The 144179-nt window shown below is 43.4% G+C and overlaps 2 protein-coding genes across 3 annotated transcripts; both read left to right on the forward strand.

The window, feature by feature from the left end:
• The first annotated feature begins 5999 nt into the window (after positions 1-5999).
• Positions 6000-93058, forward strand: RGTA1 (RAB geranylgeranyl transferase alpha subunit 1). 2 transcript variants are annotated; one of them, XM_086518938.1, is made up of 8 exons: positions 6000-6235; positions 6795-6954; positions 45955-46115; positions 46187-46291; positions 46378-47148; positions 47230-47401; positions 88534-88711; positions 92471-93058. In XM_086518938.1, the coding sequence occupies exons 1-8, from the start codon at positions 6114-6116 to the stop codon at positions 92854-92856; spliced, it is 2055 nt and encodes a 684-aa protein (XP_086375064.1). In that variant the 5' UTR covers positions 6000-6113; the 3' UTR covers positions 92857-93058. The 2 variants fall into 2 exon arrangements, with proteins under 2 accessions (XP_086375064.1, XP_086375066.1); XM_086518940.1 differs by lacking the exon at positions 6000-6235 and having other exon boundaries at positions 6817-6954; positions 45950-46115.
• Positions 93059-109428: 16370 nt separating this feature from the next.
• Positions 109429-109725, forward strand: LOC147465231 (uncharacterized). The gene has a single exon (XM_086511385.1). It carries the CDS (start codon positions 109429-109431, stop codon positions 109723-109725), a length of 297 nt encoding a protein of 98 aa, XP_086367511.1.
• Positions 109726-144179: the final 34454 nt, after the last annotated feature.

Genomic DNA, 144179 nt, shown 5'->3' on the forward strand with positions numbered 1-144179 from the left:
GATGAGCTTATATTCTTCTTCATGCAGGACATCATGGCTACTTGGCATGAAGAACTCCTGTGGCTAGGGTACTCTAATCGATTGCCTATTGTAGCCTCCTTCATACAAGGCCTACTACTTTGCATAAGGGATCCCCACTTCAACAAAACCATCATTGAACATGATTTGGCATGTGTCAATGCTGAGGCTAGGGTTTGACACTCTACTCTTAGCCATCCTGGTTATCCCAGCATGGTTGTGTATCTATGCCGTGACCCGAGAAAACCCATCACTAACCAGTGAGAAAGTTAGAGAAATCATCACCATCATCCCTAATATTCTCATTGAAGACTCTCGAGAAAACAAAGAATGGTGGGAGAATTCTCCTTCCATCATGAGGAGATTTATGGAGATGCATGGCAAGAAACTCCAAAATGACCCCCTAACCAAGCAGAGGAAGAAAAGTATGTTGTAAAGGGCCCTATGTTTTCATTTTCCGCACCTTCAACCTCATACCTGAAGACTCAAGGATGATGAGTAAGAAGCTGTCAAGGAGGAATTTTCAATTGTTGGAGCTCTCCTAGAGAAGGTCTCTAAACCTATGGAAGTTTACATTGACCCTTTCATCCTGCACCGACGGTTGGAGCCTATGCTACAAGACACCCATCAAAAAGTCTAAGGATTTGGGAATTATGCCCTACTAGCTCCCATTAATGAGAAATTTCTTCTCACCTTGCTAAATGACAAGGACAGGGAAGCATCAAGAATTGATCTACAACACATTTTGCTAACAAAAACCTCCAATATTATTGAAGCCTATGGCATTGGTGGCTACCCATTTACTATGGCACATTTTGAGACACAGAGACGCTCTATCAACTTGGGCAGTGTCCTTGGGGTAAAAGGAGTCATCGAGACCTTAGCTACACTACACAGCTATGGAATATTCATAGACCCTTTATCAAATGTGGTTGTGAGTTCAGTGGCGAAGGGAACACTGTCGTGTAGAATCAGAGCTAGATTCTCTAGTGGGTAAAACACCTTTTTAAAGAATGAATCCAGTTCATTGGTTTGAACATCCAAGGGTAATTGCTAGAATAGGGCAGCTTGCTTGAGGAAGATTTTTAGCCTCTCTCGATACATAAGTGAATGAGGAGTGCTTTGATGGCCTCTTGACCTTCAATTGTGACCCACTTCAAAATCTTGAGGGTGATTTTCTTTAATGAGTTAGTTGGAAAAAGGAGGTAACTTTACACATCATTAGCCATAAAGCATAGTCAAACCAAATACGTTGCCATGGCATGGATAAAGAGCACGGGTAGACTAGGACTAGGGTCGAGGGAAACACAAGAAAATTCAAAAACCATAGTATTTGACTCAGTCGCCTACTCCACCAGCGTGGAACCCGATTTTATCTCCTTCTGAGTCATCGGCTAGTCACTCAACCATCAACTGGTCTACTAGCCAAGCTGCAAGGCATCCACCCTTGCCTTCAGTCAAAACCCTACACCCCTATCTAGTACACGCTCTGCAATTACACATGGTTGTACCCCTAGTGCTAAAATCTGTTGTATTTTTGAATGATTGAAGGTCACTATCAAGGATGAAGTTGTTCGAAGACTACTCTCCCAAACTCAACCTAGAAACCACATTATCTTTCACTTAACCTATTGAAATGCTTTCATGGATTTAAGGTCTGTTCAATATTTTTTTGGGATATTTTTGTATGGACTCAACATCACAACTAATGAAATATGGGATGATATATGTTTTGCATGGTCTTTTCTTGACCCCATCAAGCTTATGGTATGCAATGTTAAGGATGTGTTTACTCGCCTTATGGTACCTCTATGTCATTGTACTAAGACAATGCCTGGTTATCACCAAGACTTAAAACACGTGTTGTTTTTTGATCTCATGCTTCTTGAATAATCTCTTAAGAAACACACTCATGAAAGGACTAAATCACATCCCCACTCAACCCTTATGTAGACATATTTCCACCAATGAACTATGGCTTTCTCTTTTGAAAATCATAAGAAAGGGCATTGTGATCCTACCTTCCCACTTACATGAGGATTACATTAAAAGTCTTTTTTGGAAGTACTGTGAAATTTCGCTCCCAACAAAAATGTCCTTTAAATGATAACCCCATTGGATCCCTACATTGATAGTTTAAAGAGAAAGTTATTTATTACTTGCTTAGACAAAGCAGCTAACAACCCCGCATTCACCTTTATAATACAAGAAGCCCGGAAGAGATTGGAAGGTAATGATTTCCTACCTAGTAACAATTCCCCCTCCGCCACTCTATAGGAAATTCAGTATTTCTTGGGTAAATTTCAAGCCCAAAAACCATCTCCCCCTCCCATATCTCATGGCTACATACAAAGTTGATAAGAAAGCCATCAAATGGATCACTTGTGGGTCTAATTGCTACTTTATCGAAGCTTCACTACGTTTAGCTTGCATACATTAAATTTATATTTCATGCTTAAAGCATTGATCTCACCTACTAAATTACCCCCTCTGTGGGGGTTGAGGAGGAAGAGAGGGGGTAATCAGGGTGCCTACAAGTCTGCACAATGCAAGGGGAAGATGGGAGCCTATATAGGGTACACTTCAAAAATAAAATGTCCTTACGTCAATGTGAGGGCCTTGCACCCTTTCTTGCATCCCTCTGCCCTCCTCCTTTGCACCTGCTACATGAGCTCATGTGTCTACCTAAACGACGTCTCTATTTGTGCTTGAAGGAGTTGCATGCAACAAACATAAGTTGCCCCAGAACTTTGTGAGCCCTACGCTATGGCTGCTATTGCATGCATACAATGATGAGGTCTCGGCCTCTTCCATTTGATTTGTAGCTATAGGAGATAACGATGAAAGAAACGTATGTAGTAGCTGGCTAGTGTGTTGCTGCACCATCTCCTTGAAATTGAGCTTGTTGATAGACAACTCTTTGATGGGTGTTTTTGGCTTCAGCTTTAGTCATATATTTATTAATCGCGACATTGCGAGTTGTATTGCAGCTCGCTAGCTTCCCACTTTTGGGTCCTGCACACCCCAAAGCACGACCAAGGACGACACAACCCGAATGCAACAATCTTTTTGTGAATTTTCTCACCCATGAAAACATCTTGCATAAGGCCACAATATTCTCTTAAGATCTAGCAGAGAGAGAGAGAGAGAGAGAGAGAGAGAGAGAGAGAGAGAGAGAGAGAGAGAGAGAGAGAGAGGAGTAATAGTCAGCTCTCTACTTCTAGCACTACAACTCTTCTTCTGTTTTTGGCACATCATACGATCGACTTCCATAATTTCAAAATTTCCCCAATCATGTTCATCAAATGAACGATGTTACTTTTGATACACAGTCAGTAAGTGAATGATGTTTCTTTTTATTAGGATTGTGGAGATCTACTTGAGTGTCTTGGGAATGAGTATCCTCTATCTTTTTCAACCAATGATTTTTTTAATTTATTTTTTTTGAAACATAACCTCTTATTTTTCATAGCAAAAAGTGAAGGCATCACTAAGGGCAGGTTCATAGTGGGCAGCGACATGCTTTCCTTACGCGTTGGCAGCCAGTAAAACACACACACGTCAACATGTATGTTTACAATGTGCGGCAACAACGAGCTGCACCAAGTGCCAGTGCATGGAAGAAAATGCATGTGTTCCCCGCTCCCCCCCTCCCCCTAGCAATACCACTTCCGCCCTTTACGTAACCAAATAGCCTCATGAGTTGGCAATTCACCCTTCCATTTTTAGCCTCCCAACCTTCATGCTTAACGTTAAACACCCTTCCCCCCCCCCCCGCTTCTGATATAAATAATGTCACCCTTTTGTGAGCTTGTCAACATCAAAACAAAAAGGGAGATTATGCTCCTTTCTAATTCATAGCAAGTACATTGGCCACCTTGGGAGGAGGAGGAAGAGTTGGTTATGCCATTTTTCCCCTTGTCTTTGGCATACCCAAAGGGCTAAGGCCATAGTGACGTGTTCCCTTTTTCCTAATGAAAAATGAGAGGAGGTTTTAAAAAATATACATTTTTTTGATTGGTTGGTTGTCAGACACTCATTATGAAGATTTATAAAGATTGAGCTTTGCAGACACTCATTAAAAGACGACAGGTCTCTAAAAATTTTGATTGGTTCCAGGTGATAGTGGGCACTTATGATAAGGCAAGGGTGTAACAAGCAAGGAAGTAAGGATGTAAGTGCAATCTGCAATCGCATTTTCAAGAAATAATATTTTGGGCCTACATCCCAAGAGGAAGGAGGAATAATTGACGACCGTCCAATCATTGCGGGGCTCTCCACGAGTCGAGACTACACAAGGAGACCATGCTCCAAAGTCCGCAGGCCAAAGGCTGGCTCAACTCAGAATTGGCTTAGTGGGGCGGCTTTTGCTCCAGCTCCTTCTTGCGGCATGTCTCCCATGCCCTCAACCTGCTTGATCACGCACTCCCTCTTTGCCATTGAATCCTACCTTGCCCCTCAGCCTCCATGAAGCTCTTGCTCTTCATTGCTAATCTCTCGACTTCTAAATGAGCTCCTGCTCTCCCTTCTCATTCATGATCTCTCTCCCCTTCATCATCCATTGCCTTGACGCTCCTTTGTACATAGTGGGATGGCCCCCGTGGTTGTGCAAGGGCTAGAGCAACACCCATCTTCCATTATATGGGATGCATGTTGGGGTGCCACATCCTCCTCCTCTGTTTTCATTAACATTCTCCAGTATTCAGCACACCAGTTGCTACCTGCACTCAAGTCGTTGGGCAATGCAATGAGATGTACCTCCGACAGACGATAAGCAATACGATGTAACAAGTTAGGAAAACCATAGTTTTTTAAGTGGAGCATCAATTGAGGGGAGATAGGAATCTATATCAACATCTATGTGTGCACCCCCTAGAGAGAGAGTGAGTGAGAGAGAGATGCAATTGGGATGCTCGGTAAGAGGAGCTTGCTGTAGCATCATTCTAATCCACATATAATACTCCAACTGCTTATTGCATCACTATTTGCTCTACCAAATGCCCCTGCTCAGGCCGATAGTAAGCAGCAATGGTAGCTTCAACATCCAGTTGCTCTGAGATGATCAAGGAGCCATGCCATCTGTGATGTGGAGCATTCGAGTACAATTGTCTCTTGCATGCTATATCAATGCTAATAGCCAACAGCCATGCCGTCTATGATGGTGAGCCGCCAAGTACAACTATCTCTTGTATGCAAAGAAGAGAGAGAGAGAGAGAGAGAGAGAGAGAGAGAGAGAGAGAGAGAGAGAGAGAGAGAGAGAGAGAGAGAGAGAGAGAGAGAGAGAGAGAGAGAGAGAGAGAGAGAGAGAGAGAGAGAGAATCTGCATGCGCTTCATCTTAGCTATGGCTGTCCATAATAATTGGTGTTGGCCGTAGTTGGTGGCGGGTTGGTGACAGGTGTTGGCCTTGCAGAGCAAGGTGAAACTGCAAAGTAGGATGTGGGCAAGCTCAGAGATGGAGTCCTCATCAAAAGCCAAGTGCAAATTAATATAGCATAGTGTGTGTGTGTGGAGAGAGAGAGAGAGAGAGAGGGGGGGGGGGGGGGGGGGAGAAAGGGGGACACACGAGGTAGAGTCTCGGGCTACTGGCGACCTACGGATAAGAAAGAAAGAGAGCAAGGGATCACTCGATCTCGGCCAACGTTTTTGCACTGGCAACAATGGTGTCGAGCTGGGCTGGTGCATGGCTCAAGGACAAAGGGGAGGCTAGAGTAAACACCAAGTATTCAAGGCACTGTAGGGCAAGCACACTAATCCCCACCCATGCAAAGTTTTATGGGCATCACAGTCCGTCTCGACGGTCTAAGGCGGCACAATCGGCAACTTTTGGCGATTGGCCCCTTGACGAGCCCAAAGCCAAAAACTTGACAATGTGCCACCGTGAGACTGACGAGACGGCATGGCCATGAAAATTTGCAGGGCAATTTTCCACTTAGAAAAGCAACTTTTGGAGTGTTTCTTTCGCCTCCTCAATGTGAACCCAGCCTCCTTGGCAGTAACACATATTCCTCCCTCCTGTGTATTCTACATTGTTGAGTAAACTAGACGGTTCTCTCTCTCTCCGTCTCTCTCAGCTGGTCTAGAGTTGGAGAAGAGGATGCACGGCAGACCGAGGACGATCCAAGCTCCCGATCCGGCTCGGCAGAGACATGAGGAGGCCAAGACCGCGAACTTCCAGGCCCTGTTAGAGCAGGTTTTGCACAACCATCGTGATCGCAAGTAAGAATCATCTCTCTCTCTCTCTCTCTCTCTCTCTCTCTCACACACACACACACACACACACACACAACTGTGTGTGTGTGTGTGTGAGAGAGAGAGAGAGAGAGAGAGAGAGAGAGAGAGAGAGAGAACCTATACATAGAGGGGCTGTTCCATGCACAACATGGCAATGGAAAGCGGTGATGTCTATATTTGTTAGAAATATATATATATATATATATATATATATATATATATATATATATATATATATATAGAGAGAGAGAGAGAGAGAGAGAGAGAGAGAGAGAGAGAGAGAGAGAGAGAGAGGAGAGAGAGAGAGAGAGAGAGAGAGAGAGAGAGAGAACCTATACATAGAGGGGCTGTTCCATGCACAACATGGCAATGGAAAGCGGTGATGTCTATATTTGTTAGAATATACTTTTGTGAGATGAACCCAATTTTCTTTTGTAAGTGCTGGATACTTAAATTTGGACGGATGGAGCATGAAAGAATTTGTTGTGCATGTTATACAAATCAGTGTCATGGCAAGCTTCTAATGGCATTTTTTTTGTTTCAGTTTTTCCAAGGAGGCCCTTTTACAGAATGCAAAATTGCTAGAAGCTAACCCTGAAGTGTATACAGCTTGGAACTACCGCAAACTGGCAGTTACTCATCTCCTTGATTCTTTGCAGGATGAAGCTGCTAGAAAATCTGTCCTTGACAATGAACTCCTTGTGGTAATTGCCATTACTCTCCATGCATCGTGTGAGAACTTCAATTGTCTGGGTGTATATGTCTTGCTCACAGTTTTGGAGCTCCCCAGGTTTTTCAATTTAGCCCTTGGGGCTCAGTTGTATCAGATTTCACAAAGCGTATGAGCTTGCTCATGTATTGTGGCTTTGTACTCGCCCTTTTACTAAGAGGTATAGCTACAATGGGGTTTCGATACATAAAGTGGACAGTAGCTAATCTAAATAGGGGGTGTTTTCACTCCTTGGGGAGTGGGGTGTGGAACTTTGCAATGATTGCTTTGTCTCCTATGTAGATTGCCCACTAGCCATTCTTCCTTGCTTCTTCACTTTAGCCAATTTTGTTGGCCTATTCTCCAGTTGCAGTGGTGTCAACTCATCTCCTATCCATATCTTTGTTCCCTTGAGTGCTTCATTACTCCTACTTTGTCCAATTTATCCATGCATATGACCTTTGCCTATGTACCTTTCACTATTGTGAAGTAGGGGTCTTTTAGGTCCACAAACGGAACTACCTTACTGAGTCGTTCGTTGAAGACATCTGTCCAAGATGTAGTTGTCCTTTTATTTCCCTTTCAATGTCTTCCTTGTGCCAGCCTAGGGGAAGCCCGCCAATCCTTACTTCGTTCTTGATACTCTCCACTCTTTCCTTCTCTTTATCCACTGAAATGACTTCATTCACAAAATGCTACGAGGTAGATGAGCTTACCTATAACACTCGGTCATTCAATGCTTGTTGTAGAGTCTTTGTTATGGGGTCTTCTTTGACAATCTACTGCTCGGTTGATGGTTTCTACCTGTGGTTGCAATTCTTGAACTGACTTGTCTTTTTTGATCATCTTTTGCTTCATGGCGGCCATCTCCGCTTGAAGTTTCTTCATCTCTTGAAGCACGTAAGAGGAGGTTGGTAAATAGGAAGGGGGACCAGTGGAGTATGGGAGGATGTAATGGTCCGCCTCCTCTCCATGGTGCTGCTAGGAAGAGAGAGAGGATGTTGCAATAGCCACTGATCCCAAGGCTGCCCTAAGTAGGGTTTACAAAATGGAAAGTGTGTGATGGTGCCCCTGCCTCAATGAGTTGTTCCTCTGCTAAAGCTGCCCCTTTCCTATCCCTTGCTTGACAACTTGTGTAAGGTTAAGACTCCCTTGGACTTATGAGATTGATGGGTGTTGCTCCTGAAATTAGTATCAAACGTAGTAATTAGCGCGTGTAACAGGTGAAGAAGCTTATGATGATGACCTTTGTGTGTGTGTGTGTGTGTGTGTGAGAGAGAGAGAGAGAGAGAGAGAGAGAGAGAGAGAGAGAGAGAGAGAGAGAGAGAGAGAGAGAGAGAGAGAGAGAGAGAGAGAGAGAGAGAGAGAGAGAGAGAGAGAGAGATTTTGTCACAAACCCTTCATCCTGCCTCTTATCATCTATGACCATCATTGCATTGAGTTGCCGTTGACTCCTGATTCTCGTCATATGCATCCGTGACATGCGCAGGTGATTGCTGACTGCTGACTGGTGCCGAAGTGGCTGATTTTTAGCCAGTAGGATTGCGACTTGTGGTGTCCCATACCACCAATCCTACACCAATGCTGGTAGAACTTCCAAGGGTCTAGAGTCCAAGTGTGGTGATCATACAAGATGCCTCATAAACGAGACCCGACTCCTATTTATAGGACTCACTTGAGTAGTGGCCATGTTCACGTTGGTAGAACTTCCAAGGGTCTAGAGTCCAAGTGTGGTGATCATACAAGATGCCTCACAAACGAGACCCGACTCCTATTTCACTTGAGTAGTGGCCACGTTCACGCTTGGCCAGACAACTCAGACGCATATCCAATTCTTTGGGACGTAACACCCCAATGATCAGGGTTAGAAAGTGCTGATGGTGGTGGTATTGGAGACCTATGACCTTACCTTGATGGTGAATGATGAAATTGATTGGCCAAAGGCTTCTTTGGACCTACTCTCTTTTCTAAGGATTTGGAGTAGCTTGAAAATAACAATGCTCACGGATTGGTTGAATGCCAGGATTTGGTCTTATATCTTCCTCAGTTGTACTTGGTAGCAGTGTCACTAAGAGTTTCGGAAATGATAGGTATAAAATGGGTTTCATAAGGTTCGATAAAATTTTTAAAATGAAAGAAACAGATTTTGTACACTAGTTATGCAAAATATATAAATTTGTACAACTAATTTTATAGCACTTGTAGCTTGAAATACCAAAGTATGATTGAATTTAAAAAAAGGACGCATAGTGAGTCATGGGGTCATACCGTGCCATTAGTCATGTGGTTATACTGTGTCATTAGCTATGTGATTGGGTGCGGTGTGCTGGAGCTATAGCCTAAACAAAAAGCCCTTAAAAGAAGGCCTAAAAAAATGTTAAAAAGAAACCTTCATAAAAATGACTTCAAACAAATTTGAAAAAAAAATATTTCCCAAGTAGGGAACATTTTGAATTGTATCAAATGTTTGATACCCGGATGAAATGAGTTTCGAACAAGGCTGCATTCGAAACGCGTATTTACTAGTTTGTCTATATTGTATGATAAATACTGTACGGGTATTCAGTACTTTACGTAGTGGTTGTCATTTATACACACAAATACACATGCATGCATGCATGCGTGTATGCATGCATGTATCTAGAGTTGTGTACATATGACGTATACATGCATGTTCGTATGTGTTTATAGTATATACATGCATGTATACATGCATTTACATGTATGCAAGTATGCATAAGTAGAGATGTATGTCTAGCTGTATTTAGTACCTAATGAATTTTTTGTATTGGTAGTGATTACCCTTACTACAAAACGTTTTTTAACGTTTACTTATTGTACCTATCCACCTTGGTTTTGAAGCTACATTGCTTGGCAGACACTCGACATATTTTTAGTATGGTCAATGATCAAAAGATTTTGTACCATTTGGATAAAGTCTATAATAGGATGACGCTTATGAAGAGAACGTTCATACCTACCTTCAGGTTAGCAACATTTGGGAATTGTTTTCCAAGCGACAAAAATTAGCTCCTTGTTGAATAAAAAAAAAGAGAGCATCTCTGTGTTGTGGCTCTCGCGAAGATGTGTTGATGTCTCTAAGAAATATTTTATTTATACGATGCATTGGTAAGGTTAATACAAACAAGTCCTAGGGACAATTTGACATTTGGACAATGAGAAGCTAGTGTCTCTGCTGAATAAGATTAGGAGTGAAGCTTGAAACTTCTTCTAAGGATTCATTATTTAAAGGCTGTGAGCCTTGGATTTTGAGTTAAAACAACAAGCTCTATTTTTGTTGTCTTGATACAAAAAGAGAGTAATTGAAAGAGCAAGTTTTTAAAAACTGTACGAAATGATAGAACCTAGAAAATTATCAAAAGAAAGAGAACTCAAATTTTTTTCAAGGCTTTACATCAATTTCCATAAATAGAGTTTTTTTGATAAATACTTGGGGTGAAGTTTCTCTCCTCTACAGTAAAGTTTCAACTTGTAGTCTTGCTATGCTTTGTTTTTTGCCAGCTTTGTTTGCTATTCTCGCCTCTCCCTTGCTTTCAACGATCTTTGCTTGCTGTTTTTGTCTCTTCCCTTGCTATTTTCCAACCTCATGTGCTTTGAGAGGTTTCTTTGTTTTCGGCCTTACTTTAACTAGCGCTCTTTGTTCAAAGGTTTCTTGTAGTTTCAATCTAGGGGAGAGAGTGTAACCGGCCTGTTCAATCCAAAAAGGGCGGTAGACTTTACTTTAAACCTTGATTTAGCTTTCACCCATTATTAGTCGTCTATTTTACCTGTACTTTCAAGACACAACAAAGGGGAGAGGGATACAGGCTGCTAGATTGCACCTGTATGAGTAGACAGACACCAGATTGGCCCCTAACTTAGGCGCCCCTTTCGGTATTTCTTTATTGTTCAAAAGAGGGAATAAACGCTGTGGTTCCTACAAGCTGCCCCGCACAAACTCGGCTGAATTTCCACTGTTCCAGCCCGATTTCGGCAGCATAACTGTACTAGAACCCTTCACGGTCAGTATTCCCACGCATTGACTGACTTTCCCGACGCATACGGGCACTTTGCAAAACCTGGCGAGAATCTGCAGCACGCTGAATTCTCTGTTTTCAGCCTTGAAAATGCGCCAGATCGCCTGTACAGCGGTCCCCTTGCGTCCCCGAACCTCCTGGGGGTATTAGGGTCCGTTTAGGGCCAAAACCCTAAACCTGCAAAAATACACAGCAGGCTGTAATTCACTGTTTCGGGCTCCGTTCCGCGTGCCGGTCGCATCCCTAGCAAGTCCTCGAGCTCCCGCACCTGTAGGGCTACTTGCCCTTTGAATCGGACGAGATTTCTGGCGTGAAACCTCTCCGAATTCACCTGTACCTGCGGGGGGATTAGCCGCTAGCTAATCCAGTACCTGTGCAAGAGGCTCTTGCCTCGGCAATCGCGCATGAACCCACACAACTGTACATTGGTCAAATGAAAAGCCCACTAGAGGGGCATAACATACTGCCAAAGGGGAGAGAGAGGGCAGTGCGTAGCGTGCAGGGCATCACTCCTGGCACCGCACTGTGCATAAGAGGGAAAGCAAGCACTCCATAGCTCTTAACCTGTGACAAAATCTGAAAATGAGGCTCTCTCCTCTTCAAATTCAGCGCCACTTCTTGTTGCATAAGGCAAGTGCACCAGAAGGTGCCACTTGGCACTTTTACAAGCATTTTCCCGTTTCGGGGTTGCCGCCTAAAAATATCCCAACCGGTTGCCCAGTTGACTTCACGGCAGAGTAAGAAAATGTTCCCTTTGTCATTCCGGAGGTAATGACGCCAACACATTTTCAGGTCCCAAAATAGCAGTTCCCTAAATTTTAGGAGATGCTGCCATTGTATCTTTCTAGGTCATCCGACCCTCTTTGTACACTGCGGCCACATCCAAAACTGAAATGTAGCCTCTGTAGCAAAGGATTCCACTTTGGCTAGTCAATGACCCCACTTGGCTAACCATAGTCCTTGTCCAACCTTAGTGCTCTCTTGCCCTCAGGCCTGGACTCCCTCTGGACAGTTCCACACTAGCTATGCAATGCAGGGCAGTTAGATTTCCCGAGGGGTGTTTCCAAAAAGTGAAAGTAAATAGATAATAAGAAAGAAATCAACAAAAAGGATAGATAGTAGTCACACGCTGGTGACAGAGAGCCTTTGGAACGAGAGCGTTGGTACAAAGCAAGAAACGAGGAGAGAGGAACCCTCTTGGAAAATGGGTCCAGTCAAAAGCAAGGATGAAGGCAAGAATAGGGGGCATAGGTTATTGCAAAAAACAAGGCAAATGGAAGATTAGCTAGTTGAGATGGCAAAATTCACAGAGCGAGGCTAGGTAGTGACGATCAATGATCGTTAGTAAAGCTAATCTATTTTTTGACATGGATCATTAAGATTTTGAAGTGCAAGATTTTTTAGAGTGAGTGTGGCGAGATCATGGGCCAAAATTAAAGGAGGAATCTTAGTAGAACAATTTTGTTTTGAATTGTCTTTAAGTTCTCTTTTATCATTTTCAAGTTTAAGATTTGTTTTTTGGGTGTTTAATGGCTGAAGATGTTATAAAAGTATCTTGCTAGTTCGTGGTGTGTCACAGGCACACTTGCTCTGTGGACATGCTAGCCCTGCTGCTAGAGCCAAAGGTAGCCTAGAGGATTTTGTGCTGGCACCACTACGAACCTATTTGCAAGGTCGTGTATATCAAGACGTGTCCATTTGATTAGGTTATTGTCATTTCATACCCCTCTTTGTTTAAATGATCGAACAGGTGTTGACGGGTGGTATCATGTGAGGGTGGGCATTGTCAATGTGAGCATGTAACCTCGTCATGTCTCAAGTTTTGTGACGATCTTATAGCCATTAGGGAGATGTACTATATGCGTGGCCAATAAGTGTCTCGATGCTCAAGGATCATGTAGATGAGTCACAATGGAGAGCCGACACTATGGCTAGGAGAGGAAAGTATGCGGGTCTAGAATATGCAAGTGAAGCAAGTTCAGAGGTGAGCAAAAGCTGAACACTCTAGTAGTGTGTGGTACTCAGACTCTTAAACTTGCAATGAACGTAATGTGCATAGCGATGGACTCTTCTTCATTGCTCCATCGCATCGCAGAGAGTGGCAACTAAGCTGAATGGCTGCAATAGTGCGCATTGCTGGCAAGGGGATAGGCTCAAGCATATAAGGGTAAGTATGGTTTCCTCTTTCAGTGAAGAAGATGTTTTTGTAGTTGGGGGCAATACGGGTGGTGTGATGTATGAAGCGTGCACGATCCACTGGATTCCTCTCAAGTCGTAATACATGGGTGTTGTAGAAAAGCTTCATTCACTTGGCAGTCTGATGTAGCAAGTGTAATGCATCTTATCTCCCAAACTACTTTAGCTCTTGCATCCATCTTGTGCTCAAAATATTGCTTTTATGTGTCTTTTGAAATTTTTTGCTTGCTTCCCATGCAATGGTAGTAAGGTTTTAATATTGGTTTCAATCATTGGTGATTAACTCCCGGGAGGAGTACTGAAAAAAATTGATGTTTGAGAATGCTTGCACATACTCATGGTCCTGACCCTTGTGGTTAGTTGCGGGGGGAGTATTGAATGTTTGAACAGTGCTGCTTTTACTCATGGCCCGATGGTTATTTACGGGGGGAGTATTCAGAAGTCTGAGTAGTGGTTACTCTCAGCATCTCCAATCGACGCAGGCTGCGGTCTGGGGGGCGTTTGGTTGTGGCCCGGACCTTTTTAGGTTATTTGCGGGAGGAGTGATGAGAGAGTCGTTGATCAATTCATGGGCTTGACGTTGCGCGGGGAGGGGGGGGGGGTGTTCATCGGCGGCTATATGTTTCTATGTCTTGTAACATGCATATGTAAGCATTTGTGTTGCATTGTGATGTACCAACCACTGAATATTCCTAATTGGGTGAGATTGCGTGCGTATATAATTATTAGTGCATCAAGACACTCGTACAGATCAGTGCGGTCTGGTTGTGATGGCTAATTTTGCTACGTCGGAACATCAGGAGCGCCAATCTGCAATGAGTATATACTCCTTATTGGATGAGATTTTCTGGGAAGTCAATGACCTAGGATATGAAGAGCTTTGATTTGTCCCTCCAATTGTCCCGCGGAATGAGATATGCTGTAATCGACAACGACTACTTTCTTTCAAGAAGGGGGGATGTCACAAACTACTGACGTGTCCAGCCACTGCAGAACGGAGCCAGCCTGCAGATCCCGGTCGAGGGGCCTAAACCCTACAAGCAATAGAAGAATCATTCTCTTGCACACTCCCGCTTAGAGGTACAAAAAATGGAGTACTGGCGTTGTACTGAGTTCAAGCAGTATAAAGAAATACCGAAAGGGGCGCTAAGGTTTGGGGCTAATGCTCTCTCTCGGTGGAACTTTGCCACTCCTCGTCTCGTGTGTTGTGCATCTCTGTAAGGTGCAGCGGAATGAATGAAGTATTTTCTCAAGATTAGTGATCTTTATCGCTCAAGGTTCCTTTTAGTTCTTAGGGAAGGAGAGAGCCTTCCGTCTATGGAGAGTGCTATGATCACGAACAAAGTGAGTGGATATTGTCCGTGCAAGTGAATGAGACTGAGAGAAGGAGAGAGAAGAGATATGACACCCGAGAGGTTGTAAAACCCTCCTCCGAAGGCCCCACTCTCGTCGGCGATAGTGGTCTACTTGATTGCACAAAGGTGTACAATGCGAATGCAATGGGACTGATGCCGATGGCGACGACGGTGATGACGACGGCGACTTAGGCTGAAATCTGTTATCTTCTATTGGCTGAATTTCGTGGTCTTCTTGGTGGCTGAAAATGACTGTTTCTTGCTGGTTTCATGGCTGAAAATGACTGGTTTATTCGAGGGTCATGTTGAGGGTAAAAACGCTGATGTTGCTGACTGGAAATGCTGGATCTGCAAGATAGGGCAGCGTTTTTAATGGGCTGCAAACCTGCTGCAAAAATGCCAACTTAGGTTGTGTTTTCAGGGCTGAAGTGTAGATGAAAAACGCTGGCTTCTGTTGCTCACTGGCGATCCAAAAACGCAAGGGAATTGGGCTGCCGGAAGGGGAGAAAACGTCAGAAACAGAGGCTTTATGGCGATGGGTTCTGGAGATGGAAAACGCCAAGGGATGGGAGAGGATGGCAATGGTCTAATGCTGAGGGGGGGTATTGCTGAGAAGTTGCCTGTTGAGCGGGAAGCTCCTGCTGCCTCTTCTGCCAGAAAGTGCTAACTTGGGTTTGCATATACATTAACTTAGCAAAATTGCCCTACCTACTTTTGTTGGAAAGTCACTTCAAGATATTAAGTGAAAATAACCAAAAATAGGAAAATAGGCTAAATTCATTGGAAAATTCCCCTAACTTATGCTAATGGATTCTGATGGGAATTCCGATGATCATGTTGTGTGCAACCGGAGGATATGCATCTATGCTAAGTGATTGGGCATGCACGGTCTACGAATAGACTCACAAAAGTGCCAGATCGTTGCTCATCTAAACTGACTTGACTGACAGGAACCCTGTTATGGTGTAGCTTGTCCACGGACACATAGGGTTGGGATGTGTCACGTGACATCCCCTCCTTTTCAAAGTGAGGTACTGGTACCAAACTGTATGGCGTTGAGGGAGATCGCCAACAGCATCCGGAATCCTGGAAGGGACTCTTTGCCGGCCCACTTTGATGCATGGGTCGTGCGGTACTTGAACTTCATAAAGGTTTGCAATGCTTGCTTCTTTGGGCCGCGCGGAAAGCGACACAATCTTTTGAATCTCCTTTGTTGCTTCAACTTCATCTAGAGTCCTGCTTCTTCCGTCTTCAAGAATCTCCATGGCGGAAAATTCCTGAAACCATCTCCAACACAAAACCATGAACATACCCATTCCATGTAAAGTGAAGGAAAAAAATCTTGTCTTCGCTAAAGACCGTGTATGCAATGTAGATGAACATAGAGACGGAGTGACAACCCGTTCATCAAACACCTGCAAACAATGCGCTCGAATCTTGTCTGTTTGATCGAAATCAATCAACTGTGGCAAATCCCAATGGAAATGCCCATGTTTGGTGCTCATACCATCATGTGCTCTTTCGGAAACTGTGTCATGCCAAGGAAGAGACATGGAATGCGACTTCCTTACAAACTTTTAAGCTTTTCACGAAAAATCCGCACACATTCGTGCTCATCCATGAGATAAACGTGCTCAACATACAATATGTCATGCCTAGGAAAAGGGATCACATAAGGATGTTGACTAAAATACAGGAAACCTTCACAAATGAAACACTCGAACAATGCGTGCGTATCAATCATGCGAACACATAATACTTCTTGTGATGGTTCTTTGGACCAAGGCTCTGGACCAAGGCTCTGGACCAAGGCTCGAGAGCCAAGATCGATCCTTCGTGATTGATCAAATCTGCAACGAGGTTAGCTTCGCTAGAAAAAGCATCCACTAACACATCATCCTTGTGAACAATCACATCATCTTCATGCAATTCATCATGCTTGTCTTTTTCATCCAAATCATCATGCAAATCATTATCATTCAAATCATCATGCTTCTCATAATCATGCAAGTCCTGTGTGTCATGCTGTGGAGAAAAAGAGACTAAGAGAGTCTCCTTATCTCGAATCCTTTCAACCTTGTCCTGCATATTAGCAATGAGAGATGGAGAAGGAGAAGAATCCACTCCATGAAAGACAGTAGGAGAATCACTGTCGGCATTGAGAGTTATAGTGTTAGCCGAAAAATTTATGAAAGCATTAGTTTCACGAAACCACTTAATTCCTAAAATCATATCACATCCTGAGAGAGGAGAAACAACAAATCTTCTAGTGAAGGCGGTCTGTTGAATTGCAAACAACACATCAAGGCATTCCTCTGTGATGAGAGCGTCCATACCAGGATGGCAGGACGAAAGCTAGACACCTCGATAGGAGACACCTCGATAGGAGATCTCGGACTAACTTTGAGGCAGGCTCTCTCAACAAGAGAGGAACTGATCACATCATGCATCATGCGGGGGGATTAGCCGCTAGCTAATCCACTACCTGTGCAAGAGGCTCTTGCCTCGGCAATCGCGCATGAACCCACACAACTGTACATTGGTCAAATGAAGAGCCCACTAGAGGGGCATAACATACTACCAAAGGGGAGAGAGAGGGCAGTGCGTAGCGTGCAGGGCATCACTCCTGGCACCGCACTGTACATAGGAGGGAAAGCAAGCACTCCATAGCTCTTAACCTGTGACAGGAAACTTGAAAATGAGCTCACAGCTGAAAATCACGTTTTTGCCTTCTCTATAAGTAGTAAACTGGCCTCAGAGTGCCAAGTGTCACTCATTTGTGCATTTTCCCGCTTTAGACCCTCGGGTCTAAAAATATCTCACCTGCAGCCTCTGTTGACTTGGCCGCAGAGTAATAAAATGATCCCCATGTCAAACTGCACGTAATGACGCGAAGACATTTTCAGGTCCCAAAATAGCAGTTCCCTAAATTTTAGGAGATGCTGCCATTGTATCTTTCTAGGTCATCTGACCCTCTTTGTACACTGCAGCCACACCCATAACTGAAATGTAGCCTCTGTAGCAAAGGATTCCACTTTGGCTAGTCAATGACCCCAGTTTGGCTAACCATAGTCCTTGTCCAACCTTAGTGCTCTCTTGCCCTCAGGCCTGGACTCCCTCTGGACAGTTCCACACTAGCTATGCAATGCAAGGCAGTTAGATTTCCCGAGGGGTGTTTCCAAAAAGTGAAAGTAAATAGATAATAAGAAAGAAATCAACAAAAAGGATAGATAGTAGTCACACGCTGGTGACATCAATACCTCTGGGCACGGAAGTATGCCGGGCTGTTTCGTCTCGAATTGAACTGTGTTTTAAAGTTGTGAATTATTTTCAGTGTGTCTCTCTCTCTCTCTCTCTCTCTCTCTCTCTCTCTCTCTCTCGTGTCACGACAAATTCTAGACTTGGGGTGCCCAAGTTTGTTACAGTGGTATTAGAGCATCTGGCGTGTGCTTTTCTCAAAGCATTTATTAGCCACTCCCACCCTTACTTCATCGCGCAATGGGCGTGCTCCCGTCTTCATCGCTCTGTCTTACAGTGCATAAAGTCATAAAGAATCCTAGATTACATATGGATTCCGAAAAGAATCAGACGACTCTATCTGCCATCTCCGAAGCGAGAGGTGGTACGAAAAATTCAAGTGGATTAGTAGGGAACGAGTACGGGCCACCTCGGCCTTCACAGTATGAACTCATGGAGATGCAACGTCAACAAGAAGTTGACGAGTACGCAAAGTAGATGCTTTGGTTTGCCAAGGATCCACAGTATGCCAAATTTTAGACCCGGCACCCGATGGATGAAGTGCATACTCTTTGGCAACAAGCCATTGAGTCGCCAATAAAACCGGCAATCAAGAAACATCTTGTCCCACGGATGTTTACTAAAGGTGAACTCGAGGACATTATTGAACAGCGAGTCAACCAACTATTTGGGTCAAAAGAGAAGCAATTGGAGAAACTTAGCAAGGGAGCTGACTTCCCTGGTTACTTGGGCCGAAAATCCTCTTCTGAGAAAGCAAGAAAACAGAAGAAGCGCGAACGTCGACAGCAGGTTGATGAGTGCACGAAGCAGATGATTAAATTTGCGAGGGACCCTCAGTTTGAAATTTTTTGTCTCAGCAATCCATCGCAGAAGTGCACACTTGGTGGCAGAACGCCACAAAACCACCAATCAAACCGACAATCAAGAACCTCCTTCTCCGAGGATGTTTACAGAACAAGAACTACAGGAGGTGGTTCAGACTCAGATCAGTCACCTTTTGGACGCGAACAATCAATCCAAAATGAAAGTGAAAGTGCAAGAAGGGCTTTTAGCTCTACTGACAGTTCTTCTAGCTCTTCTGATTGGAGCGAGGGGGACTGTAACAAACTTGGACACTCCAAGTCAAGAATCAATCACGACAGCACCAAATAACCACTTCAAAACAGTTCACAGTTCACAGTTCACAAGAGATTTGCATTGGCTGGGCAGACTTCCGTGCCTAGAGATATTGGCCCCAAAGATTGGCGCCCCTTTCGATATTTCTTTATGTATTAATCAGTTCAAAGTACAAGAGTGGTTCGGGTCTCACTCTCAGACTGTGCGTCCAGATGCTCTACAGAGTGGAAGCCCTAACCACTTGTTTAATTTACACGGGATGCCAAAAGCAGAGCCCCAAAAGCTTCAAATCAAAAGCAAAATTTCTCTCTCACAAGCTCTCCTGAGCTTTAGTAAAAATAAAGCAATGAGTTCTCTCTCTATCTCTCCTTGCAAATTGCGTAGAGAAAAGCAATCTGCTGCAAAAGCATCTCTGGAAAGCTGCTGCAATTCACGGGACTGTCGTACGGTGCCACGTCAGCATGTTTGTGCATTTTTCGAGATTCAGCCCCTGTTGCCTTTTAGGGTTAGGGTTTCCAAAATTAGGGTTTTCAGCAACAGTTAGGGTTTCAGTTTCTGGGCAGCCACGCCATCACTTTGTGACATACCGCCCTCTTGAAAGCATTGTAATCGCCCTCGATTACGCTTGCAAAACAAACATAGGCCATAATCCGTCTTAGCAGACATTGACTGTTAGTACCTACGTACTAGGAACACACATCTAGCACATGTACCAATCAACAGTCACATCACATGAGATCACATGACATTCAACATTCATTCGGGTCTTAGACCATGATTTATCGGCAATGTAGCTAGCAATCGCATCTAGATCCAATCGGGACCTCATCGATGTCCGATTGACTAACCCCTATTGCAACCATGTCTATTCGAGATCAATCAGACCAAAATGCTGCAGTCATTTGGTCTATCAGTTCTTGCACTTAAAAGAAGTCAAGAACAAATCAGTATCATAATTAGGAATTCCATTTCATAAAGTCATACAGCAGAATACTGTCAGTGAAACCGGCCTGTTCAATCCAAAAAGGGCGGTAGACTTTACTTTAAACCTTGATTTAGCTTTCACCCATTATTAGTCGTCTATTGTATCTGTACTTTCAAGACACAACAAAGGGGAGAGGGATACAGGCTGCTAGATTGCACCTGTATGAGTAGACGGACACCAGATTGGCCCCTAACTTAGGCGCCCCTTTCGGTATTTCTTTATTGTTCAAAAGAGGGAATAAACGCTGTGGTTCCCTACAAGCTGCCCCGCACAAACTCGGCTGAATTTCCATTGTTCCAGCCCGATTTTGGCAGCATAACTGTACTCGAACCCTTCACAGTCAGTATTCCCACGCATTGGCCGACTTTCCCGACGCATACGGGCACTTTGCAAAACCTGGCGAGAATCTGCAGCACGCTGAATTCTCTGTTTTCAGCCCTGAAAATGCGCCAGATCACCTGTACAGCGGTCCCCTTGCGTCCCCGAACCTCTTGGGGGTATTAGGGTCCGTTTAGGGCCAAAACCCTAAACCTGCAAAAATACACAGCAGGCTGTAATTCACTGTTTCGGGCTCCGTTTCGCGTGCCGGTCGCATCCGTAGCAAGTCCTCGAGCTCCCGCACCTGTAGGGCTACTTGCCCTTTGAATCGGACGAGATTTCTGGCGTGAAACCTCTCCGAATTCACCTGTACCTGCGGGGGGATTAGCCGCTAGCTAATCCAGTACCTGTGCAAGAGGCTCTTGCCTCGGCAATCGCGCATGAACCCACACAACTGTACATTGGTCAAATGAAGAGCCCACTAGAGGGGCATAACATACTGCCAAAGGGGAGAGAGAGGGTAGTGCGTAGCGTGCAGGGCATCACTCCTGGCACCGCATTGTACATAGGAGGGAAAGCAAGCACTCCATAGCTCTTAACCTGTGACAAATTCTGAAAATCAGCCTCCTCTCTCATTTTAGGCGCCCCCTCTCTGGCCAGGAGTAGTAGAATGCTCACAGAGTGCCACATGGCACACTTTCCGACTTTGGGCATTCCGGCTAAAAATATCTCAATTGGTGCGTCAGTTGACTTTGCAGCAGAGCAAGAAAATGTTCCCTTTGTCATTCCGGAGGTAATGACGCCAACACATTTTCAGGTCCCAAAATAGCAGTTCCCTAAATTTTAGGGGATGCTGCCATTGTATCTCTCTAGGTCATCCGACCCTCTTTGTACACTGTGGCCACATCCAGAACTGAAATGTAGCCTCTGTAGCAAAGGATTCCACTTTGGCTAGTCAATGACCCCACTTGGCTAACCATAGTCCTTGTCCAACCTTAGTGCTCTCTTGTCCTCAGGCCTGGACTCCCTCTGGACAGTTCCACACTAGCTATGCAATGCAGGGCAGTTAGATTTCCCAAGGGGTGTTTCCAAAAAGTGAAAGTAAATAGATAATAAGAAAGAAATCAACAAAAAGGATAGATAGTAGTCACACGCTGGTGACATACCCCCCTCTTGAAATCTCAAACGTCCTCGTTTGCATCTATGTCGTACATGCTCACTGTCAACACTGATGTATTCAACACCTGTCGACACATATACGACACATACATGCTCATTGTCAACCCTGGTGTATTCAACACCTCGTCGACTCATGTATTGCCTGCGTGTGAACCCTGTCCCAATGACATAGTGGTAGTTGCGCACTCTGCCATTGCTTTGAGTCACTAACTTTCCAATGACAAAATGGTAGCTGCACATTTTGCCACTGTCTTATAGTACACGTTGGATCCTATAACACTTTCGAGCATACCCAAACCGACAGTTTAAGAATGCAGTTACACATGTACTCTTCAATAGAAGCAACTACTGTATCCTTGACAAACTGACAAGAAATACTCACTTCTATAGCACTAACCAAACTTTTGGACATTCCATAAGAGCAATTGCCAAACTGACAATCTGTACAGCTCTAACATTCATGTAACAGGTATTTCATTTGAGCTCACTTTAAATACCATGTACGTCATTTGTTTCAGAAGCCATTGTAACACTGACAATCCATGTAGCTTTGAAACTCAAGGGGTCAAGGTAGGTTGCAAATCGAAGGCTTCAAGGTAAAGTGATAACACAGTTGGTGACTCTGCAAGTTCACCTTCTTCCATCCACTTAGCATCCATTGGTGGATAGTTTCTGAACTTTACCAAGTAACGCCTAGCAACCTTGCCTTTCACTTTCCTTTCTTTGTGTGCCAAAATCTGTTCAGGGACCAAGATCTCGTCAAGTTCCTCGACTTCCGGCTGATCTTCAGCTGGCATATCTTCTGGCACATCACCCACATAGGGTCTGAGAAGACTCACATGAAACGCATTGTGAATCTTCCAACTGTCAGGCAATTTCAGCCTATATGCAACATCACTGATTATGTCGCATACTTGAAAAGGCCCATAGTAACGCATGCTGAGCTTTGGAAACAGTCTTTCCTTGCCCTTCATCTTCTTTAACCTTGCCTTTTCAAAGCGTAAAAGCACCCAATCACCAAGTGAATATACCACTTCACGACGGTGACGATCAGCTGCTTTCTTTTACTTTGCCTGAGTCTTTTCTAAGGCCACTTTGACCTTCTTGTACATTTCATCCATGTCCTGAACATACTTATCTGCTTCAAATATCTTGTCCTTTGTATGCAGTATGGGAGGAACTTTTTTGCCACCTTCAACTATCTCAAAAGGTGCCTTGCCAGTTGATGAATGCACTGTATTATTGTATGCATACTCCACCAATGGCAAATACTGCTCCCACTTTCCTTTATGCTCTGACACATAGCACTTCAGCAGATCTAGGACAGTAGAATTTGCCTCTTCTGACTGCCCATCTGTTTGAGGATGAAATGACGAAGAGAATTTGAGCGTGGTGCCCATATTCTCAAACAAGTCTCTCCAGAACAAACTTGTCATGCGTGGATCACGGTCGCTAACAATCGACTGTGGCATGCCATGATACTTGAAAATATTGCTCATAAACAAGCGTGCCATCTGATCTGGCTTTATCTTCTTCCTGACAGGAATAAAATGAGCCTGTTTGCTGAATCTGCAAATAATGGTCCAAATACCATCGTTTCCTGTCTGCGTTCTCGGAAGATCAAAGATAAAATCCATAGCAATACTTTCCCATGGTTTATCTGGAATAGGTAGTGGTTGCAATAACCCTAGTGCCTTTTGCCTGTCAAACTTGACCTTTTGGCATATTAAGCATTCTCGCACAAAGGCATCCACATCCCTTCTCAATGTAGGCCAATAGAAGAATGTCTCAACCGCTTTAACTGTAGCATCATACCACGATGCCCTGCATACGGTGGGACATGACTCTCTTCCATGACTTTGCCTCGCAATAGCTTTGTGACACACAATCTGCCATGCATCATCATGAACCCATCTTTGAGAAGATAGTGTTCATGACGTTGTCCATCCATTAGTTGCTCGAAGACCCTTGCAAAATCTTCATCATTTGCATACTGTTCTCTCATATCATCAAGTTCATGATGATAAGGAATCGACACAGCTGAAATTTGTGGCTTCCTTGACAAGGCATCAGCCACAACGTTCTTCTTGCCTTCTACATGCACAATCTGAAAATGAAACATGGACAAAATATTTGCCCATCGCATATGCTTCTCAGATAACTTTGTCTGTGTCAAGAAGTATCGCAAGGTCTGATGATCCGTTTGGACAACGAAATCTGCACCTAGCAGGTAGTGTTTCCAACTTAAGAGCGCATGAATCACAGCCAGTAACTCTTTCTCATAGACCTGCATGGTCATCTCTGGCCCTTGCAAAATTCTGCTCTCATAGGCTACTACCCTGCCATCTTGCATTAGCACTGCACCAATGCTACTACCGCAGGCATCACACTGGACCACAAATGACTTCCTAAGATCTGGCAACACAATGACTGGATCTGAAGTCATCTTTTCCTTTAAGAGATTAAAAGCTGAAATCTCTTTTTGTGTCCATCTAAAGGTGACTGCCTTCTTTTGAAGAGCATGTAAAGGTGAAGCAATCTCAGCGAAATTTCGGATAAACCTTCTGTAATAGGAGCATAGTCCCAAAAAGCTTCGGACATCATGCACCGTCTTCAAATTTGGCCATGACTTGATCGCTTCAACTTTTGCAGGATCCATTCTGACACCATGCTTTGAGACAATGTGTCCCAGAAAGTGAATCTCTTCCAGAAAAAACTCACTTTTCTTTGCATTGATGAGCAACCTATGACTGCGTAGCTCTTTGAACACAATGGCCAAGTGATGCCTATGCTCCTCTTCATTCTTTGAGTAGACTATCATGTCATCAAAGAATGTACCAACAAACTGCTGGTGTGGACGGAAAATTCTGTCCATCATCCTATTGAACGTAGCAGGAGCATTTGTGAGACCAAAGGGCATCACTAAAAATTCGTAAAGGCCAAACGTCGTTCTAAAAGCAGTCTTGTGCACATCCTCTGATCTAATGCGGATTTGATGGTACCCACTCTTTAGATCTATCTTGCTAAACATAGCTGCTCCTTCTAATTTGTCCATAATATCATCAATTCTAGGTATAGGGAACCTATTCTTGATGGTATTCTTGTTCAGTGCACGGTAGTCGATGCACATACGCCATGAGCCATCCTTTTTTTGCACCAACAACACTGGAGAACAGAATGGAGATGAACTGGGCTGAATCAGCCCCTTTTCTAACAACTCCTGTACTTGGCCCATTATCTCTTTCTGCTGAGCCGCACTAACCCTGTACGGAGGCTTATTTGGTGGGCTACTGCCTGGCACCAAATCTATCGCATGGTCCTCGGGTCTCTCTGGTGGTAATTGAGACGGTAATGAATCGGAAAAGCAGTCACTATACTGTTGTAAAAACATTGACCTTTCTTTATCTAGCATAGATAAATTTGATTCATCACAATCTGACACTTCACGTGCAAAAACCAAGTACGCAGAAAGATGCTTTTTCATTACAGAAGTAATAGCAGAAGCTGATACAGTAGGAATAGACTCTCCTTTAAGCTTTACATCCAGAATATGAGTCTTTCCCCTGCTCTGTACAATGATCTTTTTGTTGTAGGCATCCATGATTCCCTGTACACGAAACAACCAAGGAATACCTAACAACACATCACATCCGTCCAGTGGCATGATGTAAAATTCTTCAGCATCTACATAGGACTGGATATGTAGACGCAACTTTCCAATGATGGGCGTCACAGCCTCTGTATGGCCAGGGCATGCCAAACCTGCCTCTGCTGTATACCCCATCTCTTCAGGTCTGATTCCCAACTTTGAAGCCAATTCTGGGGAAATAAAGTTGGCTTTGGCACCTGGATCAAAGAAGATAAGCACTGTTTGATCCCTGACCTTTCCCCATGCTCTGCAAAGCTCACTTGCATCTGAATTTGGCTTGTCGCCCACCATATCTGGCACTAGACCAGCCATGGGCTTCTTTCCTTTCCTGTCTTCCTTGTCATCAGAATCAGCTGGCCTTTTCTTTGTAGGACAGTTGTAAGCAATGTGGCCAGGCTGCTCACATATAAAGCATTTGTTCTCTGTCCTCAGGACCTTCTTTTGCTCTTCTGACTTGCGAGGAAAACGTCTTTTCCATTTCTTTGCTGGTCCTTTTTCTGATTCAACCGTAGCTTTGTCTTTCCCTGCGTTGGCTGACTCCTGAGTCCCTTTAGGAGCCTCATTGGGAACGTGCTTCTTGGCTGAATTTTTCTTGCATGATCCTGCCTTGACGCCAGTGTTAAATTCACAATCTTCTCCCTTGAGCAAACCATTGCCAGTGTTTGCTACCTCGATGAGCTGCGTCAAAGTAGTGACTTTTGTCTTCGTGCAGTACTTTCTCAATCATTTAGGTAGGCCACAACAGTATTTTTCAATTTGTTCTGTCAATGGCACAAACCTATAGGAAGTTACTGGAAGTGGAGCTTTCCAAAACTTCCGATTGTAATCATCTAGATTTCTGCAAGTGGCAGCATTAAGCTGGTGCCATTCTGTCATGACATCTGCTTCAAAGTCATCAGATAACCATGCTGCTGCAAAAATCTGCTTGAAGTAAATCCATGTGGACGGAGCTTGCCCTTGAAGCAATAAAGTTGTCCACCATTGTCCCGCATTCCCTGTCAAGAAAGTGGCTGCCTTGCGGACCTTTGAAGCCTCTGTAAAGTTTCCCCTTGCATAGGCCTTGTCAAACTGCTGGAGGAATGAAAGAGCCTTCTTCCTGTCATCAAACCCTGTAAAGGTCGTGAAAGTCACACCTTTGCCACCTTCTTTGTACGGAGTTGGCCTCTCCAGCGGCGTTAAATTGTCATATGGAAGTGACTGAAACATGGGAACACTATTAGGGTTCATCTGTGTTCCTTGGCCGCTATTAACCTGACCTGAAAATGCCATATTTGGCTGCTGATTTGTAATTCCAGCCATACCAAAATTTGCCTGTGGCATCCCAAATTGGCCCTGAGTGCTCTGAAACCCTGGTAGCATGCCCGTGACACCATACATGGGGTTAGGCATCATCGTTTGAGCACCCCCAAACACTGTTCTTGGCGTGTAAAACTGATTTCCAGGTGCATGACCAGCCATGCTCTGGAATACCGATCCACCTCCAAAATAGCCAGGGTGTACTGAAGGTGGTGGGAAGACCTGTTGCATAGCCTGTAGGTTGCTTCCCTGCCCATTAGAACCAGCTATAGGCTGCTGAAAGGTGGCGGGCTGAACTGGTACAGCCTGAAAGACTGGCATCTCAGCCACCTGTTCTTGCACCTTAGACATAGGTTGTGGACACTGCATGTCCTCCGTTAAGTGTACAGGTGTTTCCATTGACTGTGCGGTATGAATCACCTGTGCTCGAGCCTTAACAGGCTTTTGAATATGATCCAGTGACCCAATTTGCTGAGACGGAACAGGAGGTTGCAGAAAGGCTAAAAACCTCGGGTTCTGCATTACTTGTGTGAACATAGCCACAACAGTAGCCAACTGGGTTCTGAATATATCGTCATCTGTCTGTGGTGGTCTTGAGGACTCACCCACTTCATGTGTCTGTTGACCCTGTGAAGAGAAAACCTCTTCAGTCACATCATCTGGTCTGTCAGCCATAATTGCAATTCCGTGTGTCTGGTCTATGATCCCCTGTGTCTTCAAGCCTAAACTGACCAAGGCTCACTTCTATGGGAAAAAGTGATTTAATCCCGTCGATGTAACCATGAAACCGGCCTGTTCAATCCAAAAAGGGCGGTAGACTTTACTTTAAACCTTGATTTAGCTTTCACCCATTATTAGTCGTCTATTGTATCTGTACTTTCAAGACACAACAAAGGGGAGAGGGATACAGGCTGCTAGATTGCACCTGTATGAGTAGACGGACACCAGATTGGCCCCTAACTTAGGCGCCCCTTTCGGTATTTCTTTATTGTTCAAAAGAGGGAATAAACGCTGTGGTTCCCTACAAGCTGCCCCGCACAAACTCGGCTGAATTTCCATTGTTCCAGCCCGATTTTGGCAGCATAACTGTACTCGAACCCTTCACAGTCAGTATTCCCACGCATTGGCCGACTTTCCCGACGCATACGGGCACTTTGCAAAACCTGGCGAGAATCTGCAGCACGCTGAATTCTCTGTTTTCAGCCCTGAAAATGCGCCAGATCACCTGTACAGCGGTCCCCTTGCGTCCCCGAACCTCTTGGGGGTATTAGGGTCCGTTTAGGGCCAAAACCCTAAACCTGCAAAAATACACAGCAGGCTGTAATTCACTGTTTCGGGCTCCGTTTCGCGTGCCGGTCGCATCCGTAGCAAGTCCTCGAGCTCCCGCACCTGTAGGGCTACTTGCCCTTTGAATCGGACGAGATTTTTGGCGTGAAACCTCTCCGAATTCACCTGTACCTGCGGGGGGATTAGCCGCTAGCTAATCCAGTACCTGTGCAAGAGGCTCTTGCCTCGGCAATCGCGCATGAACCCACACAACTGTACATTGGTCAAATGAAGAGCCCACTAGAGGGGCATAACATACTGCCAAAGGGGAGAGAGAGGGTAGTGCGTAGCGTGCAGGGCATCACTCCTGGCACCGCATTGTACATAGGAGGGAAAGCAAGCACTCCATAGCTCTTAACCTGTGACAAATTCTGAAAATCAGCCTCCTCTCTCATTTTAGGCGCCCCCTCTCTGGCCAGGAGTAGTAGAATGCTCACAGAGTGCCACATGGCACACTTTCCGACTTTGGGCATTCCCGGCTAAAAATATCTCAATTGGTGCGTCAGTTGACTTTGCAGCAGAGCAAGAAAATGTTCCCTTTGTCATTCCGGAGGTAATGACGCCAACACATTTTCAGGTCCCAAAATAGCAGTTCCCTAAATTTTAGGGGATGCTGCCATTGTATCTCTCTAGGTCATCCGACCCTCTTTGTACACTGTGGCCACATCCAGAACTGAAATGTAGCCTCTGTAGCAAAGGATTCCACTTTGGCTAGTCAATGATCCCACTTGGCTAACCATAGTCCTTGTCCAACCTTAGTGCTCTCTTGTCCTCAGGCCTGGACTCCCTCTGGACAGTTCCACACTAGCTATGCAATGCAGGGCAGTTAGATTTCCCAAGGGGTGTTTCCAAAAAGTGAAAGTAAATAGATAATAAGAAAGAAATCAACAAAAAGGATAGATAGTAGTCACACGCTGGTGACAGTCAGCTTTCAGTATCCCTGAAGCTCAAAGAGACATCAGTGACTCTAGTATCAAAATCAAGGCATCTGTTGACAAAGGAGCGGAGTAACTCCCCTCTTGTGCATCCCACTGCACCAGATCTCCGGTCAAGCTGAATTCTAGGTTCCATTTGGAGTAGACTATGCTAAACCAAAAGCCTCGAGGTAAAGTTTCACAATTTGAGGAGTATTTGCTAGGTCCTCCTCCTCCATCCACTTCGCATCCAATGCAGGATAGTTCTTGAACTTAACCAAGAACCGCCTTCGGACTTTACCTTTATTCTTCGTATCCTTACGTGCCAAAATCTGTTCAGGAACAAGGATCTCCTCGTTTTCTTCCACTTCGGGTTGCTCATCATGCTCCCCATCATCAAGCACATCACCTTTAAAAGGTTTCAAGAGACTCACATGAAATGCATTGTGAATCCTCCAAGTATCAGGCAGTTTCAGTCGGAAGGAGACATCATTTATCTTTTCAGAGATCTGGAAAGGTCCGTAGTATCGCATACTAAGCTTTGGAAAAAGCCTCTCCTTTCCCTTTTTCTTTCTCAGGCGTGCCTTCTCAAAACGTAAGAGCACCCAATCATCTTCCTTCAATTTCAAGTCGCGACGATGGCGATCTGCCGCCTTTTTCTGTCGTTCTTGAGATTTCTGCAAAGTCTCGCGAACCTTGGCAAAAGCCGTACCGCGAACGGAGCTTGTTGAGGCTCAAGCCCAAGTACTTCATGCGACTCAGCAAGATAGGGAACACTCGAATGTTGCGGAGTCAGGAGCTCCAAAACAGGTTCCTCCCGTCCTTGAACAGGTGGCTAGAACGCCTATGTCAATTCAGCCCGCCACCTTTCAGAGCCTGCGTGAATGTCCCTCCAGTAGTACAGGGCTTTATGATTGGGCAACTTGAGGATGATGCGTTCAGGACTTGGTTAGTTGCCGTGGTGAATGTCTTTTCGCAATCCCCAAGGTTTATGGAGTTCTTGCAAGCGCCACCAGTGCAACAACAAAATAGGCAACCTACACCTCGAACGGAGCTTGTTGAGGTTCAAGCCCAAGTACTTCATGCGACTCAGCAGGATATGAACACTCGAATGTTGCGGAGTCAGGAGCTCCAAAACAGGTTCTCCCCGTCCTTGAACAGGTGGCTAGAACGCCTATTCCATAGGTTATGCCAGTTCAGCCCGCCACCTTTCAGAGCCCGCATGCTGTCTTGAATGGACAGGGAATTGCAATGCACCCAGTTTTTCCACCATCCACGGTACATCCTGGGTATTTCGGGGGTGGATTAGTGTTCCAAAGTATGGCAGGTTATGCGCCTGGAAGTCAGTCGTACATGCCAGGAACAATGTTTGGGGGTATGCAAGGCACCATGCCAAACCCCATGTATGGTAGCATCGGCATGCAGTAAGGTTTTCAGAGCAACCAGGGCCATTTTGTGGTGCCACAGGGTCATTTTGGCATGGCTGGTTTTTCTAGACAGAAACCAGATATCGCACCTCTGACGCAAAATGTTAATGGCCAAGATGTGCCGATCATGCCTACTATAGTGCTCATGTTGCAGACCATTCCTTATGACAATTTGGGGGCACTGGAAAAGCCGAAAGCTTACAAAGAAGGTGGTGCAGTTGTAAAGTTTAGCACTTTCAGCGGCTTCGAGGATAAAGCAAAGGCTCTCACTTTCCTCCAGCAGTTTGATACAGCTTATGCAGGAGGGAATTTTACAGAGGCCTCTAAGGTCAGGAAAGCTGCCACTTTCTTAAAGGACAATGCGCTTACATGGTGGACGACATTGTTAATGCAAGGACAGGCACCCACCACTTGGGTCTACTTTAAGCAAATGTTTGCATTTGCTTGGCTGTCAAATGAATTTGAAGCTGACGTCATGACAGATTGGCACCAACTTACTTCGGCTACATGCAAGAGCTTGCTGGAGTACAATTGGAGGTTTTGTAAAGCGTTACTCTCCGTGGCCTCCTACAGATTTGTGCCATTGATAGAGCATATAGAGGAGTATTGTTGTGGGCTGCCTAAAGGGCTTCGGGACTATTGTACCAAGAACAGAGTGGCTACCCTCACTCAGCTTATGGAAGTTGCTAACACTGGTCTTGCCTTGTTGAAAGGAGAGGACAGTGGGTTTCCGAGCAACGAAAAAGGAGGGCAACAGAAGAAAAATTCAGCAAAGAAGCCCTTTGTGAAACGGCTCCTGAAGGGTCACAGGGGTCAAAAAAGGCCACCAAAGACAAGGATTCAGCCGGGACTTCTGGAGCGCAGGCAAAGAAACTAGAAAAGGAAGCCTTTTGTGTGCAAGTCGCTCGAAGAAAAGAAGGTCTTAATGGCTGAAAATAAATGCTTTATATGCGAGCAGCCTGGTCACTTTGCTACCAATTGTCCACAAAGGAAAAGACCAGCTGACTCAGATGATAAAGAGGACCAGAAAGGCAAGAAGCCTAAACCCACTGCAGGTTTGGTGCCAGATATGGTGGGTGACAGGCCCAATACACATGCCAGTGAGTTATGCAGGGCATGGGGTAAAGTTAGGGATCAGATGGCACTCATTTTCTTTGATCCAGGTGCCAAAGCAAACTTTATCTCACCAGAGCTAGCTATGAAGCTGGGCATCAGAGCGGAAGAAATGGGATACACAGCACAGGCATAGTTGGCATGTTCTGGCCACTTAGAGTGTGTTACTCCCATTATTGGAAAGCTGCGTCTGCTGTATGTGGACACAGAAGAGTTCTATATCATGCCATTGGAAGGGTGCGATGTGCTACTTGGAATTCTATGGATGTTCAGAGTACATGGAGTACTGGATGCCTTCGGCAAGACGATCACCCTTCAGCATAGGGACAAAACTCATGTTTTGGATGTAATGCTCAAAGGGGAGTCTGTCCCTATCGTATCTGCTTCTGCTATCACTTCTGTAATAAAGAATCATCTTTCTGTGTACGTGATTTTTGCACGCAATGTCTCATATAATTGTCAGTCAAATTTATTTGTGATAGATAAAGAAAGGTCAGCATTTTTGCGAGAGTTTAGTGATTGTTTCTCTGATTCATTACCGTCGAAATTGCCGCCAGAGAGACCTGAGGATCATCAGATAGATTTGGTGCCAAGGTGTAGTCCACCAAATAGACCTCCCTACAGGGTTAGCGCGGCGCAACAGAAAGAGATTATGGGCTAGGTTGAGGAGTTATTAGAGAAGGGGCTGATTCAGCCTAGTTCACCTTCTTGCTCCCCAGTGCTGCTAGTGCAGAAAAAGGATGGCTCATGGCGCATGTGTATTGATTATCGGCGTTGAATAAGAATACCATCAAGATAGGTTTCCTATTCCTAAAATTGATGATATTCTTGATCGTTTAGAGGGTGTTGCAATTTTCAGTAGGATAGACCTTAAGAGTGGCTACCATCAAATTCGTATAAGGCCAGAGGATGTGCAGAAGATTGCGTTCAGAACGACATTTGGTCTTTATGAGTTTCTAGTGATGCCGTTTGGGCTAACAAATGCTCCTGCCACGTTCAATAGAATGATGGACCGGATTTTCCGCTCGCATCAACAGTTTGTTGGGACGTTCTTCGATGACATGATAGTCTATTCGAAGAATGAAGAGGAGCATAGGTGTCACTTGACCATTGTGTTCAAAGAGCTGCGCAGTCATAGGCTACTTGTCAATCCTAAGAAAAGTGAATTCTTCCTGGAAGAGATCCACTTTCTTGGCCACAGTCTCTCAAACGATGGTGTCAGAATGGATCCCGCAAAGGCTGAAGCTATCAGGACATGGCGAGACTTGAAGACTGTGCATGATGTCAGAAGCTTCTTGGGATTATGTTCCTACTATAGAAGGTTTAGTAGGAATTTTGCAGAGATAGCATCACAGCTTCACACTTTGCAAAAGAAAGAGGTCACTTTCAGATGGACCCAAAAAGAGATTTCAGCTTTTAGTCTCTTAAAAGAAAAGTTGACTTTAGATCCAATAATTGTTTTGTCAGATCTCAGGAAGTCATTTGTGGTCCAGTGTGATGTGTGTGGCGGTAGCATCAGAGCAGTGCTAATGCAAGATGGACGGGTAGTAGCTTATGGAAGCCGAATTTTGCAAGGGCCAGAGAAGACTATGCAAGTCTATGAGAAAGAGCTCTTGGCTGTGATTCATGCGTTTTCTAGCTGGAAGCACTACCTTTTAGGTGCTGATTTTGTTGTCCAGGCAGACCATCATACCTTGCGATACTTCTTGACACAGTCAAAGTCATCCGAAAAGCATATGCGATGGGCATTCTTTCTATGTTCCACTTCCAGATTATGCATGTGGAAGGCAAGAAGAATGTTGTGGCTGATGCGTTATCAAGGAAGCCACAAATTTCGTGTCAATTCCTTATCATCACGAGCTAGATGACATGAAGGAACAATATACTACTGATGAAGATTTTGCAAGGATCTTTGAACAGTTGCAAGAGGGGCAACATCATGAGCACTACCTCCTTAGAGATGGTTTTTTGATGATGCATGGCAGACTTTGTGTCACTAGGCCATTGCGACATAAGGTCATGGAAGAGAGTCATGTCCCACCGTATGCAGGGCATCGTGGTATTGATGCGAGAGTTAAAGTGGTAGAGACATTCTTCTATTGGCCTACCTTGAGGAGAGATGTGGATGTCTTTGTGCGAGCATGCCTGATTTGCCAAAAGGTCAAGTTTGACAGGCAAAAGGCACCAGGGTTGTTACAACCACCGCCGATTTTGGATAAGCCATGGGAAAGCATTGCTATGGACTTCATCTTTGATCTTCCAAGAACACCAGTAGAGAATGATGGTATATGGACCATTATCTGCAGGTTCAACAAGCAGACACATTTTATCCCTGTCAGGAAGAAGATAAAATCTGATGAGATGGCACGCTTGTTCATGTACAATGTGTTTAAGTACCATGGTATGCCACAATCGATTGTCAGTGATCGTGATCCTTGCATGACCAGTTTGTTTTGGAGAGGATCGTTTGAGAATATGGGCACTACGCGCAAGTTCTCGTCTTCGTTTCATCCACAAACTGATGGACAGTCAGAAGAGGCTAATTCTACTGTCTTAGATCTGCTGAAATGCTGTGTGTCAGATAATAAGGGCAAGTGGGAACAATATTTGCCTATGCTTGAATATGCGTATAATAATACGGTGCATTCGGTTCGACTGGCAAAGCACCTTTCGAGATTGTTAGGCGGCAAAAAGGTTCCTCCCATTTTGCATACAAAGGACAAGATCTTTGAGGTAGATCGGTATGTTGAGAACATGGATGAAATGTATAAGAAAATTAAAGTTGCCTTGGAGAAGACTCAGGCAAAGCAGAAAAAGGTTGCTGATCGTCACCGTCGTGAATTGCTGTTATCACCTGGTGATTGGGTTCTGTTAAGGTTCGAAAAGGCAAGGTTAAAGAAGATGAAGGGCAAAGAACGACTGTTTCCTAAGCTCAGTATGCGTTACTATGGGCCTTTTCAAGTGCTTGACAAGATCAACGATGTGGCCTACAGGCTGAAATTGCCTGATGCGTGGAAGATTCATAATGCGTTTCACGTGTGTCTTCTAAGACCCTTCGTGGGTGATGTGCCAGAAGATATGGCAGATGAGTATCAGCCAAAAGTTGAGGAACTTGATGAGATCCTGGTACCTGAGCAAGTTTTGGCACATAAGGACATAAAAGTTAAAGGACAGGTTGCAAGACGCTATTTGGTGAAGTTCAAGAACTATCCGCCTATGGATGCGAAGTGGATGAAAGAGCATGAACTGTCAGAGTCACCAAGTGTATTGCAGCTTTACCTTGAAGCCTTTGGGTTACAACCTACTTATGCCCCAACCCAACGTGTGCAAAGGAGGGGTAATGAAAGGGCTAGCATATCAAATGTACATATGAATTCAGTGTAATAGATGGAAATGACAAAAGTATGAAGGTCTCATTAAGTCATTTGTATCAATGTGTTACGACCTTTCTTGCAGATACATGCGATGATAAAAGAGTGCTAACAACACAAGAGCATCTGTGGCGTGTATTTATGGTATGCAATCGAGGACGTTTGCGATTTCAAGAGGGGGGTATGTCACGAGGACATGGCAGCTGTTAACTACGTCACGAGGACGCGGCAATTGCGAACCTTAGTTGTTGGTTTCTTTCCAATGATTTTTGTTCTATTTTTGAGACCCTCTTTTTGAAGTTGCAAATGGCCGAACATTGTATGGCCAATGTGAACGGTAGTTTCACACGCAGACGGGAAGTTGGTAGGCATTGGAATTCATATAGTAAGAGGATGTCTAGGCTCAGTGCAAGATTATGTAGGTCCCCCGTCGCACTTAGCAAGTTGGTGGATACTAGGACGTGAACTCAATAAAGGCATAAATTCAAGGTGGGATCACCAACTGAAAGTATCCGATAGTTGGGCCACATTGCACTTTTGGATGCGGTCCCAATGAGGATAGATGGTCAGAAGACCAGTGGGAGCCCAATTGTAGCATCTCCTAAAAATTAGGGAACTGCTATTTTGGGCCGTGAAATGTGTTCGCGTCATTACCTTCGGAATGACAAGGGGAACATTTTACAACTCTGCCGCAAAGTCAATTGGGCAACCAGTGGGCAGATTTTTAGGCGGCAACCCCGAAACGGGCAAATGCTTGTAAATGTGCCAAGTGGCACTTTCCTGTGTACTTGCCTCATACAGAAAAATGGGCGCTGATTTTTAAGTTGGGGGAGTCTGAGAGACCTCATTTTGCAATTTGTCACAGGTTAAGAGCTACGGAGTGCTTTCTTTCCACTCTATGTACAATGTGGTGCTAGGAGTGATGCAGTGCACACTACACACTGCTCTCTCTCCCCCCTACGTGCAGCTATGTGATGCCCCACAAGAGGCTCTTCATTTGGTTGATGTACAGCTGTGTGGTTTCATGCCTTTGTGCTGAGGCAAGAGCCTCCTTCAGCAGGAACAGGGGTAGCTAATTGCTACTCCAAAGCAGGCACCGGTGAGGGTCATAACCTCATCGTACAGGTGCGTTTTCAGCGCTCTGTATGCGCTGTAATTTGACTGTTTTTCAGCCATACGGACGCCAGAACCATCGGGAACAGTCCCCCACTGACAGAGGACATTTCGGGGACTGTTTAGGGCTGAAAACAGGGCAAAAACCAGTAAATACAGCGTGCTGAATTTACTGTTTTTGGGCAGGAATTAGAGGGTTTATGCCAGTGGAAGTGAGTTCCAGCAGGGGAAGTTTTGGGCTTGTTATGTTGCCGAAATTTGGCCAAAACAGGTGGTATCTAGTTGGATACATGTAAAGAATTCCCAGGACTCTTCTTTGTAATTACCCTCTTAAAGAATAAAAAAATATCGAAAGGGGTGCCAATTTTGGGGCCTACAGGTTGTCGGCGTACGCTCGGAGCATTCTAGCTTCCGAGCCGTGTGTGTGCTCAAGTGTTAATTCCCGTCGCAGGTTCGTTTTGCAAAGTACTCTCTCTCTGTGTGTGTCTTAAGTAAAGTAAAGAATTTCGGGTGAAAGCCAAAGCGTACTGCCCTACGGGCCGGTTTCAATTATCAAGATGTAGCGATTGAATTTTACTTGTCGGAGATACACTTTTTGGGACACATCGTCTCAGCAGCAGGAGTATAGATGGACCCGACCAAGGTTGAGACTATATGTGATTGGCCCGATTTGAAGAATGTTCATGAAGCTAGAAGCTTCTTGGGCTTGTGTTCTTACTACCGGCGGTTCATTGGAAAGTTTGTAGAGGTAGCTTTCCCTTTGCACATTTTGACACAGAAAGGAGTCCCTTTCTTGTGGGGACCCACAGAGGTGACCGCCTTTCAGACACTGAAAGAGAAATTGACTACTGGACCAATATTGACTTTGTTGGATTTGCAACAGTCATTTGAAGTATATTGTGATGCTTGTGATCGTAGTCTGGGAGTGGTCTTAATGCAAGAAGGCCATGTGATTGCCTATGAAAGCCAATTGTTTTCAAGGCTAAAATTGACAGCTCAGATTTATGAGAAAGAGCTTTTGGCAGTGATCCATGCTCTTACTCAGTGGAGACATTACCTACTTGGAGCCGACTTCACATTCTTTACTGATCATCAGAGTTTACACTACTTCTTGTTATAGCAGCAGCTTTCGGAAAAGCAGATGCGGTGGGCTAACATCTTGTCACAGTTTCACTTCCATATTGTCCATGTTCAGGGACATAAAAACTTGGTGGTAGATGCTTTGTCTTGGAAGCCGTTAATCTTGGCTATTTCCGCGATTCATCATAGAAGCTTCAAGGACATGGTTGATCAATACGCCATAGATCCGGATTTTTCCGATGTATTCACTCTGTTGGAATTAGGGTTGCAGAGAAACACACACAGCTTGGAGAAGACGAAGGAAGCTCAAGGCACACAATAGAGAGTGTGTTACTTAGTGTGTAATGGAAAGATAGATAGCCCTAGAGTGATGGGCGTATATACAATGAAAGGGGGAAAAAACCTTCTAAAGAGGGAAAAAATGCCTTGGCGGTCCTAGTGTGTTCACACACATCACTACCACATGTATATGGTAACAAATCCCCCCTGGAGTGATGCGGTGAACAAGAGCTGGCACATGAGTAAAGGGAAGTGCCTTGCCCTGAGGACAGGATTAGTCCACAAAGGGGAGTAAGCCCAAAGCTTTGCGGAAAGCTTCAAGCTTCTCACGAGACAATGCCTTTGTGAAAAGATCTGCAAGGTTGTCCTGTGTTGGCACATAAGCCAAGCTGATCTCTCCTGCTGAGAGCCTCTCCCTGACATAGTGGTAATGCACCTCAATGTGCTTTGTGCGAGCATGAGAAACTGGGTTCCTTGAAATTGCCAATGCGCTCTGACTGTCAGTGTAGATAGTGTTGGCAGTGTCTTGTCCAACACCCAAATCAGCCATAAGGCGTCTGAGCCATACACACTTAACCGTAGCTGTGAAGACTGCCCTGTACTCAGCTTCACAACTCGAAGTGGCCACAGTAGGTTGCTTCTTGCTCAACCATGATATACATGAACTGCCAAGCATGAAACAAAAACCACTTGTGGACACTCGCGTGTCAAAACAACCAGCCCAATCTGAGTCCAAAAAAGCATGTAAGTCTGGCGGCAATGATCCCCCCTTGGGATAAAACAAGCCAAGATGTAAAGTGCCACTAAGGTAGCGGAAAATCCTCTTGACAGCCTGCCAATCCTTAGACCCTGGGCTATGCATAAATCTGCTGACCTGTGAGACTGCAAACTGAATATCTGGCCTCGTGTTGCATACATAAATGAGGCAGCCAACAGCAGCTTGGTAAAGAGTGAAATCAGCAGGATCGCCAGCATCATGTAGACTCAACTTCAAACCTGTTTCCATGGGAGTGGCAATAGGTTTGCAATCCTCAAGTCCAAACTTACATAGCAATGTCTCTATGTAACTTTTCTGACACAAGGCAATACCACCATCACACTGCTTAAACTGATACCCAAGTAATGATGCAACAGCCCCAAATCTTTCATCTTGAAAGTAGCATTCAAATCAGCTTTAAATTCAGCAATATGTCTCTCATTTGGTCCAGTGATCAGCAAATCATCAACATAAAGAACCACGATGAGAAATACATCACCCTCACGCTTTACATACAATGTGCTTTCTGTTGGGCTGTTACGAAAGCCTTGTTTGACCAAATGAGTGTCAGCTTTCTCATACCAAGCACGAGGAGATTGCTTCAACCCATACAAAGCCTTGGTACATTTGCACACTTTGTCCTCTTGTCCTTTTATGACAAAACCGCGAGTCTGCGTTACATAAACTTCCTCAAATATGTCACCATTCAAGAAAGCAGTAACAATGTTTGATTGATGTACATCCCAACCAAAATGAGCTGCCAATGCACATAGAAAACGCACAGTAGTCATACGACAAGTGGGAGCAAAAGTTTCTTCAAAATCTATGCCTTTTTGCTGTGCATAACCCTTTGCAACAAGTCGAGCCTTATGGCGATCAATCTCACCATCCGGCTTGCGTTTCAACTTGTAAACCCACTTCGTACCAATGGCCTTTTTGCCAGGAGGCAAATCACATAAAGTCCATGTGTCATTTTCTATAAGTGCATCATATTCTGATGGCATTTCAGCCATCCAATTTTCTGAATTCTGTGCTTCATCAAAAGACAGAGGCTCGTCAACATCATGTAAACTAGACACAGCCAAAGCATAACAATCTGATGCATAAGATGCATGGCAAGAGCCTGAACGAGTACGACTAGACAAAGGTGCATCCAATTTACTGTCACGCAAAGTGTGCACCAAGCCATTTTGGCATACCTCTAGCCTGCTCATTTTCAGCCCTTTCCTCATCAAGTACATCATGTACATCTGCATCAGTATTAGGATGATCTGTAATTACATTTTTAGAAACCCCCATAGGCTGTACATTTGCCTCATTGGAATTTACATACGTATTTCCACCATTAAAAAGAGGCAACAAAGTGTCATAATGTCCTGTGAGCTTACATTACTGTCTCTAGTACATGACAGCAAGGGCTGAACAGAATCTTCCACAAACACTACATCCCGAGAAACCAGAATACGTTTTGTTTGCGGATGATACAACCTGTAACCTTTGCTTTCAACACTATAACCAACAAAAATACATTTGACAGCCTTATCATCCAATTTTCTGCGCTGCACTTGTGGCACCAAAGCATATGCCAAACAACCAAAAACACGCATGTGCTCAATAGAAGGTTTTCTATCATGACATGCTTCATATGGAGTAATAGACTGCAAAACTTTTGTAGGACACCTGTTAAGTACATAAGTGGCACACATGATAGCCTCAAGCCAAAAAGAATGCGGTAAAGCTTGACTTTTGACCATACATCGTGCCATTTCCGTCAGTGACTTGTTTTTCCTCTCAGCAACACCATTTTGCTGAGGCGTATAAGGCACTGTACATTGGTGTTATCCCACGACTAGCCAGAAATGCATTAAATTCATGAGACATATACTCACTCCCTCGATCGGAACGGAGGGTGCCCATAGTACATTTCAAGGCATTTTCAGCCATAGCCAAAAATTGTTTGAAGCACATAAAAACTTTGGACTTCGCTTTAAGCGGAAATACCCATGCATGCCTGGAGTAATCATCAATGAAAGTCACGAAGTACAGCTAATTGCCCAAGGACGGAGTGTGCATGGGCCCACAAACATCACTATGCACAAGCTGCAACGTGCATGTGGCCCGAACTGAACCATCCTTTGGAAATTTAGAACGTTGCATCTTATCCAAAATACAGCCTTCACAAACATGTTTGACAGGTGCTTCAAGAGGCGGCAAAGAAGCAACCATATCAGATTTCTGCAAACGCAGCAAACTGGCAAAATTCAGATGACCAAAACGTGCATGCCAAAGTTTTGCATCTGAAATAGCCCTTGAATCTGCAACAGCATTTGCAAAATTTTGTCCACACTTGTCATACAAAGTGAGCTTATACAGCCCACGGCACAAAAGCCCAGATGCAACAATTTCATCACCAAAACTGAGATCATGAACTGTACATCTGTCATCCACAAATTTGACTACAAGTCCAAGTCTAGCAAGTGCGGATACAGACAAGAGATTCTTCTTGATCCCAGGTACATAAAGTGCATCAACAAGTGTGAAGGAACTGCCATTAGCAGCAGTGAGCACAATCTTTCCAAGTCCTTGAACTGGATAAGAGGCGTTGTTGGCACAAGTGACTAAAGTCCCATGAGGGACAGACTCGAGAGAGGTAAACAATTTACGATGTGAGGTAATGTGCTTTGTAGCACCACTGTCGAAATACCACACATGTGAATCTGCAGCAACTGACAAGCATGCATCATGGACAGCAGGATTGTAAGTGCACTCTGCGCTAAAAGCCCATTCTGCATCAACATCAACAACACAGTCTCCTTTCACAAAAGACTCAACAATGGCTGCATTTGTAGTGGAACCAGCATTTGCAGTGGAACCACCCTCTTTCTTCTTAGCCTCTTTGGCCTTCAACTTAGGACACGACTTGATCAAGTGATCATTGGCTTTACAGTAATGGCAACGCATCTTCTTTTTGCCCTTATCACCAGAATTGCCAGAAGAAGTACTGCGAGCAGAAGCATTAGGAACATAATTTTTGCCACTCGCAGGAGAACCATAAGAAGTGGCTGCATTACTGTTACCACCCTTTCTTTGAGAAGCAATAAAGGCCTGTTCAACTGCACGCTGGCTAGTCCTGTTTTTTCTAGAAAGTGACTCTTGCAACAGCAATGTGCATAATGCATCAAACTTGACAACTTAAGGATTTCCTTGGGTCATCAGTCTCCAAGTACTAGCAAAAGTCTGGTAGGAATCTGGTAAGGCATCAAGAACAGTCTGCACAAGGGAATTGTCTGAAATGACTTCACCTGCAGAAATAAGCTGCTCATTGATATCCTTGACACTAGCAAGGAAAGTGTCCATATCATCTTCCTCATGCATAATCTTCGACTCCAGATCTTTACGCAGCAAAGCAATTTTAGCCTCATTGCGGCTTGCATAAAGACCTGCTAGAATATCCCAAGTCTGTTTTGGAGATTTTGCTGAACGGATGTGAGGAACAATGGTGCGCTTCACAGACAACGCAATCAATGCATGAGCCTGCGCATCCTTAACATCCCAACGGGCTTGTTTTGCCGTAGGCAAAACAACTCTAACAGCTGCAATCCTTGCAGCAAAACCTGCAACATCCTCAACATCGCCTACATCCTCAGAACCAGGACGTACATCAATGCCTTGCACAATGTTCCAGACACCTTTTGACACAAGAACATGTTGCATCATATAAGCCCACATAGGGTAGTTGTCCCCATCCAACCTGTCCTCGGCAGCAAACATCTTGAACACATCTGTGTTGTTGTTGTCAGCCATGGTAAATGTTGCACCTGATGTGAAAACTGCCCGAAAATAGGAGAAACGGAGCGGGAACAACCTGTGCTATATAGCACAAACCGTAGAAGACTATAAGGCACCTGTTATGCAGAAATTGGCACTGACAAAAATTCTGCACAAAATGAAGAAATAGCCTGTGCAGTACTGGCTGTAGTGGAAACGGAGGCCGAAATGAGCCCAAATCAAAATTCCAAACCAAAATATTTGTCGACCTGCGAACGCTCGCCAAAGCTCACTGAAATCAGAGAAAGTGAGCAGGCGTGTACGGGAGCAGCTGGCGACTAAGCCCGGGAGGACGTGACCTGCTCTGATACCAATTGTTGGAATTAGGGTTGCAGAGAAACACACACAGCTTGGAGAAGACGAAGGAAGCTCAAGGCACACAATAGAGAGTGTGTTACTTAGTGTGCAATGGAAAGATAGATAGCCCTAGAGTGATGGGTGTATATACAATGCACGGGGGAAAAAACCTCCTAAAGAGGGAAAAAATGCCCCGGCGGTCCTAGTGTGTTCACACACATCACTACCACATGTATACAGTAACACACTCGAATACAGAATAGGGAGGTAGTAGCGGGATATTCCATACGGGATGGCTACTAGATGAAGAAAATGATGTTGTGCGTTATGCTAAGCTTTGAAAAAGGCCGCTCCTTTCCCTTTTTCTTTCTGAGGCGTGCCTTCTCAGAACGTAAGAGCACCCAATCGTCTTCCTTTAATTTCAAATTGCGACGGTGTCGATCTGCTAGGAGGACCTAGCAGATACTCCTTAGATTTTGGAACTTTATCTTGAAACATTTGGTTTAGAATAGTCTACTCCGATAGAACCCCGATTTCAGCGAGGGTGAATCTAGTGCAGCAGGTTTGCACAAGAGGGGAGTCACTCCGCTCATTACCTCGATTTTGAATAGAGTCAATGATGTCCCCTTTGGGTTTCAGGGATACTAAAGGGCTGAGTAGTATTCTGTTATATGACTTTATAACTAGAATTCTCCAAAATGAAAATGATTGATTTGTACTTGACCAACATTTTTCTCTCACAAATCTTCGGTTTCATAATCTCTATAGACATGATTGCAATAAGGATTAGCTAATCCGGCATCCGTGAGGTCCCGAATGGATCTAGATGCGATTACTAAATACGTTGCCGATTGGTCATGGTCTGAGATTTAGAATGAATTTGTATGTGATTTGTGAAGTGATGTCCTGTGATGTCAAGTGTTGTCCTGTGGTGTTCGGTGATGTGACTGTCGTCTTGTACAAGTGCTAGATGTGTCGTGTCTAGTGCGTCGGTTCTAATAGTCAGTGTCTACTAAGACAGTTTATGGTCTCTGTCTGTTATGCAGGCGTAATCGAGGTCGATTACAATTCTTTCAAGAGGGGGGTATGTCACAAATTGGTGACGTGGTAGGTCCCCGGACACACACACACACCCCCTGTTGACATGGCAGCCTCGTGAAATGCACCGACAGGCTGACGTGGCAAGGTGTACGGACTCCCACAATTTGCGCTGATTGCTGTTGTGACAGATTTTTGCAAAACGCGTTGGTTTGCTTACGTGGCAGTACGTACAGATTTCCATAATTAACGTTGGCAGCTTTTGGAAGATCAATTGCTTTTGAAAGCCATAGCTTTTGAGTTGAACTTTTGGGGCTCTGCTTTTGGGCATCCCTTGTAAGAATAAACTAGTGCAGTCGGCGGCTCCGCCGCCTCTCTCTCTCTCTCTCTCTCTCTCTGCGGGATGCAAGAGAGAGTGACGCGTGGCAGGGGGGCGGGGGGATTCGCTCCCCCTTTATCTATTAGTATAGATAAGTCCTCAGGGACTCACTCCTCAAGGCATCTGGATGCAGAGTCGGAGAGTGAGTACCCGCGGACTCTCTTGTACTTTGCACACAAATTAAAATAAAAAGAAATATCGAAAGAGGCGCCAATCTTTGGGGTCAATACCTCTTGGCACGGAACTACGTCGGGGCGTGTCGTCTTTTGTGAATTGTTTGAAGTGAATCTCTGCTGTGTTGCGGTAGAATCTTGACTTGGGGTGTCCAAGTTTGTTACAGCTGCTGTACTAGGATGTGGTTTTTGGTAAATTTGAAGCTACAATACCTGTATGTCCCCTTGCTTCCAGTCTTGTAGTTGATTGGAAATTAATATCGCAAGAATTGTTGTGGCATGGTAGAGATGACACCTGTGGCAATTCACTTCGATTGGAGAGTTTGCATCGGAGTCGGGTTTTTGATCAGACTCTTGTTCAACGCTCTCCTAGACATGCTTATTTTCTCTCCCAGCAAGGTATTGACATGATAACAGATGTGATAGGCGCTGATGGGCGGGTGCTCTTGTTTAGACAGGCTGCGCTTACTTTTGGGCTTGGGATGCACTACAGGCGCATGTGGAACACGGTTAAGGATTCGGTTGACTCAATATCTCCCATTCCGCCGTTGGTTGAGGAGGATCGAATTTGTGATTGGCATTACGTTGGTTCTTTGATGCACTCAATATGTGCAAAGAGTCATCTTCCTGGATACGAGAACTTTGTAATAAGGTATGGAATATGAATAAGGGTGATGGCGGAGGAAAGTTATGAAAGTGTGGCATGCTAAGCTACCTCTAAAGGAGCGATTGTTTAGGTGGAGATGCATCATTGGGGTTCTCCCGACTGGCAAATTTCTATGCTCCAGAAGATTGGTCTCTTCGCAATGTGTTCGTTGTGGTGCAGGCATTGAGAATATTCCACTTGTTGTGGTCTTGTTCTCGTATGCAACAGCTTGTGGATTGCATCTCTACAACTCTTTGTACGCATTTCCCTGTTCTGGTCGATTTTTTTGGTTTTTTGGAGTCCTTCCGCCATTACCTCGGCCGAATGCACCCTTCTTCGGCTGGGTTAGTTTCTGGGTGCTATGGACAGTGTGGAGAGCACGTAATTTCCTCATGTTTCAGCAGATTCAAGTGGAGTATGTTTCCTTCTTGAAAACATCTCTTCGACAGTCTCTTCAAGTTGCCTATGACTTGGACGAGCTCTCCTTTAGTCATTACGAGCTCTACTTTGACTGTTTGTGATTTATTGCTTGTAATATTTTCTATGGGTTTTCCTTGGTTTGGGCATTTTCATTGGTAATTCAATTCGACATTACTAAAAAAAAAAGTGTGTGTGTAGGCGGGTGTGCACCAAATGCAACAGAAATAGAAGTGACATGATCGAAAAATCATAACCCTTATGGAACCTTTGCATTAATGTTAGTGGACTTGCATTTTTGGAGTTTCTTTGCGTTATAGTATGTACAAAGAGAGATCTCTTAATGTAGATAGGCAGATATTAGCAGAGTGATAAATAATTTTCCTATGACTTGGATGAGCTTTCCTCCCTTCATTATGAGCTCTACTTTGATTGTTTCTGATTTACTGCATGTAATGTTTGCTGTGCGTTTTCCTCGTTTTGAGGTTTTCCATTAGTAATTCAATATGACATTACACTAAAAAAGAAAAAAAAAAGTAAGTAAGTGTGTGTGTGTGTGTTTATCTCTAAGGTCTAGGAACATCTACTAAGAAGAATTAAATAGTGTGTTGTCCGGTTTATCATCCGCTGGGCTTGACAAAGAAAGCCCATAATTGGGTGAACTGGTCAAAAATAACAAAGAACGTGCTCAAGTTTGAACAAAATTATATTTTGAGGAATGTCTAGACGAACATGGACGTTCCCTATCGGCAAATTTTACCGAGCCCTACGCACTACTGACAGGAATCGGACCTGTAATGTTGATGTTATCATCTTAGAATTAAACTAAGTGTTGAGATTTGAAGTGGGAGTAGGTGCTCAATGTTTCTGGAATCTCCTGAAGCCTTTGCTGAGTCATTACTTAGAAAGAGATGGCAGATTCTGGATGCCTTGGTCTCCTCAAACATGCATTTGCTACAAGCAGCATCCTTAGACCTTAGGTGACTAGGAGTGTTTAGCTTATGATGAACTGATGTGGGAGTCGAGCAGACTTCACGGTGAAGGCGCTAAGTTTTCTTCTTTAAGTGGAGGCTGAATGCCTTAGGGATTGCTAGTTAGAGAGCGGATACAGAACACATAAGGCTGGCGTAGCATGAGGTAAAGATATGGTGTATGGGATGCCATAGGTGAGGATGCTTTCTTTTGGATGCTTGACCTGAGAAAGCCGGAAGTTACTGAGTGTTACCTATGGAGAGTGCTGGTCCAACTTTGACCCTAAGATGTCACAACATTGTAGACAATAGACTTTTTAAAATTATGGATATTTTGACATGGTGCAAAAGGATATATGTGTGCAAGTTTTTCCTGCTTATACATGCTCTAGCTTTAACATGTTTTTGTTTGGACACATTGCCTGTGTGAAGAAATGCTTCATTTCTCATTTTTGTCGGCTTTGAGTTGAAGGACAGATAGAGAGAGCATTGATGCGGAACTTTAAGTCCTATGGAGCTTGGCACCACCGAAAATGGATTCTTCAGTTTGGGCTCTCTTCTCTGGATCATGAATACCGGCTTTTGGACAAGCTTTTGACTTCTGATGCACGGAACTTTCATGGCTGGGCTTATCGGAGGTCTTTTCTTAATCTTTAGCTCACATGATTTTACAAATCTCAGTTTTCTTTGCTAAATCAAAGTCTCATAGGTTTCTTGCAAAGATCAAGAAAGCAACAGAAGAACACGAATTGCAATATACAATCAAAAAAATAAATGAAAATTTCAGCAACTATTCAGCATGGCACAGTCGAAGGTGTGGCACTTGGGTTTCCTTGTTACAGATTTTTGTCTTGATCATTTTGGGGTCTTTAAAGGGAGACATCCGGTTTGTGATTGCAGTGTATTATTGTCGAAACAATTTTTGGCTAACGCAATTGAAAGGAATACTTGGCTCAAAGCTCTAACTGAAGAATATGATCTGGTCAAGCAGGCTTTCTTCACCGAGCCTGAGGATCAGAGTGGCTGGTTTTATCTCGTTTGGCTTCTGAGTCAAACAGTGATACCTTCTCGCCCATTGCTGGCTGGGTTTTGGCCTCCCAATGGCTCGTCTGTTGCTTTGAATTTGGATGCTCCGTGTAGAACAAGATATTCGGTGGTACTGTGCTTCAGTGTACCAGTTTGTGGCGTGAACACAGAAACAGTGTCAGTGAGGTTTTCGTCAAAGGTCCAGATTTCAGAATTTGGACTGTCCTGGATTTGTGTTCCAGATAATTCAAATTCCAGTAAGGTATGGATAGCAGATCTTGCAGATTCGTGTAAGTCTCTTGATGCTGGAACCTTCCTAACCCTTGACGTAGAGATAGGTGCCAGGCCGGGAATAATTTCTGAGGATGGGCCCTTAGTGGGTGTACAGCAGTTTAATTTCAATTTAGAAGTGCGTTCTTCTAGTGTTCCTGGATGTGGTGAGCATGATGTGCTTGATGCTTGTGTGGCCTGGCCAGGAGAATGCAAGCAAGGTTTCTCTAGGTGTGAGCAGTCTATGGGGACTGTTCTTGATGGCCCTGTAGTACAATGCGAGAGGCATCTTGAGCCACTTTCTGATTGGAAAATGGAGACATTGAAAGCCCAGATCGATACTTGCAGAGAGCTGCTTGATCTTGAAGAAGACAGGTTTTTCAGCTTTTGCTGTACTTGTATGCTTTGCAGAAAACTTTTTAAAACTGTTGTTTGATTCAACTAAGCATACTGCAGCAAGTGGGGAATGCTGATGCTTGCACGGTTGCTTGTGGCTCACAACCAGCTTGCGAGCTCTCACAGTCCCCACACGGATGAAATTCAACAGTTATACAAGAGGCTGATGAAGGTGGACCCTACTCATGGGCACTACTATGATGAACAATCAAGTTCACTTCTTTTTAGTCAGGTGCGGATGGCATTGTTTTTCTGTGTGTCAATTATTCATCTTGTTTAGTGAGCACTGATTACTCAATTAAAACCTAGGCCTTCTGCATTCAATCGTATTGTTTGTAGGAGAGCTTGAGGGCTGTCTCTGGTTTTTTGTTGATTTTTTGCTGACCATTGGGTCAAATAGTATTGGCTAGATACTGTGGAGAGGGTTCCTTCTTGGTGAGACTTGAACAACATAGACAGCCTAGGGTTAAGTTATGCTATTGAAATCATTTCCTGCCTTTAACTGTAGTTTGCATGTTTGCAATTTTCTCCTAGTAGTGTTCACAGCATTCTTGTCAGCTGCTCAGCCTATAACAATCACATTGGCTAAGGCTTTGGGCTTTGGGACCTCTATTTTCTCTCTCTGGCTCATTTCCTCTCCAGAGATCCGCACTGCTGATTGTCTTTCTCTAGAAACGAGCAGCACTGTCTGTCTCTTTCTTTTGCTTCGAGATGGCAATTTTTGCTGCTGTTTTGGGCACCCAGTTGGCTAATTTTGTGCCTTTTCTTTGGCACTTCCGATTTTGTCTGTCCCAAAATGAGCAGCTCTGCTTTTTCTCTCTCTTATGTTTTGAAATAGCTATTTTTGTTGTGTATTTTTGGGCACCCAGTTTGGCTAAATTTGTGCCTTTTCTTACTTCTGTTTTCGATGAGAGCCCTCAGCGTGTAAAAACAGGGCTTAGGGGCCTTTTTAGGAATCATCATAGGTGTCTGTTCTTATGATGCACCTTGCTGAATTGGAGTCCTCCCAGTTCTACTTTATAAAAGAAGTATCTATTAGGGTCTTAACTGTGGTGGTTTAGTGCTGATGACTCTCACTTATGCAGGAGCTCTCTATCTCCCGTGTGCCAGAATCTCTCCACCATCCTTCTTTCCTTTACATTCAAGTTATTCAAGTTGTTGCAGTTGTATCAAAACCAATATTTTTCGTGTGCTGTTCAAGCAAAAGTACGAACAAATATGTGTTACAATGGAGCAAAGCACTAAGGATTAGGAGCAAACAAGTGAGCACTTTAGTAACGCAAATGCAAGATTGAGAATATGGTAGGCGAACTTCAATGTGTTGTGGGCAATGTGAGGATTTAGGGTGATTCTAGCTTCATAATTTGAAAACTCAGAACTTGAACATTAAAATTTGAAACTAAGAGACTCAAACAGTGAGAACTCAGATGGACCGGCTGATTGATTGCTTGAGTTGGTTAAACTATGTTACAATAGGCTGCTTATACAGGACATGAAGAGACACATCTGACCATCAAAAAACATGTCTTTAGGCTACTAGAAACATCCTTTCAGTGAAGAGATGCAACCAATCAATGAAGAGGCAAACCTATTGGCAAAGGGAGGCAGCTGATTGCTGGAGTGTGGCTATTCGGAGAAGAGGCACGACCTTTGGGAAGAATCGTGACCAATTGACGATAGGGGTTCCCTTGGCTGTTCATTCAATGAAGAGGCAAACCTATTGGCAAAGGGAGGCAGCTGATTGCTGGAGTGTGGCTATTCGGAGAAGAGGCACGACCTTTGGGAAGAATTGTGACCAATTGACGATAGGGGTTCCCTTGGCTGGTCATTCTTCAATTTGCATCCATGATGAGCTACAAACTAAGAAGGTAATGTAATAAAGCCACAAAATTGTGACAAATGGAGTCTTTGTGCAGAAGGGGGGTTAGGATTGCTATTCTGGGTTTGCTTCTACATCTAATGTCCATTTTCCATGTGGCTGCCAAGTTAATTTTATGCTTTAGGCCTGTGGAATCTCAAGCAAAGCCTTTTAGGGTAAACCTTTGGCACCAAGATTATCCATGTGGCTATCGAGATACTTTTATGATTTAGGCCCATGGAGATCTCGAGTAGAGCTTTGAGGAATGGACCCATGATATCTTTTTCGTGGAGTATTCGGTGCGACAAGACCCTCCCTTTGTCCAGAGGGGTCATTGTTGTTGTGGTGGCTCCTGGATCAAAGAAGATAAGTGCTTTGTGGCCTTGAATCTTTCCATAAGCTTTGCACAATTCCTTGGAAGCATCGAGTACAGAAATGACATAACTATCTGGAACAAGCCCATTGGGACAAGCATCGGGTACAAAAATGACATAAATATCTGGAAGACCATTGTGGTTTTGACTTTCTTGGTGGGAGGGGTTTATGGGGACAAACAGAGGAAGTGCGTCCTTTTTGGAATCATTCGAAGCACTTGCCTTCTTGTTGAAGAGTAGCTCGTTGGCGAGTGGTCAAGTGAGGTCGTGCAGGTGGAGTTGAAGTGTCGCGAGAAACTTGGAAATTTGTGCGTCATGGTCAAGGAGTCTGTGTAGTGCCGGTTGGTCCTAGTTGTAAATTCCAGTCTTCCCTTCATCAATTTGTAACCAACCGTACCTTGTTCCATGAGCTCTTGTATGGTAGAGACTTGCTTGGACAAACAATGTTCCTGAAGTGGTGATGGTAGTCGGATGATGGTGTAGTGCTTACACTGGTCCTCCAAGGTTATCAATTTGAAGAAAGACCGGGAGGTAGATGTTCAAAAACCTTGTGGCGCTTACGCTGGTCCTCCAAGGTTATGAGTTTGAAGAAAGAGATTGGGAGGTAGATGTCCAAAAACCTTTGGTTGTAGTCATCCAGTGGCGACCATTTTCAAGTTACCCCATTTTGTACAAGTTGCACTTCAAACAAGGAGGTCGTGCGACTTTGGAAAAAAAATATTCTTGAAAGCTTGCCAAGTCCTTGAGGCTTTGTGGCTATAGAACTCCACCACTGCATAGCATTGTCTTTGAGAAAAGCGGTTGCTCGAGACATTTTGAATTCTTCTGCGTAGTTCCCCAATGAATAGATATTGTCAAATTGCTGAAGGAACTGTAATCCTTCCTTCTGATTTGTCACTTCCGAAAAAGTGAAATTTTTACCGTAGATCCACAATCCTTGAAATGTTTGGGGTGATTTAGTGCAAGTCCTAGAGATAGATAATAGGGGTACGCGTACGGGCTCCAAATTGTGGTGGTGGCACTGGTGATGAGAAATTTGATGGGGTAGCCATATGTTTGAAGACTTTCCCAATAGGGATAGAAGATTGTGTAGGCTATCTAGAAGAGGCCCTTGCACTTTTTGGTGCTGGAGGAGGGAAACCGTGAGGCATCAAAGGTGGTAACATGTAGTACAAGAACTGTTGGAAGCTTTGCAAAATTGGTAGGTTCTGTTGTGATGCTTCGAGAGAATGTCACGAAGTTCATCAAGGAGGAAGGATACTCATTCAAAAGAATCATGAAAAATGTTCGTTCATTTTTGCATCGTAGTAAGTTTATTTTTAATGTTTCTTCCTTTGGAATGTTCAAGATAATTAGTAGTGAATTCAATAGAAGTGGGGAGCTAAAAAGCCCACTTATTGTTTGACTTAATAACACCTTATGTTGTTGTTTTGATCTTTAGCGCTTCTAGTATTTTTACTATAGCTTGACAAATTGCTAGCCTTTATCATGGCTGAGTATGCCCATCACCTCCGGAGGGTGATAGAAACTCAGCTCGTTGGTTTTGTAGAGTACGTTCAAAGCATGAATGACCTCTATATAAACTTGCACCTACTCTTGGGCATTGACGACGTGAGTAGGGATGTCATAGCTGTTGTCCAAGCTATGCATGATAAAGGTGATAATCTATTCTTCCTGTTTGGACGAGCAGCGAAGTTGAGATCACATATTGTCAAGTTTGGTTCTTTGCTCTTCGTAGGTTTGTAGTAGTATTCATTTTTCGATTTGGTATTTAGCTTACCCGAGGACTTAAGAATGTGTTCCGTTAGAAGTTGTTGTGTGAAGTTTGATTTTTAGGATTAAGTTTTTAAGATGTCTTATCCTTTTTTGCTTAAAGTTGAGTACCTGTGTTAAGCCAAGTAACTTGCATCAACTTATTTTACACATACCTTTTCTAAAAACATTTTTAAGTTAATAATGTTTTGTTTCGTAGCAAACAAAGTGATTTAGTTTGTGTTGTTTGTTTGTTTTTGTTTTTCTTTTCTTTTCTTAGTCCCTTGCTTTTATAGTTCATGAGTGCTTTATTCCCTCTTATAATTCGTGAGTTTAGACTATTCTGAACTTATGAAGGTATATATAAGTTATGGGTAGAATTTTTTTCTCTCCAAGAAAAAGATCCTTCAATTAGTTAAGAAAACTGCCCATAGGGCTACAAACCACCTCTACTAGAGAGGGCTACATCAAAAGCATGGGGAGACTCTCCCATGGGAGTATGAATCAGCTCCAACCAAAAGTCATGAACAGTTTCCGCCGACAGGACAGGGTGAGCCTCGAAGATGCAGAAGCAACGGGCCCGCCAAATGAACCAAAGTGTCAAGCCACAGACGAGCTCCCAACACACCTCTCTCTCATTGCAGCACTCCTCGGGGGGTAAACTCTGTGGCAGTCTGAAGTGTAGGTCGACCCCCCTCGATCACTTTCATTGTTGGTGGAGGCTAGCTCAAAATGGATCCCAGGGCCCGTAAGGGTGGACCAGGCTGCAACACCCCAAGTGTATTGTCTATTGTGGAAAGAGCTGGCATCAATCGAAGTACCCGAAGCCAAACGTGCTGTGCCATGGGGCAGTCCCACAGAGAGTGACGCTGACTCTCCAAAGGATGGTCACAAGTTTCATAGCTTGCTGACAAGCCACTATGTACTAGCCAGCTCCCCCATTGCTCTAGCTCTGTGTGCGACTAGCCACTGGAACAAAGTGACTCGCCTCGGTTGTCTGGAGTCCCAAAACCGCTCCCAACAACTTGACAAGAACTTAGCTATGAGACCCTCTTGCTGCCAATGAAGTGCTGCAGCAACACGAGCCTCTCTCCGTGCCGCTAGTATGTGTCGCCCTAGTCAAACAGTGTATTGAAAGAAGGGGATCCTAGGGTTACCGGTTGGAGAGAAGGGGTCTCTCCAAAACCACTCTCCAAGGTCCCACTGCACTCCTGCGAGAAGGTAGCTCTCCCAAGCCCAAAGCCGCTAGAGGGGATCCCAAGGTGACCGGCTGGAGAGAAGGGGTCTCTCCAAAACCACTCTCCAGGGTCCCATTGCACTTCTGCCAAAGGGCAGCTCTCCCAAGCCCAAAGCCGCCAGAGGGGATCCCAGGGTGACCGGTTGGAGAGAAGGGGTCTCTTCAAAACCACTCTCCAGGGTCCCACTGCACTCCTGCCAGAGGGCAGCTCTCCCAAGCCCAAAGCCGCCAAAGGGGATCCCAGGGTGACCGGTTGGAGAGAAGGAGTCTCTTCAAAACCACTCTCTAGGGTCCCACTGCACTCCTGCCAGAGGGCAGCTCTCCCAAGCCCAAAGCCGCTAGTGTCCTGTCGCAAGAGTTGCTGGGTCAGGATCTATGACACAAGTCCTCCCACAGATGCCCCCACTACTCGTATCCTCTGAAAACAACACTCTGCAACCTGTGGAGCCTCTACTTAGACTCTGTGTAGGCGACCCTCTCCGTGGATCTCTAAGAACATAGGGGGTACGGACTCTGAGCAAGCACGAACTGCGATGAGGACCTCCAGTCGGGTGAAGGCCCCCATCCATCTGGGAGCTGCCCTCTCTAGATAGAGGGGTGAGCGACTCAGCTGGTAAAGCCTCTATAATGTCCTGGCACATGCTCTGCACCCCTCTCATACCTCGTAGCTGGATGCTCTGTGGCTCCTCAGGCAAACCTGAAAACTGAAGCTAGTCGTCGAGAGTGCGGGCAGGGCCATTTGCCATGGGACTCTAGGAAACATGAGGCCTACTAACCAAGTGGCCTCTCTTAAGTGCAAACCATGGGGTTCCTTAGTTGCTCCCAAGACCGAAGCAGGCTCGTAGCAAACCGATTCTCCAATCTCCTGCTCAGACCAACGCTGCGCATCTCTGTGAAGATCCATTTGATGGAAGGGCTCCAAGGGCCTCCTGCATGAGGGACTCGAGCTCGAAGTCGGTGAAGCAACAACTCCTTCCAAGGCTTCTCCCCTAGAAGCAGTCCTTTGACAACAAACTTCCCAAGAAGGGCTTTGCTCTGTCGAACTCGGTCTATGATTCTCAATCCCCCCTGAGAACATGGTAAGGTGATGACCTACGAGGCTACTTTGGCTCGGGCTAACTAGGTGTCGCGCCATGACCTAAGAAAGTTCCCGATCAGCCGCTCTAGTTGGCTGATTTAGGAGCTCGAGAAGATCCAGCAAGACGTGATGTACCACATAGTAGCCAACAACACCTGGTTGGCCACTACAACCTTGCCTGCCAAAGAGAGCCCTGCCGAACTCCAATGCAACAACTTCCTCCTAATGGACAGGAGGAGGGGAGGAGTTTGCTGCTCAGGGGACAAGTCCAGGCCAACCTAACAACCCAAGTAACGAACTGCAGTCCTTGGGGGAATCGATCTAAAACCTTCACCTGGCGAACAATTAAGTGTACGAACACAACCAACCTAGAAAGGTACTGTCTTCCTCCAGTTGATCAGTGCCCGTGTGTAACAGACTTGGACACTCCAAGTCAAGAATCAACCGCGAAAGCACCAAATAACCACTTCAAAACAAGTCACAGATCACAATAGATGTACACTGGCCCGATATTGGCCCCAAAGACGGACGCCCCTTTCGGTATTTCTTTTTATATTAATCAGATCAAAGTACAAGAGAGTGGCTAGGGTTTCACTCTCAGACTCTGCGTCGAGATGCTCTGAGAAGTGAGGCCCTCACCACTAATTTAAAGATTACAAGGGACGCCCAAAAGCAGAGCCCCAAAAGCTTTCCAGTTAAAAGCATAAGAGCTCAAAAGCTCTTCTCTCTCAAGCTCTCCTTTTTTTGTTAAAAAAAGCATTCTCTTCCCTTTCTCTTGCGTAGAGTAAAAAGCGAAATTCGCGTCGCTCATTATTTTAATTTTTAATTTTTTTTCTCAGCCTCCGCAATTTCCGGAAATTAGGGTTTGCAGGAATTTTAGGGTTTTTGGCAGAAATTAGGGTTTCTACTGTCCGCCATGTCATCACTTTGTGACATACCCCCCTCTTGAAAGCATTGTAATTGACCGCGATTGCGCTTGCAACACCGACAAAAGCCATAAACCGTCTTAGCAGACACTGACTGTTAGTACCTACGTACTAGGAACACACATCTAGCACATGTACAAAATCGACAGTCACATCACAGGACATCACAGGACATCACATGACATTCAACATTCATTCGGATCTTAGACCATGATTTATCGGCAATGTACCTAGCAATCACATCTAGGTCCAATCAGGACCTCATCGATGTCCGATTGACTAACCCCTATTGCAACCATGTCTATTCGAGATCAAGTAGACCAAAATGGTGCAGTCATTTCGTCTATCAGTTCTTGCACTCACAAGAAGTCAAGAACAAATCAGTATCATAATCAGGAATTCCATTTCATAAAGTCATCAAGCAGAATACTGTCAACTCTCAGTATCCCTGAAGCTCAAAGAGACATCAGTGATTGTAGTATCAAAATCAAGGCATCTGTTGACAAAGGAGCGGAGTGACTCCCCTCTTGTGCATCCCACTGCACTAGCTCTCCGGCCAAGCTGAATTCTGGGTTTCGTTTGGAGTAGACCATGCTAAACCAAAACATCGAGGTAAAGTTTCACAATCCGAGGAGTATCTGCTAGGTCCTCCTCCTCCATCCACTTGGCATCAAATGCAGGAAAGTTCTTGAACTTAACCAAGAACCGCCTTCGGACTTTACCTTTCTTTGTATCCGTATGTGCCAATATCTGTTCAGGAACAAGGGTCTCCTCGTTTTCTTCCACTGCGGGTTGCTCATCAGGCATATCACCCTTAACAGGTTTCAAGAGACTCACATGCAATGCATTGTGAATCCTCCAAGTATCTGGCAGTTTCAATCGGAAGGAGACATCATTTATCTTTTCAATTATTTGGAAAGGTCCGTAGTATCGCATACTAAGCTTTGGAAAAAGCCTCTCCTTTCCCTTTTTCTTTCTTAGGCGTGCCTTCTCAAAAGTAAGAGCACCCAATCCTCCTCCTTCAGTTTCAAGTCGCGACGATGGCGATCCGCTGCCTTTTTCTGTCGTTCTTGAGACTCCTGCAAAGTCTCGTGAACCTTGGCAAAAGCCGTATCCAAATCTCGCGAATCTTCATCCGCTTCAAATATCTAATCTTTCGTGCTCAGGAAGGATGGAACCTTCGCAGCACTTTCAACAATCTCACATGACGTCTTCCTCGTCGAAGAGTGTATCGTGTTTTTGTAGGCAAATTCCACCAAAGGTAAGTTCTTTTCCCATTGAGTCTTCTGATCCGAGATACAAGACTTCAATAAATCTAAAATCACTGAATTGGCAATCTCAAATTGCCCATCAGTCTGCAAGTGGAACGATGACGAGAGCTGCAACTGCGTGCCAATGTTCTCCCAAATTGCCTTGAAAACAAACTCAGAAATCTGGGGTCTCTCTCGGAGACAATGGTCTCAGACGTGCCATGTAATCGGAAAATCATCGTGATCATTCTGTGTTCTTGGGAGATCTAAAATGAAATCCATTTCAATACTTTTCCAGGGGCGGGTGGGTATGGGTAAAGGCTTTAACAATCCCTGTGCCTTATGCCTGTCAAAATTGACCTTCTGGCATACTAAGCAACTGCGCACAAACTCTTCCACATCCTTTTTGAGTCTCGGCCAAAAGAAGTATCTCTCTACCCCCTTCATGGTGGTAGCAATGCTGCAGTGACCCGTAAAAGGTGGACAGTGGCATTCGGTCATAACCTTTGCCCTCAACGATTGTGTAACGCACAACATAGTCTTTTTTCATCAAGTAGCCTTCCCGAAGAGAGTATCCAGCTACTGTCTCCCCATCCCGTATCCGTGTGAAAATATTTGCAAAATCTGTGTCTGTGGCATACTGATCGACCATATCCTCGAAGCTCCTATGATGTATCGCGGAAATAGCCAAATCCAACGGCTTGCGAGACAAAGCATCTGCCACCACATTCTTCTGTCCTTGCTCATGGACAATCTGGAAGTGAAACTGTGACAAGATGTTCGCCCACCGCATCTGCTTTTTCGAAAGCTGCTTCTATGACAAGAAGTAGCGCAAACTCTGATGGTCTATAAAGACAGTAAAATCCGCTCCCAGTAGGTAATGCCGCCACTGAGTAAGAGCATGGATAACCACCAAAAGCTCTTTCTCATAAATCTGTGCTGTCATCTCCGGCCTAGAGAACAATCGGCTCTCGTAAGCAATGACATGGCCTTCTTGACCAAGACCGCACCCAGACTACGACCACAAGCATCACAATATACTTCAAATGACTTCTGCAAGTCCGGCAAAGTCAAAACTGGTCCCGTAGTCAATTTCTCTTTCAAGGTCTGAAAGGGAGTCACCTCTGTGGATCCCCACGAGAAAGGTACTCCTTTCTGTGTCAAGATATGCAAAGGGGAAGCAACCTCTGCAAACTTTCGTATGAACCGCCTGTAGTACGAACACAATCCCAAGAAGCTTCTAACTTCATGGACATTCCTCAAATCGGGCCAATCACGGATAGTCTCTATCTTGGCCGGGTCCATTTGCACTCCTGCTGCTGACACAATGTGTCCCAAAAAGTGTATCTCTGGTAGGAAAAATTCACTTTTCTTTGCATTAATCCCTAACGTGTGATCTCGTAATGCCTGAAAGACTTGAAGCTGATGATCTCTGTGCTCTACCTCATTCTTGGAGAAAACAATGATGTCGTCAAAGAAAGTGCGAACAAATAGTCTGTACTCTCAAAAAATCCTGTCCATCATCCGGTTAAATGTCGCAGGAGGATTGGTTAAGCCAAAAGGCATCACCAAAAACTCAAATAACCCAAAAGTCGTCCGAAAAGCTGTCTTGTAAACATCTCCTGGCGCTATCTTGATTTGATGATATCCACTCTTCAAGTCAATCCTGCTAAAGCACGAGGATCCCTGTAACCTTTCGAGTATATCATTGATCCTAGGAATCGGAAATCTGTTCTTGATGGTGATTTCGTTGAGAGTGCTATAATCGATGCACATTCTCCAAGATCCGTGTTTCTTCAAAACCAACAACACTGGAGAGCAATACGGTGAAGTACTAGACTGGACAAGACTCTTTTCCAAGAGGTCTTTCACTGGGCTCATAATCTTTTCATTTTGTACTCGGCTCACACGGTAAGGTGGCCGATGCGGTGGCGTGCTTCCAGGTATCATATCAATGGTTTGATCTTCAGGCCCTCTGAAAAGCAATCGGCATGAGTGTAGAGAAAAATCTTGGCGTTCTTTTGATCAGGTCAAAACATATTCAACCTTTATCCATCGTTCAATTCTCTCCCAAAAGAATGAGTAAGAAATTGAAGTTCATCAAGTACAATCTCTAAGCCCTTCATTTATCAAAGTCGCTTTTTCGGCCCGGTAGTCAACCGCGGCGTAGTTCTTGTGGTACCAAGGGATCCTGAGTAGAACGTCACTCGCGTGCCTTGAACACCCCTGTCATTGCAAACGAAGTTTGCCAATGCTCGGTGTAATGGCAACATTCCATCCGGGTGCCAGTCAAACTACCTCCGCCTGTGGCGTCAGTCTGTCGGGCGTAATTCCAAATCGAGCGGCCAATTCCAAGTGAAAAGAAGTTGGCCTTGGCTCCTTCAAAAGAGCTTCCTGATCCTTCACTTTGCCCCAAAAGCGGTAAAGTTTGTACTTTCATTCATTATATTCGGTGCAGGTTCCATGCCATGTGGTATCAGTTCTGTTTTTCTATCTGCCTTTATTGCCACATTCCTCAGCTGCTCTCGAACTCTCAGGCCCATCGTTGTCTTTATCATTCTGTTCTTTTTGTGCCTTTTTAGGGCACTTCCCGGAGATATGTCCATGTTCCCCGCATCCAAAGCACTTCCCCTCTCTGATGAAGCGAGCTCTCTCCTCAGGAGTAAGCTTGGGTCGTGCATCCTTTTTCTCTGGGTTGCTCTTTTTCTTTCTACTTTCATTCCCAGAAGTCTGTTCGGCTCGTTGTGTCATGGCCTCATCTGTGGGGTAGGTCAGACTGCCAGAGTGAATGGCAAAGCCCCGCTTCGCATGACTCATCAACTCCGGAATAGAAGTTGACTTCTGTTCCATTCAGTGATCTCGGATCTCTGCAGGTAGACCCAAGGTAAACCGCTCAATCTGTTCTCTGATTGAGATCTTCTTGAATGAAGAGGCGGGTAGAAAAGAGCTCCAGAATCTTTCACAATAAGCATTGATTGTATCTTTCTTGGTCATCCGAAGATGGTTCCAAGCAGCTCGTATATCTCGTTCATATTCTTGCGTCAATCAAGAAGAAATAAAAAGCTTCTTAAATTTCAGCCATTTAACTAGCGCAGTCTTGTTTAAAAGAAGCGTGGACCACCAAGTACGAGCATTCCTCTTAAAGTAAGAGGCAGCTCTTCGAATCTTGGAGTGCTCTGAATAGCGTCCTCCCGCAAAAGCGATGTCAAACTGCTGTATAAAAGACAAAGCCTTCGAAGCATCTGAGTATCCTGAAAAAGTATCAAACTTGATCGAGTGGCCACCTTCCTTAAACTCTCGGACTTTCTTGCTTTTATGTTCGAGAAAGTCATACTGGTTAGCTTTGTAAAAAAATTCTTCTTGTTCGCATAAAAGTTTCCGTCATCGAAGTCTGAGCTGTCTATAGACGAGTCCTCAGTAGAACTGTCAGTCTCTGGGCGAGATGTAGCTTTCTTTGCCTTTTTCTTGCCCTTTCCGAAGCTTTGTTTCTTGCTTGGCTTTTTGCTTTTTCTGTCTTCTTCGCTCGAGTCTGAGGAGCTAGAAGAACTGTCAGAAGAAGAAGAAGAACTGGGTAAGCCTTCGAACTTGACACGCTTCTTCTGTTTCTTTGCCTTGTCGAATGTCGACCGACAACCCAAATATCCCGGGAAGTCAGTGCCTTTCTTTTGCTTTTTGCCGTGCTTTTTGTCTTTCTCTTGCACGTCGAAAAGCTGAGCAATCGGTGCATCAACCACGTTCTCCAGTTCCTTCTCCCTATATTTCTTGGAGGCAGAAGGTTTCTTGAGAGCGGGTTTCGGGAGTGGTGTTGTGGTTCTCTGCCACTCTGTCTGTACCTCTTCCAAAGAGGTCTGGTTCATATATTTTGCCATCTTCGGGTCCTTGGCAAAATTGAGCATCATCTTTGCTCCATCGCCAATCAATTGACGACGCTTCGTCTGTACCTCTTCCAAAGAGGTCTGGTTCATATATTTTGCCATCTTCGGGTCCTTGGCAAAATTGAGCATCATCTTTGCTGCATCGCCAATCAATTGACAACGCTCCATCTCTTGCTGCTCCGCCTGAGTAGGCCTAGGCGAGCCATACTCCGTGCCATAATCTTCGTTGTGATCCCTGCCCGCATCTCCAGATGCAGAGGGAGTCGATTGATTATTGCTTGAAGCCATAGGTGCTGCGGAAAAAAAAATTGGGGATCGGATTTCTCGTAGAAGAGAAATCGGCCGTGCTCTGATACCACTGTAACAGACTTGGACACTCCAAGTCAAGAATCAACCGTGACAACACCAAAAAACCACTTCAAAACAAGTCACAGATCACAATAGATGTACACTGGCCCGGTGGAGTTTCGTGCCTAGAGATATTGGCCCCAAAGACTGGCGCCCCTCTCGGTATTTCTTTTTATATTAATCAGATCAAAGTACAAGAGAGTGGCTAGGGTTTCACTCTCAGACTCTGCGTCCAGATGCTCTGAGAAGTGAGGCCCTCACCACTAATTTAAAGATTACAAGGGATGCCCAAAAGGAGAGCCCCAAAAGCTTTCCAATTAAAAGCATAAGAGCTCAAAAGGTCTTCTCTCTCAAGCTCTCCTTTTTTTTTAACTTTTTTGTTAAAAAAAGCATTCTCTTCCTTTTCTCTTGCGTAGAGTAAAAAGCAAAATTCGCGTCGCTCATCATTTTAAATAAATAAATAAATAAATAAATAAATAAATATATATATATTTTTTCTCTCAACCTCCGCGATTTCCGAAAATTAGGGTTTTTGGCAGAAATTAGGGTTTGCAGGAATTTTAGGGTTTCTGGCAGAAATTAGGGTTTCTGTTATCCGCCACGTCATCACTTTGTGACACCATGATGCACAACAAAACACCTCAAGAGCGTGCTCACACCTGTGCATATTGGCATCTTGGCCCTCCAAGTACACGTCAGCAAACTAACGTCAAGGAGCTCATCTGTCCTAATAGGGAGCTCGAGGCCATGCAAGCCAACCTGCTGAGGAGTTTAAAATCTGCTCATCACCTCAACATAGAACAGAAAGAGGAAGGGGGCTAGAGGGCAACCCTGTGTGACCGAACGCGTGAGCATGAAGTGTTCCCCTCTTCCCCTTCCTAAGAGCACCTGATTGTTCGCACGTCTGTAGAGAGCTGACACGCCTCTGATCTCTACGCAGAGTGCCCTCGAGGAAGTCATAGTCAACTCTGTCGTAGGCATTCTCAAAATCGAGGAGTATCACTAGATCCTCTCCTCGGAGATGCGCGAGGGCAGCCACTTCCCAGAAAGTGAAGATGTTGTCAAGGATACTACGCTCTTTGATAAAACCTGTCTGGGTCCCATGTATAATGCTCTCTAGTAGTGGCTGAATCCTCAAGCTTAGAGCCTTTGTCAGAATTTTCTAGGATGAGTTGAGAATAGTGATGGTCGCCAGTGGCGAATCTCATCCACGGAGCCTCCTAGATCATATCCTCACTCATCCTGCTAGGGATCTCGTGAGTGTGCAAAACATACTGGAATGCGCTGCAGAGATCTGAATCAATCGAGTCTCAATACTCCAAGAAAAAGTTGGGAGTCAAACCATCCTCCCTTGGACAAGTACCTCCGGGGGGCCTCAATGGAGCACCTCTAGCTGGAGAGGAAGCTCAAGTCGTTGTCGCATCTCCTCAGTAACAAGGCAAGGCATCTGTGCCCAAACTTGCTCTTTGCATGCATCTTGACGCTCTGAATGAGGCTCAGCTGACAACAGATCACGATAAAAGTCAGTAGCAACTGCACACATATTCTCAGGCTCTGAAGCAATCGACTCGTCGGGTCTCTTCAACTGGCTGATGCTGGTGTGCGCATGGTGTTGCCCCACTGTCTCAAAAAGCTCCCTAGTAACTCTGTGTCACGAGGACGTGGCAATTGCTAACTTGAGTTGTTGGTTTCTTTCAATGATTTTTGTTTAATTTTTGGGACCCTCTCTTTGAAGTTGCAAATAGCCGGACATTGTATGGCCAGTGTGAAAAACGACTGACAGCCGAGAGTTTCACCCGCAGTCGGGAAGGGCAGGTCACCACGAGTTGGTTGGGCCAATCGGCACTGGAATCCGAGCAGTTCAAAGTCATTTAGGCCCCTCGCGACACTTATAAGTTGGTGGGTACTAGGAAATTAACTCAAAAGAGGCAAACTGGACACATGGCTGCTCTAGATGCAATTGCCAGAAGCATAAGCAAGAGGGGGCCCCCATTTCAAGAGGGGGCCGATTTCAACTCACAATAAGTGTGCTACAGTGTGTGAGTAGTGGGGGCAGGTGTTCACAACTTTAATGGAAAGCTTGCCTTCTCCCTTGCTCTATGTAGCATGATGATTTGCTCGCCCGCATCTCTCTCCCCCCTTTGCACATATGGTAAAGCCCCGCTAGTTGGGCTTCTCAAATGACCATGTACAATTATGGGGGTTTTATGCGCATTTGCCAAGGCAAGAGCCTTCTGTGCAAGAACCGGATTAGCTAATTTCTAATCCCCTTCAGGTACGCACAGTTCCATCGCTAAGGAATGCGAAAACAAAGAGTTTTCTCTCGTGAAAACTCGTCCGATTTATAGGGGAACTGTCCCATTACGTGCGGAGCACCTGAGATGTGCGTTGTCACAAAGTGATGATGTGGCTATCGACAACAGAAACCCTAATTTTTGCCAAAAACCCTAATTTGCAGAAACCCTAACCCTAACTGCTGGTTGAAACCCTAAAGTGGCTGGAAACCCAAATCTGGCGGCTAATATGCCACGTGGCAGTAGTACGGAATTTTCAGAATTTGCGGGATTAGAAAAAGCCGAGCTGAGCGACGCTATTGCAGCTTTTTGGCTACGCAAATGGCCAAGGAGAGAGAGAGAAGATGATCTGCTTTATTTTTACGTAAAGAGGGTTTGAGAGAAATAGATTCTGCTTTATTTTTGAAGCTTTTGGGGCTCTGCTTTTGGGCATCCCTTGTAAACTTTAAATAAGTGGTTGAGGGCTCACTTCTCAGAGCATCTGGACGCAGAGTCTGAGAGTGAAACCCTAACCGCTCTTTGTACTTTGACATTGATTTAATACATAAAGAAATACCGAGAGGGGCGCCAGTCTTTGGGGCCAATATCTCTAGGCACGGAACTCCGTCGGGCCAATGCAAATCTATTGTAATCTGTGAATTGTTTTGAAGTGGTTATATAGTGTTGTGGTGATTGATTCTTGATTGGCAGAGCACGGTTGATTTCTCTTCTATGAGAAATCCGATCCCCAATTTTTTTTTTTCCGCGGCACCTATGGCTTCACGCAAGGATCAGTCGACTCCCTCTGCATCTGGAGATGCGGGCAGGGATCACAACGAAGATTCCGATAGAGAGTATGGCCCGCCTCGGCCTACTCAGGCGGAGGGACGAGAGATGGAGCGTCGTCAATTATTGGCGATGCAACAAAGATGATGCTCAATTTTGCGAAGGATCCGAAATTGGCAAAATATATGAGCGAGACTTCTTTTCAAGAAGTGCATGCGCAGTGGCAGAAAACCACTACACCACCCCTGAAACCCGCTCTCAAGAAACCTTTTGATAACAAACAGTATTCAGAGAAGGAATTACAAGAGGTAGTTGATGCACGGATTGCTCAGCTTTTTGACGCGCAAAGGAAAGCCAAAAAGCAAGGCAAAAAGCAGAAGAAAAGCACTGACTTCCCGGGTATTTGGGTCGTCAGTCGACATTTGACAAGGCAAAGAAACAGAAGAAGCGTGTTCGATTTGAAGGAGTATCCAGTTCTTCTTCTTCTTCTTCTTCTTCTGACAGTTCTTCTAGCTCTTCAGATTCGAGCGAAGAAGACAGAAAAGGTAAAAAGCGAAGCACAAAACAAAGCTTTGGAAAGGGCAAGAAAAAGGCAAAGAAGGCTAAATCTCGCCCAGAGACTGACAGTTCTACTGAGGATTGGTCTACAGACAGCTCAGATTCCGATGAGGGAAACTTTTATGCGAACAAGAAGAATTTTTACAAAGCCAACCAATATGACTGTCTCGAAGATAAAAGGAAGAAAGTCCGAGAGTTTAAGGAAGGTGGCCACTCGATCAAGTTTGAGACTTTTTCAAGATACTCAGATGCTTCGAAGGCTTTGTCTTTTACAGCAGTTTGACATCGCTTTCGCGGGAGGACGCTATTAAGAGCACTCCAAGATTCGGAGAGCTGCTTCTTACTTTAAGGGGAATGCTCGTACTTGGTGGTACACTGTTGCTAAATTGGCTTTATCTGACAGAAAAATAATTCGATTTATAAGTGAGGGTTTTCTCGCTTGGAACAACATGAAAAATAATTCTAAATGAATTATTGAAATTTTAAGTGAGAGGGTTTTTCTCACTGGAGACATCCGAGTACAGAGTATTCCTAGTGCGTCATTCAAAGTAATGACGGGAGCACTGAGAACGGGAATATCTGTAAGGCCACCAGGAACGGGTACTTCTGATGCGTCACATCGGATGGGTGACAGGGAGCATCGGAAAGAAGTATCCGACCATCCGGGAACGGACATCTCTGATGCGTCATAGGATGGGCGACATAGAGCATCGCGAAAGAGATTGTACCATAAGTTCGGTAGGAAAGGACTAGGTGATGGGTATTCCTGATGCGTCACAAGATACGTGACGGGTGCATCGGAAAGGGGATATCCATAGTCAAGAGGAAATTCCGAACTGTGTTAGAATTGTGCACAAGGAAAAAGCAAGCACTTGAATGAAGATGGGTTCAGAGGAAACTTTGAGGAAAAACAGATGCTTTTTGAGAAAGCGGGATTGCTTTTCGGGAAAGCAGATGCTTTCCCGCGAGGAAGTCTATGTCTGCCTTGCAACTGTGCATGTGATTGCATCCAGGGACGCCTGGGAAGTGCTGTGAAAGCATTGTTTTTTAATTATTAGGTTTTATTGAGTTTTTGGGCAGGTTCAGACTATTTTTAAAATATGCCGGCCACCCACTTAATAAGTGGGCAGCCATCTGATAAATAAGGCAACAGATTACCCATCGTTTTCTCTCTCTTTTTCTGGCAGAATAGCGGAAAAAAAAAAAAACGGTTGCGATCTCTAGCGAGCAGCTATTCGTGCTTGTCACAAAACGGGAGCGTATACGAGCACTTAGAAATTTGAAAAATAAAATACTTTGCAAATGTGAGAGAAGGGAGAAGATCGACACAGTATTGGGGACCAGAAGATCGGCTGGTCCCCCCTCCCGTCAAGAGTATTCTTTATTCAGGGAGAATTCATATACAAGCATGAGAACCCGAGGAAACCCCTCCCTTCTGTAATCTTAGATCGGAAGGTCGTGCTTTCCCATAAAGGGCTTGGGCACAAGGCCGTTCTTTCCCGTAAGGGACTTAGGCGCGAAGCCGTACTTTCCTGTAAGGGACTTAGGCGTGAAGCCGTACTTCCCGTGAGGGGCTTTCCCGTAAGAAGGGAGATTCTTGCAAAACAAACCACACAAAGCAACAACTCTCAATGCGTATCAACACATTATACCTGTCGCTCCTTGCTCGGAAAAGTGACCTCCGTACTCGGTCGTCACACGAACACTTGCAGATTTCTGTCGCCAGCACTTGCTCCAGAATCCTCAGTGCTAGCTCCTTCTGTTGCTCTTGGCGTGTGTCTAAAACTGGAACGCTTGTTGCCTTTTTATAGGCCCTTGCACCCGGCAGGAATAGGAGCCGAAAAAGCAGAACCCTGGCGCCCCTAGAGAGAGGAGAGAGAGAGAGATCGTTGAATCTGGCGCTTTTAGAGAGAGGAGAGAGAGAGATCGCTGAATCTGGCCCGTGTAGCTTATTAGCGTTGAGTTTTTTTAGAGAGCCTTGCTTTATTTTATTATAAGAGGGTTGGTCACTTAAAAGTGACCGGCCACTTTATAAAATGAAGTGTGAACCTGTTCAAAGTTTTTAAGTGACCGGCCACTTTATAAAATGAAGTGTGAACCTGTTCAAACTTTAAAAACTCACTTAGTTAGTGAAAATAATGCTACACGAACACATTCCAGGCGTCCCTGGGTGCAGAACACGGCACAGATGCAATGCAGACACAGACTCCTCGTGGGAAAGCATCTGCCCTCCCGTGAATGTTCCTGCTTTTCGTAAAAAGCTTCATTGAACCCATCTTTATTCTTGTGCTTGCGTTCTTACGCGTATTTTCTTACTCAGTTCGAATTTCCTCCTTAGCCTACGGAATGCCCCCTTTTTGATGCACCCGTCACCCATCATGTGACGCATCAGGGACACTCGTAACCCGGCCCTTTCCACCGAACTTACGGAAACTCCTTCGCGATGTTTACTGTCACCCATCAAATGACACATCAGAGTTGTCCGTTCTTGATGGCACTTTCTGTAGCTACAATCTTTTAACAGTTCTTAGTGTACACAATAAAATATCCTAGAAAAAGAGATTAATCATTAAAAAAATTAAGAAAATAGTCCAATTAGCAACATCCCTCTGGCTTCTAAACAGTTGACCTCAACTGTAGTGCTTGGATATATACCTCCAGTATCTCGGGATAAGTTGCTAATTCCTCTTGCGTCATCCACTGAGCATCTAGATTCGAATAGTTCTTAAACTTAACCAAATACTTCCGTGTTATTTTTCCGGACTTGAGAGGCCGCTCCTGATGACTTACTATGTGCTCCGGTTGGAGTATTTCTTCTGTTTCCTCAACCTCAGGAGGTTCCTCAGCACTAGGCTGGCTCGGAGGCGGTCCCACATACGGCCGGAGTAAACTGACATGGAAAGCATTATGGATCCTCCAATTAGGCGGTAGCTCTAATCGGAAGGTGACATCATTGACTTGCTCAGTGATCTTAAACGGCCCATAATAATGGGTAGAAAGTTTTACCACCTTCCCCTTATGAGACGCTTGTTTCTTAAGTCTTGCCTTCTCAAACTTGAGTAAGACTAATTGTCCGACTGTTAAGTTTAGATTCCTCCTGTGCTTGTCTGCAACTTTCTTATGCTTTTCCTGAGAGCGTAGAATAGCTCTCCTAACTTGCCCGTAGGCTGTGTCCAAATCCCAGACAAATTCATCTGCTGCAAAGATCTTATCCTTAGTTAAAAGGATCGGTGGAAGCAAAGGCTTACCATAGAGAATCTCAAAAGGTGCTCACTGCTTTCCCCGTCGATGAGTGTATGGTATTGTTATATGCATACTCGACAAGAGGCAAATATTTCTTCCAGTCAGATTGCCGGTCTAACACATAAGCTTTTAACATATCCAATACTGTGTAATTGGCTATTTCACTTTGCCCGTCCGTTTGAGGATGGTAGGCAGATGAAAAATTCAGCTTCGTACCAAGATTATCCATCAAAGCACGCCAAAAATTTCCTGTCATGCGAGGATCTCGATCACTCACAATAGACTTAGGCATTCCATGATGCTTAAAGATCTGTGCCGGAAAGACCCTAGCCATATGATCTGCTTTGATCGTTTTCTTGACTGGTATAAAGTGTGCTTGCTTGCTAAACCTGTCCACAATGGTCCAGATTGCGTCATTTCCAGTCTAAGTTCTAGGGAGGTCCATGATGAAGTCCATGGCAATACTTTCCCAAGGTTCATTAGGTACAGGTAAAGGTTGTAGCAACCCAGGCGTCTTATGCCGATCATACTTCACTTTTTGGCAAACCAAGCATTCCCTGACATACTTATCAATGTCTGCTTTAAGGCTAGGCCAAAAGAAATATCTTTCCATTGCTAAGGTCGTAGGGAGAATACCCCGATGACCCGCATAAGGCGAAGCGTGTGCTTCATCCAGGATCTTCTTTCTTAATGGTTCTGCAACACAAATGGCCTGATGGTGGTAGAGATAACTGTCCCGAATGGAATAGGGAAACTCATTCTCTCCATGATGTAGCTTTCCCTAAATGGTGGAGAAGTCTGGATCATTCGGATACAAATCCGGTAGTGCTTCTAATTCTTGATGATACACCGAAATGATAGCGTTCACCCTTGGCCGCCTAGACAATGTGTCTACGACCACATTCTTACTCCCAGCCGTGTGAAGGATCTGGAAGTGAAACATAGACAAAAAGTTTGCCCATCTCATCTGCTTCTCAGATAGTTTCCTTTGCGTAAGAAAATACCGCAAACTCTGGTGATCAGTCTTGATCACAAAATCCGCTCCTAGAAGATAGTGCTTCCAGTTGGATAAGGCGTGAATCACAGCCGTGAGTTCCTTTTCGTAGATTGATGCATGCAACTCTGCATCCTTAAGCCGTCTGCTTTCGTAGGCCACTGCATGGCCTTCTTGGTTTAGCACTTCTTCGATGCAATCGCCTGAAGCATCGCAGTGAACCTCAAATGGTTTCCTTAAGTCAGACACTATCAAAATAGGCCCATGGCTTAGCAAGTATTTGAGCCGATCAAAAGCTCCTTGTTGTCTCGATCCCCATCTGAAAGGAATCTTCTTCTTTGTCAAATCATGAAGTGGTCCTGCTACATGGGCAAATCCTCGGACAAACCTTTGATAATACGAACATAATCCCCGGAAGCTACGAACATAATCCCGTCAAGAGTATTCTTTATTCAGGGAGAATTCATATACAAGCACGAGAACCCGAGGAAACCCCTCTGTTCTGTAATCTTAGACCCGAAGGTCGTGCTTTCCCATAAAGGGCTTGGGCACAAGGCCGTTCTTTCCCGTAAGGGACTTAGGCGCGAAGCCGTACTTTCCCGTAAGGGACTTAGGCGTGAAGCCGTACTTCCCGTGAGGGGCTTTCCCGTAAGAAGGGAGATTCCTGCAAAACAAACCACACAAAGCAACAACTCTCAATGCATATCAACACATTATACCTGTCGCTCCTTGCTCGGAAAAGTGACCTCCGTACTCGGTCGTCACACGAACACTTGCTGATTTTCGTCGCCAGCACTTGCTCCAGAATCCTCAGCGCTAGCTCCTTCTGTTGCTCCTGGCGTGTGTCTAAAACTGGAATGCTTGCTGCCTTTTTATAGGCCCTTGCACCCGGCGGGAATAGGAGCCGAAAAAGCAGAACCCTGGCGCCCCTAGAGAGAGGAGAGAGAGAGAGATCGTTGAATCTGGCGCTTTTAGAGAGAGGAGAGAGAGAGAGATCGTTGAATCTGGCCTGCGTAGCTTATTAGCGCTGAGTTTTTTTAGAGAGCCTTGCTTTATTTTATTATAAGAGTTTAAGTGACCGGCCACTTTATAAAATGAAGTGTGAACCTGTTCAAACTTTAAAAACTCACTTAGTTAGTGAAAATAATGCTACACGAACACATTCCAGGCGTCCCCGGGTGCAGAACACGGCACAGATGCAATGTAGACACAGACTCCTCGCGGGAAAGCATCTGCCCTCCCGCGAATGTTCTTGCTTTTCGTAAAAAGCTTCATTGAACCCATCTTTATTCTTGTGCTTGCGTTCTTACGCGTATCTTCTTACTCAGTTCGGATTTCCTCCTTAGCCTACGGAATGCCCCCTTTCTGATGCACCCGTCACCCATCATGTGACGCATCAGGGACACTTGTAACCCGGCCCTTTCCACCGAACTTACGGAAACTCCTTCGCGATGTTTACCGTCACCCATCAAATGACACACCACAGTTGTCCGTTCTTGATGGCACTTCCTGTAGCTACAATCTTTTAACAGTTCTTAGTGTACACCTAGAAAAAGAGATTAATCATTAAAAAAATTAAGAAAATAGTCCAATTAGCAACAATGCCCGTGGCTAGGAGCTATAAAAGCATCACATGCCCTCACTCAGTGGGGAGGACCAATCTTTGGAAGGAGGAAATGCTGCTGCAGATTTCAGCCGTAAAGAAGACGTTGCCGGTGATGCCCATGGCTGTCCCAAGTGTACCAGATGTCGCCAAGACCCAGTGCGCGAGTTCCCTCGCGAAGAAGTGCCTACGAAGCGTGTTTCCATCGCGACAAGTTTCTGTTTTTCTTTGTTTTCAGCCTATAAACGTCATAGACAGGGGCTGACTTACGAGAAGGAACCCGAGAACACACCTCTTTTGTGTGTAGGATTGGAAGAGAGGATTTTCTATGTAGAGATCTCTTCTAGGGAATTTCTTTTTCGAGAACTGAGTTGCGTTTCGAGCGTCGAGACTTTGAAGGTAACGATTTTCATGTTATGATCTTTGAGTATTTGATTGCAGGTGTACTTCCTCTTCGTGAGGGAGTAGGAGCAAAGGAAGGCATGAGGCTTTGCAGGAGAAAGCGCTCTTAGGAACTAGAGCCAGTCAGCCCAAGGGTTTCGTACCCAAGTTTGGGAAGTAGATCCACGGATCGGAGAGAGGTAGTCTCTTGAGTTGTGATCCGGAAGTTGAGATTCCCAAGGACTTCGCGTCCGGGAAAGCAGAGCTGTTCTGCAGGAAGAGGACTTTGGAAACAGAGTTGGGAAAGAGAGTTGCAGGGATGTCATGCCCCGAGTCTGGAAGGTGAGATCCAGAGGCGAGAACCTTGGTTCTCAAGGATTTGGAATAAGGAACGGGAAGTTCCTTGGAATAGGGTTTTGCCCTAGGAATCGGAAGCTGACGCTTTCGGGAACCATCAAGTCTTATTCTAGAACGAACGTGGTAATACGTTCGGTTCAAGTGCTTGTATAAACTTCTCAGTAATAAAGATACAATTACGGGGGGGGGACCAACCCATCTTCTGGTCCCCAGTACTGTGTCGATCTTCTCACTCTCTCTCTCTCTCTATTTATTTCTCTCTATATCCTTTGGCTTCAATATTAAGTGATAAATTCTATTTATCCGAGTATATTTTATATTGTTATGCGCTCCCGTTTGTGACATCCACGCTTCTTCTAAACAAGACAGCGCCATTTAAATGGTTGAAATTTAAGAAGCTTTTTATTTCTTCTTGGTTGACGCAAGAATATGAACGAGATATACGAGCTGCTTGGAACCATCTTCGGATGACCAAGAAAGATACAATCAATGCTTATTGTGAAAGATTCATGAGCTCTTGTCTACCTGCCTCTTCATTCAAGAAGATCTCGTTCAGAGAACAGATTGAGCAGTTCACCTTGGGTCTACCTACAGAGATCCGAGATGACTGCTTGGAGCAGAAGTCAGCTTCTATTCAAGAGTTGATGAGTCATGCGAAGCGGGGCTTTGCCATTCACTCTGGCAGTCTGACCTACCCCACAGATGAGGCCATGACACAACGAGCCGAACAGACTTCTGGGAATGAAAGTAGAAAGAAAAAGAGCAACCCAGAGAAAAAGGATGCACGACCCAAGCTTACTCCTGAGGAGAGAGCTCGCTTCATCAGAGAGGGGAAGTGCTTTGGATGCGGGGAACATGGACATATCTCCGGGAAGTGCCCTAAAAAGGCACAAAAAGAACAGAATGATAAAGACGGCGACAGGCCTGAGAGTTCGAGAGCAACTGAGGAATGTGGCAGAAAAGGCAGATAGAAAAACAGAACTGATACCACATGGCGTGGAACCTGCACCGAATATTATGAATGAAAGTACAAACTTTACCGCTTTTGGGGCAAAGTGAAGGATCAGGAAGCTCTTTTGAAGGAGCCAAGGCCAACTTCTTTTCACTTGGACTTGGCGACTCGATTTCGAATTACGTCTATCAGACTGACGCCACAGGCGGAGGTAGTTTGATTGGCACCCGGATGGGATGTTGCCATTACACCGAGCATTGGCAAACTTCGTTTGCAATGACAGGGGTGTTCAGGACACACGAGTGACGTTCTACTCGGAATCCATTGGTACCACAAAAACTACGCCCTGGTTGACTACCGGGCCGAGAAAGCGACTTTGACAAATGAAGGGCTCAGAGATTGTACTTTCGGTTTCTTTACTCATTGTTTTGGGAGAGAACTAAACGATGGATAAAGGTTGAATATGTTTTGACCTGAACAAAAGAACGCCAAGATTTTTCTCCATACTTATGCCGATTGCTTTTTAGAGGGCCTGAAGATCAGACCATTGATATGATACCTGGAAGCACGCCACCGAACCGGCCAGCTTACCGTGTGAGCCAAGTACAGAATGAAAAGATTATGAACCCAATGAAAGACCTCTTAGAAAAGGATCTTGTCCAGCATAGTACTTCACTGTATTGCTCTCCACTGTTGTTGGATTTGAAGAAAGACGGATCTTGGAGAATGTGCATCGATTATAGAGCTCTCAACAAAATCACCATCAAGAACAGATTTCCGATTCCTAGGATCGGTGATATACTCTACAGGTTACAGGGATCCTCGTGCTTTAGGAGGATTGACCTGAAGAGTGGATATCATCAGATCCGAATCACACCGGAAGACGTCTACAAGACAGCCTTTCGGACTACTTTTTGGGTTATTTGAGTTTTTGGTGATGCCTTTTGGCTCAACGAATGCTGCTGCGACATTTAACCGGATGATGGACAGGATTTTGGAGAGTACAGGCTATTTGTTGGCACTTTCTTTGATTATATCATTGTTATCTCCAAGAATGAGGCAGAACACAGAGATCATCTGCTTCAGAGATAATCTCAGCAGTAGGAGTGCAAATGGATCCGGCCAAGATAGACGCTATCCGTGATTAGCCTGATTTGAAGAATGTCCATGAAGTTGAAAGCTTCTTGGGACTGTGTTCGTACTACAGACGGTTCATTCGAAAGTTTGTAGAGGTTGCTTCCCCTTTGCATATCTTGATACAGAAAGGAGTCCCTTTTCTCGTGGGGATCCACAGAGGTGATTGCCATTCAGACATTGAAAGAGAAATTGACTACAGGACCAGATTTGACTTTGCCGGACTTGCAAAAGTCATTTGAAGTATTTTGTGATGCTTGGGGTAGTAGTCTGGGCGCGGTCTTAATGCAAGAAGGCCATGTCATTGCTTACGAGAGCTGATTGTTCTCTAGGCCGGAGATGACAGTATAGATTTATGAGAAAGAGCTTTTGGCATTTTTCCATACTCTCACTCAGTGGCGGCATTACCTACTTGGAGCGGATTTTACTGTCTTTACAAACCATCAAAGTTTGCGCTACTTCTTGTCACCGAAGCAGTTTTCGAAAAAGCAGATGCGATGGGCGAACATCTTGTCTCAGTTTCACTTCCAGATTGTCCACGTGTAGGGACAGAAGAATGTGGTGGTAGATGCTTTGTCTCGGAAGCCGTTGGTTCTGGCTATTTCCGCGATACATCATAGGAGCTTCGAGGATATGGTCGACCAGTATGCCACAGATACAGATTTTGTAGATATTTTCACACGGATACGGGATGGGGAGACAGTAGCAGGATACTCCCTTCGGGAAGGCTACTTGATGAGAAAAACCATGTTGTGCGTTACACAGCCATTGAGGGAAAAGGTTATGACTGAATGCCACTGTCTACCTTTTACGGGTCACCGCGGCATTGCTACCACCATGAAAGGGGTAGAGAGATACTTCTTTTGGCCGAGACTCAAAAAGGATTTGGAAGAGTTTGTGCGCAGTTGCTTAGTATGCCAGAAGGTCAAGTTTGACAGGTATAAATTACAGGGATTGTTACAGCCTTTACCCATACCCACCCGCCCCTAGGAAAGGATTGCAATGGATTTTATTTTTGATCTCTCGAGAACATAGAATGATCAAGATGATTTTCCGATCACATGGCATGTCTGAGACGATTGTCTTCGACAGAGACCCCAGATTTATGAGTTTGTTTTGGAAGGCAATTTGGGAGAACATTGGCACGCAGTTGCAGTTCTCGTCATCGTTCCACTCGCAAACTGACGGGCAATTTGAGATTGCCAATTCAGTGGTTTTAGATTTATTGAAGTCTTGTATCTCGGATCAGAAGACTCAATGGGAAAAGTACTTACCTTTGGTGGAATTTGCCTACAATAACACGATACACTCTTCGACGGGGAAGATGCCATTTGAGATTGTTGAAAGTGCTGCGAAGGTTCCACCCTTCTTGAGCACGAAAGATAAGATTTTTTTTTTTGAAGCGGATGAATATACGCGAGACTCGGATACGACTTTTGCCAAGGTTCGCGAGGCTTGGTCGAAGTCTCGGGAACGACAGAAAAAGGCAGCGGATCGCCATCGTCGCGACTTGAAATTGAAGGAGGATGATTGGGTGCTCTTACGTTTTGAAAAGGCACGCCTAAGAAAGAAAAAAAAAGGGAAAGGAGAGGCTTTTTCCAAAGCTTAGTATACGATACTACGGACCTTTCCGGATCACTAAAAAGATAAATGATGTCTCCTTCCGTTTGACACTGCCATATACTTGGAGGATTCACAATGCATTGCATGTGAGTCTCTTGAAACCTGTTAAGGGTGATGTGCCTGATGATGGGGAGCTTGATGAGCAACCCGAAGTGGAAGAAAACGAGGAGATCCTTGTTCCTGAACAGATTTGGCACATAAGGATACGAAGTCTAAAGGTAAAGTCCGAACACTGTTCTTGGTTAAGTTCAAGAACTATCCTGCATTGGATGCGAAGTGGATGGAGGAGGAGGACCTAGTAGATACTCTCAGATTATGAAACTTTACCTCGATGCTTTGGTTTAGCATAGTCTACTCCAAACGGAACCCAGAAATTCAGCTTGGCCGGAGATCGGATGCACAAGAGGGGAGTTACTCCGCTCCTTTGTCAACAGATGCCTTGATTTTTATACTAAAGTCACGGATGTCTCTTTGAGCTTCACGGATATTGAGAGCTGACAGTATTCTGCTGGATGACTTTATGAAATACAATTCCTTATTATGATACTGATTTGTCCTTGACTTCTTTTAAGTGCAGGAACTGATAGACGAAATGACTGCAGCATTTTGGTCTGATTGATCTCGAATAGACATGGTTGCAATAGGGGTTAGTGAATCGGATATCGATGAGGTCCCGATTGGACCTAGATGCGATTGCTAGCTACATTGCCGATAAATCATGGTCTAAGATCCGAATGAATGTTGAATGTCATGTGATGTCCTGTGATGCGACTATCGATTGGTACATGTGCTAGATGTGTGTTCCTAGTACGTAGGTACTAACAGTCAGTGTCTGCTAAGACGGTTTATGGCTTTTGTCGGTTTTGCAGGCGTAATCGCGGTCGATTACAATGCTTTCAAGAGGGGGGTATGCCACAAAGTGATGATGTGGCTATTGACAGCAGAAACCCTAATTTCTTGCAAACCCTAATTTTTGGAAACCTAACCTAACTGTTGGCTGAAACCCTAAAGTGGCTGGAAACCCTAATCTGGCGGCTGATATGCCACGTGGCAACAGTACGGAATTTCCGGAATTTGCGGGATTGGAAAAAGCCGAGCTGAGCGATGCTATTGCAGCTTTTTGGCTACGCAAATGGCCAAGGAGAGAGAGAGAAGATGTTCTGCTTTATTTTTAACGAAAACCCTAAAGAGGGTTTGAGGGAGAAATAGATTCTGCTTTATTTTTGAAGCTTTTGGGGCTCTGCTTTTGGGCATCCCTTGTAAACTTTAAATAAGTGGTTGAGGTCTCACTTCTCAGAGCATCTGGACGCAGAGTCTGAGAGTGAAACCATAACCGCTCTTTGTACTTTGACATTGATTTAATAGATAAAGAAATACCGAAAGGGGCGCCAGTCTTTGGGGCCAATATCTCTAGGCATGGAACTCCGTCGGGCTAGTGCAAATCTATTGTAATCTGTGAATTGTTTTGAAGTGGTTATTTGGTGCTGTGGTGATTGATTCTTGACTTGGAGTGTCCAAGTTTGTTACACGCGTAGGCGTGCTCGCTCCGCTCGAAACGGTCCAAAACAGAGAATTACAGCCTGCTGTGTTTTTCTGCAGGTTAAGGGTTTCTCACCTAAACTACAGGGAATTGCCAGGGGACCCTCGGAAAGGCCTTGGGATGCGTGTACAGGGTAGTAGCATAGTCACAAGGGACACCCATTTTTGGACTTCCCGTCCCCACTTGGCGTCCCACCCTCCCCTCCTTTTTACACTAAAAATCCATTTGAGCCTTGTCCCCCGTCCCGCGTTGCCCGTTCCATTTGAGCTTACTTGGTCATGGGTAGTACGCTACAGTGTTGTGGAATTATGCTCGTTTGCAGAGGCAAGAGCCTCTTGCACAGGTAAAAGTTAAGGGACATGGTGAAGTTCAAGAACTATCCACCTATGGATGCAAAGTGGATGGAAGAGCATGAACTGTCAGAGTCACCAAATGTATTGCAGCTTTACCTTGAGGCCTTTGGGTTATAGCCTACGTATGCGCCAACCCAACGTTTGCAAAGGAGGGGTAATGATAGAACTAGCACATCAAATGTACTCATGGATTGAGTGCAATAGCAGTGTACATTGTTTGACAAAAGTATGAAGGTCTTATTAACTCATTTATATACATGTTCTGACAGTCTTTCTTGCGGATACATGCGATGATAAAAGGATGCTTATCACATTAAATAATCTATGGCATGTATATATGGCACGCAATCGAGGACGTTTGCGATTTTAAGAGGGCGGTATGTCACGAGGACGTGGCAATTGCTAACTTGACTCTTGAGTTGTTAGTGTAACAAACTTAGACACTCCAAGTCAAGATTCTACCGCGACACAGCAAAGATTCACTTTAAAACAATTCACAGTTCACAATTGATTCGACACGGCTCGGCGGAGTTCCATGCCTAGAGATATTGGCCCCAAAGACTGGCGCCCCTTTCGGTATTTCTTTTTTGTATAAATCTGTGCTCAAAGTACAAGGAGTGGAAGGGGTCTCACTCTCAGACTTTGCGTCCAGATGCTCTGCAGAGTGGGAGCCCTACCCATCTATTTATTGATTACAAGGGATGCCAAAAGCAGAGCCCCAAAAGCTTCCCCTTTTAAAAGCATTAAAATAAAGCAATATATCCCAAGGCTTCTCCAAAAGTTAGCGTAGATTTTTAGCCATGCCTTGCGAAGGAAAAAGCAGGTTTTCCGTACAGTTTTTGCCACGTTAGCAGTCCGTACGTTCTGCCGCAAATCGCGCCGTAAATCACGGGGGTCCGTACAAGCCACGTCAGCACTGCAGCGCGTTTTCCAAGTTTCGGCAGCAAGCCAGCCAGTGTGTGTGTGTTTCTGTTGCCCAAATGGCCACGCCACGTCACTGATTTGTGACATATTCCCCTCATGAAAGCATTGTAATCGCCCTTGATTACGCCTACAAAACAGACAGAAGCCATAAACTGTCTTAGCAGGCATTGATTGTAAGTACCGACGCACTAGGAACACTGTAAGGTGCAGCGGAAGTGAATGTTGAACTTCGCTCAAGATGAGTGCTCCGAATTGTGCTCAAGGTTCCTTTTACTTAGGGAAGGGAGAGCCTTCTGTTCTTTAACGAGAGAGTGCAAGTGATCACAAACAAAGTGGGTATGTCACAATTGTGACTATGTTAACAACAATACATTTAGTCCTAGTTGCAGATACGCGAAGTGCCATGCCAAGGAGGACCCCTGCGCTTGGATGGTCACACCCCTTCGCCCAAAAGACGTGTCTCTTCGCTAAAAGCCATACTCCTTCGACGATTGGTCACACCCCTTCGCTCTACAGGTGCGACTATTCGCCCAATGGTTGCAGCTCTTCGCTGAAAGGATGTGTCTTTATGTCTAAAGTCATGTCTCTTCACCAAGAGACGTGTCTTTTCATTTATGTCTCTTCGTCTCCTATATAAGGAGCCCTTGTATCACACATTCAATCAATCAAACACAGAGTCTTCTAAGTCTTGTCTCGAGTACAGTTCAGTTTCTTAAGTCTTAATCATGAGTTTAAGTACTTAATTAAGGATTAGTACCTAGAATCCTCACAGTGGTATCAGAGCAATTTTTTTCCCGGGACCGGAAGGTTGTGAGCCTCTCACCATCGCCGCTACACTCTAGCCCTTCCCGGAGTTGCATGGAAGCAGAAGAAAGATGGTACACATGTGCATACAAGCATGAGGTAACTTAAATCTATTCTGTTCCAATTACATACATATAGAACAAAGGACAGGGATGCAAATGTGGATGTGCGGGAGTGCCACGTACCTGGCCTCCTCATCGGGTGGCGTCCCTTTGGAATTGTGCGCGCACCTCTTCCTGGGAAAGGACGGTACCTCTTCACCTTGCTCGCACCCTTTCGCATACGGGTGTGTCGCTTCGCCTGTGTGCCCATTCACTCAGCAAGGGGCTGAATTCTCTTTGCTGGCTACTGCACATCAAAAGGGGCACCGCTTCGCGAAAGGGCATCATAGAAGCACCGCTTCTCTAAGGGTTGCACATAGGGTGTACCCCTTCCCCGCACCCTTTCCACACACCCCTACGTTGCAATTCTCTACGCTGGCCCTGAAATTTGCTTGCGCTGGCTGCTTTGCGCTGAAATTCCCCACACACTGAAGCGCTGGCTGAGTCAATCGATGGGCTGGAAATGCTGAAACGCTGGCTGATTTGCATGCGTTGGTTGGCTGAATTTCCACGCTCCCTGGCTGCTGAATTTCCTTCCCCTTGCGTTGAACCTCTTGCGCTGGCTGTTTTGACGTTTCAGCCCAGCAGCACTAATTTATTGAACCATTAAAAAAAAAAAAAACCCAGCCCAAAGTTTGTATGCTTAAGTGGCCGCCCAAATTGGCTGGCCGGCCTTTCCCCAAATTAACCCCAAAATTAAAAAGGCCCATGTGAAAGCACCTAGAATCCATTTAACTTATTAAAATACCCAAAAATTTCAGCCCCGAAGTGGCCGGCCACACTTGACCGGCCTCCCCCAAATTAACTCAAATTTTTAAAACCAATGTGAACTCACTCACTTGATAAAAAAGAAAACCCCAAATTTATTAAAGCTAAAGTGACCAGCCAAACTTGGCTGGCCTACCCCCAAAAATTTATACACAAGAATTACAACCCATGTGCAACCATTAAAAGAGCCTTACAGTAAAACAAATAAAACCCATCGTCCGAGCAAAGCCTTCCTTTTCATCAACGGTTCATGCTCGACTATGGACTCTCACCTCTCATTGTGGAAGCAACGGGTAGCCGCCTTGGAACAAGATATCTCCTCACTTACAGTGAAATTGGAGGCTATCCGGCGACAATTGCAACATCCTCTTGGTATCAAACAGTTTTCGACGGTTTCTCAGCAATCTATGTCTCACTCTCAACAATCTATGTCTCACCCTGAGCATGTTTCTTCAGAGACAACCCAACACAAACTCACTTTGCTTCAGCAACAACGTGCTCAGAAGCAACATTCTTTGCAGCATGACTGTTATAACAAGCCTCAACCTCAAAATGATCATCGGCAAAAGCAGCAACATGAAGCTTTCAGAAGATCTCCCCTTAAAGAGCATTCAACCTCTTTGAAGTGGGCTCACATAGTGGCACATATTTCCGAACCTAGTCAAGTACTCGGTCGTGAACGCCGCAACGCTGGACAAGTTCCCCCTTGCGAGCCATGCCATGCTTCTCCTACTCTGGAAGCCTTAATACCCGTTGATAAAGCTGAAGATTCAAGAGATTTTGGTTCATGTGTGGCATCCCAAAGGCACACAACTTCTTTGGTTGTGGTCCATGCAAGATGAGATAACTGATGCTGTGGTGAATGATAATTCTTCAAACTTGAAGATACCAATTCTTACCTTCAATGATACAAAAGATAAAACGGATACAAAATCTTGCAGCACGACTTTAGTGGCTGCAATTGAATATTTGGACACAACTTGTTACACTGATAAACCTTTACAGATGGATATACCTCCAAACACTAATTTGTCTCAGTCTACGACATCCCTTCAAAAGGATTTTACTGTTCCAGACAAACCAATGGAATACCTTACAGATTTCCAACCAGTGGTCTTTACTCAAAAGAAAACTCAAGTCAGTTTACCAATAATTTCACTTGAAGCAGATACAGACTCAATCTTTTATTAGACAAAGCTCGAAGTTACAAATGACTTTGACAAAGGCAATAATCAAGTTGCAAATGTGATACTCATACTTTTGACAAAGATGAGACAAGTTGCAGATATGATCATTTCACAGTTTGGCAAAATAGTCATGGTTAATAACAGTGCCATGATGTGGGACTTAACAGAAAGAGCTTTGGATGCAGAAGCACTACAAAAATACATTTCCTTCTTCCCAGAATTTCTTCAACTACTCTGGGTTTTATTTAAAGAGGGAGGGAATGTCACGATTGTGACTATGTTAACAGCAATACATCTACTCCTAGTTGCAGATACGCGAAGTGCCATGCCAAGGAGGACCCCTGCGCTTGGATGGTCACGCCCTTTCGCCCAAAAGACGTCTCTCTTCGCTAGAAGCCATACTCCTTCGATGGCTGGTCACACCAATCGCCCAATGGTTGCAGCTCTTCGCCGAAAGGATGTGTCTTTATGTCTAAAGTCATCATGTCTCTTCACCAAGAGACATGTCTTTTCATTTATGTCTCTTCGTCTCCTATATAAGGAGCCCTTGTATCACACATTCAATCAATCAAACACAGAGTCTTCTAAGTCTTGTCTCGAGTACAGTTCAGTTTCTTAAGTCTTAATCATGAGTTTAAGTACTTAATAGGATTAGTACCTAGAATCCTCACAGTGTAAACACTGTGAATGAAGGTGCTGAGACTGAGAGATAGAGAGAGAAGAATACGACACCAGACAAGTTGTCAAACCCTCCTCCAAGGGCCCCTCTCTCGATGGCAAGAGAGGTCTATGCTATTGATTGCACAATCTGCTACAAGATGCCGATGCAAGTTGCAAGGCTATGATGCGATGTGGATCTAGGACTGTAGACGACGGGGACGACGAGAATGGCGACGGCGTCGGCTGAAAACACTATCTTCGGAACTGCTCTTCTGTTGCTGAATTCTGCTGTGCAAAATGCGGAATGTGCTCAGTCTACACGTTGATATCCTGGCTGAAAACGCTGCCCTAAATCTGTCCAAAACTCTGGTCTTTACTGGTTCAAAACGCTGTAGTTGATGCTATGGAACTGTTGACATGCTCGCTATGCGCTGGTGTCAAGGCTATGAAAACGTTGATTGACCTGCTGAGAAACGCTAGTTGACCTGCTGGAAAAACGCTGGTTTGCTGGTATTTGGAATCGCTGAATTGGACTGAATCTGCTGGTTCTTCAATGCTGAAAACGCCAGGTCTATGGCTGAAATCGCTAGGTCTTCAAGGGGCTGAAAACGCTGGCTATAATGCTTGAAAAACGCTGAACTGGGGGGCCTTCAAAACGTTGGGCTTTGATGGTTCTTGCTTGAGAAGTTGCCTGTTGAGCAATGCTCTTGCTGCCTCTTCTGCCAGAATTGCTAGCGCTAGGTTTCCTTATATATTTCACTACTCAATTTGTCCTACCGAGTTTCCCAACAAAAGTCACTTAAAAATAATAAGTGAAAAATGTCAAAAATAGGAAAAATAGGTTTTGTGCACTGGAAAATGCTCCTGATGGGTTCTGATGGGAATGCCGATGATCATGCTGTGTGCAACCAGAGGATATGCATCTAATCTAAGTGTCTGGACATGTACGGTCTGCGAACAGACTCACAAAAGTGCCAGATCACTTCCTAGGCTAACTGAACTGAACCCTTGTCATATTGTAGCTTGTCCACGGACACATAAGGTTGGATGTGTCACTTGACATCCCCTCCTTTTCAAAGTGAGGTACTGGTACTGAACTGTATGGTGTCGAGGGAGATCGCCAATAACATCTGGAATCCTGGAAAGGACTCTTCGCTAGCCCACTCTGATGTGTGGGTCGTGCGATACTTGAACTTCATAAAGGTCTGCAAAGTCTTCTTCTTTGGGCCGTGCCGAAAGCGACACAAAGTCATCTTCAATGCTTCCACTTCGTCTATAGTCATGCGTCTACCTTCTTCGAGAATCTCCGAGGATGAAAATTTCTGAAACCACTTCCAACACAAAAACATGAACATACCCATTCCATGTAAAGTGACTGGAAAAATACTAATCCTGCGAACAAACTGTTCATGCAATGCAGATGAACATAGAGACGGAGTGCCAAACTGTTCATCTAAAGCAATCAACTGTGGCAAATCATAATGGAAATGCCGATGCTTGATACTCAGTCTTTCTTGTGCTCTTTCTACGATTGTGTCGTGCCAAGGAAGAGACATGGAATGTGAATTCCTTGAATGCAAACATTTCATCTTTTCATGTGTAATCCGTATACATCCGTGCTCATTCATAAGTGAATCGTGCTCATCGTACAATATGTCATGCCTATGAGAAGGGATCACATAAAGACGTTGACTAAAATACAGGAAATGATCACGAAAAAACACTCGATCAATGCGTGCTGACTAATCATGCGAACACATAATACTCCCTTGTGGGAGGGGGGGGGGGGGGGGGGGGGGGGGGGGGTGTTTATTGTGGACGTAGGCTCGAGAGCCAAGATCGGTTCTTCCTGAGGGGGTTTTTTGGACCTAGGCTCGAGAGCCAAGATCGGTTTTTCGTGATTGATCATCTTTGCAATGAGGTTAGCTTCACTAGAGAAAGTATCAACTAACACATCATCCTTGTGAACAATCACATCATCTTCATACAAATCATCATGCTTGTCATTATCATGCAATGCATCATGCTTGTCATTATCATTCAAATCATCATGCTTATCATTGTCATTCAAATTATCATGCTTATCATAATCATGAAAATCATGTGTTTCATGCTTGGGAGAAGAAGAGACTGAGAGAGTCTCCTTTTCCCGAATCTCTTGCATCTGTGCCTGCACTTGAGAAAAGAATCGGAACAAGGCGGCTTTCCTTTCGTTGTGCTCATGCTCTATGGTTGCCATTCTTTCTTCGTGTTCACGCTGTATTTCTGCTTTTCTTTCTGCATTTCTTGCTTCGCGTTCTAACTTCCTATCCATCATCATCTTGTCGAAAGCCTCCATAGGAGTTAGTGCAATCCTTGGCGTAGATGGGAAAGGGGGAGGGTTAGAAAAACCTCTTGGTGGAAAAAACTTTTCTTCGCCACTCCCATGCTCATCACCTCCATGCGAAGTATCCATTCCGCTTTGGGTGATGACCATCCACTGAAGTCGTGGGCTCTTAAGTTCACGAAGAACTTGGGTTCTTGTTGTTCTTGGGTTCTTGGAGGTCTTGAGTCTTGCGTTTCTTGAGGGTCTTGAGGTTCTTCTTTAGCTTGCAATCTGTGTTAGAGAAGGATCTTCTCTTCACCCGAGCTATACTCTTCCCTGTGGGCGCACCCCTTGGTGGCCTTGCGCTCACACCAAGGTTGCTTTTTCCCACCTCACGTTTATTTTTGGCCGGCCGCTAAGTGCACGGTCCGCTCTCAATGAGTGAAAAGAGGCACAAGGGGAGGTTGGACAAGCCCTTCTTTCTTGGGTTTCTTGTCACTCTTCAAAAACACGATTAGGAATCGACACGCACAAGAGAACTTGGGTTACTCGCGACCGCAACAAGCAAAAAAAATTCTTGTGGTTCTTTCCTTGAGTGATACAGAACATTGCAAAAGCTCTGATACCAATGTAAGGTGCAGCGGAAGTGAATGTTGAACTTTGCTCAAGATGATTGCTCCGAACTGTGCTCAAGGTTCCTTTTACTTAGGGAAGGGAGAGCCTTTCGTTCTTTAATGAGAGAGTGCAAGTGATCACAAACAAAGTGGGTAAACACTGTGAATGAAGGTGCTGAGATTGAGAGATAGAGAGAGAAGAATACGACACCAGACAAGTTGTCAAACCCTCCTCCAAGGGCCCCTCTCTCGATGGCGAGAGGTCTATCCTATTGATTGCAAATCTGCTACAAGATGCCGAGGGTCGGAAAAACCTCCTGGTGGGGAAAATTCTTCTTCGACACTTCCATGCTCATCACCTCCATGCGAAGTATTCATTCTGCTTCGGGTGATGACGATACACTGAAGTCTTGGGTTCTTAAGTTCACGAGGAACTTGGGTTCTTGAGGCTCTTGAGGTTCTTCTTTCTCTTGAAATCTGTGTTAGAGAAGGATCTTCTCTTACTCGAGCTCTTCTCTTACCCGAGCTCTTCTCTTTCTTGCGGGCGCACCCCCTTGGCGGCCTTGCGCTCACACAAAGGTTGCTTTTTCTCACCTCACGTTGATTGGCCGGCCGCTAAGTGCACGGTCCGCTCTCAATGAGTGAAAAGAGAAACAAGGGGAGGTTGGACAAGCCCTTCTTTCTTGGGTTTCCTGTCACTCTTCAAAAACATGATTAGGAATCGACATGCCCAAGTGGACTTGGGTTACGTGCGACCGCAACAAGCAAAAAAGATTCTGTGGTTCTTTCCTTGAGTGATTCAGAACACTGTCAAAGCTTTGATACCAATGTAAGGTGCAGCTGCTCCGAACTTTGCTCAAGGGTTCCTTTTATTTACAGAAGGGAGAGCCTTCCGTTCCTTTAGTGAGAGAGTGCAAATGATCACAAACAAAGTGGTAAACATTGTGAATGAAGGTGCTAAGATTGACAGATAGAGAGAGAAGAATATGACACCAAAATTTGTCAAACCCTCCTCCGAAGGCCTCACTCTCTATGGCGAGAGCTGTCTACTATTGATTGCACAAATCTCTACAATGCAATGGACTTGCCGACGATGTCGTCGACGAGACGGGCTGAAATCTGAAAACGCTAAGGGTTGAAATCTACAAATCTTGTATCTGCTGAATTCTGACTCTATGTCGGTGACGACGACGCGCTGAAAACTCTGATGCTGAAATCTGCGAATAGCGGGCTGAATCTGCAAACGTGGGCTGATCTGACCGTGCGGCGAGGATTTGCTATGGGGAGGTGAGATCTACGAGGTTTGGGGGACTGCGGTGCGGAGTCTATATGCTGAAAACTGAAAACACTGATGCAATTTGGGGAACCTGTCGCCGGAAACTGCAGACGCTAGGGCTGATCCGCAACTCCAAAAACGCTAGGCTGATTTGAAAAATGCTATGGGATTTGTTGTCGCCAAACTGATCTGCAACTGCTGAAAACGCTAGGCTTGTTCTGCAGTTGATGAAAAACGCTGGCTGGTCCTTGGTGGCTGAAAACGCTATGTCTTCTTGCCGGTCTTGCTGAGAAGGTGCACTTCTGATGTGGTTTGCTGCCTCTTCTGCCAGAAGACCCTAGCGCTAGCTTTTTATATATAGTTCCTTAGCCAATTTGCCCTACCCAGTTTCCCAACAAAGTCACTTATTAATAATAAGTGAAAAATGGCTAAAATACGGAAAATAGGTTCTGTGCATTGAAAAATGCTGCTGATGGAATCTGATGGTAATGTTGAGGATCATGCTGTGTGCAACGAGAAGATATGCATCTACTCTAAGTGTCTGGACATGCACGGTCTGCGAACAGACTCACGAAAGTGCCAGAAAACTTCCTAAGCTAGGTTGATTGAACCCTTGTCATGAAGTAGCTTGTCCACATGCACATAGGGTTAGATGTGCACGTGACATTCAATCCTTTGCAAGCCAGGTTCGATCCTTAGCAAGCCTTGGACTTTCTCCTCGCACTCCAAGCAAAATCTCTACCTCCCAAGCCCACAAGGGGTTTTAGGGTATCCAAAAACAAGGAACAAACCTACCTCAAAACGCCCCAATGAAGCTCGACAGTGGGATGCCAACAAGCTCTAGGCATTTCAAAATGCCCTTGCAGAGCTCAACTCTCCTTACCTCCTTGTCGTGCGTTTTGAAATGCCTAGGGACCAGAGGGCTCACAACCTTCTTACACTTGGGCGGCTTGTGCACTGTGTTTTAAAACGTTCCCTGTTGACGGTCACCCTTTGTAGTGCTACGTTTTAGGATGCTGCCCGTCAGAGCTTCCTCTACCTTGCATCTAGATATGTTGCTAGGACGATATCCTCGAGCCGCTTATGGAAACTGCCTGAAGTGGCCCCAACCCCACCTAACGTATTAAAACGCTTTAGGACACTCTGTCTCGTGTTGAAGCTCTCTGCCAATGGCTTGTCGAAAGGCTGTGCTAAGATGGCCTGCCCACAACATTTCAAAACACTAGGCAATAGCGCCTTTCTCTGCACGCATAGCAAAATGCACAGGCGTCGATCGTGTCTTGAAATGCTAAGAAAAAAGTGCTTGAAGCTCCTACTCTTGCTCTTCAAAACTCCGTTGACAAGGCTTCCTCTACCATGACCAATCCTCCTTCAGGAGCTGGATCTTCAAAGTCCTTTTCTCTTCTGAGCGTGCGGCTACTCTCCACTAAGCTTTGATACCATGTCAAAGTCGACGATGCGGAAGCATAGAGCAATGGGAGAATGCAAGAGAGAGAGAGAGAGAGAGAGAGAGAGAGAGAGAGAGAGAGAGAGAGAGAGAGAGAGAGAGAGAGAGAGAGAGAGAGAGAGTTGCTGAACCAACCACTTGGGTAATGAATTAAATGTGTGATTACAATGGGTGCACTTAAATATTGGCATGGGGGCCTTAAGTACTCTCCTCAACAAATTGCCCCACCTAGAAACATGTGAAATAAGTAAGATAAATACCTAAAGGCAATTAGCTGACTAGAAACATTCTTGGGCTATTCACTTGAGATGTTTTAACTTTCAACAACATAGAGCATACAAACAACGATATTTGTGTTAACATTTCACATTGAAGATGTGATCATAATCTTTCAATGTTCTCTCCTCTTCAAAAGCAATTTGTTTCATGTCAAGAGAGCATCTGCTTCAAAGGATGGTATTAACCACATGATGCAAAAAATTGCTTGAATTCACCCCGTGTTCTGGGAACTTGGCCTTGCAACAGGAATGTTGACCAATGACCACCACTATTGAGCATTTGTAATGTGCAGAGGAAGTGATTTATGGTGATAAGGATGAGTGCTCAGTGGGTACTCAAGGTTCTTTTCAGTTCATGAGAGAGATGTGCAATAGAATAGAGAGATACCGTGGATGAAGGTTTTGTGAGAGAGAGAGAGAGAGAGAGAGAGAGAGAGAGAGAGAGAGAGAGAGAGAGAGAGAGAGAGAGAGAGAGAGAGAGAGAGAGAGAGAGAGAGAGAGAGAGAGAGAGAAGAATAGCACCAGATGGGGCGCCAAACCCCCTCCAAAGGCTCCTCTCTCTATTGCTAGGGAGGTATTTGCTTTAGATTGCAGAAATGCTGATACAATGGTCCTAGATGCTGAGATGCTGATGGGATCTTGGAGTAGATGCTTGAATCTGAGAGGCTAAGGGCTGAAAATACCTATTGAAAACGCTAGGGCTGAGTGCTTGATCTGTTGGCGATGAGGGCTGATGGCTGAAAAACGCTGTGCTAATGGTATTGCTGGGCTGGCTGCCCATCAGGTACTGTGGATATTGACTTGCTTTTGAGAATGGTGACCCTGGGTGTTACGTCCCTAGACATCAGGATGGGTGCGTGAGCTATGTCGGGCCAGTGTGAACTGACCGTGCTTTTGAACACACCCTTAGTTGAAGGGAGGTTAAGCTTGTGTGATCACCACACTTGGACTCTAGGCCCTTGGTAGCTCTACCCACACACCTGCTTCGTGTGGGCTTGGTGGTATTGGACGCCAACCATAGTTACCCGGAACGGGAAATGAGAACGGGGAATGGGGAACGGTAGGAACTATCATTCCTTGTTTCGGACACGGTGTTCAAAAGCACGGTCAGTGTGAACTGACCGTGCTTTTGAACACACCCTTAGTTGAAGGGAGGTTAAGCTTGTGTGATCACCACACTTGGACTCTAGGCCCTTGGTAGCTCTACCCACACACCTGCTTCGTGTGGGCTTGGTGGTATTGGACGCCAACCATAGTGACCCGGAACGGGAAATGAGAACGGGGAATGGGGAACGGTAGGAACTATCATTCCTTGTTTCGGACACTCACATCTGGAACACGGAATGGGGATTCGGAACGGGAAGCTAGGGAACGGGCAACGGCGACTTGAAAATGGCCATTCCCTGTAACTGTGACGCCAACCCTTGAGGTAGAGGCTAGCCTGTTACCTGCAGGCTCCCAGCTCGGTGGTGAGCCCGTATTGGCTCTATGGTTGGGAGGTGAGTCTGATGTCCGCTCTCTACGCTCGTCTTTGTGTGAGTATGGCTTGTGCCATGTCATGTATGTAGGATGGATTCGACGAGGTACTAACATTGGTATCAAAACTTCTTCCTGCTCGTACATATGTTGTGGCCATGTGAAAAAATCCATTAGAGCTCTGAGGCTTTGATGGCCTAGCCTGACAAGCTCTCTGCGCTCTTGCATAGAGTGGTATGGGACACTGAAAGGAATCAAGGTGGGTGCATTAGACTAGCATTCATGATTAGTGCATAAGAATTGCATCGATCCTAGTTAATTAATTAGATGCTAATGACTTCACACAAAATGTATGCAAAGATGAGTTGGGATTCTAACGTTTTGACACAAAATGTAAGTAGATTGAACGAAGCCTTTGCGATGGAAGTCGTTGAATGGCTGAAATCTTAAATTCCGATGCATATCTTGGCGATGAAACTCTTCCGTTTTGGACATAGGTTGAGAGAGAGCTTCCACATAATCTCCATCAAAGAGGAATGGTTGAAAAAGTGCTGAAAACCAGATAATTTAGCGATATAATGGGATGAAAAGCAGCTCCGTATATGTAGAGAAGTGGTGTAGGATGATGAAAAGAGGCTCCCCCAAGGTAGATATGGCTGTGGAAAGCTTCAAAGTGGAGATGACTTCAAAGTTGGTTTCCTCTTGAATAGCACTGACTTTGGCCTATTTGCATGAGAAAGCACCATGTTTTGGGAACGGGGCTTCATTAAGTCTTGTTTTGACAGTTCTTTGATGTGTTTTCATATGTTTTCTTTTTGTATCTGTCGGATGTGGGACTGCGCTTTCGGAAAGCGGTTTTGTCAAGTATACTCGACAGTTCTGTGAGATGTTTTATACATGGATATACACTTGCTGCTTTTGCAGCCTGATGATTTAGTGCAGAGTGTTGTCAATTGCTAGGGTTTAGTTTCAATTTGAGCACGTAGATTCTTCTTTGATTGAAAAGCAAGAAAGTGGCTATGTTTGCAGATTACAAGCAGCTTGCATAATCTGTCTGTGCACTGCTGGAAGTCTCAACAGTCAAATGGTGATCAAGAGCTGTGGCTTCGAGTGAACAATCTGTCTCTATCGAAACTTGGGTATTTTGAGAAACTGATTTGGGTGCAGAATTTGGACTTGCGCAACAACAAGCTGCATTCTCTTGAAGGTGATTCTGTCTTGCAATTTACTATGTATAGAAACTGACGTATCCGGAGGTGTACTTTGAAAAGTATTTCTTTTGTCTGTGCAAGATCAAGAACAGGAATATAAGTGCTAATGTGCATGCCAATCTCTCTCTCTCTCTCTCTCTCTCTCTCTTCCCCCCACCCCCCAGGTTTCATTGGACCCTCAGTCCTTAACTGAGATGTTTTTCTCTTTGTTTGTCCCTCAATCCCTAACTGAGATGTATGAACTGTTTTGTTTTGTTTTCCGGTCCTATAGGTCATATCTGACCTCCGTGGACGATAATTCAATCTATCTATCTCTCTCTCGTCATATAGATCTTTAAGGTTTAAGGTCTCTTGGGATAGTTTTCCTACTACGTTATAATACTCTTCTTCTTCCTCCCTCTCTCTCTCTCTCTCCCCCCCCCCCCCCCCCCCCCCCCACTTCACCGATAGACGGAGAACATACACCCATGTACTTTTGGTTTGTCTCATAGGTTGGCCTTTCATAGACCGAAATCTCTCTCTCTCTCTCTCTCTCTCTCTCTCTCTCTCTCTCTCTCTCTCTCTCTCTCTCTCTCTCTCTCATCTCTAGTATCCAAGATCTCACGGTTGGATCCAGACCTGTTGATGTGGCAGTGGCTCATGCTCTTGTGTCGCTGACCATCTCTTTCCAGTTCAATGTAGCACACAGTCCACAGGCAGCAGCCCCTACTCGCTATACTTTCACGCGGGAGACAAACTGTGTACACATAGATGGGATCTACAGACTCTTGTGTATAGAAGAGCCAGGGCGACCTCTAGAGGAGCTTACTACTATACTGACATAGACATTTCATGATGCAGCAGCAGAGGCATACCCACACACCCAGCCTGAGCAGAGACGCCGTTCTGGGAGCATGCCTCGGAACAGCTGGTATGATGAGGAATGCTGCGAGACTAGAGATAGACTTTAGAGGGAGGTGCTTTTGGGGGACATCACTCACAGACAGTCACAGATTGATATCTGCGCCTAGTGCGGCGAAAGAAGAGGGCATTTTTGGCTCGCCTAGAGCAGGACCTATACCAGCTATTCTTGAGTCAGGACTCACGTACATGGTGGCTTTATCGTGAGCCCCCCCCCCCCCCCCCCCCCCCCCCCCCCCCCCCCCGCCATTACGTCCGCAGAGGCCTGGGCCCAGTACGCGTCATCTTTGTACACAGTTCGTGGACAGCTGCCTCTTTCTCACCCCCCCGATCCATGTCCCCCCCACACATGTGCTTTTTTCACCACTGAGATGGTGAGGAAGGCCATTGGCAGGATGAGGACTGGGAGAGCATATGATCATGATGGCTTAGTGGCTGAGCACTTCATGCATGCTAGAGCTCTACTAGCAGAGCTTCTAGGAGATATGTTTGACCGTGCCATGTGTGAGGGCTTGCTTGATACTTGGAGCTTATCTACTATTGTACCTATCTTCAAGTCAGGAGACCCTATGGAGCCTGGGAATTATCGCACTATCATGATCGGACACACATTGGCACGGTTGTACACATCCATTCTTGAGCAGCAGCTGAGCAGATGGGCAGAGAGAGAGGAGGATATGCGCAGCCGGGCAGGTGGGGTTCAGGAGAGGTTTTTCTACTCTTGACCATATCTTGACACTCAGAGCCATCATTGAGGAGGGCAAATCACATCGGAGACGGATCTATTGTAGCTTTGTGGATTTCCGCAAAGCATTTGACACAGTACCCAGAGCTAGATTGATGCACAGATTAGAGGAGATGGGTGTACCCACAGAGCTCATTTGGGGGGTCATGGCATTATACAGGTCAGTAGTGGGGCATGTACGGACCTCAGAGGGCCTATCTACAGCGGTTCACTCCACTATTGGGGTGAAGCAGGGTTGCCCGCTCTCTCCTACTCTATTTGGTATGTATGTGGATGAGGTTTCTGACTAAATTGAGAGAGATGGTGATAGAGGTGCACAACTGGCAGGGACATGGATTCCACTACTGTTATATGCTGATGATATTGTGTTGATCTCCGACTTTCCGGAGGGGACGCAACGTCACTTGGATGCTTTGCATAGGTTCGCCCATGAAAGTGGTTTGTCTGTCAACCTTGGTAAAACCGAGATCATGGTATTTAATAGCACCCCATAGTGGATCAGGAGGTCAGTGCCCGCATTCACATACGGCCAGGAGACAATGGAGTATGCAGATGCTTACACTTAACTTGGAGTGGTTTTTAATGGACCAACATTTTCATTGAGGAGAGCAGCAGAGACTAGACTGACCAGAGCCCATGCAGCATTGGGTAGACTGGAGAGGATGTGTTCACATGTTCAATTTCAGGAGCCTCGGACGAAGCTCTGGCTCTTTGACACTTTGGTGGCTTCTGCATTGCTCTATGGATCTGAGATTTGGGGACATTCATTGGACCATCACGGGAGGACAGGTCGCACTCATGGATGGGTGGACATGGAGAAGCCACTAGTCTCTATGATCTCGCGGCTCATTAGAGCCAAGGCTTCAGTACCACGTGCCATTATCCGGGCAGAGCTAGCTGCCCCCCCACTAGTGGTGGAGGCGCTCACCAGATCTGTCTCCTTCATACACCGCATGTGGGAACTTCACAGAGATAGATACGCCCGCCTTGCACTTGAGTTCTCTCGATAGTTAGCCATGCAGGGAGATACATCATGGTGGTATGGGGAGATGATATCATGGTTTCAGGCGCATGGGTTCAGCATAGACAGATTGCCCCCCTTCCAGTACTCACTGGATGCACCATCTGTGACTCTTACACAATCCGAGATCACCAGGCTCATCCGCCAAGACCTGACTCAGCTAGACACCAGGAGGACATGGATACAACCAGCACAAGAGTTGGGCACGAAGATGGCTTTCTACACAGAGCATCTTCTCCAGCTTACGAAGGACGGTTTTGTGACGAGGCCCAGATACATGGACACCCACTTGTCTCATGGGACTCATGGGATACGATGTGCTATTGGCCAGATATGCACATCTTCACACCAGCTGCGGATCGAGACTGGGAGATACAGTGGAGTACCGGCAGAGGCCAAGACATGCCTCCTGTGTGACATGGAGCTTGAGACAGTTGCACTACACATGCCACTGCCCCGTCTACTACGAGATACATGGCCGCTTCCACTGCTTGTTCAGAGAAGGCTTCGAACCACTCTCCAGAGTCATGCGGTACGAGGATCAGAGATGCTTGGGTCTGTTTTTGCTCGAGCTGGGCAGACAAAGAGAGAGCTAGATGAGGGGAGAGGCTAGCCAGTCTCAGAGACGGATCACATACTTCTTTAGAGCAGACACTGGGCACCCGGAGGAGCTGCTACAACAGGAGAGCTCGTCGCCTCACACCAGAGGCACACTGATCGACCGAGCGATCGAGCTAGGGAAATCCAGACTCCCACGACTGCGGAGGACTACACAACATGTTATTCTGACTTTGTATCAGATCCACCACATTGTAACTTTCTGGTCTCATAGGTCACTTTGGCCTTTTGAAAACGTTAATATAACATTTCATTTCATTTCTCTCTCTCTTGTAGCTGATTTATTTTTGTCGCATTTGTCCTTTTTGCTGCATGCAGAGAGATCACATACCTGTACATCTTTTTGTCTCAGAGACTGAATTCGGCCTCCAAACAACGTTAATAAAGCTTTCGTTCTTTCTCTGTGTGTTCGGTATAGTAAATGACGAGTGTACCTATATAAAGTCTCTTGATTCATAGATTTTTGTGCAGGTATTGAGGCGTTGCAATTCCTTATCAACCTTGATGTCAGTCACAATCAGTTATCTAGCATAACTGCATTGCAGCCGATCAGCTTTCTGCCTAAGCTTCAAGCTCTGAATATGAAGTGGAATGAAATTGGGTCTCATCCAACCGATACAAATAGGTATCTTTTCCCCACAGCTCTGAGCAATTCCCCGGAAAGCATTTCAATTAAAATTGTCAAACACCAGAAGGGTCCACTATACTGGGAGGTGTATGAAGTTTTCAGCCGTATGAGACTACGGCAGCTTGATATCTATGGAAATCCAGTCTCAACATCTGAGTTCTTCAGAAGTCAGCTTATTGAAGCTCTTCCATGTCTCCTGTGGCTAGATGGAGTGCATGTTTCTTGTTAGTCCACAATCAAAATTTTACTAAGTTAAAGAGTTTACCGAACCTCAGGCATGCTATATAGCTTGGAGAAAAACCTCTCAGAATCAATTGTCTTATCCTGCTTCACACCTATGGTAAGCTAGCTGGAAATGAGCCCATTTTGGCCTTTGAGAATTTTCTTTTTCATTTCATATGTAATTGAGTCATTATTCTTTGTCAGCAGTAGCGATACGTACTTGTCGTGGTGCTGTATAATTTTTCTGAAGATGGTGAGGGTTATACACACATTTGTGTCAATATGCACATGGTCTCTCTCTCTCTCTCTCTCTCTCTCTCTCTCTCTCTCTCTCTCTCCTCGTTGGATAGATCTTCAAGGTCTTGAGTTCAACTCTCCTCGTCGGCGGACGTATCTATAAGGTCTCTTGGGATAGTTTCCTACGACGCTAAAATTCTCTTCTTCTCTTCTCTCTCTCTCTCTCTCTCTCTCTCTCAACCCTAGTCGCAGCTCTGCACCCTAGTCGCAGCAGCAGAGCTCGGCCTTTCCTCCATCTTGTTGGCCTCCCTGGAGCAAGGAGCAGCCCTGTGGGAGAGCCTTCAACGTCCACAGCTCCGCCCCCGCTTCCTTTCTCACAGGCCATACCCACCTGCCCTTGTCTCCCTCATCCTAGACAATAACAGCGGCGACTCTGGCCTCATTTGCATCCTGCCGATGTCTGGCAACTCTGCGGCCCTTGGCTCATCAGCTTGATTTGCTTCGCCCATTCACTACCAACTACCAATTGAAATAAGCACCCCGTCACACAGGTAGTAAAAACTATTTTCTCAACCCTAACACGAGCCCCTTCCCACAGGAATAAGCAGAGCTTCGAGTGAGTAGACCCTAACAGGGGTATGTTTCCACGGGAACCTCCCAAAGGGTGTCGGCTCATTTGACACTAGAAGCCTTTTCCCACGAAGGGGGCTTCTCCAAGTTGCTATGCAACGCGGGGGCTCTCTTTGTGCCCATCCCGCGGGTGGACCTGACGGATCGCCTTCACTCCCAAATTCAAGAACTCAAGGTCGAGAACGAAGAACTCAAGGCGCGTCTTGCAGCCCTTGAGGCACGCCTCTCCTCCTTAGAGTCTCAAAAGCAAGCTGATAAAGAGCATCTTCTTGCCAAATCAAAGGTGGTCGAGTACACCCTCACCGCAAGCGTGGCCAATCTTGCCACCCAAGTTCAAAAAGCAACCATCGCCGTCTCCTCCAAAGTAGAAGAATGCATGCAAGAATGTCGACGGAAAGGATTGGCACTCTGTCTGAATTGGTGGCTTGCCCTCTACTTGGTGGGGAGAGTTCGATGACTACACCTCGACACTAGACAAGCTCAACCAAGCCATTCACCCAACCAAGTTTGACCCCAACACAATTGAGAAGGTTCACCACGACAATTGCACCAAGGCATCCTTATCTTCAAGACCAAAGAGACGCGCATAGCACTTCTATAGCAAGGACGACTTCTCAAGGACACCAAAGTTTGGATAAGCGAGTCCTTGATCCTTGCCCAACTCAAAGTCAAGAAACAAGAACTGCAAAAGGTTTGAGAAGCGGGAGCAGCCAGCAAATGGGCTCGATGATGAAATCCATCCATCTCTCTCTCTCTCTCTCTCTCTCTCTCTCACCCCCCCCCCCCCCCCCCCCCCCCCCCCCCCCCCCCCCCGGGTGGGGGGGATTAATTTTAACGTCGTAGGAACAATCTCAAGAGACCTCAAAGATGTATCGAATAAGTCTTGAGAGAGAGAGAGAGAGAGAGAGAGAGAGAGAGAGAGAGAGAGAAAATCTTACTCCATAATAAGCTCAACCTTGCTTAAATCACTCGAAAAAATTCTATACATAAACAGTGACTCACTAATACAAGGGTGCCTTCATTTCAGCAATTTGTCTTTTGTATGCACCCATTTTTTTAAGCTCTGAAAGAATTCGCTTACATTGAAAAATCGATGCTAGTAATGTCAACAAACTAGAGATGAGCAATGAATGCACTTCCATCAAATACTATCCTTTTGACCCTTCTTGCATTAATTGGTTTCCACACTGGACCAATTCCACTCCGGAGCTCTTGCCCTTGCTTGATGAACATGGAACATTTTTGCACTTTTATTGAAGGCTCCAAATCATAAAAGATTGCCCAGGTTTTGCAATTCTTTTTGTTCAAATCCTTGTTGGGCTTTCCCTGTACTTGAATCTTTAAAAATATGTGCATATTAACATTTGAACAAATTACTTTGCCTTGCTTTTTGTGAGGAGTAAGCTTACAGAAGGCTTTGGCTCCATAATCTTTTAATGATGCTCTTTCTCTCCTTGATTTACTTGGAGCATTTGATGGAAATAAATCAATCTTTTAATGGAGTTTAGTTGTACCATCTTTGACTATTTTTTCTCCAGAAAACCTTTTGGTCAATGTCATTTTGCATTGTGGTGGGTTAAAGCTTTGAGTTTGTCATTGTGTTTGAAAAGGTCCTCCAAATTCATCACATGTAGACCCCAAAGGCACAAATCATCCAGGAAAATGTGTTCGGATGATCTACACTAAGATTTTTGAATGCGATTTACTTAGCTTTGCAATTCTCCTCATCACATAGGATGTGATTTGATAAGAATAGGAATTCTATGGTATCGTGATAGAATCCAACCTTGGAAAACAATAGGACTTTTAAGGTATGCTGATAGAATTCAATTTTGGAAAGGCAAAGGGAAGTGCCCTCTCTTTGTGAAGGTTTGTTGCTAATAATGTTGTTTGCTCCTCGCACACTATCACTATTGATTATGATTCCATCGATGCATCATGAAGATAGATGAGTGCGATGTGTAGAGGCTTCTTGAGCCAGTAGATAGTGCCTTATCCGTCTCTTTTTTGGGCAAGTGTTATGAGTGCTTGCCATGCTTGAAGTGATTGTCATCTAAGTGGTAATTTGGAAATGAATTTTGGTACTACTTGTTAACGTGAGTTCTATTTTCTTTTATTTTGTGGTTTCTTAAGCATTAGTATGAATGCTTAGTAACTCTCATCTTGCACATGATATTTTTGCTCTCCTCTTTGGCCCTTTTTTACAACAACCATTAAGAGCCTATGTAGATACGATCAGCTATAGAAGGACCTTGAATATAGCTCTCTTCATCTCTACATGTAAAAGAATGATTTTGTAGTATTTATCCATAGAGGTTGATATAGCCCTTGTCTCAATCTTATTGTGCACCCATGTCTATTTAACACCCCTTTTAAATAATGACCGGTGAAGGTTTAAATCTTGCTGGCATCCTTGACCCAATCAATGATGTATGACCCTTATTGTAAGGTATCTATTACCTTCAAGACATAACTCACTTGCTGATGTTGCATCTCACGAGTAGCTCGCTTCCAATGATGTACGGCCATGACCCTAAGGCATCTAGTAACTTTAAGACAATTCAATTTGTGATGTTGCAGCCCATAAGTAGTTGTCTTCATTCTTTTTACATTTGTTAGCAAATGGAAAATTGAGTGTGAGTTAAATTAGCTCTCTTGAACCTTTGAATTTATTAATAGGTTGTAACTAGGTTCGTAATGCTCCATGTGAATTATTCTTCTTCCTTTTGTCACTTTTAGTTGTTTAGTTGACTCTCCTTCTATCATTGATCTCTTTCCTTTATCATTGATTAGGTCTCCCCAATCTTGGAAAAGTAAAAAGTCTTTCAAAACATATTAAGTGCGTAAGTGAAGATGAGTTTAGGAAATGAAAAGATAGATGGAGGTGGAAAGTCAGAAGACATATGAAGGTGAAAAGTCAAAAGATTTTTTGTGTTCATATAAAGAGGTGGTCGACTTCACATTGTATATTTGTATTTCTCTTCTCTTTTATTTTTTCTTTTACATTTTATTCTCTTTAAAGTGTCCTCTCTCTCTCTCTCTCTCTCTCTCTCTCTCTCTCTCTCTCTCTCTCTCTCTCTCGTCCGCGCGTGCAAAGTTGTATCCGTCCTTCTCACGTCCAATTGATATTGTTGCAAATCTACGTGCTTCGTCATTGCCCGTTTACTGCATGCTATATACTAGTGCATCGTTTTTGTTGTTATTGAGGGAATTTTCGAATTAGGAATACCTTTTATTTTTTTTAAAGCCATTAGGAAGACATTGATTGTGGGGTACATTTTGTAGAAACTTCATCCTCGTTATCCTTAGTGACTACCTCCAAAAAGAGTTGTACTTATGTTTTCCCGAATCTTCCTGCTAGTTGCGTATACTTTTATTTGGCTCTCGTTTTCAATGTAGGTGTTAAAATGCTAAACGATATTCTTCTCCACATTTCTAGGACGAGATGTCGCAATTGATTTCTTTGTGCTAGTTGTTATATGGCATGCACAACAAAACTTTAAATATTCATTTGTTGAAATACTTTTTAGATTCTTCCATCGGGAACATCTTGTATTTAGTTGCACCTCAAAATTTCACACGATGTTGTGCTCCTTGTCTTTATGTCAATCTATATCGATTAAACCACCTTCACATATGTTGCTACACATTCTTGCAACATATGTGCAATTATTTGTCTCTAACTGACAAATGGAGGTTTTACGTTTGGGTAGGCCCAAGAAATTTTTGACTCACCCTTTTCTACATGCTTCCATCCACAAAAGTTCATGTCCTCCTGCAAGAAATCTTATGTACACCCAAGCCTCATGAAACCTCTTATTTTTCATCGCAAAATCTTATCTCTTTGAAGGTCTTGACGTCGTTAAATTTACTAAAGCTATTCTCTCTGTATGGTGGGATTCATGTCTTTCTCATCATGAAGCTTTGAGTCACTTGAAGCTTTGCCATTCTCTCTATCTGATGGGATTCATGGCTTTGGCAATAATATTTTGTTTTTAATATGTGTGAGTTATTTATAACAATAATCCCCCAACATGGGTTGTGTAGGAGGAGTTGAAAGCTTGCATTATATGTGTACCCCATTTTTACATTAACTCTTTACATTTTCTAGCAAAAATAGAATTCTTCAAAAGATGTAATTTGAGCCAAATTGTTTTCTTACATATTTTAATATCCTTCATTTGGCAATGACTTTTGTTGTTGTAGAGGCCATAACTCAAAAATTTCATATGAATTAGTGCCTCTTTGGTAAATTTATTGCTTAAAATAAATAAATTCAATGGCACGTGACATACAACTCCTAGCTATGGGAAGTTCAAGAGTTTAGCCTTGTACAAACCCAACACCCCCCCTCCCCCCCCCCCCCCCGCCCCCCCCCGGGCCACCCCCAACAACCACGCACACATACCCTTCCTAACCAAAAAAAGAGGAGAAGAAGAAAATGTCCATAGTATACACCTGAAAATGCATCTAGAGTTAACAACTTTGAAGACATACAAGAGAAGTATTGATACGAGTGAAAGCGTACAAGATGTATGAAAGGTGTGTAGATGAAGGGTTTTTTACTATGGCAACCAAGGTAGTTGACATCATTAAGGTGCGGACAATGCGACATCAAACAAATTGCTACACAACTAGGGAATTGATCCTTACACATAAGAGAAATAAGATGTTACTAATAAGTGAAAGTAAACAGAACCACCCTCAATTGAGACAAAATACTTACAACCACATCCAAAATTGATTAAGAGACATTACTCTAATTGTAGATTTGACACCAAGTGATAGGGATTATGGTGGATAGACAAAAGTTCCATTCATAACTTAATCATACTAGATTTGAGTTAAGCTAGGGATAGGGATTATGGTAGATAGGCAAAAGTTCCATTCATAACTTAATCATACTAGATTTGAGTTAAGCTAGGACAAAATTAAGATCCAATATACAAAGTAAATACGGTTGCAAAATAAGCTTAATTATTCTCCATGAAAGTTGTACATCATAAGCTCTTCTGTAGTGCTAGAAAGGGTAATTGAATTGTCACATATGCAAGAAAATTTGGTGGCTATCTTAAGCCTTACACATAATTTAGTTGACTCTTATTAGCCTTCCATATAAGTTACATCACATGGATCTTGTTTACAAAGCTTTACACACCGGCACATGAGGTGGATAGGACATTCACACTTTCTCACCTCACCCTCTTTGGAAGGATTTTTGTGCATTTTCTTCTCTTTGAATAGCATGTAATTTCTATGGATAATTTTATGAGAAATTGGATGCCAAAGGCGATAACCCATCTCACCATTCTCTCCATATCCAACGATTGTGCACTTTATAGACTTTGACTCTATAGCTTCTTTCTAAGCTATTTGGGTATAGGAATAAATCCCTCACAATCAAAACTCGCAATTGATCATATAAGGGCTTATGACCACTCCAAAATTCTTTGGAATGCCACCATCAAGTGCCCTTTTTGGTGATTGTTACATTAAATGAATTGTAGTTGTAAGAGATTCAATCCAAAAGTCCATCTAGCAACTTAGCATGAGATAGCATGCTGTGAATTTATCACTTTTATAAATCATGCAAACTGCAAGGTTCGACCATATCTGATAAAGCATAACGATGATGCCTTTTTTATCATGATAAGATGGATTTCATTTGTTCAAAATCAGTTAAATAGAACGTTGAAGTGCTTACAAATCGATAATGGTAAAGAATATGTCTCCAATATCTTCCAAAATTTTTGGGACATACATGACATTAGGAGAGATCTTATTACTCTTCATACACCTACCCAAAATGGACTTGTTGAGAGAATGAATTGCACGATTCATGAGAAAACTCATATATGCCCATCACCTTGCGGCTACATAGAAGCCACCAAGGATTGAAACTATAATATTTGATGTTTACAACCATAATCGTATAGCCATGTACGGATGCTCCATGCATATTAGAGAATATGAAAAATGCCCGAGTATCATCCAATTACCTCAAGAGCTCAAGCACTACCTCGATAGCCTCCTATAGTGCTTAGCCATGTGTCAATCTAATGATATCACTATGGAAGCTATCTTTGACTAAATTGTATTCATAGCATGCTCCCACTAAAGCTCACATATTTCAACATAGCCTCATCACTAGAAAACAATCACTAGCTGTCAACTCGACATCTTGCATACATACACCATACCTAGCAACACATCTAGGGACATGCAAAAACTTGCACCCTTGATGCATTAAAGATTTGGATTGCAATCCAAACCTAGTCACAACACATGAACCTATATTGAGAGATCCAACATCACCATCCAATGACTGACATGGAAACACATCACTGGCACCATTATGAGCCATATCCTCAAATCTCATTAATGATTGCCCACATTTATGTATAGTCACTCTGCACGCCTTAACTGAGAGGTGATCAAGACTACGTACATACATCAAGGAGAAATTTCTCCTCATATCTTCAAGTTCATGCATTGATGCATCACAACTTGACATTCTAAGATGAAGTCTCACTAGTTTGGAACTTTGTACCTCTGCATCCAACTAATTTACCAAGGTCAAGATTTTTGAAAACATGGATATATGTCTAACATCCTTCAACACCAATGAAGAACTCTAAGGAAATGCAAAGTGGAATTCTTCCATACCTACAACTTTGTTTGACTGATCACCTAATCTCAAGAAGCCCTTTTTTATGGAATTGTACAATGATAACCACTCCCTAGGTGGCAGAGTAACATGAAAGGATGATCTAAGATCCAAGATCCAATCACGCATCAAGCCAATATTCATGGCTAATAAGAAATCATGAAGGTAGTTAAGTGTCTTTGACTACTCAAGTGGCACTATATATCTTGAGTTGTTTTATACCCCAATGGGGGATCCTTGCTGCTAGATTCACATGCTTCTTCATACTTGATTGGGCTAGTTGCTATGAGGCACAAGTGTCCAAGTGATTTTTGTTTCATGCTCAATAACTCATGGTTATCTTGGTTGAGAAAGAAGTAGCCTACCGTGTAAATGTATAATTGAAAGATTTCTTCGATCGAAGAGTGTTCGAATTCGGGTTGCAGAGAAACACACACAGCTTGGAGAAGATGAAGGAAGCTCAAGGCACACAACGAGAGTGTATTACTTAGTGTGAAATGGAAAGATAGATAGCCCTAGAGTGATGGGCATATATACAGTGCACGGGGGAAAAAACCTCCTAAAGAGGGAAAAATGCCCCAGCAATCCTAGCGTGTTCACACACATCACTACCACATGTATATGGTAACAAATCTTCTCTAGAGTGATGCGGTGAACGAGAGCTGGCACATGAGTAAAGGGAAGTGCCATGCCCTGAGGACATGATCAATCCACAAGGGGGAGTAAACCCAAAGCTTTGCGGAAAGCTTCGAGCTTCTCACGAGACAATGCCTTTGTGAAAAGATCTGCAAGGTTGTCCTGTGTTGGCACATAAGCCAAGCTGATCTCTCCTATTGAGAGCCTCTCCCTGACATAGTGGTAATGCACCTCAATGTGCTTTGTGCGAGAATGAAAAACTATGTTCCTCGCAACTGCCAATGTGATATGACTGTTAGTGTAGATATGTTGGCAGTGTCCTATCCAACACCCAAATCAACCATAAGGTGTCTGAGCCATACACACTCAACTGTAGCTGTGAAGACTGCCTTGTACTCAGCCTCACAACTTGAAGTGGCCACAATAGGTTGCTTCTTGCTCAACCATGATATACATGAACTGCAAAGCATGAAACAGAAACCACTTGTGGACACTCGTGTGTCAAAACAACCAGCCCAATGTGAGTCTGAAAAAGCATGTAAGTCTAGCGGCAATGATCCCCCCTTGGGACAAAACAAGCCAAGATGTAAAGTGCCACTGAGGTACGAAAAATCCTCTTGACAGCTTGCCAATGTTTAGACCCTGGGCTATGCATAAATCTGCTGACCTGTGAGACTACACACTGAATATCCATCCTCTTGTTGCATACATAAATGAGGCATCCAACAACAGTTTGGTAAAGATTAAAATCTGTGGGATCACTAGCATCATGAAGACTCAATTTTAAACTTGTTTCCACGGGAGTGGCAATAGGTTTGCAATCCTCAAGTCCAAACTTACGTACAATGTCTCTATGTAACTTTTATGACACAAGACAATCCACCATCACACTGCTTAAACTGTATACCCAAGTAATGATGCAACAGCCCCAAATCTTTCATCTTGAAAGTAGCATTTAATCAGCCTTAGATTCAACAATATGTCTCTCATTTGGTCCAGTGATCAGCAAATCATCTACATAAAGAACCACAATGAGAAGTACATCACCCTCACGCTTTACATACAATGTGCTTTTTGTTGGACTAACGAAAGCCTTGTTTGACCAAATGAGTGTCAGCTTTCTCATACCAAGCACGAGGAAATTGCTTCAACCCATACAAAGCCTTCTTACATCTGCACAGTTTGTCCTCTTGTCCTTTCTTGACAAAACCGCGAGGCTGAGTTACATAAACTTCCTCAAATATGTCACCATTCAAGAAAGCAGTAACAATGTCTGATTGATGTACACCCCAACCAAAATGAGCTGCCAATGCCCATAGAAAACGCACAATAGTCATACAACAAGTGGGAGCAAAAGTCTCTTCATAATCTATGCCTTTTTGCTGTGCATAACCCTTTGCAACAAGTCGAGCCTTATGGTGATCGATCTCACCATCCGGCTTGCATTTCAACTTGTAAACCCATTTCGTACCAATGGCCTTTTTGCCAGGAAGCAAATCACGTAAAGTCCATGTGTTATTTTCTATAAGTGCATTATATTCTGATTGCATGGCAGCCATCCAATTTTGTGAATTCTATGCTTCATCAAAAGACAGAGGTTCCTCAACATCATGTAAGCTAGGCACAACCAAAACAAGTACATCATGTACATCTGCATCAGTAATAGGCTGATCTATAACATTTTCAGAAACGCCCATAGGGTGTACATTTGCCTTGGAATTTACATTTGAACTTCCACCACTGAAAAGAGGCAACAAAGTGTCATAAATGTCCTGTGAGCTTACATTACTGTCTCTAGTACACGACAGCAAGGGCTGAACAGAATCTTCCGATTTGTTTGTGGATGATACAACCTGTAACCATTGCTTTGAACACTATAACCAACAAAAATACATTTGACAGCCTTATCGTCCAATTTTCTGCTTAGTGTTTGTGGCACCAAAGCATATGCCAAACAGCCAAAAACACGCATGTGCTCAAGAGAAGGTTTTCTATCATGCCATGCTTCATATGGAGTAATAGACTACAAAGATTTTGTAGGACACCTATTAAGTACATAAGTGGTACACATGATGGCCTCAAGCCAAAAAGAATGCGGCAAAGCATGACTTTTGACTATACATCGTGCAATTTTTGTAAGTGACATGTATTTCCACTCAGCTACACCATTTTGCGGAGGCGTAGAAGGCACTGTACATTGGTTGTTTATTCCACAAATAGCCAAAAATACATTAAATTCATGAGACATATACTCCCCCCCTCGATTGGAACGGAGGGTGCCCGTAGTACATTTTTAAACATTTTCAGCCATAGCCAGAAATTGTTTAAAGCACATAAAAACTTCGGACTTTGCTTTAAGCGGAAATACCCATGCATGGCTGGAGTAATCATCAATGAAAGTCACGAGAAGTAAAGGCAATTGCCCAAGGACGGAGTTTGCATGGGCCCACAAACATCACTATGCACAAGCTGCAACTTGCATGTGGCCCTAACTGAACCATCCTTTAGAAACTTTGGACGCTGCATTTTAACCAAAATATAGCCTTCACAAACATGTTTAACAGGTGCTTCAAGAGGCGGCAAAGAAGAAACCATATCAGATTTCTGCAAACGCAGCGAACTGACAAAATTCAGATGCCCAAAATGTACATGTCACAATTTTGCATCTGAAATAGTCCTTGAATCTGCAACTGCATTTGCAAATTTTTTTCCACACTTGTCATACAAAGTGAGAGTATACAGCCCACGGCACAAAAGGCTAGATGCAACAATTTCATCACCAAAACTGAGATCACGAACTGTACATTTGTCATCCACAAATTTGACTACAAGTCCAAGTCTAGCAAGTGCGGATACAAACAAAATATTCTTCTTGATCCTAGGTACATAAAGTGCATCTAAAAGTGTGAAGGAACTGCCTTTTGCAGCAGTAAACACAATCTTTCCAACTCCTTGAACCGGATAAGAGGCATTGTTGGCACAAGTGGCTGAATTCCCATGAGGAACAAACTCAAGAGAGGTGAACAAATCACGATGTGAGGTAATGTGCATTGTAGCACCACTATTGAAATACCACACATGTGAACCTGCAGCAACTGACATGCATGCATCATGGATAACAGGATTGTAAGTGCACTCTGCACTAAAAGCCCATTCTGCAACAACATCAGCATCACAGTCAGAAGACTCAACAATGGCTGCATTTGTAGTGGAACCACCCTCTTTCTTCTTAGCCTCTTTGGATTTCAACTTAGGACACTGCTTGATCAAGTAATCATTAGTTTTACAATAATGGCAATGCAGCTTCTTTTTGCCCTTATCACAAGAGTTTCCAAATGAATTACTGCCAGCAGAAGCATTAGGAACAAAAGTTTTGCCACTCACAGCAGAACCATAAGAAGTGGTTGCATTGTTGTTACCACCCTTTCTTTGAGAAGCAATAAAAGCCTATTCAATTGCACGCTGCCTAGTCTTGTTTTTTCTGGAAAGTGACTCTTGTAACAACAATGTGCATAATGCTTCAAACTTGATCGACAACTTCAGGATTTCCTTGGGTCATAAGTCTCCAAGTTCTAGCAAAAGTCTGGTAGGAATCTGGTAAGGCATCAAGAACGGTCTACAAAAGGGAACTGTTTGAAATGACCACCTGCAAAAATAAGTGCTCATTGATATCCTTGACACTAGCAAGGAAAGTGTCCATATCATCTTCCTCATGCATAATCTTCGATTCTAGCTCTTTACGCAGTAAACCAATTTAGCCTCATTGCGGCTTGCATAAAGACCGGCTAGAATATTCCAAGCCTGTTTTGTATATTTCGTTGAACAAATGTGAGGAGTAATGGTGCGCTTCACAGACAATGCAATCAACACATGAGCCTGTGCATCCTTTACATCCCAACAAGCTTGTTCTACCGTAGGAATAACAACTCTAATAGCAGCAATCCTTGCAGCAAGACCTGCAACATCCTCAACATCGCCTACATCCTGAGAACCAGGACGTACATCAATGCCCTGCACAATATTCCAGACGCTCTTTGACACAAGAACATGTTGCATCATGCAAGCCCACATAGGTTAATTGTCCCCATTCAACCTGTCCTCAACATCAAACATCTTGAACACATCTTTGTTGTTGTCATCCATGGAAAATGTCTATAATGTGAAAACTGCCCAAAATGAGGAGAAACTGAGTGAGACCAGCACGTGCTATATAGCACAACCCACAGTAGACTGTATGGGATCTGTTATGCACAAAACGGCATTGACAAAAAATCTGCAGTAAATGACGAAATTGCCTGTGCAGAGCTACCTATAGTGGAAACACAGGCCGAAATGAGCCCAAAATTTTTGCTGACTTGCGAATGCTCGCCAAATCTCACAGAAATTGGAGAAAGTGAGCAGGTGTGTGCTGGAGCTGCTGGCGACTAAGCTCGGGAGGATGCAACCTGCTCTAAATACCAATTGTTGGAATTACGGTTGTAGAGAAACACACATAGCTTGGGGAAGCTCAAGGCACACAACTGAGAGTGTACTACTGTGAAATGGAAAGATAGATAGCCCTAGAGTGATGGACATATATACAATGCACAAGGGAAAAAACCTCCTAAAGAGGGAAAAAATACCCCAGCGGTCCTAGTGTGTTCACACACATCAGTACCACATGTATATGGTAACAAAAGCCATTTAATATATGCGCGCTTTAAATCAAAAGAGTGCACAATACTCCTTGGTAGCAAAGTGATGAGAGACAGAAGAGAAAGCAGGTAAAATATTTCTTTCAATATTGTTTTTAACTTTTTTTAAAGCTAATTCATGTTGTCCTAGAGGTTCTCTTCGCACACAAAATTAGTTTGCAGGTGTGTAGGACTATTCCGAGGTTGTGTCGACATAGTCACACTCTTGGAATAGATAGAAAATAGCACTTTGTCTTGTGGTTGTGTAGACCTATCGATCAGACTTCAGAGAGAGTCATAGGCAGTGTAGAATCCCACTCGTGATGTGTAGAGGTTACTTCTTCACACTTCAGAGATGGGGTAGGAGTTGTCACTTTGTGTTTTAAATGAGAACACTCACACTTCAAAAATTGACAAAATGTACAAACATATCTAGAATATTTCTATCCATTATAGTTTACTTTACACGTTAGAGACAAGGCTAAACTATAGTATAAATAAAGTATACGCATTGACACATTTGAAGAGTAAAGAGTTAAGTTCAACTTTCTCTTCATCTATAAATGTATCAATGTTTATATTTTATTTTCACTATATTGTTTATGCTTTCATTTTACGTATCCAGCTCACCTAAACAATAGTAACATATAGTGAGTGCTAAGTTGAAGCTTTGCTTCTCTTTTCATCATTGTCTGCTACTCAACTCAGAATAGGTGAGTAAAGATATACTCTCTATATGTTATTTGTAACTATGACATATAGTTTTTTTTTGAATGCGATGATTAATGGTTTGACTATTACGTTGTGTTAGAGATTTTCTCACACTTCAACAATGACTAGATTGATTGTTCAATCTTTCAATCATTCAAATAGTAGTGACCACTCTTGTGTTAGAGATATTAGCTCACATAGTTGGGCTACTTGTACGTAACGTATACTTTTAGTAGTCTAATAGACTACTTTCATGGGAAGTAAACTTCTAGTGTTTTGTGTCTACTAGTGTCCAGTCTTGTATTAGAGTTACTAGCTCACACAATTGGGCTACTTTTTCATAACTTAAACTTTTAACGACCTGTTTTTAAATTTTTTATCTTCCACTGCATCATAGTTAAATTGATTGTACATTTATTCAATTATTGATAATAATCTCTTATTCAAAGACCATAGTCGTTAAAAACTGTATATATATTTTATTTGGTACAACAAATCTTTCACTTTAAATCTATCTAAATATTCAACATTGATATTAGAAAACATGTCTACATATTCAACATGTTTGAATTATTCTCTTTTTGTTAATATATCATTATTTGTTTTAATAGCCATGTCAAAGATGAAGCTATCATGAGTACATAAAAAAACCCACCATTGAAGCTATTGTTTGTTATCTACAATGTTAAAGAGAAGGAGTTACGAGCCATCTATTTTCAATGATTTTGTCAATACATTGACAAAACATTGCTTTGAGTGCTTACAACAATTATTCCCTACAATATCATTTGATATTGCAATTTTCAGTGGCGGTCAAATACAGGGACTTGTCAAGCAAGCCTTGGGACAAATATTGGTTTCTTTTGATGCTCTGCAAAACCTTGAAGTCCACTCTCTCCCTCTAGTAAGCAAAAGAATGCATTTGGTTCATCAATTGCATGTAGAAATGAAAGAAAAAAGCAAGCTAGAAGGCCCTAGCAATAGACCGAGAGTGGTTGATCTTGCTAAGCCAGCCAGTGAGACAAAAGTGGGAAATCCCGCTCAACCTACCATTGTGAGAGCACTAGCCCAAGGCGATGATCCACTAGTGTTGCACCTCCTACATGATCGACATGTTCTCTACTTGCAAGCACGCCAACTTGGAGAAGGAAGATGGAGTCAAGCGAGTTTGTGTACTACATCTTGCCTTCTCATACCTTGTGTATGGAGCTAAAGTCTCAAGGCATCCACTACGAAAAATGTAAGATATCACGTGCAAAAAAATAAGGAATTTATAACTAAATACATTTATAGAAAAATATACTTAGATAAAGATTTTTTAAATTGAGAAAGTGAAAATTTTCATACATAAGGGCTTGGTTTTTTTTTTCAAAAATGCATACATAAGGGGCACATATAATACTTGAAAATATACAGGTAAGGGATTATTAAAATACCTCTTGTTCACACGTGCTATATGAACTTCTTACATAGTGGACTCCTTAAGAGCTAAAGTATTCAAGATCCAGTCACACGGGCCAATTGCTACACAACAAGCCATTGAAGAAGCCACATCTTTAAATATCAAACATTGAGGCATAATCCTACCACTTGGCATTGTGCGACACTCCCCACAACCGATGCTTCTCTTCAGATATTGGAACGGTAGCCTTGTGGAGCAGTGGATACAAGCATGTCACTCAATTGGAAACAAGCTTGCAATCAAAGAGTTTTTGCAAATAGTTAGCAATATAGAGCGCTTCCAAGACAATATTTTAGACATTGTCAATATCGTTCTACAAACGTTGAAGTACTTACATCACCATGATTTTTTGCACAACAACCTGCACCCTTGTAACATTATGTTGCATTTTGCTGACAAGTGTATCACATCATTACAGATATGGGCACTTCTAGCTTGTTTCCAACTACAAAGACATTTCCAAAGCTAACAGATCTATCTTTGGACTATTAAAACAATCACCTTTGAGACTACCCTTGGGCTGCCTCCGAGTGCATCTCCGCCAACCCTCATCCCTTTTCTAAAGCCATGGATGTAAATTCTCTATGTTGGGTTTTGAAACGCATACTTAATTGCATGCCATAGCCAACTGATCTAGATCAAAGAGCCTTTGTAAAAATTACATAAAACTCTAGATTTAGACAAAGATAGAAACCCCCAAAATTGACCTTCAGCTTTTGATTGGTCCCTTTGTATAAATGGAGCCCACACAATTGGAATAAATGTTGTATCTTCTTCTGGTCTATGACCAAAAGATGACTGAATATAAAGATCTTTTTTTGGGTTGAAATTGTCTTTGTGTTGTTAATCTAATGCTAATTTAAGTATCACATCATGGTTTAAGTGATAGTTTATGGTAATGTTTTAAAATTCAACCTGCCATTATATTATTGAAGTTGGTGTAAGTGACATTTACGTCATTGTTTGTATATTAATTTATCAATTTTAACTTGCAAAAGATTTACAATTTTTTTTAGGGTTGCTAAATTTTGGTCTTTTGTTTGTAGATATGGGTGAAAACCTTGATTACCACCACGAGGCACAATGGATTATCAGTGAGGAGAAAATTCGATGTGAAAGTTTGGACTTATCAATTATTGCTAGCATTCAAGAGGATGAATCAATGCTTGGAGGATGAGCCCTTGAGTCGCTGATAATGCAAAGACTTATGTCTGAACTATTTTGTTCGAAATACACTCTTCAACACAAGTGGCCACGTAAAGGAAAATCCACTAGTGAAGCTCTCTAATTTGCAACATGTGGGCCTGGTAAGAGTTCTTCTCCAAAAATGTATCCATCAACAATGAGCTATCGCTAATAATAACTAGATTGCCATATACTCCATTCAACAGTGTACATTATAGATTGGACAAGACGGTCAACTGGGATAATAAGCCTCCTAACGCGGGCGTTGCGCTTGGCCGCATTATCGAAAAGGTTTCAACACAAAACGAGCAAAGGCCCTAGACATTGCGGAAGCGTCCAATTGTCCTTTTTCCAGAGGAGCATGAAATCATTGTGGAGATGGCAAGCCAGGGAGTTGACCTAGCAAGCCAATGTGAAACTCTTGCAAGCTTGAGATTGAAAGTGTTAGAGCTTGAGACACAGCTTGATACCACTATACGAGAGCTTGCACTAGCTCAAAGCAAGCTTGCAAAGTACAATGAGAAGTTTGGTCCCCTTGCAGAAGAAGACGTTGTAGTTGCCATAGCCAACCTCAATGCATTTTTGACTACATCTTCCAACTCTGCATCCAATGGCTCTGATGAATTTCACTTGAATGAGATTTTGGTAGATCTCACTCAACATGATGAGTTGTAAAAGCTATAACTTCTATTGTTGTAATCATTCAAATGATCGTTTTGTAATCATTCTATGTAATCAACTCAAATATTTATTGCTTTGTGTTTTTTTCATCTTGGTTATGAGTTGTATACGATAAGTATAAAATAGAAGTGATAGACAATACGACACAAAGTGACATGGTAAAAAGAGAGAAATCATAAGATATGGCCAACAAACCTAAGCTGATTACAAGTAGTTGTACTAAAAGTGATTTTAAACAATGTTGTCACTATCAAACACCCGAACCATGTCATTAACTTCTTCCATGTCTGAGAATTTTGAAGCCACCTCCCGCCCCGACTCACCATCAATTTGCACCTCAACAACAACTACCTCATGTGTTTGATTTATAGCAAAGCAATATTTAGCCTCTCTCATCACAATTTTGGTTGGAGCATGCAACAATCTCATATTACAAAACACATGTACCAGAGCCTTGGCTCTTTGTGACTCTAATCTGTTTCTCTAGAAAGTCAAATGCATACCAATTTCTCTCGCAACTACCACTTAAAGTAGCAACATATAATAGGGTGTATGCATGATAAGGTGTACCCACTTTCAGTAGTGGCTCTTAGCAGAATTACAAAAAAAAATCTCTTTTTCCACACTATTATGTATATTTGACTTGCTTGCATGTACTTTTTAGCGGCAAGATTTAGTGGCCACACAAAATGCATAGTATTAAACACTATGGAAAGCTTCGATCTTCAATTTTTCAAACGAAAATAGAAATTCTAGTGTGCAACAAGTACTTTGGTCCAGCCTGTCCCCCCTTATCACAACACTGTAACCTTGATGAACAATTTTCTATATCTTTACATGAATTTATTCTCTTGACTTGTCCTTTTGCACATCAACTATTTACTTGACAAGCAATTTAACTTGATTTTTAAATAATTTTTGGGTATTTATGTAATTATTGTTTATTTTTCTTTGTTAAAATCGCTGTGATAAAAAGCCTTAATTTTTTACACCAGATCTCTAATGATGTATAGACTATTTTCCAAGATCCAATGGTCATTTGACTGTTTACGACCTGTAGAATGTAACGATGTAAAAAAGTAGAATCTTTAACGGTTCATTTTATTTAGAGAATCTTTAACGGTTCATTTTGTTTAGATCTAGCTCGGAAAATAGCAAAGACGTTTTAGAGGATCTTAAGGAAGTTTTCTAAAAAAATATAATAAATAATTTATATTGCCATTCAATTTTATTTTCATGTATCTTATAGCTTTCATCCTAAAGTACTCATGAAATTTTTTTTGAGTCAATTTGAGATAGAGAAAGGTACTTTTCTATTGTTTTAATTTTTTCACTTTCACCATTAACTTAAGGTGTGGCTCCTTAGGTTTGGTAAAGTGTCAAGCTTAGAAATTTTGACACTTGTCCATATTTCACGATTTGGTCTCTAACTCCCAATCCTACTTGTTTATTCCAAGTCATACGAGGTGGCTGCCAGATCACCTAAAGTCCATGTCATCACCTATGTCACCTTCCACATCACCATAGTCAAAAGTTTGACTTCACACTTGGGGTGCCACGTCGTCCTAAATGCCACCTCATCCACCAATCTCAACTGCCACCTTGCATGCCACCTCACATTAGATGCCATGTCATCCACCACCTCACGTGACACTTGTCCGTGGTGCTTGCATGGCTTGCCATATCACCCACCACCTCACAATCCACTAAGCATGACACATCATCAATTCTCCAACTCACCATTCATCTTTTTGCCACCTAAACATTCCATGTCACCATTCTGCCATGTCATTATCATGTCACATAATGACATGGTAGTTGAGGAGGATTTGATCGCCACATCATATTGCCACATAGACTGGCCATGTCATCCATGCATGGCTACCTCATAGCCACATCATTATTTATATCTTTAATAATTTTTTATTAATGAATAAATTATATATATTATATATCATAATTATGAAAAGATAACTTAAAGAAAATTAAATTTAATTTTTATATACTTTACTATTTTAAAATATTATAATTATTATCAAATTTTTACTTATTTAAACTACTATTGGATGAGAACTTAAGGATTATAGATTATATATATATTTTTTAAAATTCACTTAACATAAGTCAACTTACTTAAAAGATAATTATAATTTTATATAAACTATTTTTTCTAAAATTTGATTGGTGTAATATTATCAAGATTTACACCTTTTTAGATTACATTAGGGAGACAATGTATATAAACCCTTTTTTTAAAATTGCACTTCACTTGAGAGTTTGAGACTGAGTGAATTTGTGAGTTTGGAGTATTTATGCTCTTTTCATTCAATCACCTAACTACTATAACATTCATTTTTCTAAATAAGCATGGGTTCACAATCACGAAGGTTTCGAAAGCAAGATAGACAGCACAAAGACCATGTCCACAAAGTTCAGTATGCAGAAGCAATTGCCCATGCAGAAGAAAATTGACGCAAAGCTCCAGAATGCAAGCAACACTCTAGAGCAAGATTACGTGTAGATGTGCCGCAAGAGCCCACTACAAGCCCTACGATTCGCCTAGCTTTTTGCCTTCTTCCCCTTGCTCGGTCCCTCTACCACTTTCCTCAACATCTAGAGTCCTGCTAGGAGAGGCGTCACCCGCTAGCAAGCTCACACCCCCCACGGTGGGTGCTTTTGGGGAGTCTCACATGGTGTTACCAGCCTTGGAGCATTTCGGCAGTCCATTGACGTAGCACAGTCGCCTCATTTCTTCGAGTGGATCTCTCTCGCTTGCTCTTGGAGCACCTTCTCGAGTTGGCATGGATGCATGTGTGGACCCCGCGGTAGCGTTAGAGCCCAATCCTTTGGCAATGGTACGCTCCCTTAGCACTTCTAGAGCCAGATATCGTGCAGGCATCATTGCCGAGACCTACTTCAACGACATTGATCTCTCCTCACGCACTCAGGTGCTTGAGCATTTTTGGCGTCATTGAGGCCAAATTGCACTATCTTGACAAGGATTGAGGGATGCACTTGTAGCTCCTCGCACACTCACCGCAGTAGTGGCGGCTACATCCATCATAGGTATTTCTCCGGCCACTTCTCATGTGTTGTGCATTCGTCAACCCACCTTGCGTGTTGGACGCCTTAGGAGACATCGACTTGATTTGGGACATAGTGATGAGCTTTGGGCAAGTAGTGGGTGTGCTCCATGATGCTCATACATGCTAGATTCACGCATGAGAGAGCTCATAGCACAGTTTTGGGAGGATAATTGCCCCGCTTTGCCAGACTTGAAAAAGGCAATTTGACATAGGGTTGGTCGCAAGGAATACATAGAGCATGGTGCTATGATCCTAGAGATTACACAGAGCCAGCTCTTTCATGCATTCCAGGATGCCCAGCCCGAGATTAACATTGGTCAGCGCTCCTTCAAGGCTTGCAAGCCTTGGTACGTGCGATTCATGCGCAAGAGGGAGACATGTTGTTGCAGATACCATGTGCAGTTTCAGATTATGTATGATGTGTTCCACGCTCTTTCAAGGCGTGTTGTACAGGTCCCGACGTGGCCATGAGATTGCATCCACTCTTTGTTATGTCAGCGTGTAGACGAAGCCTCCTACCATCAGATGTTGTGTGTGGAGGGCAAGTGTGCCCAATATGGGGATCTTGCACGACTTACATCTATCATAGATGATGGTGATGCGGGTGGGTTAATTACATGGCAGCAATATGACTACCAGACATACAGAGGTCTTCAAGGTGACACATCTCGTAGGTTGCACCTCACATCTCATACTGCGCCATGTCCTTACTTCATGTAGGCTTTTAGGTCCACTGTGTTCCATATGTGCAGCATGCGCATCACGCAAAGTGGCAGGATTGTTAGTTTCGTGCTTGCCTTGCCACCTTTCCTATTGGCACTATGGTCTTTGTCATGGATTTTGCAGAGAACTACACCTTTGCTTCACGATAGGAGATCCAGTCCGAATACTACTTCTGTGAGTAGGTAGAAATGATAATAATTTGATACATTTGCTTTGCGTTCTTCGCCACATTATGTAATTGTGTTGTTTCATTCACTCTGACCTTTTAAAATTTCTTGAAGGTGGAAATCCTCGTCCATATATCTTATCGTCATGTAGAGGCAACAATTGATAGAGTATGAAAATGAATTTCTAGGTGCTATATATCCACAAAGTTTCCTTATGAGTTGAAAAAAACTGATCATTTTTTTTTGAGTATCGATCTCACCATTAACCTTACTCTTGCACAACATTTTTGAACCTAAACTGTGTGAAAAAACGGGTCTTGTTTTTGGCCTTTTTTCAAATTTTGGCAACTATACCACTCTAAACTTCATGTTTGTGAGGTTTAGATGGCTAGAGGTTAGGCCTTCATAGTTCTCAACATGTTTTGCTGCTTGTATGAAAATGAATTTCTAGGTGCTATATATCCACAAAGTTTCCTTATGAGCTGAAAAAAATTATCATTTTTTTTTTGAGTATCGATCTCACCATTAACCTTACTCTTGCACAACATTTTTGAACCTAAACTGTGTGAAAAAACGGGTCTTGTTTTTGGCCTTTTTTCAAATTTTGGCAACTATACCACTCTAAACTTCATGTTTGTGAGGTTTAGATGGCTAGAGGTTAGGCCTTCATACTTCTCAACATGTTTTTCTGCTTGTAGGGAGAGCTAAGTGTTAAAATTGAAAGTTATGACCAATTTATAAGAATTGCATAATCCTTTTTTTTTGCCAAAATTAGCACTTTTATGATTTTTTTGGTGGCTTTCTTGATATCCAAATTCAATTTTGATTGTGTAAGTGTAATGTATAACATAAAGCTAATCTTCCTTGAGTTTTGGGGGACCTAATATGCTATATAGCATAGTATATGATGATGGTTGAGTTTTTTGATTGTTGAAGAATACGATACATTTTAGAGTAGCAAATATAACTTTCTTAATATTGCTAGTTTCTTAGGCCAATTGTGTGTATTTTGTAGGTAGTAACCATATCTAATCATAGACTACAAACTTGGCTAGATATTGAGTAGTTTTTATGGGTTTCTAGAGGTCATAATGCTAAACCCAGTTTTTTCATGTTTGCTGTATTTAGCACTTTATCATCGCCCCCAAGGTTCCAATTGTAAGAGATCCATTATCCTTTTGAAATGCTCTATGGCTCCTTTTGAATCCAAAGGCCCAAAGGAAAATAAGAAAACATGTATATAGTATCTGTATTGAGCGTGACTATAGAAACTTTGATGATAGGTCCACAGAATGGCAAAAATGCAACTTTTTTGTACCTATTTTTTTTTACCAAAAAAAAAAAAGTGAGGTAAAAGCAACCATATGTTTTGGTCACCAACCCATTGAAGTTAACAGGGAATTTTATCTCATGTCCTACAAAAATCCCCAGTCTTATTTATATGCAATCAACCGTAAGAAATTGTTGTTTTGGGCAAAATGCATTGGTCCATTAACTTTAGAGGCTTGTAGTGACCAAGGGATGAGAAAAATTACAAGTTTCTCATTTTTCCGTATGTAGTAGTTATTGAACTATAAGCTCATGAAAGGAGTTTTCAAAATGAGTGGATCTACTATGGTTTTGGAAATTTTCCCCAAAACCCTGAAAGGACACTTTTATGTCCTGTTAGGTTACCGTTCTAGTGTTAATTCTTTTGGTTGTACAGATGGCACCAAAGTAGTGGCATACCTTGCATTTGGATCTTCTTTGAGTCAGGACATGGAAAGGGAGAGCACGACAGTGCAAGCGCTTGTGTAAAGCGCGCTCTTCGATGATATCAGCTTTGATGCGACAGTGAGACCGATTTAGAGATGCTAGACAAGTTGTGGAGTGGTGCTCACATCACATGGCACATGGCTTAGCTTCAGGAAGTGGATGCTTAATGAGGAGGTTCTTTTGGTGTGTGGATAGCCAGAATATTGATCTCACTAGCTGGGATTGTGACATATTAGCAGGTATGCTCTAGTTGCACAACATTCGGAGCACCACAGTTAGGGATCCCACATCTTGACTAGGCACCACTCATGGTTTTGTGATGCCTGCGTACATGGTGAGTGGGCAAATTACACCATGACAGAGTGGGCTGATTGGTGGACACTACAACCTCTTTCACCATCACAGGGTATGACCACATAGAGTAGCTCCATTGATAGCCAGACCACACAGTTCTCAGATGATGCTGATACTCTCACATATTACTTGGCAGAGGGAGATGATTTTGTAGTTATTGCTCAAGAGGGAAATACAGAGGGAGTTGATTATTATATTCTTAGGTGCACCAAGGAAAAGTATGTGCTTGAGGAATCCACCGTGGATGATTATGGTGAGGTATATGATGCTCATAGTGTGGTTGTTTTAGGGCACTATTTTAAGTAGGTCCATGGATGTGGGCACTACATCCATTTTTTACAGTATGAGTGGCCGAAGGTGGCCATACACTACTCCCATCTTGTCCTTGCTGTGAAGCTAAGGCTAGAGAGGATTGTCAGCAAGAAGTAGGGGAGCACCCCTCGTTTTGGCGTTTGGGTCCGAATGAGCACGAGAGCATCATGGAGACAATCCATAGCAGATCAGGAGTTGCAGACCTTGCAAATGTATTGGAGTTGCTTCTGTAGATGATAGTTGTGATGATGAGTATTAGCAATGACCCCTACATTCATGTTATTTACCATTTCACATTTTGGCCCTTTTGGTCATTTCTATTCTTGTATACTCTGCTTCATTGATATTCTATATTATGGTGTTGTACTTTCCCTTGTTCATTTGATGTTCATTTTTGAAATTACCATTCATAGGTTGTTATTTTGGTTTACCACTGATTTAATTTTATTAAAGATTCACGGTCTTACGTTGCCGTCTTGACTGTGTCATAAGCGGGACGAATGCCAATTCATTGTAAGACGCCAAGTACAAGATCAAGGCGGATTGCAATTGGGGATTTGGGTGCTTTCCTTGCCTCCAAAACTTTTTCATGGCCATTTGCTCCCGTCTCGTCGGTCTAGAGTGGCACAATCGCCAATATTTTCGTTTTGGCTTCGCTAAGGGCCCAATGGTATAAAACTGGAGATTGTGCAACCGTAGCCCGTTGAGACGAATTGCGATGGACATGAAACTTTGCAGGGACGGGTGTTTGAGGCTTTCCTTGCCCTTGAAAAGTTTCATGGCCATCCGCTCCCGTCTCGTTGGTGTAGGTGGCATGATCGCCAATTTTTGCATTTTGGCTTCGCTAAGGGCCCAATGGTAAAAATTGGCGATTGTGCCATCGTAGACCGTCGAGACGGATTGTGATGCTCATGAAACTTTGGAGGGGTGGGGATTTGAGTTCTTTCCTTGTCCTTGCAAAGTTTCATGGCCATTTTCTCCCGCCTCTTCGGTCTAGGATGGCACAATCGCCAATTTTTTCGTTTTGGCTTCGCTAAGGGCCCAATGGTAAAAAACTGGCGATTGGGCCACCGTAGCCCGTTGAGACGGATTGCGATGCTTATGAAACTTTGCAGGCATGGGTATTTGTGTTCTTTCCCCATCCTTGCAAATTATCATGGCCATCCACTCCCATCCCATTGGTCTAGGGTGGCACAATCGCCAATTTTTTCGTTTTGGCTTCGCTAAGGGTCCAATGGTAAAAAACTAGCGATTGTGCAACCGTAGCCCGTCGAGACGGATTACGATGGCCATGAAACTTTGCACAGATGGATATTTGAGTGCTTTTCATGCCCCTATAAAATCTCATGGCCATCCGCTCCCGTCTCGTCGGTTAAGGGTGGCACAACCGCCAATTTTTTTGTTTTGGCTTCTCTAAGGGCCCAATGGTAAAAAACTAGCGATTGCGCCACAGTTGCCCATCAAGACGGATTGTGATGGCCATGAAACTTTGCACATATGGGGATTTGAGTGCTTTCCCTACCCGTGCAAAGTCTCATGGCCATTCGCTTCCGCCTCTTTGGTCTAGGGTGGCACAATCGCCATTTTTTTCGTTTTGGCGATTCTAAGGGCCCAATGGTAAAAAATGGCGTTTGTGCAACCGTTTAGCCTGTCGAGATGGATTAAGATGCCCACAAAAATTTGGAGGAGGGGGATTTGTGTGCTTTCCCTGCCCTTGCAAAGTTTCATGGCCATCCGCTCCCGTCTCGTTGGTCTAGGGTGGCACAATCGCCAATTTTTTTGTTTTGGCGTCGCTAAGGACCCAATGGTAAAAAAAATGGTGGTTGTGTTACTGTAAACTATTGAGAAAGATTACGATGCCCATGAAACTTTGTAGGGGTGGGGATTTAGGTGCTTTCCCTACCCTTGCAAAGTCTGATGGCCATCTGCTCCTGTCTCGTCGGTCTAGAGTGGCACAGTCGCTAATTTTTCATTTTAGCTTTGCTAAGGGTCCAATGGTAAAAAACTAGCAATTGTGCCATGGTAACCGAGACCGATTGCGATGGCCATGAAACTTTTCACGGGCAGGGATTTGAGTGCTTTCCCCACCCTTGAAAATTTTCATGGACATTCGCTCCCATCTCGTCGGTCTAGGGTGGCACAATCGCCAATTTTTTGGTTTTGGCTTCGCTAAGGGTCTAATGGTAAAAAACTGGCGATTGTGCCACCATAGCCCATCGAGACGGATTGCGATGCCCATGAAACTTTGTAAGGGCAAGGATTTAGGTGCTTTCTTGGCCCTTGCAAAGTCTCATGGATATCCGCTTCCGTATCATTGGTCTAGGGTGGCAAAATTGCCAGTTTTTTGGTTTTGGCTTCACTAAGGGCCCAATGGTAAAAAACTGGTGATTGTGCCATGGTAGCCCGTTGAGACGGATTGCGATGATGATGGAACTTTGCAAGGGTGGCGATTTAGGTGCTTTTCCCGACCTTGCAAAGTATCATGGCTATTCACTCTCGTCTCGTCGGTCTAGGGTGGCACAATCGCCAATTTCTTCCTTTTGGCTTCGCTAAGGGTCCAATGGTAAAAAACTGGTGATTGTGCAACCGTAGCCCGTCGAGACAAATTGCGATCGCCATGAAATTTTGTAGGGATGGGGATTTGAGTGCTTTCCCTACCTCTCCAAAGTTTCATGGCCATCTGCTCCCGTCTCGTCAGTTTAGGGTGGCACAGTTGCCAATTTTTTCATTTTAGCTTCGCTAAGGGCCCAATGGTAAAAAATTGGCGATTGTACCACCGTTGACCGTCAAGACCGATTGCGTTGCCCATGAAACTTTGTAGGGGTAGGAATTTGTGTGCTTTCACCGCCCTTGCAAAGTTTCATGGCCATCCGCTCTCGTCTCATCGGTCTAGTGTGGCACAATCACCAATGTTTTCGTTTTGGCCTCGCTAATTAAGGGAACCAATTGTCAAAAACTGGCGATTGTGCCACCGTAGATCGTCGAGACGGATTGGGATGGCCATGAAACTTTGCAAGGATGAGGATTTGTGTGCTTTTTTTGCCCTTGCAAATTCTCATGGCCATCCGCTCTTGTCTCGTCGGTTTAGAGTGGCACACTTGCCAAATTTTTTTGTTTTGGCTTCGCTAAGGGCCCAATGGTAAAAAATTGGTGATTGTGCCACTGTAGCCCATCGAGAAGAATTGCGATGCCCATGAAACTTTACAGGGGTAGATATTTAGGTGCTTTCTCTGCCCTTGCAAAGTCTCATTGCCATCCGCTCCCGTCTCGCCGGACTAGAGTGGCACAATGGCCAATTTTTTTGTTTTGGCTTCGTTAAGGGCCCAATGGTAAAAAATGGGCGATTCAATTGTATTACGACACAATCATTGTGTGCTAATATGCAAAAATCCAAGGGGTTGACATCTATCTAGGATGAGTTCTAAGTATAGCACAACTGATGGCTAGGAGCCGGAGACAAAGTAGTGTGCATCAAAGTCACGACTATGAGCACTCTTCAATCTTAGCTCTGCAAGATTAAATTGCATTTTCCTTTCAGTCGATGATGCAGACACATAGGATGCATATACATTGATGAAGTATCAATTGGAGTTTTGAAAGTACTTGCTCAAGGATGAAGACACCAATTACTTTTAGTGGGTGTCTAAGTACATGGAACACCTCATCTTGGCCATGTTCCAAATTTGTAGGCGTTCTCTTGTTAGGATTGGGTAGCCTAAAGCAGATAGAACACAACTTATTGCCCACAATAAGGTTATATCCATATGACAATTGATTGTGTGGCTGGCCCTGAGCCGTGCTGTACTCGATGCTATTTTTTGAGGAGAAAAAAAGAGGCTCCTATGTACACCACCATCTGCTGTTGCATGAAGATCGGAGCAATGAGCTGTATGGTGTTGGTTGGATTTTCGGGGGGAGAGAGAGAGAGAGAGAGAGAGAGAGAGAGAGAGAGAGAGAGCCAAAGCAGCCTATGTACTTTGTAATAAGAGTTTCCAATTCTAGAATTAATTCGCTTAGGTTTTTTTTCCTTCAATCACTTCCGTTTTCACAAAATTTTCTTCAGCAATGTATACTCAATTTTTTTTAGAAGTTTATGAATCTTAATTGTATCTTGTGGACAACCTTTACAAGCAAAGAGAAACTTGATCCTGCTTTTTGAAATATCACGCATGAAGCTAAAGGTGTAAGAGCCTTCCGATGAGTCTCTCGATCTTGCTCATGTAAGGTTTTCTTATGGCTAGGCTTCGGGTAGCAGGTACTCAAAGTGCAAAATTCTGGGATAAACTTAATTAACCTATGTCTACAAGTTTCCTACTTTTTTTAATTAGAAAAACAGAAAGAAACCTACTTCCTTCCATAGTTTGAAGCTTTATAAGATTAAAAATCTAGGTTTATTTTGAGCCTTGCCCCCCAATCCCAAATCTCTCTCTCTCTCTCTCTCTCTCTCTCTCATTGCCATCTCTATATGGCTAGGGCTTGAGAAAACATATGTTTGCTTTATCCAAAGCTTGTTCAAAATGAAAAATGGCTAGCTCAAACCCCTGCAAGAAGGTTCTCAACGCGCTTCAAATTATGGAACTTTTAGTTACAATATAGAATTTGTAGTGACCCTAAACCACTCAAATTTATAGTTAGTTTGCTTGTATACATGTGAAAAGGTTCCAAAGCTGACTCCACAAAACACTTGCTCTGCACAACCCCCCCTGCAACACAACAACAGGGCACACACATTGTGACATTGTGTATGTGAGAGAGAGGGTGAGAAATCCACATTCCAAATCTTTTGCACATGTGTGTGGGTGTTAGAGAGAGGGGCACATATTCTAAATCTGAGAGAGCCAGACACATTTTGTGTGCATTTGTGCGTGAGAGAGTGGAAGCAAAGTTAGCCAACCTCAATATCTCTCTTTGCAAACGCGGCGTGTCACTGCGTAACTGGTGTCAATTTGTCGGGGGCCCCTCTATGGATTGGAGCGATGGCGACCTCGATCCTCGAAGACTTAAAGATGAACTCGAGCCTTCGAGCTCGAGTTTTGACCTAACCTTTTAAAATGGATTTTTTTTTCTTCTTATTTTATGAACTCACCGAGTTATGCCACATAACCCATTGATCTCATTGAAAAACTCTATCCACGTAACTCATTGAGTTACATGGCATGAACATTGGACAAGTCGTCAGCTTTGCCACTTACCCACAACAAATTATGTGGCAAGTAACTTGAGATTTGTAATGTAACTCGCCAAGTTACGTGGCAAAGTTGACAAGTCGTCGGGTCCACATGCCACATAACTCGGTGAGTTACGTGGCAATGCCACGTGGACATATGCATGGAAGGACCACGTCAATCGGTGAGCTACGTGGCATTGCCAAGCAGTAACTCGGTGAGTTCTAGTTGTGTACCACGCGTTGTAATCTCGTGCTTCGGGATCATGGGAAACTCGACGAGTTAGTTGCATCATGGATGTCACGGTTGGGTGCGGATTGTAGGAAGTAGGTATGGTCTATCTTGCATACACCCAATACTTTGACAGCTACGTGTTGCAATTCTGTCTTTTCTCCACCATATCCTTTCCACCACTTAGGTGTGCTTAGTTTTTTGATAGCATTAATGTGCCAAGGATCTCCAAACATACCAACCCTATTTGCATAGTCAATGTGTTGATGAAATGCATCTTTTCTCCCTTTTGGCCCTAAGAGTTGCATTCACATAGCTTTGAAACAACGATTCACTTAAGAATTGGAGGATTGTTCATAGAACTAAAATTTTGGATCCAAAGCAAATGCTGCATTGTGTAACGGCGTGTGAATTTGCGCCCATTAAGGTTTTGCGCATGAAACCAAAAATGTTTTGTTTCTACCAATGTAGCCTCAAAAGTCCTTGAGCTTTTCAATAGCTTGTGATATATATCAATACACTTTCCCAAAGACAAAAGAATCTTTATCCACCAAGCGTAGCAAGTCCACAAAGGGTTTAGTAACATTGACAACCTCTTTAACATTTTTTCAAAAAACTTGATGTTGTAGCTTGGAAGCTGGGATATTTGCTAAGCTATGCATCCCATAGCCTGTCAGCAAACTATCTCCATAAACACATGTCGAACATCTTTTAGTGTTAACACATAGTATGCAGTAGCAAACTGAGTCGCAAAAAATACATGTGGCCCTATTACCATTTTTTGGGTATTTAAGGTGGATAGTGCAAGGCTGAATCCATTGTTAGGGAAGAGAGAACAAGGCAAAGTGAGAGAAAATTTATTCAAAAGACTAAATTTAACTAGGCTGCATAAAAGAGAAAAAAATTAGAGCACATCCATGTATTTTATATAGATTTTGAGAAACCAATCCTTAATGACATCAATAGTGATAGTTTTTCGGATCCATCTCATGTGTGGAGACATGACTCATAGATAGGTGATCACATAGTTAAGATAGCAAATAAAGTAGTGGAAGGAAGATCTATATGATAATTGTTGTTGTAAAGTCACTTGAAAAATCCTAGTACATATACTGATGGAAGCCTTGGGCCTTGTCACAACTACATTTGTAAGATGAATGGGACAAAACATTGGGCCGTCAATGTACTAACTAGGAAGCTTCATATTGGCGCGTCTACCTAGGACAACTATGGCTTATGGTTTACTAACTTCTTGCTAAGAAAAAGGAATAGTTTCAGCTACCATGAATTTATTTGCTCTATTCTCTTGAAGTTTCCCATTCTCTTTGCCTTTCCATTGCATCTACACATGCAAATAACTTAAATTCACAATGATAAGGGATAAATGATTTCCATTTAAAGGAAGAATTTCATACAAGTATCTATGTCATTCTATAATCAAACAAGATCAAACTAATTCACTATAACACTTCGTGTCAAAATCGGCGCAGATACCAACGAGACAAGCTTTCTTTTAAAAGTAAAATACAATGGAATAAGAATCATAATAAACCCCGGTATTGTAGCGTTGATATATACACTGGTAAACACCATCGAAATATGCCAAGTTATAACCGTCAAAATATACACATATATATACGCTTGTATGCGTGCAGTTACACGTGCCAAAAATTGAATGAATATCGACGGTTCTTCCGAGGCCTGTACCGGCATATATACCAAACTCTGTTTTGACGACAAAAGCTGCAAATTTCTTTTGGATAGAGAGGGCTGGGAACTGATGCTGCATGTACTACAGCAACAAAAAGTAGCCCTCTCTACCCAAAGGAAGAGTGCACAGGCAACCTCACTCCACCTACAAGCTGATGCTAAAGAGAGGGTGTATGCAGATAATCAAAACTGTAAAAATAATTACAAAACCACAAATTCAAAAGCTTAACCATGACAAGTTCTCCAAAAGCATAACCATAACGTTGATTCCCAAACCAACGGCACAATGGTATAACCATAACCATAACCATAACCATGACCATAACCATGACCATAATTTGATTGCCAAACCATAACTATCACATGATTGCCATACCATCACTAAAAACCATAACCATAACTTGATTGTCAAACCCTAACCATACCATGATTGCCATACCATCATTGCAAAACCATAACCATAACTTGATTGCCAAACCATGACCAAAACATCTGTGCCATACCATAACCATAACCTCTGTGCCATACCATAATTGCGAAATAAATCATAACCACAAACAAAATGCAACATCATAAACATAAGCACTACAAAACTGTACATACAAACAATCATTGAGTAAGATTGTATCAAGAAGATCATAGCTACAAAAAAGGCTGTACAAAGAAGACTATATGAAGATGACTTGAGTAAGACTGTACAAAGAAGACCGTCATGGTAATGCCTTCCACTCGGCGTCCTCTCCCTTCTCCTACAACTGGGTCAAAAGGGCCACAAGTCCATGCTTGTACCCATACTTCTCCTCTCGGTGTGTCGAAAGGCGCTTCACGACAACTTCCTACAAATTTATGATTTAATCATGAGATAATCTTCAAAATTCATATATATTTTCAACAAATGCAAAGCATATGTATAATACTTACAAACTCATGTCGAAGTGTGTCGTAGCCTCCACTCCCAAGATGTGACGCTCTAGCAGACTCCAAACGTGCTCTAGCTGCATCTCTCCCTGCTGCTAAAATCTGTCTGGATTGTCTTGTGTCTCTCATGCAATCCCCGCCCACTCCTCTACGACCAACCATGCCGGCTTTGAACTACCAGCATTGTACCTTTCTCTCGTCTCTGACCGATGGTGTGACATTGTGACCTTCACTACGTCCAAAATCCAGCCATTCGAGACTTGATCGTATCCTCCGCCGGCATGTACTCTTTGTGAATGGCCTTGACGATGTAACTCTTTCTTTCATCGTCGAGGTTATCCAAAACCTCCATCACAGAGTGACCAAAATGAACTGTACAGAGCTATTGAATCCTCTTTCACATGGCCTTTTTGACCCTATCTGCCACAACAACCCCATCCTTGCTCTTGTTCACCTTGTTAGGATCATGCTCGTATGATTCCCAAGGTGTACATGGTGTGCCAATCGGTGAACTATTCACTAAAGAGAGTGGGGGATGCTCTCTCGATGGTGTGGACGCGTTGGTAGAACCGCTACCACAACAACCACCGCCTCCAGAATGACACCAACCTCGTCTTGAGGATGAGCCACCCGTCAGTGTATGGGGCACACTAGTCCTAGGCGTTGGGGACACACTCGACTGAGAGGTGGGCCCGATCGATGTAGGGACAACACGAGTCCTAGGCGTAGGGTCGATTGTAGTAGGTCTAGAGGAACCTGCTGCCCAAAGGTTCTGTGCCATCACTATCTTCTTTGGTGTGAACTGTGTCAAAAAGAGACCCATCTCCTTGGGTGACATGCCGGCCGGAGTGACAAGAAAACTAAAACCAGGAGATATGGCTCATTGTCATCGGCCATGGCTACAGATACACAAATAACACCCACAAAATATGTTAGTTTGCGGAAGAAACGCTTAATCAATACAAATAACAAATAAATGAGTCGCCAACACAAATGAATGAATCTAAAATTTATTGTAGACTAATAAAAATAGTTTTACAAAAGAGTTCCTAGCAATAATCATTAGTTATTCTCTCATCTTCTATGAGATCTAATGCACCAAAGATATCTATCTCAATCTGTACTTCTACATCATCAAACCCTACTTCTTTGTCGCTCTCCACATCAGCTTCAGTATTTGACACTTCATCTCTAGGTTCAGGCATATGCTCACCACTGACCTCCAGCTCATAATCCAAACTTATATCATCTGTCGGCCCTGCACTTTGTTCATGAATCACCTCTTTGACCTCAATGCCCAATCCTTCACACACTTGCTTGCTATGTGGAGCAATTTGAACAACATAGAGCCGGCGCAGTTTAGACATATCATTTTCATCATATTCTCTCCACAGTGGATCTAGTGTAAACACAACTTGTTTACAATGCTTCAAAAGTACGAATGTATTCCACACATCTGTCCACACCCGCCTAGAATTCACTTGAAATAATTCACTCTTGTCTTTGCGCACAGTTGCATTAGGGCTGCTGGTAATAACTTTGACCACTTGACATCAAAGATAAAAAATATCAAAATTTCAAAAGCTGATCTTCAAGATGTCTTGGATGTAGCCAAATTTTCAAGCTAGCTAGTCTTTGTGTTCTCTTTGGGCCTTGCTCTCCCTTTTCCTAGTGATGGTTTTCCATATGATTTCCCCCACATTCTTGAAGATGTGCATTGAGTCGAGAAAATGATTAATCAGTAGGTCACTCCAGTACGGGAGTTCATGAAAAATAGAAACTCTTTTCATCCCAGGTGGCATGAAATCTCCCCTCTTCAGCCACATGTTTTTCCAATCGCTCGCTTTTAGTGGATGCATGTCATTTTTGCATATGTTTGGTCCACGTAGCTCATGTCCTTCAGGCAAAAATCTACCATGCTCCTTGTAAACTGTCTTGCTCAAATGCTCAGAGCGGTGGAAGCCAAGTCGCGGACCACATTTCGGACATGCATGATTGCCCGAGTAACTCAAGATTTCCCGAGTAACTCAAGCCTGAAACATCACAAAAATATAAAAGCGTTGACATAGCCAAGAATAACATGTGTGTGAGGGTTACCGGAGAACTCATCGAAGCCTAGTCAATTGTGCATGGTCCACATGAGAATGCCTTGTACATGTACAGTCCATCATCCGATTGGTTGGGACATATCAACCACATTGATTCTTGTCCACAAGATTGGAGCTCTTCTATAAGTGGTGCTAGATAGACGTCCATGTTCTTTGCTTTGTACTTTCCTGGGATGATCAATGACAATAACAGATGGCCTTCTTGATAGCTAACCATGGTGGAAGATTATAATTAACCAGACAAATAGGCCATGTGCTCCATGACGAACTTCGTAATCCGAATGGGTTTACTCCGTCCATTGCCAGACCAAAGCGGATACATCGAGGCTTGTTCTTAAATGTAGGCCAACTTTCCTCTATGTGCTTCCATGCACGAGAGTCAGCAGGTACCCACATCACATCATCTGTCAATCTAGTATTTGAGTGCCATGTCATCAAAGCGGCTATGGACTTGCACCTGAACATGCTCTTTTTTCTTGGAATGATAGGAAAGTGTTGAAGGACCTTTGCAGGGATAAATTTTCCTTGTGTGTCCTCTCTATACCTGTTTGATCCACAATTGGGACACTGTTTTAAATTTGCATATTCATTGCAAAAAAGTATACAATCATTAGGACATGCATGTATTTTGTCATAATCCAGGCTCAAATTAGTAAGAAGCTTTTTAGCGGCTGGATGGGTAGGGGGCATGTGATTCCCTTCTGGCAAGAATTTCTCGTTGATCAGCAACTTGTCATTACATGAACAAGTTAGCCCCTTGTTTACATTATTGAACTGACCACATGCACTTTATCATGATTAGGATACAATGTATTTACTTGAAAAGCTCTGTGTGACTGAGGCGCCAGACCACCCATAGACAGACTGGAAATTAAGCATTGCCAAAGGAGTACGGAGAACTGAGCCTGTTTCGTAGTATTGCGTTGAATGTTGTCATCTTCTATGTTTTCAATGATGGGATCCATGTCAAAGAACGCGTCTAACATCTGTTCTATCTCTACTTCTTGAATGCCGCATCGGATATTGGTTGGGAGGACTCAGTCGATGATTGTTCGTTTGAAAATCGTCTTCTCTGGGATGAAGTTGGAGCATTATCTACCTGTGGAGTTTGATCTATTGTCTCTGGACCATGAGATCAATAATGCAGATCTTGTAGTTTCTCTATTGGAAAGAGACCGTGATTGCTACCGGTCGCATATATTTTGTTTTCAAAAGATCTGATGCTTGCAATGCACACAAGGCCCGCACAAGGACACGCCATCCTATCGTCCATGCTTTATCTACCAATGATGCAACAAATAATTAAAACACTCTAATTGTTATAACTACACACTACTAACTACATGACAACCTCACATTCTCTAGCCAGGCCCGATCCCCGCACACCAGCTGTCAAGGTGTTATCTTAAATAGATCTTCCTTTGATATATTCCTTGTTGGTGAGGAGTGATACCTTTTTCCAGAGTGAGAGAGAGTCTTAGGGAAATTGACTTGGCAATAATATTGCAAGCTACTGACATCATGGTTATAAGCTGCCAATGTTTCAGTTGAGAGCTTCATTTTTTTGAATTAAACCTATAACCTGAATATTAGTTAACTTAACCTATAATAACCTAACCTAACCTTTAACGTATATACAACCTTTAACCTAACCTAACCTAACCTAACCTATAACCTAACATGTTGCCTAAACCTAACCTATAATCTAGCTAACCTAGCTTCCTATAACCTATAACTTAACCTAATCTATAACTTAAACCTAACTTAGAACCTCGCCTAGATGGTAATCTAACCTAATTAACGTCCTATAAACTAACTTATAACCTAACCTAACCTATAAACTAACCTAACATATATAACCTAATCTAATCTATAACATAAACCTAATCTAACCTAACGTATGACCTAACTTAGCCTAACATATAATTAACCTAATTTAACTTATAACTTAGCTATAACGTAATTTAACCTATAGCTTAAACTAAACCTAACCGAAACCTATAACCTAAACCTCATCAATCGATTGTATAATTCCGAAAATGACATAATTCAAAACGAAATTTCTTCAAAACATAATTTCAAAACAGGATTTTTTCATAGCATAATTTCGAAACAACATAATTTTAAAACAACATGAAGATATGGTAGCGTAATCCTAAACCATAATTTCAAAGCACAATTTCGAAATAAAATTACCCCAAACCATAATTTCACAACACAAACCATAATTTCAAAACAAATTTTTTCCAAAGCATTATTTCTAAACAAAATGGCATAAAAAATTAAAGCATTGAAAGTTTAAAGCATGAAATATTATTTTGTTAATATACAAATTAATTTAATATGCATTAAAATTTTGAGCACTCACATGCGGCCTATATGAGCAATAAAGGGTCTTGTAAACGTCCTTGAACCTACAAAAATGCACGCGTGCACGCACGCACGCACACGTACACACACACACACACACACACAATGTTAAACCCTAAACCCCAAACCTACAAGCAAACTTGAAAAGCATCTCACCTTGGTGCTAGAGAGTAGTCCACAAATAAGATTTTCACCCCCCGCAAGTAGTTAGGCAACATATCTGCAGTAGGTGAGGAGGAGGAGGGCAAGAGAAGAGGTGCAAAAACTAGAGAAATGCATAGGGAAAGACTCGCGGGTTTGTTTTTGCAGGTTTTGTCGGTATAGGCATCGGTTCAACAAATGAACGAAAGGATCTTGTTGCGTATTTGATGCAAGAATTTAAGCGACCTCTTGTAGTGATTGAACACCCACATCATTAATTACTTAAACGCTTTCCCCATCTTTTCAACAAATGAACGAAAGGATCTTGTTGCGTATATGTGGAGCTTTGGCTTGTCAAAGAAAGATCTATGCTACTTATGGTATCACTAGATATGTATTGATGTCCTTATTTATACATCTTCATACATATGTGATACACATGCATGTAAACACACCCCCATTGATATCCGAAAAGATAAGCTTGCAAAGCTACAAATATTGGTGCTTTCTATTTAGGTGCCTAATTGGCCATAAAAAAATAGACTAAAGGCATGGTTTTGAGTGTATCTTCTTGAAGGCACTTCAAGTACAAGTAGAAACAAAAAAACACAATATTTCAAGCTAGCTTTTTTGTTTTGTTTTATCGAGTGATTTCTAGGACAAAATAAGGCAAAGCTTCATTTAACAAGACCCATTAGTATGAGTGCAACATGAAGTTTTCTTCACTTGAAGCAAAATCAAAGTGTTTGGATGATTGGAAGGTTTCTCAAAGCAAGTAGACTTGTATGGAATACACAAAAGAAGGCAATGGCTATGCATGGGACAAGATGAAAAGCACATTCTTGTGGAAACCCACAGGGTGAATTTGAGAAGAACTAAGCAACCTTACCTTAGTTCGGCCTTGAAAGCATAAAGACTACTAAAGGTTTGGAACAACTCGCTTGTAGTTTGGAATATCTAAGCTATGAGTGTTCCATGAGGTCCTTGATGAACTAGTCTTGTATTTTAGAGGGGGTGAAAGCCCCTAAGGTACAAAGAAAATTTTAAAATATATGGAAGTTAGCAATTCTTGAAGATTGAAATAGTGTAGTGAGGTCCTTGAAGGATCTCATAAATTTATGACTAGTTGTCAATGGGGAACAGGATAGAAAATTACCATAGGTGCTATTTGTACATTGAATAACAAATTATCAATTGTAAGCCTTGATGGGTCAGCTCCCTTGCCCAAGGTTAACCCAATTGGCAATATTGTGAATTTGTGAGAGAAGGGGAGGTCGGTCCATGATTTGGGGATGTTGCCTACTACTACTACTACTATTACTACTACTTAATTAGCGTTAATTTTAGTTCCTTTGCCGACAAGGGATGCATTGCTTCCGGCTACACTTAAGTTGAGAGGAGGGATTAATTGGGGCACGTTGCACGCAGATATATGCATTAAGGGTGAGGTTACGGTGAGCCTTTTAAATGGGTGCCAGCAATTTGAAGGTTGGTAATGGAGTCAATTAGTACTTGCGCCCTGAAAAGGTGGCAAGAAGAGATGGGTGTTATAAGCTGCGTCCCACCATCGTAACCGCTGCAAATTATTGAGTGCAAAGTGCGCCTAGCTGCTACTTGTCCAGTCCGTCAGCGGCACTTTTGACTGGCTGCATCCGGGAAACGAACGGAGGAAAGTCTGTTGTTTAAAGCGGTTTCGACGTTCTTGTGGCCAGCCTCCTTGAATTAGTAGGCTTGATATGAGAGCTGCGCCAATGCAGCTGTAATATTGATACTGATTTCAAGCGTATGCGACAATGAAACTAATTTGCCTGCAAGCCCAGCTCCCTGCAAGTCATAGGCGGGACGCAGCTCTTAGTGGGTGGGAGAACGCTTGGGATTTCCCACTCTGTAGTAGAACGTGAGATTTCAGAGGCTCGAGAATTCATGGGCTGAGCATGGTGAAAGCGAGCTTTCATAGAGTAGAATAATGCAGGGCTTGTGTCAATTTGAGCGCCACCCCACTTGATTATATCCATTAATATAAGCTATGGAAATAAGAGCCAGCGCTTGCATTATATATATATATGGATGCAGGTGGGTGTGGTGTGTTTGTTGACCTATTTTTGTTGGAGATTAGATTAGTCACGTATGGGGAGAATAATTACGGCTTGGACTAAACAAAGGAGGGCATGCCACACTTTTTCTTGTATTTCAGCGCAGAAAACCACGGGTCTTTGCATCGACTTGGCTGCCGTTTGGTTCACTTTGGTTCCCTGTTGTCTGGGTGATGTCTCCTTTCATTTGTAGCCACTCCTTTTCACTCAAGCTGGATATGTGTTTTAACCAAAGACTCATTTGGTGATGAATGTCGCCCCCTTAGCATGAGGTGAGGGATGGGATCAAGGATGCATAGGCATCTTGGCCCCACAGGGAGGGATGAGATAAAGGATGCATAGACATCTTGAACCACGGCTCGTAGATCTTCTTCCACAATATAATTTACCTGTAAAGCAAGTTAGAGTCATATGGGTGACTTTTGATGGGCACCCTTGCCCTTCAAATCTCTAAGATGTTAATTTTTTTAATAGTTTTTTAGTGTATCTTTTGTGGGGCAGCTCACATTTTCACCCACAAGAACGAAGAAAATACCCAAACACAAATAAAATGCTTGTCAAAAAGCATGCTTAGCCATGTTTTTCACTCCCAAGCACCACTCCTATTGTTTAATTTGAGTAGATTTAAGGCCAATTCTTAATTGAGGGCAATATGCATAGACACTTGCATAAATACACATGAATGTACTGGTTATGGTACATGACTCGTGACCTCACAGACTCTTGGATTAATTTAAGGGTGTGAGGATGGGCCAAAATTTAATTTTTGCCTTGTCTTGATTAGATTGCATCAAGTTGCCTTCATGCCTAAAATCATTGAGTCCCTCTTGTTATGCCCATGTTAGATATAGAAAAGTGATGCTGATGTGCAACATGGCATGATGTTAAGACCCCATAAACTTTGGCCGAATTTGCCTGTGTGAACATATATCACAACTCCTTCATCTCCAATGACACAATGTGCAGGCATTTATGGTGGTTGATTGTGTACCAAGGCGTGCCAGAAATTTATCACCAAAGAGACATGGAAAACAATTAAATGGCTTATGGATCATGCTAGGTAACATGTTCCATTGCTTGTTGGTAACGGATCACTGTGGACGAATAATGAAACATAGAGAAAAGTGTTGTGGAGCACTATGAAAATATGTTCTGACTAGGGATCCACGAAACCTAAAGAACAAAATGAGCCCACTGAAACTCAATCTAGCTTGAGGGTTGTCCAAAGAGACTTAATCACGATCAAACATTAGTAAGAATATTGACTCACCTTAGCAAGGTAAAAAGATGCTTTGATATTCTTGCATTGAATGAGACGAACAAGAAGGCAAAGCTCCATAGCGCTATAGCTTGAGCTCAATTCATTTGAAATAATGTTTATGTGGGATTTGATATTTATACCGAGGCTAGTCACGATAATGTTTGGGTGTCCAAAGCACTTACAACACTTTTGTTGGAATTAGGGTTTCAGAGAAACGCACACAGCTTGGAGAAGACAAAGGAAGCTCAAGGCACACAATAGAGAGTGTGTTACTTAGTGTGCAATTGAAAGATAGATAGCCGTAGAGTGATGGGCGTATATACAACGCACGGGGAAAAAACCTCCTAAAGCGGGAAAAAATGCCCCAGCGGTCCTAGTGTGTTCACACACATCACTACCAGAAGAAACACACACAGCTTGGAGAAGACGAAGGAAGCTCAAGGCACACAATAGAGAGTGTGTTACTTAGTGTACAATTGAAAGATAGATAGCCCTAGAGTGATGGGTGTATATACAATGCACGGGGGGAAAAACCTCCTAAAGAGGGAAAAAATGCCCCGGCGGTCCTAGTTCACACACATCACTACCACATGTATATGGTTACAAATCCCCTCTGGAGTGATGCGGTGAACAAGAGGATGGCACATGAGTTAAGGGAAGTGCCATGCCTTGAGGACATGATCAGCCCACAAAGGGGAGTAAGCCCAAATTTTTGCGGAAAGCTTCGAGCTTCTCATGAGACAAAGCCTTTGTGAAAAGATCTGCAAGGTTGTCCTGTGTTGGCACATAAGCCAAGTTGATCCCTCCTGCTGAGAGCCTCTCCCTGACATAGTGGTAATGCACCTCAATGTGCTTTGTGCGAGCATGAAAAACTGGGTTCCTCGCAATTGCCAATGCGCTCTGACTGTCAGTGTAGATAGTGTTGGTAGTGTCCAATCCAACATCCAAATCAGCCATAAGGCGTCTGAGCCATACACACTTAACCATAGCTGTGAAGACTGCCCTGTAACTCAGCCTCACAACTCAAAGTGGCCATAGTAGGTTTCTTCTTGCTCAACCATGATATACATGAACTGCCAAGCATGAAACAAAAACCACTTGTGGACACTCGCATGCCAAAACAACTAGCCCAATCTGAGTTCGAAAAAGCATGTAAGTCTGGCGGCAATGATCCCCCTTCAGATAAAACAAGACAAGATGTAAAGTGCCACTAAGGTAGCAAAAAATCCTCTTGACAGCCTGCAAATGCTTAGACCCTGGGCTATGCATAAATTTGCTGAACTGTGAGACTGCAAACTGAATATCCGGACTCGTGTTGCATACATAAATGAGGCATCCAACATCAGTTTGGTAAAGAGTGACATCAGCAGGATCGCCAGCATCATGTAGACTCATCTGCAAACCTGTTTCCATAGGAGTGGCCATAGGTTTGCAATCCTCAAGTCCAAACTTGCATAGCAATGTCTCTATGTAACTTTTCGGACACAAGGCAATACCACCATCAAACTGCTTAAACTGTATACCCAAGTAATGATGCAACAGTCCCAAATCTTTCATCTTGAAAGTAGCATTCAAATCAGCCTTGGATTCAGCAATATGTCTCTCATTTGGTCCAGTGATCAGCAAATCATCTACATAAAGAACCACAATGAGAAGTACATCACCCTCACGCTTTCCATACAATGTGCTTTCTGTTAGACTGTTACGAAAGCCTTGTTTGACCAAATGAGTGTCAGCTTTCTCATACCAAGCACGAGGAGATTGCTTCAACCCATACAAAGCCTTCTTACATCTGCACGCTTTGTCCTCTTTTCCTTTCTTCACAAAACCGCGAGGCTGTGTTACATAAACTTCCTCAAATATGTCACCATTCAAGAAAGCAGTAACAATGTCTGATTGATGTACATACCAACCAAAATGAGCTACCAATGCACATAGAAAATGCACAGTAGTCATAATTAGACAACTGGGAGCAAAAGTCTCTTCATAATCTATGCCTTTTTGCTGTGCATAACCCTTTGCAACAAGTCGAGCCTTATGGCGATTGATCTCACCATCCGTCTTGTGTTTCAACTTGTAAACCTACTTCATACCAATGGCCTTTTTTCCAGAAGGCAAATCACAGAAAGTCCATGTGTCTTTTTCCATAAGTGCATCATATTCTGATTGCATGGCAGGCATCCAATTTTTTGAATTCTGTGCTTCATCAAAAGATAGAAGTTCCTCAACATCAAGGAAAGCTAGACACAGCCAAAACATAACAATTGGATGCATAAGATGCATGGCGAGAGCCTGAACGCGTACGACTAGACAAAGGTGTATCCAATATACTGTCATGAAATGTATGCACCAGCCATTTTGGCATACCTCTAGCCTGCTCATTTTCAGCCCTTTCCTCATCAAGTACATCATGTACATCTGCATCAGTATTAGGATGATCTGTAATTACATTTTGAGAAACCCCCATAGGCTGTACATTTGCCTCATTGGAATTTACATACGTATTTCCACCATTAAAAAGAGGCAACAAAGTGTCAGAATGTACTGTGAGCTTACATTACTATCTCTAGTACATGACAGCAAGGCTTGAACAGAATCTTTCACAAACACTACATCCCGTGAAACCAGAATACGCTTTGTTTGCGGATGATAGAACCCATAACCTTTGCTTTTAGCACTATAACCAACAAAACTACATTTGACAGCCTTATCATCCAATTTTCTTTGTTGTGTTTGTGGCACCAAAGCATATGCCAAACAACCAAAAACACGCATGTGCTCAATAGAAGGCTCTCTATCATGCCATGCTTCATATGGAGTAACAGATTGCAAAGCTTTTGTAGGACACCTGTTTAGTACATAAGTGGCACACAAGATGGTCTCAAGCCAAAAAGAATGCGGCAAAGCTTGACTTTTGACCATACATTGTGCCATTTTCGTGAGTGACTTGTTTTTCCTCTCAACAACACCATTTTGCTGAGGTGTATAAGGCCCTGCACATTGGTGTTTTATCCCACGACTAGCCAGAAATGCATTAAATTCATGAGACATATACTCCCCCCCTCAATCGGAATGGAGGGTGCCCATAGCACATTTCGAGACATTTTCAGCCATAGCCAGAAACTTTTTGAAGCACATAAAAACTTTGGAGTTCGCTTTAATTGGAAATACCCATGCATGCCTGGAGTAATCATCAATGAAAGTCACGAAGTAAAGGTAATTGCCCAAGGACGGAGTTTGCATGGGCCCACAAACATCACTATGCATAGCTACAACTTGCATGTGGCCCTAGCTGAACGATCCTTTGGAAACTTCAAACGCTGAATCTTACCCAAAATACAGTCTTCACAAACATGTTTGACAAGTGCTTAAAGAGACGGCAAAGAAGCAGCCATATCAGATTTCTGGAAATGCAACAAACTGGAAAAATTCAAATGACCAAAACGTGCATGCCAAAGTTTTGCATCTGAAATAGCCCTTGAATCTGCAATTGCATTTGCAAAATTTTATCCACACATGTCATAAAAAGTGAGCTTATATAGCCCACAACACATAAGCCAAGATGCAACAATTTCTTCACCAAAACTGAGATCATGAACTGTACATCTGTCATCCACAAATTTGACTACAAGTCCAAGTCTAGCAAGTGCAAATACAGACAAAAGATTCTTCTTGATCCCAGGTACATAAAGTGCATCAACAAGTGTGAAAGAACTACCATTTGTAGCAATAAGCACAATCCTTCCAACTCTCTGAATCGGATAAGAGGCATTGTTGGCACAAGTGACTGAATTCCCGTGAGGGACAGACTCAAGAGAGGTGAACAATTCATGATGTGAGGTAATGTGCTTTGTAGCACCATTGTCGAAATACCACACATGTGAATCTGCAGCAACTCACATGCATGCATCATGGATAGCTGGATTGTAAGTGCAGTGCACTAAAAGCCCATTCTACATCAACATCAGCATTACAGTCTCCTTTCACAAAAGACTCAACAATGGCTGCATTTGTAGTGAAACCAGAATTTGCACTGGAACCACCCTCTTTCTTCTTAGCCTCTTTGTCCTTAAACTTAGGACGCTGCTTAATCAAGTGATCATTAGATTTACAATAATGGCAACGCTTCTTCTTTTTCCCTTATCACCAGAATTGCCAGATGAAGTGTTGCCAGCAGAAGCATTGGGAACAGAAGTTTTTCCACTCGCAACAGAACCATAAGAAGTGGCTGCAATGCTGTTACCACCCTTTCTTTGAGAAGCAATAAAAGCCTGTTCAACTGCATTCTGTCTAGCCTTGTTTTGTCGGGAAAGTGACTCTTGCAATAGTAATGTGAATAATGCATCAAACTTGACAACTTCAGGATTCCTTGGGTCATAAGTCTCCAAGTATTAGCAAAAGTCTGGTAAGAATCTGGTAAGGCATCAAGAAAAATCTGCACAAGGGAACTGTCTAAAATGACTTCACCTGCAAAAATAAGCTGCTCATTGATATCCTTGACACCAGCAAGGAAAGTGTCCATATCATCTTCCTCATGCATAATCTTTGACTGCAGCTCTTTACGTAGCAAAGCAATTTTAGCCTCATTGCGACTTGCTTAAAGACCAGCCAAAATATCCCAAGCGTGTTTTGCAAATTTTACTGAACATATGTGAGGAACAATGGTGTGCTTCACAGACAACACAATCAATGCATGAGCCTGCCCATCCTTTACATCCCAACGAGATTGTTCTGTTGTAGGCAAAACAACTCTAATAGCAGCAATCCTTGCAGCAAGACTTGCCACATCTTCAACATCGCCTACGTCCTCAGAACCAGGACGTACATCAATGCCCTGCACAATATTCTAGACGCCCTTTGACACAAGGACATGTTGCATCATGTAAGCCCACATAGGGTAATTGCCCCCATCCAATCTGTCCTTAGCAGCAAACATCTTGAACACATCTGTGTTGTTGCCAGCCATGGTAAATGCTGCACGTGATTTGAAAACTATCCAAAAAGAGAAGAGACAAAGTGGGAACAACACATGCTATATAGCACAAACGTAGAAGACTGCAAGGCACCTGTTATGTAGAAAACGACACTGACAAAAATTCTGCACAAAATAAAAAAATAGCCTATGCAGTACTGCCTGTAGTGGAAATGGAGGCCCCAAATCAGAAATTTGAGCAGACTAAGCTCTACGAGTTCTCTTGAAATTTTTGTCGACCTACGAACGCTTGCCAAAGCTCACTGAAATCGGAGAAAATGAGCAAGCGTGTGCTGGAGTTGCTGGCGACTAAGCCCCGGAGGATGCAACCTGCTCTAATACCAATTGTTGGAATTAGGGTTGTAGAGAAACGCACATACCTTGGAGAAGATGAAAGAATCTTAAGACACACAATAGGGAGTGTGTTACTCAGTGTGCAATTGAAAGATAGATAGCCCTAGAGTGATGGGCGTATATACAATGCATGGGGAAAAAAACCTCCAAAATAGGGAAAAAAAGCCTCAGCGGTCCTAATGTGTTCACACACATCACTATCACATGTATATGGTAAAAACTTTTATTGACCTGCGCATTTATTACCTATAGGTTCATTCTTTACAATGAAATTATAATTGGGAACTCACACATCAGCCCAATAGTCATAACATTCCCACGTTGTGATCTTCTACATGAAATATTTGCCCAAATTGGGAATTTTATGACTTGAGTCATTGTCTTTGATAATTAGCTTGGTCGTACTTTTTCATTTTTCCTTTTTGCACATGTCTTGTCTTCAACCTTACTCTGCCTTAACAACCATACCTTTTCATTTGATCTCAATACTTCTTCTGTACCTCCATCGATTTTTGTCTTGGCATCATTTGTCTTGTTTTGAATCTCCAAACATTCTCCTCTTCTTGATTTAATGCCCATCTCTGGAACTCTTCAAAAGTGTCCATGGAGGATGGTCGCGTTGGTGGATTACAAGCTCACGTATTTTGATATAGTTGGTCGCATCTGCATAAGTATGAGCATTCAAATGTGTAATGTGAGCGTACAATAGATGACAACAAGTTTAACTATAGAAAGATGGACTTTTATTTGCCTATTGTCACTAACCATAATTACATGGGTAAAAGCAATAAACAGTGCCTAATGCATATGTCCAATGATGGGACATTCTTGATGTATATCCAAAAATGCATGAGAGTTAATACGCTCAGCAAGTAAGAAATTTGAGGGGTTCTTTTAAAAGAAGGTATAGCTATATAGTCACATGCATGACTTAATAAGTTGCACCCTTTCGAAAAGCCTTTTTGTTGTTGTCAGAGGTTATGTGCTCTCATCTCACTTTGTGTTGGATGTAATTGTAAAACTCTTTGGAGGCAAGGAAAGCACCCAAATCCCCAATTGCAATCCGCCTTGATCTTGTACTTGACGTCTTACAATGAATTGGCATTCGTCCCGCTTATGACACAGTCAAGACGGCAACGTAAGACTGTGAATCTTTAATAAAATTAAATCAATGGTAAACCAAAATAACAACCTATGAATGGTAATTTCAAAAATGAACATCAAATGAACAAGGGAAAGTACAACACCATAATATAGAATATCAATGAAGCAGAGTATACAAGAATAGAAATGACCAAAAGGGCCAAAATGTGAAATGGTAAATAACATGAATGTAGGGGTCATTGCTAATACTCATCATCACAACTATCATCTACAGAAGCAACTCCAATATCATTTGCAAGGTCTACAACTCCTGATCTGCTATGGATTGTCTCCATGATGCTCTCGTGCTCATTCGGACCCGAAAGCCAAAACGAGGGGTGCTCCCCTACTTCTTGCTGACAATCCTCTCTAGCCTTAGCTTCATAGCAAGGACAAGATGGGAGTAGTGTATGGCCACCTTCGGCCACTCATACTGTAAAAAATGGATGTAGTGCCCACGTCCATGGACCTACTAAAAATAGTGCCCTAAAACAACCACACTATGAGCATCATATACCTCACCATAATCATCCACGGTGGATTCCCGAAGCACATACTTTTCCTTGGTGCACCTAAGAATATAATAATCAACTCCCTCTGTATTTCCCTCTTGAGCAATAACTACAAAATCATCTCCCTCTGCCAAGTAATATGTGAGAGTATCAACATCATCTGAGAACTGTGTGGTATGGCTATCAATGGAGCTACTCTATGTGGTCATACCCTGTGATGGTTAAAGAGGTTGTAGTGTCCACCAATCAGCCCACTCTGTCATGGTGTAATTTGCCCACTCACCATGTACGCAGGCATCACAAAAGCATGAGTGGTGCCTAGTCAAGATGTGGGATCCCTAACTGTGGTGCTCCGAATGCTGTGCAACTAGAGTGTACCTGCTAATATGTCACAATCCCAGCTAGTGAGATCAATATTCTGGCTATCCACACACCAAAAGAACCTCCTCATTAAGCATCCACTTCCTGAAGATGAGTCATGTGCCATGTGATGCGAGCACCACTCCACAACTTGTCTAGCATCTCTAAATCGGTCTCAGTGTCGCATCAAAGATGATATCATCGAAGAGTGCGCTTTACACAAGTGCTTGCACTGTCGTGCTCTCCCTTTCCATGTCCTGACTCAAAGAAGATCCAAATGCAAGGTATGCCAGTACTTTGGTGCCATCTGTACAACCAAAAGAATTAAGGTACGCTTTTGAATTGCGCACCATAACCATTCGACCAAATATAACGACAAGAGGATGAGATGTGGCGCTCACGAAGGAATCCATCATGCTGTTGGAAACAATGTTGCACAAATTGCGCACTGTGTGACCGATCATCATTGATGTAGAAATGGTACTCACGTATGATCACTCGTGAGTCCTCAAAGCTCTCCACTCTATCAACTCTTGCCTCTACATGACGATAAGATATATGGACGAGGATTTCCACCTTCAAGAAATTTTAAAAGGTCAGAGTGAATGAAACAACGCAATTACATAATGTGGCTAAGAACGCAAAGCAAATGTATCAAATTATTATCATTTCTACCTACTCAGAGAAGTAGTATTCGGACTGGATCTCCTATCGTGAAGCAAAGGTGTAGTTCTCTGCAAAATCCATGACAAAGACCACAATGCCAATAGGGAAGGTGGCAAGGCAAGCACGAAACTAACAATCCTGCCACTTTGCGTGATGCGCATGCTGCACATATGGAACACAGTGGACCTAAAAGCCTACATGAAGTAAGGACATGGCGCAGTATGAGATGTGAGCTGCAACCTACGAGATGTGTCACCTTGAAGACCTCTATATGTCTGGTAGTCATACTGCTGCCATGTAATTATCCCACCCGCATCACCATCATCTATGATAGATGTAAGTCGTGCAAGATCCCCATATTGGGCACACTTGCCCTCCACACACAACATCTGATGGTAGGAGGCTTCGTCTACACGCTGACATAACAAAGAGTGGATGCAATCTCATGGCCACGTCGAGACCTGTCCAACACGCTTTGAAAGAGCGTGGAACACATCATACATAATCTGAAACTGCACATGGTATCTGCAACAACATGTCTCCCTCTTGCGCATGAATCGTACGTACCAAGGCTTGCAAGCCTTGAAGGAGCACTGACCAATGTTAATCTCAGGTTGAGCATCTTGGAATGCATGAAAGAGCTGGCTCTGTGTAATCTCTAGGATCATAGCACCATGCTCTATGTATTGCTTGCGACCAACCCTATGTCAAATTGCCTTTTTGAAGTCTGGCAAAGCGGGGCAATTATCCTCCCAAAACTGTGCTATGAGCTCTCTCATGCATGAATCTAGCATGTATGAGCATCATGGAGCACACCCACTACTCGCCCAAAGCTCATCACTATGTCCCAAATCAAGTCGATGTCTCCTAAGGCGTCCAACACGCAAGGTGGGTTGACGAATGCACAACACATGAGAAGTGGTTGGAGAAATACCTATGATGGATGTAGCCGCCACTACTGCGGTGAGTGTGCGAGGAGCTGCAAGTGCATCCCTCAATCCCTGTCAAGATAGTGCAATTTGGCCTCAATGGCGCAAAAAATGCTCAAGCACCTGAGTGCGTGAGGGGAGATCAATGTCATTGAAGTAGGTCTCGGCAATGATGCCTGCACGATATCTGGCTCTAGAAGTGCTAAGGGAGCGTACCATTGCCAAAGGATTGGGCTCTAACGCTACCGCGGGGTCCACACATGCATCCATGCCAACTCGAGAAGGTGCTCCAAGAGCAAGCGAGAGAGATCCACTCGAAGAAATGAGGCGACTGTGCTGCGTCGATGGACTGCCGAAATGCTCCAAGGCTGGTAACACCATGTGAGACTCCCCAAAAGCACCCACCGTGGGGGGTGTGAGCTTGCCAGCGGGTGGCGCCTCTCCTAGCAGGACTCTAGATGTTGAGGAAAGTGGTAGAGGGACCGAGCAAGGGGAAGAAGGAAAAAAGCTAGGCGATAGAGGGAGAGAATAAGGATCACCCTCATACGGTGATACATGCATGTCAACACCCCCAGATTCTTCGATCGTAGGGCTTGTAGTGGGCTCTTGCGGCACATCTGCACGTAATCCTGCTCTAGAGTGTTGCTTGCATTCTTGAGCTTTGCGTCAATTTTCTTCTGCATGGGCAATTGCTTCTGCATCCTGAACTTTGTGGACAGGGTCTTTGTGCTGTCTATCTTGCTTTCGAGACCTTCGTGATTGTGAACCCATGCTTATTTAGAAAAATGAATGTTAGAGTAGTTAGGTGATTGAATGAAAAGAGCATAAATACTCCAAACTCACAAATTCACTCACTCTCAAACTCTCAAATGAAGTGAAATTTTAAAAAAAGGGTTTATGTACATTGTCTCCCTAATGTAATCTAAAAAGGTGTAAATCTTGATAATATTACACCAATCAAATTTTAGAAAAATAGTTTATATAAAATTATAATTATCTTTTAAGTAAGTTGACTTATGTTAAGTGAATTTTAAAAAATATATATATAATCTATAATCCTTAAGTTCTCATCCAATAGTAGTTTAAATAAATAAAAATTTGATAATAATTATAATATTTTAAAATAGTAAAGTATATAAAAATTAAATTTAATTTGCTTTAAGTTATCTTTTCATAATTATGATATATAATCTATATAATTTATTCATTAATAAAAAATTATTAAAGATATAAATAATGATGTGGCTATGAGGTAGCCATGCATGGATGACATGGCCAGTCTATGTTGCAATATGATGTGGCGATCAAATCCTCCTCAACTGCCATGTCATTATGTGACATGGCAGAATGGTGACATGGAATGTTTAGGTGGCAAAAAGATGAATGGTGAGTTGGAGAATTGATGATGTGTCATGCTTAGGGGATTGTGAGGTGGCGGGTGATATGGCAAGCCATGCAGGTGGGTGGAAAATGATGTTTTGATTTTTTTTTTGAAAAAAACAATTTCTTGGGTTTTTTAGTGCACGTTTTCTACATTTGTTTTTTTGACCATGAAATAGGTTTGGGGACCTTTTAAGGAGGGAAAACTTGAATTTTTTTATTTTTATTTTTTTAGTGTATTTTTATATCCGGGCCAAAATGTGGGGAAAAGAGGTCAAAATGGTCCCCCCCCCCCCCCCCCCCCCCGCCCCCCCATCCCCATCCCTTTTCCCTAGCCACCTCCATTACCTTCTTACTAGGTAAGAGGCCATTAAGAGGTGTAAGGCTACCTTGTCCCCCAACTTTTTTGAGGAGTGTGTCCACCATCCTCTTCCTATTGGCTGGACTGTAATTAATTCACAAGTCGACGGAATTCTTTGATCAAAGGCATTCTAATGTGGACTATGCATGACTATCACAGACTAACAGAATGCTCAGGTGATTTATACTCAAACTCAAACACTATCAATCTTGGTTTTTCTCAAGCTTATCTATTGTCATGTGTATACATGCAGGGCTTCAATCAAGTGGATACAGAGCATGTGTCACATGTGGACCCATGCTTAATGCACGTCAGGCGCTCTCACTGAAGAATCAAATCTACGAGAATCATGAGCTACACGATGGTTTTTTGGGAAGAGAGCCACCGAGGATGTCTGCACAAGCATGGTTAGAGCAGAAGGAGATGTGTGATGATGGTTTTTCCTCAGGGATGAAGAGACTCTCTCTATAGTACGAGTTACCATATTGGCCCAGACTCATGATCAAACACTTGCTCAATAAATCCACATATTCACACTCTTCTAGGCACCGATGCTCTAGTGGTGTGGCAACGGCGGTTGTTGTGGGGACGCCGCCACTGATGTCTCGACACCACCTCGTGTTTGACGAGGCTCCTTACCTTCCTCTTCTTTGCCCGCCCCTACACCTGCCACGGCATCGCCATCTATGCTAGGTTTTGCGTGGCTACCGGCCGTTCATGGCTACACACCACTAGCTACTCCTTCGGGAGTCACCCAGTCGACACTCCTCGCTTCGGTCCCAAGACTCCAGTGGAGACACCTGGCGGCCGTACCGCCATTGAGACGCCACAATAGACACCACTTGAGACCCCTTCCGCGACACCCAAGTTCACGCGTCACATGTGAGAGGACTTACCGTACTCGGTCGATATCAGCGGCGGCATCATCTTGGATGAGGAAGGCAAGAAGGTGATCTTGCACATACGTGGTCTTTGCTCTCAGGTGTTGCGACACTACATACTAAACACCTGAAGTGAAGTGCCAAATGAATTAAAAGACAGCATCATTAGCATGTTGCCTAAAGAGTTTCCCGTGTCAAGTCGGGATGAGTGCTTCAACGAAGACCTGATGAATGCTCGAATGTGCGAATACTGCAAGCACAAGTGTTTTGAAGTACAAAAAGCAATAAAGCATGGGTGGAACAAACCAAATTGGCTGACCAAAGAAGATTGGAAGAATCCAAAGCGAGCAACACGGGAATCCTTACAAGTGGAAGCAACAAAGGGAGGCAGCCAAAGCGCGAGTAGAGGCATGGAGCTCGCACCACTTGGGGAGCAACGGGTGGGCATCATTTGAGGCTGATTTTGTAAGTGTTTTTGCATTTTCGTTTAGGTTTG

This window comes from Adiantum capillus-veneris, chromosome 1 (genome assembly GCF_014529385.1).
Source record: "Adiantum capillus-veneris isolate H3 chromosome 1, ASM1452938v2, whole genome shotgun sequence".
Taxonomy (NCBI): domain Eukaryota; kingdom Viridiplantae; phylum Streptophyta; class Polypodiopsida; order Polypodiales; family Pteridaceae; genus Adiantum; species Adiantum capillus-veneris.

Bases quoted from the DNA above. Each gene is read 5' to 3' on its own strand.
- RGTA1 (XM_086518938.1), top strand. From the start codon at position 6,114: ATGCACGGCAGACCGAGGACGATCCAAGCTCCCGATCCGGCTCGGCAG. The intron at 6,236-6,794 runs GTAAGAATCATC...TTTTTGTTTCAG, and splicing joins CACAACCATCGTGATCGCAA to TTTTTCCAAGGAGGCCCTTT. The intron at 46,292-46,377 runs GTGTGGCACTTG...TTGTGATTGCAG, and splicing joins TCAGCATGGCACAGTCGAAG to TGTATTATTGTCGAAACAAT.
- LOC147465231 (XM_086511385.1), top strand. From the start codon at position 109,429: ATGGCAAGCCAGGGAGTTGACCTAGCAAGCCAATGTGAAACTCTTGCA.